Genomic DNA, 144,179 nt, shown 5'->3' with positions numbered 1-144,179 from the left:
ATGTGCAGCATCATGGCAGTTGAAGATTAAACATAGGCCAAGATGGCAGCTTCCTTGCCTGAAAATGATAGGTGGGTTTACTTCAACTTTAAGGAATATTATAAAGGTACACCATTTTAATTAATTATGAGTTATGGTCCTTTCAAAATCCTGAATGGAGATGCAAATTTAAGGTAATAATTACTTTAAATAACACTGAGCTTTCAGGAATTAAAAAAAATATTAAAGAAAATCACTGGGCACTTTTTCTGCAATAAAAAAAATAAATACATTTATTTGCACGTGGGTACAAATTAGGAGGAATTTAGAATCTCATTAGAAACAGATAAGAGGACCACTGAATCTCTAAAAAATATTTATAAACATATTTAATGCAAATAACCACATGTAATTTACTAAATAATTTGAGACACTTCATTTAAAAAAAAAGCAAAGATTTTCTTTAATAATGTTCAGGTAGGAATTAAGGGCCAGATTCACGTAGAACGGCGCAAATTAAGTTACTCCAAACGTATATCATTTAAGTTAGGGCGCCCTAATTTTGTGACGTAAGTGCCGTATCCACAGCGCATTTGCGCCCAAATTTGCGCCAGCGCGACGTAAATACCGAGGCGCAAGGCGGGGTTATTGCAAGTGGGAAGGAAGTGGGCGTGCTCCATTGAAATGAGCTGTGACCCCATGCAAATGAAGGGCCGGCCGTACTGCGCATGCGCGTACGAATCTGCACCTCACTGGGCATGTGCAGAACTCGGCTCGGCGCAATCAGTGAGATAGGAAAAAGGCCAAGCATACTTAGTTTGAGAATCGTCCTGTGCTTAAATAGCCCCAGACAAACATACTTCCCTTGCAAAAGTACATCCCTGTGTTTCCCTTCCTAGCAAGTGTCTTTTGCTCTGTTGTTTGTGGCTGTTTGTTGGTGAGTGTAGTGTTATATTAAAGATTTATTGTAGTAGGAGGTTGTAGTAGGTGTGTGTATTTTCGGAGTGTTTTTTGTGTCTGTTTCTTCTGTGTTTTTTGTTTGAATTTGTATTAGCTGTCTGCTTGTGTTTTTGTTTTTTTGCTGTCTGATTTTTGTGTGTGTCTGTTCTGTGTCTTTTTGGCTGTCTGTTCTGTGTCTTTTTGGCTGTCTGTTCTGTGTCTTTTTGGCTGTCTGTTCTGTGTCTTTTTGTCTGTTTGTTCTGTGTCTTTCTGTGTTTGTTTGTTCTGTTTGAATTTTGTGTCTGTTGCTGAGTGCTGTGTTGTGAGATGGCACCGAAGAGAAGGAAATTAAACTTCTCGGTGCGAGAGAAGCACTTGCTGGCCAGGGCGATCACCCAATTTGGGAGATTTTTGCATGGCCCTGACAGCCGGGACGTCACTCTGGCCAGGAAGAGGGCAATAATCAAAGAGATTACTGATCGGATCAATGCGGAGGGGGGGGGGGAGACAAGGACCCCCAGTGGGATTCAGAAGAAGATCAACGATCTTAGGAGCCTGGTCCGGGAGAAGATGGCCAAGCAAGCAGCCCATTTTTGGGGGAAGTGAAATAGTTATGGGATATGGCAATCTGTCGGTTTGTATCATTGATTACACCTCTAATCTTTTTCTACTGGGATCCTTGTATGCTTTTACTTTGGTCTCTGTGCCATGAAACAGCTAAGCATAAGCCGCATGAGTTGTCCAATACTACAACTTTGTAGTAAAAAACAAAACAAAACAAAAAAATCCAATATATGGCTGATATCTAATTGTACTGAGTACAGCAAACTTTTACCCCTCCTTACTTTTGCAGCAAATTAAAGTCATTTGGTCTCCAACCAAAATGCCTCTTTCAAAGGCCTCCAATTAGGGTTGCCACCTGTCCGGGATTCACCCGGGCAGTCCAGGTTTTGAATCGTGTGTCCGGGTTTCATTCCCCCTAAAACCCAGACACATTTTTCAGATTAGACTGTGGTTGAGGGATTGGCAGTGTTGGGGTACTCAGAACCATTCAGGGGATTCTCTGAATCAGGCACATAAATACGACCGAGCGCACTCAGAGATACGACGGCGTATCTCCTGATACACTGTCGTATCTCTGAGTGCGCTCGGTCGTATCTCGTTTGTGAATCTGGCCCTGAGTGTTTTTGTATTGTGACAGCCAGAAGACGCCTCTGCTGTCAGAATACAAAGATCAGTGTTGTAGCTGATTAGCTGTAACACTGATCGAACACAAAGTCTATTCATGGGAAGTTGATCATTAGATCGACTTCTCTTGAACAGGAATGACCATAGATGGATCTAAATTCAACTGGTTCCTGCTAAACCAGCCAAATTTTGATCCATCTATGGCCAGGATAAGCACATTATTGCAACAATGTACTTGGCACGCTGTGATTCTGTTCCTTTTTTTAGGATCTGTCTTACCATTCCACATTCCCATTGCTATAATATACACATGTTTCATATTACCGTACTTCCCTTATTTCAAATATTGCATATATATTTTTTATGGTATTCTATAACTATACAGTAGTAAATACTTGCAGAAAGTGACTGTAAATCGAGGAGTGCTGATATTCAAATGTATGTGATATTAACATGATATCACACACAGATTTTACCTGAAACACTCATAGGCCCTCTTCACACCCTTATTAGGTGTCTCGCTTAGCCTGCCAGAAGGAACCACTCATACATGCACACACCCAAGGACACCATCAAGGTATGTCAAAATAAAACAAGGGAAACAAGTTCCACCCTGGATTTTCTTTTGCAGGTTTATAGCACTTTTTTAAATCCGTTCAAAGGGATTTCCTGTTTTACACTTCCACACGGGCGGACAAACGGTCCGTTTATTACAAGTCCGTTTACGGACTTGAAATGCATCCCTATGGGATTGTGGACGTTAGCGGATGATGCATCCGCTAACGTCCGCAAACATCCGCGTCCGCAAAGATCCGCTTTTTCAGACGGACGAAAACCCTATTTTTCGGATCGGATGAATACGGACACACGGTTCGTATTCATCCGATTCCCCATAGGGGAGAGCGGAGGAAAGACAGGGCGGTCTCTGCACAGTGTGCGGGGACCGCCCTGTCCGCGACAGCTCAGCGGGGATTTACGGATGATCCCCGCTGAGCCGACGGACACACACGGGGCGGATCAATACGGATCCGCTTCGTGTGAAAGAGCCCTAATAGTTTTTTTTTAGCAGGTGCTGTGGTTGTTTTCCTCTCAACTATCAAAATGTATTTAAGGTGGCTGAAGGGAACATACTTCTACTGTGCAAAATTTGAACATTTTCATAAAATAATAACTCAACAGATAGCTAACTTTAACCACTTGCTGACGGCCGTACGACTTTGTACGGCCTCAGCGCGGCTCCCAATCCCTAACAGGCCGTCTTTTTACGGCCTCCCCTTTTCGCGTTCCCTGCGCGTGCTCCCGAGCGCGCAGCGGGGAACTGCTGTGCTGGCCGTGTCCCTCGGACACAGCCAGTCACAGATCGCCGTGAACGGCCAATCGGAGCGGCCGTTTCCTAGGCGATCTGTGCGGCCAATGAGAGATGATCTCATATGTTTACATATGAGATCATCTCTCATTCCCGGCTCTCGCAGACAGCGGTGCTGTCAGGGGAGAGAGGAGACGGATCTGTGTCTCTTGTACATAGAGACACAGATCGGTCACCCCCCCAGTCACCCCCCCTCCCCCACAGTTAGAACACTAATTAGGGTACACATTTAACCCCTTCCTCACCCCCTAGTGTTAACCCCTTCCCTGCCAGTCACATTTATACAGTAATTAGTGCATATTTATAGCACTGATTGCAGTATAAATGTGAATGGCGCCAAAAATGTGTCAAAAGTGTCCGATGTGTCCGCCATAACGTCGCAGTCCCAATAAAAATCGCAGATCGCCGCCATTTCTAGTAAAAAAAAAGCATTTATACAGTAATTAGTGCATATTTATAGCACTGATTGCAGTATAAATGTGAATGGCGCCAAAAATGTGTCAAAAGTGTCCGATGTGTCCGCCATAACGTCGCAGTCCCAATAAAAATCGCAGATCGCCGCCTTTTCTAGTAAAAAAAAAAAATTTATACAGTAATTAGTGCATATTTATAGCACTGATTGCAGTATAAATGTGAATGGCGCCAAAAATGTGTCAAAAGTGTCCGATGTGTCCGCCATAACGTCGCAGTCCCAATAAAAATCGCAGATCGCCGCCATTTCTAGTAAAAAAAAAAAAAAATAATAATTCTGTCCCTTATTTTGTAGGCGCTATAACTTTTGCGCAAACCAGTCGCTTATTGCGATTTTTTTTTTTTTTTTTACTAAAAATATGTAGAATACGTATCGGCCTAGACTGAGGATAAAAAAAAAACGTAAAAAAAAAAATTGAGCTATTTATTATAGCAACAAAGTAAAAATATTTTATTTTTTTTCAAAATTGTCGCTCTATTTTTGTTTATAGCGCAAAAAATAAAAACCGCAGAGGTGATCAAATACCACCAAAAGAAAGCTCTATTTGTGGGGAAAAAAGGACGTTAATTTTGTTTGGGAGCCACGTCGCACGACCGCGCAATTGTCAGTTAAAGCGACGCAGTGCCGAATCGCAAAAAGTCCTCTGGTCAGGAAGGGGTTTAAGTGCCCAGTAAGGAAGTGGTTAAAACACAGCGATATGATGGAATTCTCTCATCAATGTATGTGTGTCTTCCTTTGGACCCTTTCATAAATTGTACAAGCACTAATACATTCCAACATGTCATAATATACAACAACATTTTGGGGGCTATTTACGAAAGGCAAATCCACTTTGCACTACAAATGCAAACTACAAGTGCAAAGTGCACTTGAAATTGCACCGAAAGTGCACTTGGAAGTGCAGTCGCTGTAGATCCGAGGGGGACATGCAAGGAAAATAAAAAACAGCATTTTAGCTTGCACGTGATTGGATAATAAAATCAGCAGTGCTTCCCCTCATTTCAGATCTACCCCTCAGATTTACAACGACTGCACTTCTAAGTGCACTTTCAGTTCAATTATAAGTGCATTTTGCACTTGTAGTTTGCACAGATAGTGCAAAGGGGATTTGCCTTTTCGTAAATAACCCCCTATATTTCCTCAGAAGAAATGTATCTTTTATCATTACAAAGCAGTCCTTGATCTCTGTAACAAAATTCAAAGACAAACCACGCCCATGAAAAACACTCAAAAAACAAAACAAATCTACATATAAAGTGCTGAACTGGAAACCAAAATGAAATACACTATCAATAATTAATAATAACATTTGTGACAACCAATAAAGTGCTGTGTGATAATACAGAAAAAATGCTTGGTGCGAATCCTATATAAAAGTTCATATAAGAAGATCGTTAACCACTTAACCCCCCCACCCCATATTGCTGCCCAAAGATCAGAGCACTTTTTGCGTTTCGGCACTGTGTTGCTTTAACTGACAATTGCGCGGTCGTGCGACATGGCTCCCAAACAAAATTGGCGTCCTTTTTCCCCCCACAAATAGAGCTTTCTTTTGGTGGTATTTGATCACCTCTGTGGTTTTTAGTTTTTGCGCTATAAACAAAAATATAGCGACAATTTTGAAAAAAATATATATTTTTTACTTTTTGCTATAATAAATATCCCCCAAAAATATATAAAAAAACGTTTTTTTCCTCAGTTTAGGCCGATATGTATTCTTCTACATATTTTTCGTAAAAAAAAATCGCAATAAAAATGTTTATTGATTGGTTTGCGCAAAAGTTATAGCGTTTACAAAATAGGGGGTCGTTTTATTGCATTTTTATTAATATTTTTTTTTTTACTAGTAATGGCGGCGATCAGGAATTTTTTTTCCGGTACTGCAACCTTATGGTGGACACTTCAGACACTTTTGACACATTTTTGGGATTGCGATCAGTGCTATAAAAATGCATTGATTACTGTAAAAATGCCACTGGCAGTGAAGGGGTTAACACTAGGGGGGCGGGGAAGGGATTAAGTATGTTCCCTGGGTGTGTTCTAACTGTAGGGGGGTGGCCTCACTAGGGGAAATTACTGATCTTCTGTTCATACATTGTATGAACAGAAGATCAGCATTTCTCCCCCTGACAGGACCGGGAGCTGTGTGTTTACACACAAAGCTCCCGGTCCCCGCTTTGTGACGAATGATCGCGTGTGCCCGGTGACGATTGTGCCCGCCGGGCACGCGCACGAGAGTCGGGGTGAGCGGGGGGCACGCGCGTACCCCTAGTGGCCTGCGTGAGATCTGACGTTATATTACATGCTCTCGCGCAGGGGAGCCGACTTGCCGTCGTAAAACGACGGTGGGTGGTCGGGAAGCAGTTAAAGTCCTTAATAAAGTGCTTGCTGTGTTGCAATAACAAAATAATGACTTTGTGACCAGAAGAGCGCAGAGAAGGGCAACCAAACTGATAAGAGGAATGGAGGAGCTCAGCTATGAGGAAAGATTAGAAGAACAAAATGTATTCACTCTTGAGAAGAGGAGAATTAGGGGGGATATGATCCACATGTACAAATATATAAGGGGTCCATATAGTGAACTTGGTGTTAAGTTATTCACTTTACAGTCAACACTAAGGACAAGGGAGCACTCTTTACGTCTAGAGGAAAAGAGATTTCATCTCCAAATACGGAAAGGTTTCTTCACAGTAAGAGCTGTGAAAATGTGGAACAGACTCCCTCCAGGGGTGGTTCTGGCCAGCTCAGTAGACTGCTTTAAGAAAGGTCTGGATACTTTCCTAAATGTACAGAATATAACTGGGTACTAAGATTTGTAGGTAAAGTTGATCCAGGGTAAATCCGATTGCCTCTCGGGGGATCAGGAAGGATTTTTTTCCCCTGCTGTAGCAAATTGGATCATGCTCTGCTGGGGGTTTTTGCCTTCCTCTGGATCAACTGTGGGTATGGAGTTGGGTGTATGAGATTGCATTGTGTTTTTTATTTTGTTTGTTTATTTTTTTCTGTGGTTGGACTGGATGGACTTGTGTATTTTTTCAACCTGACTAACTATGTAACTATGTAAGACCCCACAAATCCATGCCAACTCAGATGACAACACTCCGCACTTACCAGAATTATTTTACCTATTTTCTCAAAGAAAGTAAAAAAACGCCTCACGTAAGTGTGTCCCCAATTGGGATGTGTAGATACTACTCCATTTGTTTCCTCAAGCTTTGAAAGCTTGATTTACTACAATATGAGGACCTCTATCATGTCTCCCCCTTCCCAATGTGACCACTTGAGGACCGTTTAAAGACAGAGGAATATTTTGTTATGAGGTGGTGATCCATTACTACTAAAAATTACCCAGGATATTGATGGAGGAGTACCTACACATTCCAGTTGGGGACACACTTACCTGAAGGCTTTCAAAAAGCCGATTTCAAAAAGTAGTTCCTGTACTACTTTTTGCGATTTCAGGCCGTGATTTACATTGACATCTGTGCAGAAACCTGCACAGATGTCTCTTAAATCACGGCCGAAATCGGGACTTCCAGCGGGAGTGAAATCGTGCGAGTTCAGCTGAACCCGCACGGCTTCACTCCCGCAGCCCAGTGTGAACCAGGGCTTCCTGTCATCAACATAGACATTTACAAGGAAATCTTTACAATGGGGATTTAGATAGGGAAATGTAATATTATATTAGTGCCACACAATATTTTTTTTTTATACTTTAATCTTATAATAATCTTTGAGAAATCAAAAAAAATCTAAAAAAGTTTTAGTTGAACTTTGGCTTTAAACAATCCTGTAGTGGAATTTGTACTAGGGATTTAAAAAATCTCTTCAGAGCCATATTTAGATTACCGTATATTTTTCCCAAGAAAACTTTACAATTTGAGTCATATACACGCAAGCATCATCTTTTTTTGTCAAAAATTGCTATTGTGGTTTTCCCAGATGTTATGGCATGCCAGACTAATTTACATAAATGATATGTATTTAAGTAACCGCCCTCACACTAAACATTTTTCTAACCCTAACCTTTACGCCTACCTTCTCTGTAACCCTAATACTTAACCTCTTTTAACCCCTTGTCTGCTCACTCACTAATCATGCACTAGGAGCCTTTACACCAAGACAAACATTCCTTTGCTAAAAATACCAGCTTCAAAGCTTTGATGCAGGAAACTCTTGTTTCACTGCATGACCTATAATGTGCAAATGTAGGAATATGAAAAAAATTCACATGTAATGTGCAACCCATTGTACCAATGCCAGTGCCAATTATAAAAAAATAAAAAACAACCCTTCCAAAGTACAGAATTAAACACAGGGTGTGTTCAGCATCCAATTTGACAACTATACCCTGATGCAATAGTAAAATGTACTGATCAAGCCCCAAAGTGAAAGAAACTGCAAAACCTATTGTTTTCAATAAATGGTAATGCATAGGAAACCATGCATTACAAACAATGACATCCAAGTATGAAATTTCAAACCTTCTAATAATTTTCAAAACAAGGACTGCATCAAAAAGCACCCTAAGGCACTCAAAAATCAGTAAATATACAAGAACAAGTCTCCTGCGCTCTGATATTTTATAGGGAGTACTATGAAGTGGTGCAGTTCAATTAAAAGTTATCATCTAGAGTCTTGCAGCCCTCCTCAGAATCGTGGGAATTCATGAAACTATAAAAGAGAAAAAAGGAGAGCGGAGGGCGCACCGACCTCGTGTGATACTGATAAAATATATTTATTCCAATAGTAAAATCAATGGTTATACTCACAAAATTGGAGTTAAAATCAGGCTTTAAAAATAATAAGTACAGCAGATGTCCAGCATCGTCAGTGGAACACGAATAATCGTTTGAACCAATCAGTTGATGTAATAGCTGACGCGTTTCGGGGGCGTACCCCTTTCCTCAGAGCTAACGTGGTCTGCAGTGCTGCTCAAAAATCAGTAACATCTTGCTACAGGATAAAAGGAAGAATGAGACAAACAAGCAATAAAGAAGACATAGAATAGAAGTTTTAAAATTAAAAAAGGAAGTCCCCATGGAGTATGGGTGAATTAAGGTTGAAAATTCTATAAACTATATTAGAATTTTTTTTGAATTTAGAAAAAAAATAGAAGATACTTATGTGTGCTACATAATGACCCAGACCTTATAACATTTGAAATAAGAAGTACAGGGCCAGATCCTCAAAAGAGATACGCAGGCGGATCTGCTGTTCCGCCTGCGTATCCCTGTTTCTATCCTTGGAACTGATCCACAGAATCAGTTTCCAAGAGATAGACAGAAGATCCGACATGTGTAAGGGACTTACACTGCCGGATCTTAGGATGCAGTACCGCATCCACCGCTGGGGGCATTTCGAGTCGAAATGCCGCCTCGGGTATGCAAATTAGCACTTACGGAGATCCACAAAGCTTTTCAGCTTTGTTTTTTCTTCGTAAGTTTTAAGTTGCATGTGTAAAATTAGGGCTGCTTTTACAAAGTGTAAACTGTTTACACCTTGTAAAAGCAGACCCTTCTTTCCAGCTACGCTGTCTTTTTTTTAAAATGTTTTTTTTCCCGCCGCAACTCGTTTTTTTTCCCGACGCAACTTTTTTGACCCGGCGCGATTCACGAAGCTCGGCGTAACGTAATTTTGCGCTATGCACGGCGGGAAAATGACGTCACGAGCATGCGCAGTACGTCCAGCGCCTAATTTAAATGGGACTCGCCCCATTTGAATAGGAACGCCTTACGCAGGCCGGATTTAAGTTACACAGCCGAAAATTTCTAGGTAAGTGCTTTGTGGATCGGGCACTTAGGTAGAAATTTTCAGCCAGTGTAACTTAAATGGGAATTTTTAAGTTACGGCGGCTGGCTGTGGATCTGGCCCAATGTTTGTAACTTAAGTAGAGCACATCCAATAGGAAGCTGCTTATATCACCATTTGCATCATTTGACTGAACACCACTTGTATGGTTCGGGTTCATATGTGGAATGACCAGGTCATTAGCAAACTTTGTTAGACTTGGGTGACTTTTAGGCCCCGTACACACGACCGAGTTTCTCGGCAGAATTCAGCCAGAAACTCAGTTCAGAGCTGAATTCTGCCGAGAAACCTGGCCGTGTGTACACTTTCGGCCGAGGAAGCCGACGAGGACCTCCGCGAGGAAATAGAGAACATGTTCTCTATTTCCTCGTTGTTCTATGGGAGAACTCGGCCCGCCGAGCTCCTCGGCGGCTCCAGGACTGAACACACCGAGGAACTCGATGTGTTTGGCACGTCAAGTTCCTCGGCCGTGTGTACGGGGCCTAAGGCTCCCAGTTCCCTTGGCAGAAAAAAATGCTCATAGAGCATTTTTGTACTGGCATTCAGGAGAGCTTGGGAGTGTTTAGTGTCTTTTCTACCAGAAAGCTCCAATCAAAACACAAACCAGAAGGGTTTTTTTTCTGCCTTAAAACGCTGTGCTTATAATGTGTCTCTAATCATCCTAATGTGCATTGACACATAGGATAACATTGAGCTTCTTCTTCAGGCACCACACAAAACTCAAGTAGAAGCAGCGTTCTTTAACCACTTAACCCCCCGGACCATATTGCTGGTCAAAGACCAGAGCACTTTTTGCGATTCGGCACTGCGTCGCTTTAACTGACAATTGCGCGGTCGTGCAACTTGGCTCCCAAACAAAATTGGGGTCTTATTTTCCCCACAAATAGAGCTTTCTTTTGGTGGTATTTGATCACCTCTACGGTTTTTAGTTTTTGCGCTATAAACAAAAATAGAGCGACAATTTTGAAAAAAAATATATATTTTACTTTTTGCTATAATAAATATCCCCCAAAAATATATAAAAACATTTTTTTTTTCCTCAGTTCAGGCCGATACGTATTCTTCTACATATTTTTCGTAAAACGAAATCGCAATAAACGTTTATTGATTGGTTTGCGCAAAAGTTATAGCGTTTACAAAATAGGGGGTCGTTTTATTGCATTTTTATTAATATTTTTTTTTTTCTAGTAATGGCGGCGATCAGCGTTTTTTTTCGGTACTGCGACCTTATGGAGGACACTTCAGACACTTTTGACCTATTTTTGGGACCATTGGCGTTTTTATAGCGATCAGTGCTATAAAAATGCATTGGATTACTATAAAAATGCCACTGGCAGGGAAGGGGTTAACACTAGGGGGCAGGGAAGGGGTTAAGTATGTTCCCTGGGTGTGTTCTAACTGTAGGGGGGGTGGCCTCACTAGGGGAAATGACTGATCGCTGTTCATACATTGTATGAACAGACAGTCAGGCATTTCTCCCCTGACAGGACCGGGAGCTGTGTGTTTACACACACAGCTCCCGGTCCCCGCTCTTTAACGAGCAATCGCGGGTGCCCGGCGGCGATCGCGCCCGCCGGGCACACGCATGGAAGACGGGGACGAGCAGGGGGCGGCGCGCACGAGCCCCTAGTGGCCGCTTCGAGAGCCGACGTATAGCTACGGGCTCTCGCGCAGGGGAGCCGACCTGCTGCCGTATAACTGCGGCGGCTGGTCGGCAAGTAGTTAAGCCCAGTGTGCATGGACCCTTAAAATGAAACTCCACCCAAAAGTCATTAGCCACAGTACATTTTTTAAGAATGAAAGCAAAAGAAGTTGCACAACTGCCAAATGTTTCTTTTATTTTGCCATAAACTTTATTCCATAATTATTATTAATAAGTCAAAGAGCAACAAATCATGTCTTTCATGCATACCTGACTTGCAGTGCACATTGGATTGGTTTCCACGCATCCAATTCGCATACAGTGCCTTACAAAAGTATTCACCCCCCTTGGCTTTTTACATATTTTGTTACATTACAGCCTTTAGTTAAATGTTTTTTTTTAATCTGAATTATATGTGATGGATCAGAACACAATAGTCTAAGTTGGTGAAGTAAAATTAGAAAAATATATACATAAAACAATTTTTCAGAAATAAAAAACTGATAATTGGCATGTTATATAGCCCATAAAAAGCTCTGGTGCAACCAATTACCTTCAGAAGTCACATAATTAAGGAAATAATGTCCACCTGTGTGCAATCTAAGTGTCACATGATCTGTCATTACATATACACACCATTTTGAAAGGCACCAGAGGCTGCAACACCTAAGCAAGAGGCACCACTAACCAAACACTGCCATGAAGACCAAGGAACTCTCCAAACAAGTAAGGGACAATGTTGTTGAGAAGTACAAATCAGGGTTAGGTTATAAAAAATAAAAAATAAAATCTTTTATGATCCCTAGGAGCACCATCAACTCTATCATAACCAAATGGAAAGAACATGTCACAACAGCAAACATGCCAAGAGACGGCCACACACCAAAACTCACGAAACGGGCATAGTTACATAGTTACATAGTTAGTCAGGTTGAAAAAAGACACAAGTCCATCAAGTTCAACCATAAGAAATAAAATAATAATAATATTGTACAATCACATCTACCCAATTCTATACCCACAGTTAATCCAGAGGAAGGCAAAAAAAGAAGCAAAGCATGATCCAATTTGCTACAGCAGGGGAAAAAGTTCCTTCCTGATCCCTCATGAGGCAATCGGATATTCCCCGGATCAACTTTACCTATAAATGTCAGTACCCAGTTATATTATGTACATTTAGGAAAGTATCCAGGCCTTTCTTAAAGCACTTTACTGAGCTGGCCATAACCACCTCGGCAGGGAGTCTATTCCACATTTTCACAGCTCTTACTGTGAAAAAACCTTTCCGTATTTGGAGGTGAAATCTCTTTTCCTCTAAACGTAAAGAGTGCCCCCTTGTCCTCAGTGTTGACCGTAAAGTGAATAACTCAACACCAAGTTCACTATATAGCCCCCTTATAATTTGTACATGTGGATCATATCCCCCTTATTCTCCTCTTATCAAGAGTGAATTAATTCAGTTCCTCTAATCTTTCCTCATAGCTGAGCTCCTCCATTCCTCTTCCTCCAATATCCTTCTTGAGAACTGGAGCCCAAAACTGAACTGCATATTCCAGATGAGGTCTTACTAATGATTTGTACAGGGGCAAAATGATATCTCTCTCTCTCTCTCTCTCTGGAGTCCATACCTCTCTTAACCTCCCTGGCGGTATGATTCTTTCAGAAAAAACATGCTGAAAGCGGTACCATTATTTGCAAGGAAATTTGGCGTTTTATATTGTAGGTCTGTCATTTTTAGAAATAACTCACTTAAATCTGACCAAACAAGCTTCTAATAGGCATCCCGGGTATGACATTTTTTTAAAAACAAAATTATAAATTATAATATAATAAATAATTATAAATAATTATAACAAATAATAATATAATTATAATAAAAATTATTCAATAATGTAATCAAATCAAAATCACTGAAATTTGCTCAGTTGCAGAATTGTTGCTGTCATTATTTTTTTTTTTTTATGACGAATTTCCCCACAAATCGCTATCGCACAATTCTGCAAGTGATTATAATTTATTATCGCTGTTTTTTAGCTGATCTAAAACTATTTTTGACATAAAGGGACACTTTTGGTTGCTATGGACAATCTACAGTTTGCAGGGAGAAAGAAACGTTTTTATTATATAAAATGACATGCATGACACAGGACAGACCACTAGGGACAAGGGGGTGTGTTTTTTTTACATACAGTACTGTAGACTATAAGATTACAGTATACTGTATGTATAGTGTTTGTTTACTTTTTTGAATTTGGCGCCGTTCTCCGTCCCCGTGCGTCGTAACGTCGCAGGGAATGGAGATCGGCGTCACACGGAGGCACTGTGTGAATCGAGCGAGGTCCTGCTCGCTCACACAGCGCGGTGGCATCGCTGGATCCAGGGACAAGGTAAGTAAAACTCCCTGTACATCCAGCGAGGCGAGCCCGAGTCTGACTCGGGGTTACCGATCCTAGCCCAAAAATCTCACCCCGAGTCAGACTCGGGAACACCGCCCAGGAGGTTAATACAAGAAAGGACTTTGCTCGCTTTGGAAACCGCAGCTTGTCATTGCATGCCATTATTGAGCTTATGATCTACCAAAACCCTCAGATCCTTCTCCACTACAGATCCCCCCAGTTGTACTCCCCCTAGTATGTATGACGCATGCATATTCTTAGCCCCCAATTGCATAACTTTACATTTATCAACATTAAACCTCATCTGCCACTTAGTCGCCCAATTAGACAGAGCATTGAGGTCGGCTTGTAAATTGGAGACATCCTGTAAATACGTTATTCCACTGCATAGCTTGGTGTCACCTGCAAAGACAGAAATGTCACTTTTGATCTCAGACCCAATAATATTTATAAAGATATTAAAAAGTAAGGGTCCCAACACTGAACCTTGGGGTACACCACTGATATTCTTAGACAATTCAGAGTAAGAATCATTAACCACGACTCTCTGAATTCTGTCTTTTAGCCAGTTTTCTATCCATTTACAAACTGCTATATCCAATCCTGTAGACTTTACCTTACACATGAGCCGTGTGTGGGGAACTGTATTGAACGCTTTTGCAAAATCCAGGTATACCACGTCCACAGCCACGCCTCTGTCCAAAGTTTTACTTACCTCTTCATATTAGGAAATCAACTTCTGTCTTTCATGAATCCATGCTGTCTGTTGCTTAAATAGTTTTTTTCCAGCAATAACTGCTCTATGTGGTCTTTTATTAATCTTCCCAGCTATAGAAGTTAAACTAACAGGTCTATAGTTACTTGGTAAAGACTTTGTTCCCTTTTTAAATATAGGCACCACATTGGCCCTGCACCAATCCAGTGGTACTATTCCTGTCATTAATGAGTCCCTAAAAACTAGATACAGTGGCTTTGAAATGACAGAGCTCAATTCTTTTAGGGTCCGTGGGTGGATGCCATCAGGCCCAGGTGCTTTATCCCCCTTTATTCTGTCTAAATATTTCTGGGCCATATCACTTTTGAGCCAATGTGTATCATTTGGGGCTTTGTCACTACCACCCCCATTATGGACATGAGCTCCCCCATGCTCCTTTGTATACACAGAGCTGGAGAAAGTATTTAATAAATTAGCCTTCTCTTTGTCCCCAGTCACCCACTCTAGATTATTTTGTAAAGGGCCTACATGCTCAGACTTCACCTTTTTACTATTAATATATTTGAAGAATTTCTTGGGGTTTGTCCTACTATCTTTTGCAATCTGTCGTTCGTTTTGAATATTTGCATCCTTGATTTCCTTTTTACATATCCTGTTATATTCTTTGTAACATTTAAACAACACTAGTGTTCCTTCATTTTTGTATTTTTTAAAAGCTCTTTTCTTATAGTTTAGGGCAAGGAGGGCATTAATCAGAGAGGCAGCACAGATACCTAAAGAAAGCCTGGAGGAGCTGCAGAGTTCCACAGCAGAGACTGGAGTTTCTCTACATAGGACAACAATAAGCCGTACACTCCATAGAATTGGGCTTTATGGCAGAGAGGCCAGTAGAAAGCCATTACTTTCAGCAAAAAACAAAATGGCACGTTTTGAGTTTGCGAAAAGGCATGTGGAAGACTCCAAAAATTTATGGAGGAAGGTGCTCTGGTCTGATGAAATTTTCTTTTTTGCCATCAAAGAAAACGCTATGTCTGGCGCAAACACAACACATCACATCACCCAAAGAACACCAGTGAAACATGGTGGTGGCAGCATCATGCTGTGGGATGTTTTTCAGCAGTCTGGACTGGGAAACTGGTCAGAGTTGAGGGAAAGATGGATGGTGCTAAAGACAGGGATATTCTTGAGCAAACCCTGTTCCACTCTGTGTGTGATTTGAGGCAAGGACTGAGGTTCACCTTCCAGCAGGACAATGACCCTAAACACACTGCTAAAGCAACACTTGAGTGGTTTAAGGGGAAACATGTAAATGTGTTAGAATGGCCTAGCCAAAGCCCAGACCTCAATCCAATAGAAAATATGTGGTCAGACTTAAAGATTGCTGTTCACAAGCACAAACCATCAAACTTGAAGGAGCTGGAGCTGTTTTTCAAGGAGGAATGGACAGAAATCCCATTGGTAAGATGTGGCAAGCTCATAGAGACTTATCCAAAGTGACTTGGAACTGTGATAGCCTCAAAAGGTGACTCTACAAAGTATATTGACTTTAGGGGGGTAAATAGTTATGCACATTGACTTTTTCTGTTATTTTGTCCTATTTGTTGTTTGCTTCACAATAAAAAAAAACATCTTCAAAGTTGTGGGCATGTAAATTAAAAAATGCTAATCCTCAAGCAATCCATGTTAATTCCAGGTTGTGAGGCAACAAAACATGAGGGGTGAATACTTTTGCAAGACACTGTAAGTGTGAACCCAGCCTAAAAGTCAGAAGCTACAGTACTTGTAGCTGCTGACTTTACATTCTGAAGGAGTCTGGAGCTCCACTTTAAGATTACACAGTTAGTGAACTGTAACACAAAACATTTGGTTTATGTACTAATGTGCAGTGCAAGTCAGGTATGCATTAAATACATGATTTGTTGCTCTTTAAATTATTAATAATAATTATGGAATAACATTTATTGCAAAATAAAAGAAAGCATTTGGCAGTTGTGCAACTTCTTTTGCTCTCTAAGTATACCCACTAGAGATACCAAACTATCCTAAACACTACAAATACCACCAAATACATTATATGTCCAAATAGTGTGTCCTTTGCAAGAAAACAAGAAAAGGTATGTTTTTTAATGATTTTTTTTGTATCTGTTGTTCTTACAGGACAAGTAGTTCACTTCAATATTATGGACAAATTGGGGTTAATTTACTAAATAGTCCATCCTTACATCAGTTGCCCAGGTGCCCCTGGCAGAGTCTGTCATTACATCAGGAGCACCGGCAGAGTCCGTCCTTGCATCAGGTGCCCTTGGCAGCGGAGCCCCTCCTTGCATCAGTATCCCCAGCAGTGAAGCCCCTCCATACATCAGTGTCCCCAGCAGCGAAGCCCCTCCATACATCAGTGACCCCATTAGAGGAGCTTCTCCTTACATCAGTGTTCTAATCAACTAAGCCCCTGCTTATATCAGTGTCCACATCAGAGGAGCCCCTCCTTACATCAGTGTCCCAATCAGCTGAGACCTCTTTACATCACTGTCCCCATCAGCGGAGCTCCTCCTTACATCAGTGTCCCATCAGAGTAGCCCCTCCTTACATCAGTGTCCCCATCAGAGGAGCCCCTCCTTACATCAACGTCCCCATCAGCGGAGCCCTCCTTACATCAGTGACTGTCTGTCCCCTCTCATCGGACACGAGGCAGAGAGTTGGTGACAGCTACTGTTCCTGACTTAGTTTCTCAGTATGTTCAGTGGAGAGGGGAGGGGCCTCTGATTTGCACAATTCAAAAACATTCCAGATTTCCTGGGACAAAGGCAAATCCTGTGAATTTAATCGGGACAGGCTCCGATAGGGATGAGGGTCCAAAAATTGGGATTGTCCCGGGAAAATCGGGACTGTTGGTAAGTATGTTAATGTAACATATAGACTGTACAACTCAATTGAAAAACAAACTGGAATATTTGGGAGGGGGTGAGTAAAAATGGAAAACTAAAAAAATGTGGTTGCATAAGTGTGCACATCCTCTTGTAACTTGGGATGTAGCTGTGTTCAGAATTAAGCAATCACATTCAAATGTATGTTAAATAGGAGTCGGTACGAACCTGCCTTCATTTAAAGTGCCTCTGATTAACCCCAAATAAAGTTTATTTGGGGTTAAAGCATCAGAGGGATCTCATTGTTAAAAAGTATCAGTCAGAAGAAGGGTACAAAAGAATTTCAAAGGCATTAGATATACCATGGAACACAGTGAAGACAGTCATCATCAAGTGGAGAAAATATTGCACAACGGTGACATTACCAAGAACTGGACGTCCCTCCAAAATTGATGAAAAGACGAGAAGAAAACTGGTCAGGGAGGCTGCTGAGAGGCCTACAGCAACATTATAGGAGCTGAAGGAATATCTGGCAAGTACTGGCTATGTGGTACATGTGACAACAATCTCCCATATTCTTCATATGTCTGGGCTATGGGGTAGAGTGGCAAGATGGAAGCCTTTTCTTATGAAGAAAAACATTCAAGCCCGGCAAAATTTGGCAAAAACACACCTGAAGTCTGACAAAAGCATGTGGAAAAATGTGTTATGGTCTGATGAAAGCAAGGTTGAATTTTTTGGCCCTCATTCTAAAAGATATGTTTGGCACAAAAACAACATTGCACTTCACCAAAAGAACGCAATACCCACAGTGAAGCATGGTAGTGGCAGCATCATGCTTTGGGGCTGTTTTTCTTCAGCTGGAACAAGGGCCTTAGTCAAGGTAAATGGAATTTTGAGCAGTTCCAAATACCAGTCAATATTGGCACAAAACCTTCAGAGCCCAGACCTGAATACAATTGAAAGTCTGGCAGATTTGGAGTGTTTTTGCAAAGAAGAGTGGGAAGAGTACTGATAGACTTATACCCAAAAAGAGAGCTGTAATAAAACCAAGGTGTTTCAACAAAGTATTAGTTTAAGGGTGTGCACACTTATGCAACCAACTTATTATTTTATTTTTATCTTTACTTCCCTCCACCTAAAATATTTCAGTTTGTTTTTAAACTGAGTTGTACACTTTATATGTCACATTACAGGTTGTCTCATTTTTTTACATCACAGAAACCGGACATTTTAAATGGGTGTGTAGACTTTTTATATTATTATTATTTTTTTGCTTGCATATGATTAAATGCTAGAAGTCAGTAGAGATTCACCACATTCACCAGACTCTGAGAAAATCTTCTTGCAAAGTGCAAAATGTTTTGGACAAGGGGTTTAAATATGTTCCCCCTACCAATATCAATAAATTTAGGACATATATGGACATCCATAGGTATGTCCGGAAGCTCAATATTCAACGCTATTGTGCCTCCAATCCTTTTAACCCATCTGGAATTTCTACTTCACATATTGTCCATTCTGGTTTGTCTAATGCCTCGGTATTCAACCCTCCAGGCCATTTGCCAGCGGCATTAAGGGTTTTTAGTAGGGTTGTCCAGATACCGATACCAGTATCGGTATCGGGACCGATACCGAGTATTTGCGGGAGTACTCGTACTCGCGCAAATACCCCCGATACCTAAATAGAATACTTCCCCCCCCTTCCCCCCCGCCGCTGCCGCCGCATCGTGCCGCCGCATCGAGGGACATGGCTAGAGGGACATTGCTGCATATGTGAGGGACATGGCTAGAGGGACATTGCTGCATATGTGAGGGACATGGCTGCATATGTGAGGGACATGGCTAGAGGGACATGGCTGCATATGTGAGGGACATGGCTAGAGGGACATTGCTGCATATGTGAGGGACATGGCTAGAGGGACATAGCTGCATATGTGAGGGACATGGCTAGAGGGACATGGCTGCATATGTGGGGGACATGGCTGCATATGGGGGGGACATGGCTGCATTTGGGGACACATTTAAAAAAAGTATCGGTATTCGGTATCGGCGACTACTTGAAAAAAAGTATCGGTACTTGTACTCGGTCCTAAAAAAGTGGTATCGGGACAACCCTAGTTTTTAGAGATTTGACCCTTAAAGACTTGGATGACATGAAGGTCAAACAGGTCCGTTGTAAGTTGAAAATAGAAGAGGGCATTGACTCTTTATGTAAAAATAAGGATGTAGTGATCCGCCCTGCGGATAAGGGGGGAGGAATTGTTGTTCTCAACAGAAGTGATTATATGCAAGAAATGCAACGGATCCTAGGGGATAGTGACACCTATGTCCCTCTCCCACTGGATCCTGGGGCAAAATACAAAAAGGCTTTGTTAAAAATTGTGAATAGAGGCTTTTGTGAGAAAATTCTTAACGAAAAAGAAAAAACCTTTTTGGTTCCGAAGGCCCCTAGAACTCCTATCATGTACTACTTGCCGAAGGTTCATAAAAATCCTACTTGCCCCCCGGGATGTCCCATTGTAAGTGGGATAGATTCAATTACGTCCCGGGTGGGCAAGTATATAGATTTTTTCCTTCAGCCTCTGGTTAAGAAGATACCATCTTTCATTAAGGACACCAAAGATGTGATTAATACACTCTCTAGGGTAACACACCCCCCCCAGGGGTTTGGTTGGTGACAGCGGATGTTACATCGCTGTACACCATCATACCGCATGATCTAGGCCTACACGCGGTTTCTTATTACCTAAATAAGGATAGTGGCTTAGATAAAGCGCAAATTTCCTTTATTATGGAACTGTTAGAGTTTGCTGCCACGCACAATTTTTTCTGGCATGATGGGAAATTTTACCAACAGAATCGCGGCGTCGGTCAGGTACATCGACGACATCCTCCTCCTATGGGATGGCACTGAGAGTGATTTGTCGCATTTCATTAATTCACTCAATATCAATGAGCGTGGGATTTTTTTGAGTCATGAGGCTAGCCAAACACAGATTAATTTTTTAAATTTGGTCATCTCGTTCGATGGGGGTAGTTTTGTGACAGCAACACACTTTAAAACAACTGACAGGAATTTGTATATTTCTAAAGACAGCTGTCACTACTCCCCCTGGCTTGACTCTATACCGAAGAGTCAATACCTCCGGTTAAAAAGAAATTGTACGAAACAAGCCTCGTTTGTCAAACAAGCAGACATCCTAACAGAACGTTTTCTTGCTAAGGGGTACTGTTCGGAGGCCCTGTCCAGTTCATTGGATCATGTGACCAATCTAGATAGGGTGGCCTTACTAGAAGACAGGCCTCGTAATGACTCTGTCAGGTTTAAATCTCCATTTATCACAGACTTTTCTTGTCAACATGCAAATGTCAAACACATTGGGCCAGATTCATGTAGCACTTACACCGTTTTTTTTTGGGAGATGCGCGGCGTAAGTGCAGATTTGCGCCGGCGGATCGGTGCGCCGTACCCAGAGAACCAGATTACGCCTCCAAATAGACTTCATCGCCTTGGTGTAACATTTCCACGCCGGCGCGGCGTTGTCGCAGATTTACGCTGGTCGGATCTGGCGCGGCCATGGTTTTTGTGTTTTAAATATGCAAATTAGGTTGTTGGGCCGATTCATCAACTTAAGCTTGACCGGCGCAGGCTACTCCCGGTGCGCGGAACTGAAAATTCCGGCGCCAAGTTACCCCTCATAAAAGCAGGGGTAACTTTGCACCAGACTTGCACAGGTCAGCTGGAGAGCAGCTAAAGCAGCAGCGTTACAGACGAGCTGAGCAACAACACTTGCTGGACAACACATCTGTGTGCCAACATGCCAGGGGCAGCCGTGGTCCTTGCACTATTGCGTCGACAGGCACGTAGGAGGGCACGGGAGAGGATATTCCGCACGCGCATTGACGTCTTTGCCATGGGGGAATTGGAGGTGTATAGCACCTACAGATTCAGCCGTGAAGTCATCCTGGAATTAACCAGAATCCTGCAGGATGACATCACCAGCCCAACACACCGCACACATGCAGTGCAGCCACTGGTGAAGGTCCTGGCAACCCTGCATTTCCTGGCCACTGGATCTTTTCAAAGAACAAGTGGATTGTCGGCTGGGATGTCACAATCCACCATGAGCAGGTGTGTGCACCAGGTTGTCCCCGCAATCCTGAGACGCATGGCCAACCAAATCATAAAACCCACCCAGGAGGTCCAGCGGCTGAAGACAATGACAGATTTCTACCAAATTGACAGATTCCCACGCACCGTGGGGGCCATTGATTGCACCCATGTGGCACTACAGCCCCCGTGACATGGAGCACATATACTGCAATCGCAAGCATTGGCATTCAATAAATGTACAGGTGATTGCCAATGCCCAATGCCTCATATGGCACGTCCGTGCCAAACACCCCGGGTCCTGTCATGACAGCTTCATATACCGTCAAAGCGCCATCCCTACAGAATTTGAACAGAACGTGTACAGGAACAGCTGGCTGGTTGGTGAGTGACATGGGTGTCAGGTATGACTGTCCCCCCCATGATGCAGACATCACGAGGGGCACATGCATGACTAACATCCTCCTGTCTTTTGCCTTCCAGGTGACGCGGCATATGCACTGGGACCCCATATGATGACTCCATTCCGGAACCCCCAAACCCCAGGAGAGAGAAGATACAATAAAGCACACGCACGTACCCGTGGAGTGGTGGAGCGCACATTTGGCCTCCTAAAGTCCCGTTTCCGGTGCCTGGATAAGTCTGGGGGTACCCTGTTGTATTCCCCAAACTTTGTGTGCCAGATCATCAGGGCATGTTGCATGCTGCACAACTTTGCCATGAGAAGAGGCCTGGAGATTGACATACGTGATGACCTGACCCCCGAACCACATAATCCCCCCCTGTCAGAGGCTACCCCGTCTGCTGATGGAAGAGCAGTCAGGACACGCCTCATGGAAGGCTTCTTTTCACGTTAAACACCCACATTAATCATGGCACAATGATAATGCACGCATGTACACCACTGTGGTCCCTAGCACATACACCCCACATCCACATTGAATTGGATTAGACCGAAGTACCCCCCATAGTACTAGGGAGCAGCAACGCCGCGCCAAGGCTCCAATTATGTTGCTGTACATTCATACACCTTTCACACGGGTCGTAGGGGTCACTTCTCCCCAACGACTGAGGGTGACAAACCTTAATGGCAGGAGTGTCACCCCCCCACATTCACACACCATTCACACTGAAGCCTGCACTACTCCCCGTGTGCAGGGGGGAAAAAAATGACTCATAACCTGAGTATACAATAAATACAAAAGACTCATAACCTGAGTAAAAAATAAATAAAAAAGACTCATAACCTGAGTATACAATAAATAAAAAAGACTCATAACCTGAGTATACAATAAATAAAAAAGACTCATAACCTGAGTAAAAAATAAATAGTACAAAAAATCAACGGCCCTGGCGTGGGCTCTTTCTTGTCCCTAGGGTTTTGGGGCGCTGTTGCCTGGTGCGAGTCGGGGCTGGGGGGGCTGGTGGGGCAGGTGGAGCTGGGGGGCTGGTGGTGGAACCTCCCCCAGTCTCTCCATAGCTGCCTGCCTGCCCTCCATTGCCACGGCTAGCCGGTGGAGGTACCTATTGGTGGCAGCCTGCATCCGCAGCCGGCGGGTGGTAGTGCTGCGCTGCTGGCACCGTGTCAGCCTCCCCTCCTCTCTGACAGCACCTGCCAGGCTCCGGACCTCAGCAACCAGCTCAGATGTGGTGTCGTGCAGGTCCCCCAGACAGGACAGAAGGGCTGCCCCGTTCCCCACAACGTCCTGCAGGCTCTCATTGATGTGCCGACTCTGCCCAGCCTGCTGCATAACAGCCTCCTTCACTGCCACAGTGCAGGCAGCCTGGCTCTCGGCAGAGGACGCCAGGCTAGCTGCGACCCGTGTTAGATCCCCCGCAAGAGTCCCAATGTGGCGGGTCTGCCTGGTTTGGTCCCTTGCAAGATTTAACTCCAGCTGATCAGGGACTCCCCTGTTTTTTTTTAAAGCCTTCCTCGGGGAAGGAGCGGCTTGAGGCCGGGTGGAGGGGCTGGCCCTGGAGGGGCTGGGGTCCCGTGAGGGGCTGGCCCTGGAGGGGCTGGGGTCCCGTGAGGATCTGAGGTCCCGTGAGGGGATGGCCCTGGAGGGGCTGGGGTCCCGTGAGGGGATGGCCCTGGAGGGGCTGGGGTCCCGTGAGGGGCTAGCCCTGGAGGGGCTGGTGTCCCGTGAGGGGGAATCCCTGATAGGGATTGAGAGCCCTGAGGGGGAAACTCTCATGAGGGGGGAGGTTTGGGAGGGCGAAGGAATGGGGGTCTCCACCAATAAATAAAAAGTCTCCTCCTCTACCACGACCTGCTCCTCCTCCACTTCCTCCATCACAGATGTAGGGGCAGTCTCCACCCTGGATGTGGTGGGTTGCCCTGCAGCCGATGATGGCCCAGCTCCATCCTGCACATCTGTGGAGGACAGAAAACATTCAGATGTTGGTGGACCCACACACTTGACACGTCTTCCCTCCCCCCCCCCACACACACACATGCAACACACCCGAAAGAAGATAAAACACACTTACCTCTCCTCAAGGGCTGATCCCCAGAATCAAAGCCCTCCAGGCCCTCCACCAGCTCCCTAGCCAGGAACCTGGCCACAACAAGGTCCTCCGCTGTCAGGGTGATCCTTCTGGCTGGTCCTCCTCCTGTTCCACTGGCATGCTTTTTGTTGGCCACCAATTTTTCTTTTACTAAGCGACGCAAATCATTAAGTTTCTTCCGGATGTGCTTTGGCTCCCTCTCCGCCACCCCCAAAGCATTCACCTGCGCTGTGATCTCCGCAAAAATTCTGAGTTTGTCAGCCTTGCCAGTGTAGGCACTCTGTGGCCCATAGAGGGAGAGGCCCTCAATAATTACAGCCCTCTCCTCTGGGCTGAAATTGGTCATCCGCCCACCTGAGGATTCCTCATCAGCCATAACTGCCCCAACACACTGCAAACGACCTAGCTTGGAAAAAAAAAGCTTCAGTACATTTGCACCTGCAGGGCGGAAGTCTGGGCTGATTTATGGACTGGGCATTGGTAGTGGGCCGGCGTAGCTCAGGGGTCACGCCGGGGCGCAGTTCTGAGCATGTGCAGATTGGGGCATTTATCCCTGGATGTCACTGCACATGCGCGGTCTAAGATGCGCCCCGGCGTGACCCCTGAGCCACGGTCGGCACTTCATTAGCATAGGGTGACTCCCATTTGGCCTTACCCCGCCTTACGCCATCTAACATCCGCCGTGCTGGCCCATCTTACACAGAAAATTTTTGGTGAATCACCTAACTGCCTCTCCGCGCTGGACCGGCATAGTCTAAAAATGATGCGCTACGCCGGTCCAAATCTGCGCCATTGTACATGAATCTGGCCCATTGTGTCTAAACATTGGCACATTTTAAAGAGTGACAATGTCCTTAATGGATTGTTACCCGAAAGACCACAGGTGTTCTTTAGAGGACTTCCCTCTTTAAAAGATAAATTGGCCCCCAATGTGTTCAACCCCCCCAAGATTCCTTCTATGTTTTTATCCGGCTTGACAGGATTCTATAAATGCGGTAGATGTCAGGCCTTGTACTCACGACCGGATCTGTGCGCTGGAAACTGTCTGCCCGACAGTTTCCGGCGTACAAGGCTGATTTTTGTTTTGTTCCGCTGGCGTGTACACACCAGCGGACCAAATTCCCGTCGTACCGGAACGCGTGCACGTAAACTACGTACGACGTCACTATAAAGGGGAAGACCAAAGTTAATGGCGCCGCCCTCTGTTCCTCTTTTGCTAGTTACGGGTTTGCTCGTGTTAGTGAAGGTTTGGTTAGAGCTGATTCGCGCTTCTCGGTCTCCAGGCTTTGACAGCGTGTATTCACGGGTTCAGTGCGTGTGCTTGCGGTAACGTAGTTGTCATTCGGCTATAGGCAAGCAGGTTGTTTCTGCTTTAGCAGTTGCATCCTGTGCGCTCGTATCTGTTTGTCACGCGTTTGTCGCAGGTAGTGCTGGATTTGCGAGTGCTTTCTGTTTCAGTGTGTTCTTGACTGACCAGCCGGCCGGTTTGAAGCCATGATGGAGCAGCAGCGTCAATTTTCGCGAGTTGGTGCTGTTTATGGGATGGCTGCTGGATATGTTCATTTGTCCAGTACTTTGGCCAGAAACAGGGGGCGGAGGCGTTTCTGGACCAAGAATTGGTTGCGCCAGCGTGACCAGTTCTCACATATGCCTCTGCTTAGGGAACTCCAGGAGAATAATCCTAATGACTTTAGGAATTTTCTCCGCATGACGGACCCCGTATTCAACCGTCTGCTGGATCTTCTGTCCCCCTATATCACGAGGCAGGACACTGTGATGCGCCAAGCCATCACGGCCGAGCAGAGGCTTATTGCCACGTTGCGGTACCTGGCGACTGGGAGGAGCCTGCAGGACCTCAAGTTCTCGACAGGCATCTCTCCGCAGGCGCTTGGGGTCATCATACCGGACACGTGTGCTGCCATCATCAAAGTTATGCATGAGGAGTATATTAAGGTAAGTTTCCTGGCTCTAATAATGTGGCCAACTAACTTTCTTTTTATTTTCCCAGATATGCTGTGTGTTTAACTAACGTTACCTTTTCTCCCTATGCATGTTGATATCAGCTTTACATGTTTTATTCTTGGCCTACCTGCATATTTGTCCCTTACCCAATATTAACCTGTCCAGCATGCTATCCTAGGGACAAACCCACCTTGCCATTTTTTCAAACAGGACTTTTTGGTTTTTGTGTCCCCCCCCCCCCCCCTTCAAACTTTTATTGTCCCCATCAGAGGGCTGTGGAGTCTCTTAATGAAGTGGCCCTATATATTTCATTTCCCAAATTCTCCATGCACATTTTTCTAATGCAATTTTAATACTGTGAACTGTCACAAGGATGCTTGTAGGATGTATTTGTTACAAAGTACTAAATCTCTAATTTTGTTTGTCCCCACAGCTACCCTCCACACCACAGGAATGGCAGTCTGTGGCTTCCCAATTTGCCCAGCGGTGTGATTTTCCAAACTGCGGTGGAGCAATAGATGGGAAACACGTCCGCATTGTGCCCCCACCCCGCTCGGGGTCCTACTATTATAATTACAAGGGTTATCATAGTATTGTGTTGATGGCGGTGGTGTCGGCACAGTATGAGTTTCTATATGTGGACGTGGGGAAGAACGGCCGGATGTCTGATGGGGGAGTGTTCGCACGGACTGATTTCTATGATCGTCTCCAAGCTGGTGGTCTGGCATTGCCACCAGATGAAGATAATGTGGAAGGACTTCCGTTTGTGTTCCTAGCGGACGAGGCTTTCGGGCTTGGTCCTCACCTCATGCGGCCTTTTCCCCAGAGGACCCTCACCTCAGAGAGGAGTGTGTTTAATTTTCGGTTGGCCAGGGCTCGGAGGGTAGTCGAGAATGCCTTTGGGATACTCACCAACCGGTTCCGCCTGTTCAGGACATCGATACATCTGGCGGAATATAAATTGGACACCGTTGTATTTGCCTGCTGCATTTTGCACAACTTTTTACGCAGGCACTCCCAGACGTACCTACCCGACATCGGTTCTGAGGCAAGACTACCCTCAGATCCCCTTCCCGGGCTGGACACTGGTCGCGCTGGCTTGGCCCCCCAATCAGCTCGTGAGGTACGCGACAAATATGTTGAGTACTTCATGGGTCGGGGGGCCATTGCTATGCCAGATCATATTTCTTTCTAATTCGGCCCCCAAAGAAAGGAATATTCTAAAAAATAATAAATAATTAGACCATTGGACTTTATACAGTTGTTTGTCATTAATGCTTTTTCTCTTTTTCTGTCTTCCTGGTTCTCTAACTAACTTCTTCAATTGTAATGCATAATTGATTTCTCCACTTTTAGTAACTAACCACATTTTGCACAGTATTCACTCATCTACAAACAGGGTATTGAGTCTAGAAATAAGAAGCAACTCCATTTGTAAATTTTGAGGTCAATTTTTTTAATTTTTGCTTGTTCATGACCCCAAAAATAATTTTATAGTTTTTTCATTACTCCCTTCTTTTGTACTTAGGAGTCTACAAAATTTTTTTATACTTTTTTTTTTTTTCAGGTAATTCAACCAAAAATATTATGCAGATTATACATTTATTAACAAGTTCACTTTTTTTTTTAGCAAATATAGTTAGATTTATTGTTTACATATATATATATATATATATAGATTATTTTTGGTGGGGTGTTTACCGCCTTAATTTTTTTTTTTGGCATATTTTTTATGCACAAAAAACAATAATTTTTTTACAATTTTTTTTGTTTTTGGTGTGTTTTTCTAAAAGTAAATTTTTAGGTGATAATTTGGAGTCAAATCTCTACTTCACTAAATTCAGTGATTAGAGAGATTTATAATTCTATATATATATTTTTAAAAAATTTTGGCGTTGTTTATTCTTTATGGTCTAAACTTTATAGTATCCCAAAATGTTCAACATGGTCAAAAAGTAACAAAATCCAATTCCAAAAATCTTAAAAACTCACAACAGCAGTCAGTCATGGTGTGCTTTCACACTGGAACACGCCAAAATTGGAAGATACACACATTCAGTGCAAACTCGCCAAATGTCATTGGTTCAACAGACAAATGGCCACATGTGCTATCTGACATCATGGGTGATCAATGTCTGTGTTTTGTGGGAGCAAACCCTTCCTCTCAACTACTTGAGGATGGAGGAGGGGGTTGGACCCACAAAGCACAGACATTAGATATTCTGTGATGGCAGATAGCACATGTTGGCACACTGTGTGTGTATCTTCAAATTTTGGCGTATCCATTATTCAAACTGTAAAAATGTTTGTGGGGGCGGGGGATGGGCGGGGGGTGTTTCAGTCTTTGACACGGCCCATCATGTCAATAATGTTCTTAAAATTAGATTCGATGACCATCATTCTTTGCCGCATATTGTCCATTTCCGTGCTGCATTCCAAAAGGACATTTGTTACATTCTGTTCCATGAGAAACATCCTTTCACGCATATTGTGCATTTCAGTGCTGCACTCCATTACCTGCTGAATAATTATAGCAGCACTTGCACGTGAAAATATTGGCACACCATCCTCCTCCCCTAAAACAAAAAAAAAAATGGCATTTACAACATTATTTTTCGATGAGGCCTATCTACATATGTTTTTTTGAATCAAGCTAGGGTGACACTGACCTGATGGGCTTCTCCTTTCCACCTCTTCGACATCTTCTATCACTCCTCCTTCTTCCACCACCTCCCCATCATCTTCAATCACTCCTCCTTCTTCCACCACTTCCCCATCATCTTGGACTCCTCCTTCATCCATCAATCCACCTTCTTTCAATTCGCCAAATTGTTCTTCCGCCACTTGCCCTTCATCTGCTATGACTTCTAAGTCCAAAATTACTTCTTCCTCCTCTCTTCCTTCCTCCTTTCTTCCTTCCTCCTCTCCTTCCACATCCTCTTCTCCTTCCACATCCTCTTCTCCTTCCACATCCTCTTCTCCTTCCACATCCTCTTCTCCTTCCACATCCTCTTCTCCTTCCACATCCTCTTCTCCTTCCACATCCTCCTCCTCCTCCACATGTTGAGATGGCAGATTTTGGCCTTGTCTGGCCCTCTCTGCCTCCTCCAAATGCTGGCGACTTCTTTCCCCTGAAATAAACCAAAAAAAATGTAGACTCATCAGCACACAGATATTGGAGAGCATAAATCGCACACATTGCTTAGAAGATGCTTTCATTTAGTTACTTTTATCTTTCACCAAACCTAGATTTTGCAATTACTTCTATATGGCAAGCTCTGATCCTGCCCCTTTTTAGCAAAGTGACACACATGGATGTCCCCCCTAAACTGTATTTCTGGGAGACCCTACCAAAACCCATTTTTGATTTGGGGAGACACAGGTGCTCTGCATTGCAGATGTGAAAACATCTGCTTTAGTACCACTGTTTTTAGAATGAATCCTGTTTGCCTTTCCCATTCTCATACTTTTTTTTTCTAGAACTAGCTTTTACACAATGTTTACAAACAAAGTTTTTGGCCAGTGAGCCATGTCCAGGTGTGTTGTTCCTGGAATAACCGAGCCTTTATGATAAACTATGTGATGTTACGTTGTTTACTAAGAACACTATTTGTAAATATGTAGTTATTTATGTCCTAAAAAATAAATGACAAAATGTCTTTAAAATTACAAGCAGGCCAAGGAGGCAGATGGTGAAATATACATGGCAACACATTATTGCAGACAATCACCCCCCCCCCCCCAACCCCAAAATATATTTACTTACTTTTACGCAGAATTTTAAGTATTTTCTTCATCTGATGTGGCTCCCTCAATTTTAAGTCTGACCATCGTTTCCTCAGCTGTTCCTTGGACCTGGTGATCCCAAACATCCTCTGCATTCTCCTCGCCACCTTGTCCATAATATGTGCCTTTCGGCGGTTAGGGGTCTTGTATGGCCCTAATTCACCATCATAGTCCTTCTTTCGCATGATGTAAACTAACTCCACCATTTCCTGGAACCGCATATTAGTGGCTTTATATCTTCTTTTCCTTGATCGGGACGTCCCTGCCTCTGTCCCTTCACTTGTGGCATGAGAGCATCGTGCCCGCTCGTGTGACATCGCCATCTTTCCTTTCCCACAGTGATTATGGGCGTGGAAAAGATGAATTGTTACGCCATGGGCGGAGAAGAGGGCGGCGTTTAATACATACGCGGAGTGTAGAGAATGCAAACAACGTGTTTACGTCCGTTACGCGGAGAATCTTCGAGCGCATCCAGAACATACACAGTTAACGCCATATTTCCTAAACTCATTGATTAGGGGCCTCGCAAAGGTGACGAGGGCGGGGTTTCATAAATACGCGGAGTGTTTAAAAGGTTTACGCCGTGATTACGCATCTTACGCGGTAATTAGGCGAGCGTGAGAAACGAGGAGCGAGAGACAGGAAGGTAAGGAAATTAAAAATGTGATCAGCAGAGGCCTTGAAAATGTAGACACATGGGATGGGGGTTTGGGCTGTTGGTTGCACCCTTTTTAAGCTATTCTGTCTATGGGGTACCACAATGTTATTTTGGTATCCAAATGCTTTTGGACACCTCACAAAATAGAGATGTGAACAATGCTGTACCTCATTGACACGTTTTTGAATGGTGTATTCAGATCAGGCAAAGTATTGTTCAAGTGTTGGTTGTACAGAGGTCATTAGGAAGTGTCTTTTATGTCATCCATTGTCAGGGGCATGAGATTTACACATGAAAGAGTGCCTAGATGAAAACTGTCATTTGTAAGCATTGTTTAATTTTATATATTTAAAATATTTACTGCAATGTGAACAATGGCTCTGCATCTAGCAAATCAATGTTTGGTACAAGCAATGCGGCCGAGCTGCCAATCATTGTTTAAACAAGAGAGACTGTGTTTGGAATTAGATATAGGTAATAAATTTGAAGACACATATTAGATCAAGGTCAACGCTGATCCTTTGGAATATTTATTTTTCTGTGGTTTATGTTTTTGTAATCTAGACTCAAAAAGAAATATAATTTTGAAACAATTGCAATGGACCTCCTACAAAGCAAGGAATCTATAGAGGCCTTACTTCAAAAATACCAGGACACGCCCATCCTGTGGAATTCTAAGCACTCTTTATATTGCAATAAAGAGGTACGAGCGGCAGCACTAGAAGAGCTAGCAAATTATATGCAAACTTGGGTGCCAGGATGCACTGCCAACATGGTGAAGGATAAACTTGCCAACCTCAGAAGCACATACAGGAGAGCATACAAAGCTAATAAAATCAAAAAATCGGGAGCAGCAGCAAGACAAGCAAAGGAACCCAAACTGTGGTATTATAAACAGATGGCTTTTTTGCGGGACGAAATGGAAGGCAGGAAAACGATGTCCAGTCTTTCTTCCAACCTTTCCTCCATGCTACCTTCCAGCGGACATTCCCCAGATGACCACAGCCCTGCAGAGTCGGAGGAAGAGGGCCTGGCTGACAGAGATGCAGATCTGCCACCCTTCGATGAGGAGGTATAGTAGTTTCCTCTATATTTCTGGCGTAAATAATTCTTGGTGGATTAATGATTTGATATTGTAAAAAAAAAGCCAAGCTGGGAAAAAGCAAAAAAAAAGGTGTACAGACAAATAGGTGTCAGGGATGACAACTGCAGGGGTCAGAAGTAGAGTGTATTCAAGTAATAATGAACAGAAAATACTAAACGAAAAACATGAAAATGAGTGTGGTTTTATTTAGCTAAATTGTAAAAAAATTCCTTTTTTTTCCACACAGGAAGAAGAGATCAGCCAGGAGGTGGCAGATCCTCAGGTGTCTGTCAGCCAGGAGGAGGCCGGGGTCAGTGGCAGCCAGGAGGAGGCCGGGGTCAGTGGCAGCCAGGAGGAGGCCGGGGTCAGTGGCAGCCAGGAGGAGGCCGGGGTCAGTGGCAGCCAGGAGGAGGCTGGGCCCAGTGGCCTGCAGCAGGTCCACCCGGCCAGGAGAACCACCACCAGCCAGTCTTCTCCCCCCCAGGTGAGGCCATCAGGCCGAAGGAGGCAGTTGAGGCCTGTGGAGGAGGCAAGCCTCCGCATGATCCAGGAGGCAAGCGCCATCATGAGGGCCCCCCTCAACCCCACAGAGGCCTTCAGTGCCTCATTGGCCCATGATTTAAATGAAGGGGAGGAGGACCAGAGAAGACTGGCAAAGGCCCTGATGAACCAGGTCCTTTGGTGGATGCAGAGGGGCCTGCTGACCCCAGACACTGGGCTATGTGACCCGGCCCGGCTTGCGGAACACCATCCTCCTGCTGCCACATCAACCCCACCTGCAAGACCCCGTGTTCGATCCGCTGGAAGGCTGCCTGGAGGGAAGGCTGGAAAGAGGAGGAAACGTTGATTTTCTGCCTTCCATTTCCTTCCACATAAAGGACATCTTGTTTGTACTACCACAGTTTGGGTTCCTTTGTTTGTGTGCTGCTGCTTCATATTTTAGTGTTTGGCTCCTGAGGCTTGGAAGTTTATCCTTCACCATGTTGGAAATGCAAGTTTGCATATAGTTTGCTATCTATTCTAGTGCTGCCGTTCTTTTTTTTTTTTGTGCTGACATTTGCCAGAATAAAAGGCTTTTTGCTTTCATTTGAAAACATGTCTATTGTTTGATATACTGTGGGGATTATTAGGCAGCAAACCTTTAATAAATATACAATGGGTAATTTACAAAGGACACACTCCTTGGGGGGGGGGGACATTTGGTGTGCCAACATGGTTTAATATTCTCTAATGAAACACCAAAAAAAAAATAAAAAAAAAAAAATGAAAAAAACATGTTAAAAAAAAATAGTTTAAATGGTGACATAACTAGAAACCAAAAAAAAAATTAAAAAAATGCACATTCCTTTACAAAAATGACTACTCTAAATTATGGAGGACCACCAACCAAAACACACGTCTGGCATAGAAAACATTATTAAAGGATTACATCACAAGCAAGAAATGTGACATTTCAGTATGGGACAACTCTATTGAAATTGCATCAGCAAGAGAACGGGGTTATTCTAGCAAGAGAAGAATTAATAAAACGAGGCTTTAAAATGTGGTTTAGTGCGCCTTTTTAAGACATTGTTCTCTTGCTAGAATAAAAGGTTTCTAATGACGAATGTGCCATATCCCAAAGAAACGCGAGTTTTACCTGAACGAGCGCTCCCGTCTCCTCATTTGGACTGAGCATGCGCGGGGTTTTTGTACGCTGCTTTTGTGTACAGACGACCGAACATGTCTGACGGACACGATTCCAGCAGACTGTTTTAAAGCAAGACCAGGAAACAGTTGTTCGTTGGAAAACGGTCTGGCCGACGATTGTTTGCTGGAATTCAGTACGTTACTGCCTACACACGAACGAACATGTCCGCTGAAACTGGTCCGCGGACCAGTTTCAGCAGACATGTTTGGTCGTGAGTACGAGGCCTCAGAGTTGTGGTTTGAATGTCCACACTAGTAAGAGGACCGTTGAGTTTAGTTCTAGCTGTACCCGTAAGAATTTTAGTATCAAGCCTTTTATTACCTGTTCCACAGTGGGGGTCGTATATATGTTAATGTGCCCGTGTGGTCTCCAGTATGTGGGCAGGACTAAACGCCCTCTTCACGTACGGCTCAATGAGCATATTGCAAATATTAAAAGTGGCTTTACAGAACACTCTGTTTCAAAGCACTACTTGACTGCCCACGATAAAAACCCTAAAGACACTGTATTTTTAGGTATTGATAAGTTTACTGCCCATTGAAGGGGGAGCGACTTGGTGAGGAGCATTTCCAGGTCCGAGATGTCCTGGATACATAAATTAAAATGCTACACCCCCTTTGGGCTGAACATTGAAGTAGATCTGAATTGTTTTATAGATAATTCTTAATTGCACTTTGTCTTATATGATTCAGTTTTCCTGATTTTGTATGTATAGTTTTATATTTCCACTATATTTCTTCTTATTATGATTAGAGGTATGGTGCATTTTGAGCTGTATATGTATATTGCTAATATTTTGGCATTAATATTCCTTTATCAATTAAGGTTTTCTGTCATATCTATAATGATTACTGGTATTAGTAACACTTGTCATAATACTGTTATACTACTGCCAATGACTCAAGATGGGCCCAGTCAGCTGCATCTTTTTAGCCTTTTTGTATATCTATATATATATTTTTTTATATTATTTTTTTTTTTCGATTTTTTACTAAGTCCATGTCTCCTAGTGGTCCACTTAGTGATGTTCCGCCGTACACTGTTTAGTGTCGGAACGGGGTATTATTTATCCCTTCCCTTTTGTTTTTAGCCTTACTTCTGCTGGCTGCATGTTCATATAGGCGCCGTGCAAAGGTAGGCTTAGTTTGTCAGTATAGCGATGCTTCGCTATATTGGCTTTCACTTGTTAGGTGTTTTTTCCCTTACTTCATTCGGTGACACTTCATTAGTAGTTACTGTTTGTTTCCATTAGTAAAGATGGAGGATGTGCGGCTGTCATTGGATCCATCCCGAGGTCAGCCCCTCCCCTTTTTGCTTCATTACGCAGTGACTCGGAGCGTCTCCTTACCCAGTGAACAAGTCCCTGTTGAGATGAAACGTCGGGAGGCGGCGCTTCGACGTCACCGCGTTACACGTGTGAGGACCCGGAAGTCTCGGGCACACGCTCCAAACCCAGGCCGGCCGGCTGTTTTACGCTTTTTATACTTCAGATTGATGTAAGTGCACAATCTTTTTTATTAAAAAAATCATCATACAGTGTTACACTATGAGCTCTCCTTGATTTTTTACATACTCTGGAGCTCTGCATCAGGCTGCTAATTTGGAGAGTCTCTTATTGCTGTGGTGTTCACTAAGTGGATGGATGCTTGAACCTGTTCCCGCTGAGGAGAGTGAAGGCTCATTCTATTTTGCTGTTTTACATTTTATCTCTGGTAAGAGTCAGTGTTACTCGTGGGTGGTGGTCTCCCGTCCGTCATCAATCACTGTGTTGTGGATTTGTCCAGCACACTTAGGACTCACTGCTTTTTCACCATTTACATTGGACTGTGTTCTTTTTTCTATTCCTGTGTTCTATGTATATATATATATATATATATTTTTTTTATGGACTGTTTTGATGCACCTTTTCACAAGGATTTAGTCCATGTCAATGAAGTGTATCTATTATCTGTCACACTGAACCTTTATTTCTAGGGTTACAGTTTATGCCATATAGGTGTTTACACATCCTTTTTGCTGAAGGGGTATGGTTTATGCCACACAGGTGTTCACATTTATTATTTATATTATCTAGCGCGACTCCTTTTCTCTTTACAAAGTGCAAAATTCCCTTGCAAAGAAAAAAAGTTTATTGGCCTTTAGTAAATCAAGTAAAACAAAGTATGCTGTGCTGCAGAACAATAAAATCAAATAAAGCATTTTTTTAAAACCTGTGTTGCGTGTCCTTAATCATGCACATATCACTTACACATACTCAAAATATCAATATTAGAAAGAAAAATTATCCAATCACAAAGAATTGTGTCAAAGTTTTGTGCACTCTTCCCACTCTTCTTTGCAAAAACACTCCAAATCTGCCAGATTTTCAGTGGTTAAATGACAGTCCCAATTGTAGTGGTAACTTCGCCAATTATACATAACGTCTCCATAAACATTCAGAAGTGAAATTTCAACATGTGATAAAGTAGTGTGACAAGTGACAATATGCATAGGGTGGAGCTGGGTGACGTTAGCTGCACATACGGAAAGTTTAGCAACAGTGGGGCGCATACATGTCCTGAATGCATAGGAGTTAATGCAATGTTTTTTTATTCAATAGTAAATGCGATTTTAATAAATTCCAAGCAGTATCGCATATTTTGTTAGTATTTTGAAAGCGCATAAGGTTTTTGTGGGCTATTATCCTTAGTAAATCAACCCCATGATGGTGATAATGCTAAGTAAAATCTTCAATATGAAAATTAAAAACTTATATTTTAGTGCTATTGAAAATTTGCTGTACTATCACAGCAATTGAATTTGTCAAGAATAAGTAGCAACATGATCTAATATAGAATTTTTTCATTCATACATATTGTAGATTATTCTGTCTTATCCACAAAAAAAAGGATTAAACAAAAAAAAAGGTTTAATTAAATTGGGCCTGCATGGCTCTTTGCGTATGTACTAAGTCTTATAATGGTATTACACCTTTATCCTTTATTCAGGATTTATACTTCTAGCAAATAGAGCACTATAATATCTGAAATATTCATACAGGCCAATACAGTATGTAATGTTGATCTGTAATATGGCAACTATGTAAATTACAATTCACTCACCATATTAAGAGTGATTCATGAATTCTTCTCGCAGATAGCACTATCAATTGCCATAATTATATACTTGTCACACAGTTTATTTTAATTGATGAGATGACATACTGGACATTACACTAGTAATATACTAAGGTGTTTAGATGGTTTACCTTCTGATGCATCCATGTTGAGTTTGCTTTTCAGTCAATTGCAAACACTATAACAAAATCAACCCGTGGATAACTGCTTAGTCTTAAAGTGTATACCGTCTACCCTATACTTTAACAATTTACATCTATAGTTCATATATAGAAAATAATCACCCAATAACATTTTGTTGCTTTTCAGCCTGAAATAAAGACAGACACTGTTTTTGTTTTATCCATGTTATTGTCGTGGGGCCCAAAGCAGCTGCCTCATACTTGCCATGTATCCCAGTTTAAAATCCCTTGTCCCTTAAAGTTTTAGTCCTTTGCTGTGTCCTGATATCTTAGTGTGAAATGCTGCTACTAATGCTGCCCAGCTCTGCCCAATCGTTGTGTACAGGTGACTCACCTTCATGCGCTGTAACCTCTAGCAACTATTCAGTGAGCCGTAATGTGTGCTGTAACCTCTAGCAACCAGTATGTAAGTGGTAATGATATGCTGTAACCTCTGGCAACCAATCGCAATCACTGCCTGATCTGATACAGTAAACTGATTTTAAGTGTAGCTGATATTTATTGTATGTCTCAGAGAAGGTGGAGAGAAAAATTACATAGGGGGGGCAGGATTTTTTTTTACCCAGGGTCCAATCAACATTAAAGACAGCCCTGGGAAAATGGATCACTCCCTCGCATCAGTATTTTGTAAACCACTTTCTGTTTTAACCACTTGACCACTGGGCACTTAAACCCCCTTCCTAACCAGATCAATTTTCAGCTTTCGGTGCTCTCACAATTTGAATGACAATAACTCAGTCATACAACATTGTGCCCATCTGAAATTTCTGTCCCTTTTTCCCCACAAATAGAGCTTTCTTTTGGTGGTATTTGATCACCTCTGGGTTTTTTATTTTTTGCGCTATAAAAGAAAAAACACTGAAAATTCTGTAAAAAAATAAAAATAAATCTCGTTTCTGTCATATTAGCAGGTATTGCGGGGTATTGGGGGTATTGCGGAGTATTGGGGGTATTGCAGAGTATTGGGGGGTTATTGCAGAGTATGGGGGGTTTATTGCAGAGTATGGGGGGTTATTGCAGAGTATGGGGGGGCTATTGCAGGGTATGGGGGGTTATGGCAGAGTAAGGGGGGGTTATTGCAGAGTATGGGGGGGGGGGTTATTGCAGAGTATGGGGGGGGGTTATCACAGAGTATGGGGGGGTTATCGCAGAGTATGGGGGGGTTATTGCAGAGTATTGCTGGTATTGCAGAGTATTGCACAGGGAGGGATGGATGGCTGGATCTGTGACTGCAAAACTAAATTTTTCTCTTTTGCACATGCCTAGTGGACATAGAATGTAACCTTTCTTCCACCTCAAATCTGAACCTACTCCTTCAACGAGACACCTGGAATCTATGGGACCTCAAACCCCTCTCTGACCACATGCAGGCATTACTGATAGCCTGGAGACACCTTATCTATGCTCCATCAAGTCCTAATTATGGGTCCATATTGCCTATCCCATTCAGATTCTTGAAACCCTGATTCCATTCATTACGGTCAAACCACTTCTGAAGCATGGCATCCACAAAATGAATACTCTCTTTAACGACAACGTCCCTCTCTATTTAGAGGCATTAATCCAAAAATCCTGTATCCCTAAATGTCTCCACTACACATGTGTGCGACTCCTACACTACTTGACTAAGCATCAGATTCCCTCATTGTCCCTACCATATGCCAGCTGGGATTTCTTCAACCAACCTGCACTAAAAAGAAAGGAATTCCCCTTTTCTACAATATTTTACAAGACAAACGCACCCTATGTCTATTCCAATGTTAAAATGGGAAAAGGACCTTGGCAAAACTTTCACCCTCAAACAATGGCAAGCCATACTCAGCTCCATATCTAAAGCCTCCCACTGCTCAAGCCAAATGTTCTCCCAATAACTCTCCCTTGTACTGGTCTGAATGTGGCAGTGTAGGTAACCTCTTGCATATCTTATGGCTCTGTCCCAGCCTCACCGGCTACGTAAACCACAGCCGGCCTTAGCCATACCCAACATTGGTATTGACCAGTACCTATTTATGCACAGACCAGTAGTAACCCACATTCTAGTGGCAGCCGGCTCCGGGCCCACTATTTTGAGGAAATGGAAAACAAATGTTTTCCCGAACATTTCAGATGTAGTGATACATATGGACCAACAGATAACTTCCCCTTGCTGACAATCCTCATGTAATAATTACACATTGATTGTTTAAACATATGATAAGGCCGAAGCAATGCTTGCATTACTGAATATTATTGCCGTTCTTATTCCATTATTAAACGTTATTGCTGTTCTTACTCTATATATGTTATACTTCTCAGGCTGCAATACCCTTTGTTTGCTTTGTATAATTGCAAAACTCAATAAAAAATTATAGAACAACAAAATTAATAAAAGTCAGCAGCTACAAATATTGTAGCTGTTGACTTTTAATGAAGAGGCTCTTGCCCATCCAGGAATTCAGCACCGTCCTCACCTGGATCAATTCTTTGCTGGTCTTTGCAGGGCCACCATATTGACTGTGGGAAGCCAGCTGTGATTCCTTGACTCCCCAATGCACTCTATGAATGTCCTGCCAGGTCAGAGGAGGTTGCATGCGAGGGGTGGGGAGAACTTCCACTGGGATCACCTAGAAAAAAATAAATAAAATAATTGAGCGCACTCCCAATGTGTACCTATATGTAATACATACTGGGGGGAGGGGGGAGTGAATGGTAAAATGACCAGAGTTCAAATAAGCGGTTAATGGATATGCTTTAGTCCATATCAATTGTCCATAACACTGTAATAATAAAACTTCACTTGATGGCAGCCAGCTGACAGATGAAGCAATCTGTAGAACAGCAAAAGAGACACAAAGCGGCGCCTTCTAAGGGTAGCAGATGAGAAATGTATTTTAAAATTGTAGTGGTATGGTAAAAAACCTACTCACAAGACAAGTGTTAGGTCAGGCATAGAAACATTTGTGCTGTCATCCGCAGGGATCCCGGTCGTCACTCGTGCTGAATAGCAGCTATCTCCTTGCCACAAGCGGCAGCGGCGGTGGGAACTGGACGCTCTCGGAACCAAAGAGAAGGGAGCTGGTTTCCACAATGTTCTGCGTCGCTGACGTCACTTACGGGCGCGGAAGGATGCGCGCGTTCAGGACATTCGTGTCCCTTCATCAGGCAATGTATTTGCCATTTTGGTGAAGGGCAATATGAGTGGAAACGGGTGTCTACCAGAAATCGATAATTGCTTCCCCCCACCTTAACCACTTCCCGCCCGGCCTATGGCCGATTTACGTCCGGGAAGTGGTTGTGAAATCCTGACAGGATGTCCATGGACGTCCTGCAGGATTTCATGCCGCGCGCACCCGTGGGGGCGCGCAGCGCGGCGATCGGTGATGCGGGGTGTCAGTCTGACACCCTGCATCACTGATCTCGGTAAAGAGCCTCCGGCGGAGACTCTTTACCACGTGATCAGCCGTGTCGAATCACGGCTGATCACGATGTAAACAGGAAGAGCCGTTGATGGCTCTTCCTTACTCGCGTCTGAAAGACGCGAGTATATGAGAGCCGATCAGCAGCTCTCCTGACAGGGGGGGTTCGCGCTGATTGTTTATCAGCGCAGCCCCCCCTCGGATCGCCACATGGACCACCAGGGAAGCCCACCCTGGACCACCAGGGTGGGCCAAAAAAAAAAAAAAGTCTTAAAAAAAAAAAAAAAAAAGTCTTAAAAAAAAAAAAAAAAGGTTTTTGTTTAAAAAAAAAGATGCCAATCAGTGCCCACAAATGGGCACTGACTGGCAACATGGGTAGATCAGTGCTGCCCCACAATGTCCATCAGTGCCACCCCAAGTGTCCATCAGTGCCACCCCACAGTGTCCATCAGTGCCACCCCACAGTGCCCATCCATGCCCAGTGCCCATCTGTGCCACCCATAAGTATCCATCAGTGCCACCCATAAGTGCCACCCATGAGTGCCCATCTGTGCCGCCTATGAGTGCCCAGTGCCGCCTATGAGTGCCCATCAGTGCCGCCCATGAGTGCCCATCAGTGCCGCCCATGAGTGCCCATCAGTGCCGCCTATGTGTGCCCATCAGTGCCGCCTATGTGTGCCCATCAGTGCCGCCTATGTGTGCCCATCAGTGCCGCATACCAGCGCCGCCAATCAGTGCCACCTCATCTATGCCCGTCAGTACTACCTCATCGATGTCCATCAGTACCATCTCATCGTGCCCATCAGTGCCGCCATATCAGTGCCCGTAATTGAAAGAGAAAACGTACTTATTTACAAAAAAATTAACAGAAAAAAATAAAAACTTAATTTTTTTTCAAAATTGTCAGTCTTTTTTTAGTTGTTGCGCAAAAAAAAAAAATCGCAGAGGTGATAAAATACCACCAAAAGAAAGCTCTATTTGTGGGGAAAAAGGACGCCAATTTTGTTTGGGAGCCACGACCGCGCAATTGTCATTCAAAGTGCGACAGTGCTGAAAGCTGAAAATTGGCTTGGGCGGGAAGGTGCGTAAGTGCCTGGTATGGAAGTGGTTAAAGAGGACGTAAACTTCCTCTGCTGACATTTACCTATAGGTAAGCATATAATAAGGCTTACCTATAGGTAGTGAAAATATCTCCTAAACATGTACAGTTGAGGAGATATTTACATTACATGCAGCCAGTGACATCACTGGCGCATGTGCTCTGAAGATACGGGCACGGGTGCCATTCCTTTCGAGGCCCGTACTGTGAACGGCGGCTCCCGGGCACATGCGTAGGAGTCACATCATGGCTCCGGCCAATCACAGGGTCCTCAAACCCATAAGTAACTCTGGGTAAGAAGCCAGCTGTGTCAGTGGTGTACAGGCCCTGCTGCAACAGCTTTGCTTTAAGGTACGTTTTACTTAATAAGCTAGTATGCAATGCATACTAGCTCATTAAACCTTTGTCTTACAGGTTTTTTTTTCCAGAGTATAAAACCTCTTTAAGTTCTGTGTATTGACATTTAAAAAAAATGCTATTGCATTTCTACTTCAAGAGCTTTTGGAGGTAGTGGGAGGAGTTGCAGCAGGAAGTTTGTGTAATTATTAAAGATAGCAACCTGTTAACAGTCTACCTTCACTACTGAGACACAATTATTTTGAGTTGCAAAGACTCAGATATATTAAATTGTATATTATGTGCTTTACTGGAGAGCTGAAAGGTATCAAGACATTTATATTGTAATATTTATAATCTGCCAATTAATAGTCATATGGCTAGAATTTGTCATCAGAGTATTAAACTAATAGCATTTTAGTAATGTGTATTTGTAGTTATGATTTATAGTATTCTACCACATGACTGGCTGAATTTGATTGTTCAGTTCCCTGAATATTTATTGTAGGACACAATTTGTCATTTGGCACTGTTGCCCTCTTTTGGGTTGGGAGTGAAAAATGTCCCTCCCCAGGCAGAATATTGCACTAAACCTGTAGGTAAAAATGAGAACCAGAACCTTGGATAAGTGGAAAAGTGGGTTTGATAATAAAGTTGGCAGTGCCTCCACTCAGGACAGGGCCTCTGTGAACAGAGAGGTTTACCTTCCTGGAAAATTAACCAGTAATCTAATTAAAGTAATTGTTAAAAAAAAAAAGTAGTATTTGGGAGCAGAGAAACTATACTGGAATCAGTATATAACATTAACCATAAGTATATAGAAGTACACTAGCATACAAAATATTATAAGCTTTATATAAGAAAAGATTAATAATAAAATATCCAGACGAATGTTGTAGTAAAGTTAATTTGCAGGGGCCCCTGAGGATAATCACAATGCGGTGTTCTTCTTTGTGTGAGAGACCTGAGGATGAGAGCAGTGGCCTGGAATGCCTGGAATGCCAATTCTCACCAGCTGAAACCATGGTGTGGCACTGGAATTTAAGTCAGCTCATCTACTCTGCATCTTAGTCGCCAGTAGTTTCTAATCTGTAATGTCAATGGACCTCTACCAGAAGTGGCAGATGGATGCCTAACGTGGTTCTAGCTTATGCTGGTTATTGGCCCTAAGCTAAAACTACCTATAGAATCCCAGAACAGTAGAAACAGAGTTAAATAAAATAACAGGAGCTTCATATAAACTCTATTACAATAAAAAGGTTCACCTACTAATATACAGCAAGATGACCACTACATACATACACTGTACGACATACTTAATTATTTGGTATAGGGCATGTAAAATAACAGACAGAGACAGATATACAGTACAGACCAAAAGTTTGGACACACCTTCTCATTCAAAGAGTTTTCTTTATTTTCATGACTATGAAAATTGTAGATTCACACTGAAGGCATCAAAACTATGAATTAACACATGTGGAATTATACATAACAAAAAAGTGTGAAACAACTGAAAATATATTTCATATTCTAGGTTCTTCAAAGTAGCCACCTTTTGCAGCAGACACATCTCTAGAACTGGTAAGGGGAGACTGTGTGAATCAGGCCTTCATGGTAGAATATCTGCTAGGAAACCACTACTAAAGAAAGGCAACAAGCAGAAGAGACTTGTTTGGGCTAAAGAACACAAGGAATGGACATTAGACCAGTGGAAATCTGTGCTTTGGTCTGATGAGTCCAAACTTGAGATCTTTGGTTCCAACCCCTGTGTCTTTGTGCGACGCAGAAAAGGTGAACGGATGGACTCTTCATGCCTGGTTCCCACCGTGAAGCATGGAGGAGGAGGTGTGATGGTGTGGGGGTGCTTTGCTGGTGACACTGTTGGGGATTTATTCAAAATTGAAGGCATACTGAACCAGCATGGCTACCACAGCATCTTGCAGCGGCATGCTATTCCATCCGGTTTGCGTTTAGTTGGACCATCTATTTTTCAACAGGACAATGACCCCAAACACACCTCCAGGCTGTGTAAGGGCTATTTGACCAAGAAGGAGAGTGATGGGGTGCTGCATCAGGTGACTACCTCTTGAAGCTCATCAAGAGAATGCCAAGAGTGTGCCAAGCAGTAATCAAAGCAAAAGGTGGCTACTTTGAAGAACCTAGAATATGAAATATATTTTCAGTTGTTTCACACTTTTTTGTTATGTATAATTCCACATGTGTTAATTCATAGTTTTGATGCCTTCAGTGTGAATCTACAATTTTCATAGTCATGAAAATAAAGACAACTCTTTGAATGAGAAGGTGTGTCCAAACTTTTGGTCTGTACTGTATATACAGCCACGGCCAAAAACATTGGCACCCCTGCATTTCTGTCAGATAATTGACTACTTTGCCTAGAAAACTGTTGCAATTACAAATGTTTAGGCATTCTCATGTTTATTTATTTTTGGATTGGTATGACACAAAAAAGATGAGAATCAAATAGCTAAATCTGACACATTCCATGCAAAACTCCAAAAATGGACTGGACAAAATTATTGGCACCCTCAATTTAATATTTGGTAGCACACCCCTCTCTACTGGAATTCTGGACCACTCTTCTTTCGACCAATTGCTCTGGGTCTCGCAGATTGAAAGAGTTCCTTTTCCCAACTGCTGTTTTGAGATCTCTCCACAGGTGCTCAATGGGATTTAGATCTGGACTGCTGGCCGGTTCAATACTCTCCAGCGCTTTGTCTTAAACCATTTCTGGGTTCTTTTTGAAGTGTGCTTTGTGTCATTGTCCTGCTGTAAGACCCATGACTTCTGACGGAGACCCAACTTTCTGACACTGGGCCCTACATTGCACCCCAGAATTCTTTGGTAGTCTTCAGATTTCATAAAGCCACACACAGTCAAGCCATCCAGTGCCTGAAGCAGCAAAGCAACTCCAAAATATAATTGATCCTCGTCCATGTTTGACTGTAGGGGTTGTATTCTTTATTTAACGGCCTCATTTTGTTTTTTATTTTTTTATGAAAACAGTAGAATAATGGGCTTTACCAAAAAGTCTGTAATTTTGTTTCATCTGTCCACAGCACACTCTCACGAAAGGATTTTGGCTTTCTCAAGTAAGTTTTGGCAAACTCTTTGATCAATTTTTCTCTTTGATTCACGTCCAGGGAGATTAGCTACAGTGCTATGGACTGTAAACTTCTTGACAATGTTGTACACAATGGACACAAGAACATTAGGATCTTTGGAGATGGACTTGTAACCTTGAGATTGCTTTTCCACATGCTTTGTTCTCAAATTCTCAGACAATTTTTTGCTGCCCTTTCTCTTCTCCATGATCTGTGTAGCACACAGAGACACACAACAGAAAGGTTGAGTCCATTTTTCACCATTTTAATTGGTTGCTGGTGTGATTTCTACATTGTCAGCACCTGTTAGTTGATAAATTTGGAATGCAATTATTTCTTTACAATTTTAAGAAGGTGCCAATAATTTTGTCCAGTCCATTTTTGGAGTTTTGTGTGATATGTGTCAGATTTGTCTTTTTGTGTCTCCACTTTTTTGTGTCATACCAATACAAACATAAGGAAAAAACATGAGAATGTCTAAACATTTGTAAGTCCAACATTTTCTGGGCAAAGTGGTGCATTATCTGACAAATGCAGGGGTGCCAATATTTTTGGCCATTACTATACAGTTAAACCTTGGATTGCGAGCATAATTCATTCCGGATGCATACTTGTAATCCAAAGCAAATTTTTCCATAAGAAATAACGGAAACTCAAATGATTCGTTCCACAACCATTTATTCATAGGTCTTTCAGTTTATAGTCCATATAAAGAGATTATAGCAATGTAATAAATTGTGTAACCATAAAATACCCATCCACAAATACAAGCCTCCACAAGGGGATTAGAACCAAAAGCCAGCAGGAGCTACAGAGTATAAAAGAGAAGAGAGGCGCCTCTAAGTGTAGCAATATGGTTACATTTAATGGAGATACAACATTTAGCAACTCACATGGTTGATGATTAAAAGAGGCACACCTAAGTATGCAGGTATCCAGGGTAAAGCGATCCACATAGACCGTCCTCCACACAGCCGACTCTCACTGCTGTCAGTCTGCAATTATGACCGGGAAGACTACCCTCCAGTAGAGCAATCTTAAAGCAAGGCTTGAACCGCTCGTGGAAGGGACAACGTCAATGGCGGTGAGGAGAATGGTCTATGTGGACAGCTTTACCCTGGATGCCTGCATACTTAAATGTGCCTGTTTTAATCATCAACCATGTGAGTTTCTAAATGTTGTACCTTCATTAAATGTAACCGTATTACTACACTTAGAGGTGCCTCTCTTCTCTTTTATACTCGGTTGTGACATGACACTACTCTTATATCAAGACATTGCTTGTATATCAAGTCAAAATTTATAAAAAATTTTGCTTGTCTTGCAAGACGCTCTCAAACCAAGGTTTTACTGTACACTAGACATGTGCACACTGAAATATTTTGTTTCGGAATTTCGATTTCGTCGGAAAAATACATTTATTTAGTTACTCCCGAAATTCGTTTTTATTTATTTTGTTTCGTAAAAAATGCATTAGTAAAAAATCTGAATTAATTAAGGTCGAATCTGTCATTGAAGGCTTATGGTGTCTAAGAAGATTCGACGGAGCAGCTAAACTGTACGACGCCGCAATTGTACATTTCCGGTCGAATGTTCCGCCTACAAGCTATAGAAGAGTTTTAATGTTGTATGACTAGTAATAATTGTATTTATAAATTATTATTACTAGTCAACCAACATTCAAATTCTACTATAGCCTATGGACCGAGCATTTGACCAGAAATGTACGATTGCAGCGTCGTACAGTTTAGCTGCTTGTCGAATATTCTTAGAACTTTCAACAGACACCAGAAGCCTTCAATGACAGATTCGATGTATGTATGTTTTTCGCTGCTTTGTCGAATCTTCATCGTTCATATCGAATTGTCTACCTCAACACTGTCTCTATAATGTCGAATCTTTCCTCTCTATGTAGAATAATCTTGGACTAATAGAGTTAAGGGTATGCATATTCGACCACAGGTTCGATAGACACAGATTGCTATTGTCAGCGTCATGTCGAATCTTCTATCTATATTGAACAGTTGTAGCAACGAAAACGCAAATAAAGCATTTTTTATGTCGAGTCTTTCGAAATTCGGACGAAAATGCATTTGGACAAAAACGAATGCACGTGTCTACTGTACACACTAGTTTCAGTTTCCTATCTACTTATATTAGTTACAAGTCTTACTAGTTTAATTTTCTTATCTACTACTATCGATTACTAATCTTTTAGTAGTCTCATTGTCACATCTACTATTATCAGTTACTAGTTTTTTAATAGTCTCGGTTTCCTATTTCCTGCACAAACACATTTTAACCAGCAAAATAAAATTTGAAAAATATAACCTCTCCCAATTTATGGTGCCTCAAGACATAGCTGGAATATTATTTATGGTTTGTAATTTTTATTTTAGGCTGCACTGTGCCAACAACTGATGAGAATAAAGGAATGTATACATAAACAATGGTAATCTGTCCGCAAAAGGATTTGATGAATAGATTATCGTATATACTCAAGTATAAGCCGACCCGAGTATAAGCCAAGGTACCTAATTTTACCACCAAAAACTGGGAAAACGTATTGACTCGAGTATAAGCCTAGGGTGAGAATGCAGCAGCAACTGTAAGTGGAAAAGAGGGTCAACAATGCCCATTTGCAGCTCACTGTGCCCATTTGCACACCTCAATGTGCCCATTTGCATGCCTCACTGTGCACATTGCAACCTCACTGTGCCCATTGCAACCTCACTGTGCCCAACATCATTGTGCCCATTGCAACATCACTGTGCCTATTGCAACCTCAATGTGCCCATTGCAACCTCACTGTGCCCAACATCACTGTGCCCATTGCAACATCGCTGTGCCCATTGTAACATCACTGTGCCCATTGCAACCTCACTGTGCCCAACATCACTGTGCCCATTGCAACCTCACTGTGCCCAACCTCACTGTGCCCAACATTACTGTGCACATTGCAACCTCACTGTGCCCATTGCAACCTCTCTGTGCGCCACTCACCTGGAGGATGCAGGAAGCGTCCGTAGACCTGAGTGCAGAAGCCAGCAAAGTAGGGATGCAGCGCTGGTGGAGAGGCCGTGAGTACCAAGATGGCCGAAGCTGCGGTCTGGATTTGTGGCTGTCGCTCCGTTCAGACGCCCACCCGGTGGGAAGCCTGTGGAGCAGGATCTGCGAGTGGTGAGGGAGCCAGACACCAGGGAGGCCGGGATACAGTGCTGGTGGAGAGGCCAGGAGGAGCAAGTTGGCTCCGAAGACTAGGCCAAATGCACGGCCTATAGAAGTGGCTGCTGCCGTGCGGATGAGCGTTGCACCGCTTAGGTACACTGACTCGAGTATAAGCCATGGGGGGCAATTTCACCCTAAAAAAAGGGCTGAAAAACTAGGCTTATACTCGAGTATATACAGTAATTTGTTTTCTTGTATTAACAGTTCAGCACCGTGCATTTCCCTGATTTTGAACCTTGGCTAGTGTGGTTGCTCTTGCCACCATCACAGCCAACAACAGACTAATCTGTCTGCTCCAACCTGGTGTATTTTCAAATTTTGTGATTTCTCCAACCAGTCAACCCGGATATCATATTTGTTTTGGGGCAGCGTATAGAAATGGTATTATTATCTGTGGCTGGTGATATCAGGACAGGAAATGAGAAGGTGTTATTGACTATTGGCATAGGAAAAGACAAACTGATAAACCCTCCCCACTCTAAAACAAAAAACAAAAAATAGTTTGCATTTGTTACCCTCTCTAGCCCCATTCTTTCTACCTCTTTCTGGATGTAAAGGGAAACCTCTCTTATGTGAACAAAGGGAGCAGTAAAAAAATTACATTGATTCTAAAGGCACCCTACAAACAGCATACCAAAGCTGGCAACCTCACTTTCTCCGGAAAATTTTCTTTTTTGGTTGTGTAAAGTGGGAAGCAGCTGGAAGCTCTGTCAGTTTTATTAGAAAGAGCACTGTAATGATGATCAGGAAGGGATCTCTTCTCTGTTGAAACACACTGGACCAGCACTGCATCATGAGATAAAGTGGAAAGGATCACATGCTACCCATCCACAGGTATTCTCAGGTACACCAGCTGGCAAATGTAGGGGTTGGGGAGTGAGACAAATGCATTTATCTGGGATCCAATCTTTGCCCTTTAAGTGCACGGGGAAAGATTTACTATGACTACACCTATTTCTATACATACAATGGTTGTTTATCATGTTGTGGCTGTGAACTGTATCCCTGGCGTAGCTCTTCATTCAGTGTCCCTTCCTCCAGGGGCGGACTGACAACTCATGGGGCCCCCGGGCAATAGAAGATTATGGGGCCCCTGGGCTTACAGATGGCCACCACGCCAGGAGGCAGTGCAGAGGCGGGGCAGCTAAGATCTCGGGATATTCACATCAAAAGCATGTCGGTTTCGGACATATCTTTTTAACATAGATTTTTACATACTGTCCCTGGTTTTACTGAGCCTGGCAACCCTGATGGGGCCCCCTAGTGGCATGGGGCCCTCGGGCAGTGCCCGAGTGACTCAATGGTCAGTCCGCCCCTGCCTTCCTCCAATGTAACCTTACCCACCTAAAAGAGGCACCTTCTCTTTCCACAGAAGCATACTTACCTCAATCTAATGGCTGCAGCCTTTTGTGTTTATTTACATCCAGCTATGCAAAATCTACGGGGATGTACAGTGCAAGTGTGGCCCAGAGATGAAGACTTGCTGCACTGCATGTTAACAAACTTGGGAGATCACATCCATTGGACTGCAGTAAATATGCATATGTAGAGAGGTAAGGTAGGTTAAATCAGGTTAAATTAGGTCAGGAGAAAGAAGCAAAAAGGATATTGGCACTTTGACTACACCACCTAATTCCCCAGGTCTTTATCTCTCTAACCCCTTGAGTCCCAGATATTTATTTATTTTTTCCATTTTAGAGATATTACTGTTCCACATAATATACTTTTTAGATTTTGTCGTGTAACCAATCGTATTATACATCGTTTAAGGCATGGGTCTTCAAACTACGGCCCTCCAGGTGTTCAGGAACTACAATTCCCATCATGCCTAGTCATGTCTGTGAATGTCAGAGTTTTGCAATGCCTCATGGGATTTGTAGTTCTGCAACAGCTGGATGGCCGCAGTTTGAGGATCCCTGGTTTAAGGTTTTCCCAACTCCTGGGGACTGTTTATTTCTTCATTCTGCAATGTATTAAATACATTGCTCTGGCATAAGAGAAGCTGATTGACAAAATGCTATGTTATGTTAATACTTTACTAATCCGTTTTAAAGCTATAAGAGCATTGACAAGCTTTAACAAGGTTTCCATAAGTATGAGCCTTAAAAAAAAGTAAACAAGTAGTAGGATGCGCCACCTATACATGAGGGTTATTTCAGGGACAGTGAGTCCTTCTCTATATGGATGGGTTATGTCAGGGACAGTGGGTACCCCTCTATATGGATGGGTTATGTCAGGGACAGTGGGTACCCCTCTATATGGATGGGTTATGTCAGGGACAGTGTATACCCCTCTATATGGATGGGTTATGTCAGGGACAGTAGGTACCCCTCTATATGGATGGGTTATGTCAGGGACAGTGGGTACCCGTCTATATGGATAGGTTCTGTCAGGGACAGTGTGTACCCCACTATATAGATGGGTTATGTCAGTGACAGTGAGTACCCCTCCACATGGATGGGTTATGGCAGGGACAGTGTGTACCCCTCTATGTGGATGGGTTATGTCAGAGACAGTGAGTACCCCTCTACACTGTTAGTGTAACGCAAGCTGCTTCAAATTTTGACTGTCCTATCAGCCTGGACCACAAACCTTCCTCGCTGTGCTATATGTTTTCTGCTGCACCATTGGCATGGTTATATCTTCTTAGTCGTCTCCATAAAATGATCAGAAATTTGTGCTCAAAGTAGAACTAGAGGGAAAATGTTGTATTTATTTTTTCCATTTTGGATAGAGTAAGGGAGGTTTATAGCCCCTGTCAGTTTATTTTTCCCATCCCTGTCCCATTGCAGAGATTTCCCTTCACTTCCTGCCCTCTAGCCAAACAAGAAGTGAGAGGAAATATATGCAAATTAAGGGAATTCAATGCCCCCCCCATGCCCTAAGAACTAGTGTCCCCACTCGAAAATTTCAGGGCGGGTCTTAAAAAGAAATGGGTGTGGCCTTTGCAGGAAGGGGTGGGTCATATTTCAAATAGGGGGTGCACAAGTTTAGTCAGTACTAGGGCAGCACAAAACTTAAATACATTACTTGGTTATGTCAGGAACAGTGAGTACCCCTAATTATGGATGGGTAATGTCAGGGACAGCGCATCGAGGCACGTGTGTAAGACTCCGCTGTTGTTTTACAAGCATTTTAATACATACATAAATACAGTGAGTACCCCTCCACATGGATGGGTTATGTCAGGGACAGTATGTACCCCTCTATATGGATGGATTATGTCAGGGACAGTGAGTACCCCTATACATGGATGGATTATGTCAGGGACAGTATGTACCCCTCTATATGCATGGGTTATGTCAGGGACAGTATGTACCCCTATACATGGATGGATTATGTCAGGGACAGTGTGTACCGCTCTATATGGATGGGTTATGTCAGTGACAGTATGTACCCCTCTATATGGATGGGTTATGTCAGGGACAGTGTGTCCCCCCTCTATATGGATGGATTATGTCAGGGACAGCGTGTACCCCTCTATATGGATGGGTTATGTCAGGGACAGGACAGTATGTACCCCTCTATATGGATGGGTTATGTCAGGGACAGTGTGTACCCCTCTATATGGATGGGTTATGTCAGGGACAGTATGCACCCCTCTATATGGATGGGTTATGTCAGGGACAGTGTGTACCCCCTCTATATGGATGGGTTATGTCAGGGACAGTATGTACCCCTCTATATGATGGGTTATGTCAGAGGGCAGACAGATCGGAATGCAGACACCCCTCCCCCTCCAGCCCTGCTCCTGCCTTCTCATCTTTCTTCTCTCACACATACAGATGATTAATGAGTGGCAGATCACACAGGACTTTGCCCTCCAGTCTCCATGTTACCTAGGACTGAGTCACACAGAGAAGGGCGGAGCCCAGTTTCAATAAAAACTTTATTTGTGTCCCTCCCAGACCCGCCCCTGTCCCTTCCCACCTTGGTGGTGGTGAGTAGGGAGGGGACAGGTGCGAAGTGTAGGCAGGGAAGAAAAGGAACAGACAGTCCGTGCTGGCAGCCCGAGTCCCCGCACATTCCTCGTCTCAGATCACAGTCACAGTCACAGCCAGCCGGCCGGGCGGATCGCAGGGGACATCCTGCTTGTATTCTGTCATCTGTACACCTGGGAGCACAGCTACCTACCGCCACAGCTACTTACCACCCGGATTCTGCGATCAGCTGCTGGACTTTACCAGTCCTTCCCATGGGGTCAGCCCGAGGATCTGTCACAATGTACTGCTGCTTCCTGGCACTGCTCCTGGTGAGTGCCCCAAGAAACCCGGCTATTCGTCTCATCGGCACTATTATTATTATTGTTGTTGTTGTTGTTACTCTCTATGTGTTTGTTTACTTTCGGTTAGTGTAGCAAAAACAAATGTATTCTTTTTTTTTTATTGTAACAATCGGCAACTGTAACAGTTACTGTTATATTGTTACAATTCTGTGTTTAAGTGTGGTGTGTGTACGTATGTATGTGATACATTACTTACATACTTTTCAATTATATAACTTAATAATAATATATATATATATATATATATATATATATATATATATATATATATATATATATATATATATATATATATATATTAATTACTTATTTTCTTATTTATTTTTTAATTAAGTGCACACACCATTTATTTTTTCCTATTGTGGAATCAGCCTTCTAATAGCTCCTGTGTGATGGAAGGTTTGATTGGCCACTCCTCTATAAAGTTCAGTAGAAGGTATTATCTGCAGCCTAGTGGCTGACCAGGGAAATCCGAACAGAAGAAAGACTTCTTTGTTCATAAATATAACCTGCTGTGTTCTTTCCTGGAGTCCTCCTCATCAGACGTGGCTTTATCTTCCTTTGACAGTTGAGGAAAACCTTAGCTTAGACATCAGCTTTGTTGTGGTGATCTGGTGGCATTTTTTTTAACAGAGGTGATCTTTTAAGCTTGTTCATAAAAGTTAAAGTATCTGGATTATGGGAAGAGGAGTCTTGGTGTGTCAGGCTGCATTAGAGAAACACTGGTGTCAGGCTTTGAGGTTTATTGGGGTGATAGGCTACATAGGAGGTGTGTCAGGTTTTGAGGGGCATTTGGGTTTCAGGCTACATGAGAGGGACATTTGGGCTACATGAGAGGGGCATTGAGCTATGTGAGAGGAACATTGAGGCATTGGGCTATGTGAGAGGAACTTTGAAGCGGTGGGCTACATGAGAGGGCCGTTGGGCTACGTAAGAGGGACGTTGAGGCATTGGGCCACGTGAGAGGGGCGTTCGGCTATGTAAGAGGGGTGTTAGGCTACATTAAAGGGACGTTGAGGCATTGGGCTACATGAGAGGGGTGTTGGGTTATGTAAGAGGGACGTTGGGCTACGTGAGAGGGGTGTTGGACTACGTAAGAGGGACGTTGGGGCATTGGGCTACGTGAGAGGGGCGTTCGGCTACGTGAGAGGGGCGTTCGGCTACGTGAGAGGGGCGTTCGGCTACGTGAGAGGGGCGTTCGGCTACGTGAGAGGGGCGTTCGGCTACGTAAGAGGGGCGTTCGGCTACGTAAGAGGGGTGTTCGGCTACGTAAGAGGGGTGTTCGGCTACGTAAGAGGGGTGTTCGGCTACGTAAGAGGGGTGTTGGGCTACATGAGAGGGGTGTTGGACTACATGAGAGGGACGTTGAGCTGTTGGGCTACATGAGAGGGGTGTTGGGTTATGTAAGAGGGACGTTGGGCTACGTGAGAGGGGTGTAGGACTACGTGAGAGGAACATTGAGGCATTGGGCTATGAGAGAGGGGTTTTGGGCTACAAATGTAAGCTGGACCCAGCAAATGACAAAAATACATTATTCCCTGGAGGTCACAATTAAATTGATTATTGTTATTATTATTATAATTTTAATAATAATAATAATAATAATAATAATAATAATAATAATAATAATAATAATAATATCTAATCCACCCTGGTTTAGAATAAAACTAAAATACTGGACTGAAATCCTATGTCTACTAAAAGTGCCTCAATATTGTCTGGTAGAGGTTGCAATGATTCTTTTGGAGACTATATTTTTTAATATAAATATACATCTTTTTTTATGCCTTGATTAGAGATAGAAGCGTGAGAAGTTGTTTATTTCTTACAGGTACTTACAGTATTAAGCAGGGGTCTCCAAACTATGGCCCTTCGATTGTGCAGGAACTACAACTCCCATCATGCCCAGTCATGTCTGTGAATGTGAGTTTTACAGTGCCTTGTGGGACGTGTAGTTCCGCAGCAGCTGGAGGGCCGTAGTGTGGAGATCGCTGGTATATAGCATTGATAACATTCACATCAGTCCCTGACCTCAAGGAGCTTACACTCTCAGGTCCATAATACACATACTAGGGACAGTTTAGGCAGGATCCAATAATCTACTAGCATGTCTTTGGATTGTGGGAAGAAATGCGAGTACCCACACAGGCACTGGGAGAACATGAAACATCCAGGCAGGTTGTGCGGTAGTTGGGATTTGGACCAATGACCCTAGTGTTGCTAGGCGGAAGTGCTGACCCCTGAGCCACTTTGTTGTTCTACTGAATGGAGATTTTAACCCTAACTAATTTTGCATTAGTCTATTCATGCAGCGTTTCTGCTATGGGGCCTTTTTATTCTACTAACTAAATAATTGCTTACTTATGCTCGTCAGTTTATACTTGCAGATGTTCTCTCGTTAGTTTCACTTTAATAAGGCCTTGTACAGGTAGTGGTGCCCGAGTGATCGCAGGTTTGATTATGCCAGTGCTGTAAACAATTCTGTCTCTGCTTTTATTCACGCCTACAGTGTTTATGTTGCTACTAGAAATACAACCTAACTTCTGCTCACAGTGCCACAGGGTAAGGCTGGCCATACATTATACAATTTTCTTGTACAATTTTCCTTTAGATTTACCAAAACTATATGGCATGAGGTCAAACCTAAACACTTTCAATTTGTATGCAGTCAGGCAGGCCCTTGCACTACATAGTTAAGGGTAAATGTGTAATGTATAATGTGTGGCCAGGTTTAGGAAAGGTGTACATTCAAAAAGCAATCGCTGTACAAATGTATGACTTCTGAAAAGTATACTAGTTAGATATTTACTTATAAATACATTTGTAAGGCATACATATAAGGCCTCATTTACACTTGAGCGTCTTTGGTCTTTTTAGGGCATTTTTTCTCTTTCTTTTCTAGGATTTGTGCATTTACCATGCTTGAGTGCAGCCAATGAAAAGCTAGTTACTAAGCAAGGAAATATGTTGAAAAAGCACATTGCAAGTGATTTCAAGTGTTCTCATAGGCTATTGGGGCCAAAATCCGCGACTCTGCCACAAAAAATGTGTGTGTGTTTTTTTTTTTTTAGGCAACACCACACTTGGGTATAAACAAGCACCACATATTATAATGGTAATCTCAGTGCTGAGCATTGACGCACCTCTTATGGAGCTGCAAATTGTGCTTTAAATCGATTGAGCATACCTCCCAACTGTCCCTGATTTCGAGAGACTGTCCCTGATTTGGAGCAATGTCCCTCTGTCCCTCATTCTCCTCATTTGTCCCTCATTTTGGTCTGATCTATATAGATGTATATAAAATGCACTTTTTATCTATCAAAAAGTGTTTCCCAGCACTAAACTTTCATCTGAGTTCTAAATTGCTGCATTTGTAAATTCCAAAAGCCAATATAAAGGAATAGTAGTGGTAAAAAAAAGCACTTGTAGGTTTAACCAATCTTATTTTTTTGTACAATTCTCGTGGCAATGGGAGTGTCCTATGCCTGCATACTTTTGCTGATAGGTGTCCCTCATTCCCATCTCAGAAAGTTGGGAGGTATGGACTGAGTATGGATGGGCCTAAGGTCAACAATATGAATTACCAAGAGGAAATCTTCAAAGATCATTTAGGAGTTGTTAGTGATAAGAAAAATTGAATACTAGATAATACTTTCTGCACTGCTGTACATGGAAGTGTTTTAGCATTGATAATATTTTGTTCATTTCTGTACCGAAAAGCATTGTCTAATTTTAAAGATTTGAATGGAAATAGTATATATTATGTATTTTTTGTTAATTCAATGCAGCTTTGCAAATGCTGAGAAGTTTTGTGGTTAGCTAACCAGTAATAATTCAGAGGTAGCCCCCCCCCCCCTTGTTTTGGGGCTGATGCTCTTTGTATTACAATTATGTTTGGACTTGGGGAGAGGGTAATGTGGCAGTTTAAGCAGTTTTAGCTGATACAATTAAGATTACGCAGCCAACGGTGTAGGTGTAATAATTTTCTGGTCAGATTCCAATCTGAATTGCTATAAGGCAGGGGTAGGCAACCATAAAGAGGATGAGATCTACCTGAACAAGATGGGAGAAGTCAAAGATCACCAGGCACAGCGTCGCTTCCTCACGCCGGTTTTAAACCTGTAATTGCCGTACTACTGTGTCGCAGTCGCGTGCATTGCACAGCAATCAAGGGTTTAAATCAAGTGGTGAGGAAGCAACATATCTCCTCCTAACCACCTGTCAAACACATTTAGATCACGTTTTAGAGGAGCAGCAGTACTTACTGCACTTGAATGAGCCCTTCAGCCTCGTACACGCGATAGGTTAACCAGAGGACAACGGTCTGAAGGACCGTTGTCCTAGGTTAATCGATGAAGCTGACTGATGGTCCGTCACGCCTACACACCATCGGTTAAATAACCGATCGTCTCAGAACGCGGTGACGTAAAACACAACGACGTGCTGAAAAAAACGAAGTTCAATGCTTCCAAGCATGCGTCGACTTGATTCTGAGCATGCGTGGGTTTTTAACCCATGGTCGTGCCTACGAACGCTCGGTTTTGACCTATTGGTTACCATTCAATAGGTTAATTTTAAAGCAAGTTGTGTTTTTTTTAACCTATGGGGCCCACACACGATTGGTTTTGACCAATGAAAACGGTCCTTCAGACCGTTGTCCTCTGGTTAACCTATCGTGTGTATGAGGCTTTAGTTGCATTGGCAGTGGCACTCTTGTGCCGTGTACACACGACAGTTTTTTCCGATTAAAAAAAGTCTGATGGACTTTTTTCATCAGAAAAGCTGATAGTGTGTGGGCCCCATCGTACTTTTTTTTCCATCGGTGTAAAAAAATAGAACATGTTTAAATTTTTCTGATGGAAAAAAAAAAACGATAGGAAATTCCGATCGTCTGTGTGGAACTCCATCGGAAATCCCACGCATGCTCAGAATCAAGTCGACGCATGCTCGGAAGCATTGAACTTAATTTTTCTTGGCTCGTCGTAGTGTTTTACGTCACCGCGTTTTAGACAATTGGAATTTAGTCTGATAGTGTGTAGGTAAGATTGAAAGTCAGCTTCATCGGAATTCCGACGAAAAATTCCATCGGATTTTATACCATCGGAAATCCGATCGTGTGTATGCGGCATAAGGGCTCGTTCACAAGTAAAGCCCTGCGGTTGAGTTGTGGTTTTACCGCCCCAATCCCTACCCCCTTTAGCTTCCGAGACAGCAGCCAAAAGTGTACACTGCCTGCCAATTGCGATCCATTCAAGTAAATGGGGGAACTCTGCATGGGACAGAAGCCAGCACTACAGAAGTGGCTCTTGCTCCCTACTACAGCTCCATCTTTACAAGTAGTCCTTCTGCATTGCACTGTGTTTGATGCTCTGGGTTGGCGGGTCAGCAAGCCCAGACAGAGATCTACCAAGCACCTGTCTGCGATCTGCTGGTAGATCGCAGTCTACAGGTTGCTGACCCCCACTATAAGGCCTCATGCACAGGGGTATAAAGAAATAATTTTTTGCTTACAGATTTGAATGCAAGTGTATGTTTTAAAGGGGACATGCACACAGGTGCATAAACATGAACGGCATTCAGATCTGTAACTCAAAATAAAAAAAATGCGTTGGAGGACATGCATTTTACATGCTTACAAGTGTAAATGCATGTATATGCATATACATAGATGCAAATGTGCATTCTATTGAGTAGTGTGCAGTCAGAAATTCAGCTGTTTCTGTGTCAATGACTCAATGGGGTTGATTTACTAAAGGCAAATCCACTTTGCACTACAAGTGCACTTGGTAGTGCAGTCGTTGTAGATCTGAGGGGAAGATCTGAAATGAGGGGAAGCTCTGCTGATTTTATTATCCAATCATGTACAAGCAAAAATGCTGTTTTTTATTTTCCTTGCATGTCCCCCTCAGATTGTAGAGAACTTGTAGTGCAAAGTGGATTTGCCTTTAGTAAATAAACCCCAAAGTGTTTGTAGTGTTACTTTAGCTTTGATAAAAGTTGTTTGAAAAGACTTTGAGATTATGTATGTCTCACTTGCAGATACTGCATGTTAACAAGTTTTTCAAAGTGTGTACAGTGATCCACGCATGCACTTGTCCATGTACAGTCTTGGCTTTCCTTGGTGCTGGGATGAATGCGTTACGTATTCCCAGGCCAGCTAATTTAGATGGCCTGAAACTGCCATAGCTGGAAGAAGCGAAGGCAGTAAATGAAGCGCAGCCAACGAAGGAGAGCGAGATTGTCTCATGGACTGGAGGAGGCAAATTAAGTAGATTCCAGTTCTCTTTAAGTCTAAGGATTAGCAGGCGGGCAACTAGCATTTTCAGAAACCTAGACTGGCAATCACAGCCAGCCTAGAATAAAGTGTAAATATTCGAGCAGGTTGGGTCTTGTAGTACCCTATGGCTAGAAGAAAATTATTCAGATGAAAAAAATTTGTATCGGAAATTCCATTCGTCTGTATGGAACTCCAACGGAGAACAAAACCATGCATGCTCAGAATCAAGTCGACGCATGCTCGGAAGCATTGAACTTAATTTTTCTCTGCTCGTTGTAGTGTTGTACGTCACCTAGTTTTGGACGGTCGGAATTTGGTGTGACAGTGTGTATGCAAGACAGCTTGAACGGAAATCCGTCAGAGTTTATCCCGATGGAAATTTCGATCGTGTGTACGGGGCAATTTAGACAATTTAGAGAATTGTGGGCCAGCCTTGTGGCAACAGTTTGGGAAAGGCTGTCTTCTGGTTCTAGCTAGACTGTTCCCCTTTGGTACCATGAATTTGGCCTTGGGAAAAGTCATGCAGCCTGCACTCAGCCCTCACCTCAACCCTATCGAACACCGATGTGACTTGTTGGACGTCTGATTGTAAGCCAAGTCTTCAGCAAAAAATCAGCACCTGATCTCACAACTAATAATTTTGGCTGAATAGATAAAAATTCTGATAGACATACTTCCAATTTTTTTGTAAAGCTCTTTTACAAGAGTCTGGTACCTCTGCAATGGAGTGACCAATTGCATAATCCCTATGGTTTTGGACATGGATGTCCAACCAGCTCATATGGATGTGATGGTCAAGTAGTCAAAATCTTTTTTCCATATAGTTGGGGTTATTTACGAAAGGCAAATCCACTTTGCACTACAAGCGCAAACTACAAACTACAAACTACAAGTTCACATGAAATTGCACTTGGAAGTGCAGTTGACGGTTTAGGAGATATTCCCCTCGCAATGCGCCGCTGCGCATGCGCAGGGGGGATCTACGGCGAAAGGACCGGCAGCCGCCGGACCTTGCCGAGTTTTAAATCTCCCGCGCGCACGCGACGTCATCGCTGCTCCAGCCAATCACAGCGCTGGAGCGGTGATACCCGGAAGACACGCCGAGGCAAGATGAAATCTCGCTCGGCGTGAACCAGGTAAGTGCTACGCACCTCGTTCCGAGGTAAGTATTTCATAATGAGCTAATATGCGGTCCCTTACAGGAGGAAAAAAAATAAAAAATTTCATGCGGGTTTACAACCGCTTTAACATGTTACCACATTATAGCTTACCTAAGTGCACAGTGTAAAAATGCAAATATATATAATTATTTATTTCTTTATCATGCACCAATGTGCTAATTGATGTAAACTGAACTCAAACTCCTAGGACTAGATTCTTAAAACACTTACGCTGGCGTATCTACAGATACGCAGCGTAAGTGAACAAATGCGCCGTCGTATCTATGCGCCCTATTCTCTTAACTAGATACGCCTGAATTTTGCCTCCATCCGACCGACGTAAGTCTCCTATGCCGTCGGATCTTGGGCGCATATTTACACTGGCCGCAAGGGGCGCTTCCATTGATTTACGCGCCGAATATGTAAATGACCTAGATACACCTATTCACGAACGTACTTGCGCCCGTCGCTGTAATCTACGCCGTTTACGTAAGGCGTACGTCCATCGTAAAGTTATCCCTGCTATAGGTGGCGCTACCCATGCAAAGGTATGGACGTCGGAACAGCCGTCAAATTTTACGCCATTTACGTAAGTCGTACGGGAATGGGGCTGTGCGTAGGCTACATTCACGTCGAAAGCATTGAGCCGACGTAGCTTGGGGAGTATATGCGACGTGATTCTGAGCATGTGCGCGCATGCGCCGTTCATACGGTGCTTCATTTACATGGGGTCACGATTCATTTCAATACAACACGCCCACTACCAGCCTACTTTGAATTAGGCGGGCTTACTCCGACCATATTACGCTACGCCGCGGCAACGTACGGGGCGAGTGCTTTGTGAATACTGCTCTGGGCTCTGTGCGCGCTGTCGGCGTAGCGTCTATTCGATACGCTACGCCGGCAAAACTATGCGCCGAGCTACCTGAATCTAGCTCCTAGGACGTTGTGTTACCTTGTTCCTGTGCTAGGTAACTCAGCCTACTCAGCAGGTGTGAAGGAGGCCTTATGCTATGGCTAATGTGTGTTTTATGTTATGGCTCGTAAAACACTAATGGTGTTCACTTTTAAACCTCTTATAAATGCCTCCTTTATCCTGTAAGTAACACAAACTGTGTTCATTGTTACGTGCAGCAGGTTCATACGAAAAATATTCTGTAGGGCCCCTGAAGGTGCACATTCCTTTATCTTCTGTATAGATGCCGCACCTGCTGTATGGAGAGTACATACAGTATGACTATTCTGTATGTAGAGTACATACAGTTCACCAGTATAACTAGTGCCAAGTAACTTATTAATGCAGTGACCACACACTTTCATGTGTTCATTGGTGAAAATACAATGAGGCCACTTTCTATTTTTTCTCACTCTTCTTCTTGACAAATTGATAGGCTAACTTGTGGTGTGTGTGGGGGTGTTTTTACGTGTAAAAAAAAAAAATAGCCTGCCTCCAGCAGTTTGGTAATTACAAAACTAATTATATAGCCTTTGCTTGCTCCTGGCTGGAGAAAACCTGCATTAAAAATGAGCTTAAAGGGTCACTAAAGGAATTTTTTTTTTTGCTGAAATGACTGTTTACAGGGTATAGAGACATAAAAGTTAACTGATTCCTTTTAAAAATGATTACAAATAGATAAAAATCAATCATATAATGTGCCTGCAGATTAGTTTCACTTTTAAACTGGTTTCATGTTCCTGTGAACTAGAGACACACAGAACAAAAACAAACAAATCCAGGGCAGTGTTTTGTTTTTAAAATGAATCTGATTGGTTCTGTTAAGTTTTAGACACACAGTAATGACAGCTTAGACCACAGTGAAAAGCTCCCAGTACTGTGGTTATAAGGAAACAGACAACCAGGAAGTGTGGAGATCAGAGCAGTTTTACAGCAACATCAAAGCAAAAACGAGCAATGAGGACATGAAACCAGTACTGCAGTAAGGTAAAGGAAGCTATCCTTTAGTGATCCTTTAAAGTCGCATTTTGTTTCTGAATGTGTTTAGGTGTGTGCAGGTGCTCATTTAATTGGCTAGAACAGGAATAGTAATTTATTCTGAAGAATTATGATATATGTGCAATGTATATATTCATGTCCTGACAGGAAGGAGAGACACCCCCCCCAACAGGTATACAGATAGCAATAAAAACCTGCTCTGTCCAAAAATTAAACAAAATGTTTTGGCTGGAGTTTGGCTTTAAAGTATAACTAAAGGCAAAACTTTTTTTTTTTTTTGTGCGTAGAGTGGAGAGTAGGGTTACCATCTGTCTGGGATTCACCTGGACAGTCCGGGTTTGGAATCGTGTGTCCAGGTTTCAGATCATCTGAAACCAGGACACAGTATTTAATCGGGTGTGATTACTGTACAAATGACATGCGATGCGGTAGACTGCATCAGTGTGCACCCGGGCTAAAACCGAACTCCAGGAAAAAGGAAAATGTGTACATGTAGGTTACCTCCGACTATCCTAGGTCTGGACCTCTGCTGTTTACTGTAGAAATCTAGTGTCACCGCCTGATGCCAGATACTACTTCTGGCACTGCAGATGAGAGCTCAGGCTTTCAGTGTGGTAATACAGTTTTTCTTCCTCCTTTTACTCTCCTGTTGTCGGTTTACAAAATACCTTGTACTCTGTTCACAGAATATAGAGAAGGGGAGCATGAAGGACATGATCGAAGAAATTATTGAATAACCTCTATTGTGGGATTTGGTGAAAAAATTTATTTATTATACAAAAAAGATATATAAATTACATTCATTGACATATCAATAATATCATATTTTGAAGATTAAAAACATATTCATTTGAATGAAATACATGATGTGTTACTATCCGCCATCAGATACAAAAACCTCCAGATCAACTGGTGGTGACAGAGGCGGGTGAGCCAACGCGTTTCTAATGATTACATTAGAGCATTCTTCATCAGGGATATTGTTGTATCAGTTTTTCATATTACAGTATTATCAAAGAGCAGATGCATTTCCCATGGTGACGGGTAATAGGGCCCCCCTTTATTTTCTCTGTGGGACATGATCTTTACTTGTCCATTCACCAAACACTATGTCAACTGTGAAAAGAAGACAAGGTGTTTTGTGAATTAACAACAGGAGATGAAAAGAATGGTGAGCAACAGGATCTGTTACCTGTACAAGAGCCTGGGCCCTCAGTGCATGAAGAAATATTATCTGTAGTATCTGGCATAATTGAAGCTAGGATTTTTACATGAAATGACAGCGATCCAGGTCTAGAATAAGTCATTCGAGGTAATCTACTTGGTTTGTGGAATGCAAAAAAAAACTCAGTCCCAATGGCCTCATCAAGCAGTCATTTTAACACCTGTGGTCCACTTGTTTCTATTGGAAAACTTTTTAGAATGTCATGCAGTCATCACTGAAGAGCATTTTACAGTAGTCAGGAAGCATTTTCAAATAGGCTGCAGCAGATCAGAATGCACTTCTGGGCAATATCTGACATCACAGGCTGTGCGTTGTGAATAGCAAAGTAGAGTTTGTGGGTAGAGATGCCACAACTCAGCTGTTTTCTTTATACCGGCCTTGCTGATATTGAAGAGTTCTCCAAAGTACAGGGGAATATATTATAGCCAGATCAGATATGAGGACCAGCTTTACAACTTAGATGTGTTGGGACTTTACAATAATGGCACTTTATGATTAAAGACTTGCAATATAGAACTTGCCTCCTAATCAGATTGGATAGCAGGTTGGCACTCAAGCTACAGTTCCTGTGAGCTAGCTATGATTAAGGCTGTAATGCAAAATTGTGGGTTGAGAGTGGTCAGTCACCACTCTCAGCTCTTATGCCGCATACACACGATCGGTTTGTCTGATGAAAACGGTCTCATGGACTGTTTTTATCAGACTAACCGATCGTGTGTGGGCCCCATCGTTTTTTTATCCATCGGTTACACTAGGAACTTGTGTTAAAATTATCTGATGGTTAACTAACCGATAGGAAAAAAACGATCGTCTGTAGGCACGTCCAAAAATCCACGCATGCTCAGACTAAATTAGGGGACGGGAGCGCTCGTTCTGGTAAAACTAGCGTTCGTTATGGAGTAAGCATATTCATCACGCTGTAACAGACAGAAAAGCGCAAATCGTCTTTTACTAACACAAAATCAGCTAAAGCAGCCCCAAGGGTGGCGCCATTGGATTTGAACTTCCTCTTTATAGTGCCGTTGCACGTGGTTTACGTGACCGCGTTCTGACACAATCGTTTTTTTAACCGATGGTGTGTAGGCATGACTGATCATCAGTCAGCTTCATCGGATAACTGATGAAAAAATCCATCAGTCCGTTTTCATCGGATGGACTGATCGTGTGTACAGGGCTATACCCTCCAGTGTTCACTGGAGCACCAGACTGAAGAGGGGGCGAGCATAGCTGGCTTTGGCTCTAAGCCACATGCTGAGAGCTGGGGTCAGCTGTCAATCAGGCAGCTGGGTGGATCCGAACAACATGGCTGGGATCCTTCCAGAGCCTGGAACGTCAGCTTTAGCCCACTGTTGGCTGATTCTGGGTTAAAGGCAAGCACAAGTTAGGCCCCGTACACACGACTGGTTTTCTCGGCAGAATTCAGCCAGAAACTCGATGGGAGACGTATTCTGCCGAGAAAACTGGTCGTGTGTACACTTTTCGCCGAGGAAACCGACGAGGATCTCGTCGGGCCAAAAAGAGAACATGTTCTCTATTTCCTCGTTAGTCAATGGGAAAAGTTGGCTCGCCGAGATCCTCGGCGGCTTCACAAGGAACTCGACGAGCAAAACGATGTGTTTTGCCCGTCGAGTTTCTCGGACGTGTGTACGGGGCCTAAGTATACTCCTGTGACCCACATGAGAAGTATAGCAAAAAATATGTTTGATCATACTTTTTAAAAATTGTAACTTGCCCTTTTTAGACTCTTTTCTGTAAACTCTAGCATACTGGTTCATACTGTTAGTGACCTCATTGCATAAAGCTACAGAGCCTTGATGCGGATTAAAGGAGGCAGGATTTTTGAACCTGGTTTTTCAAGCCTACCCCTTCCTGCCATCATATTCAGGAGTCCCGCCCTACACATTAGTTTTCTGTTATTTTGCAATATGACAATAAATGGTAGGGGTGACACAAGAGTTCTGAGCTGAGAAATCCAGGGGGAAGATCTTGTCCTTGGGACCCTAACAAGCTACATTCACACCTGCACTCCTGTGGGGTTTTCTTTTAGCTTTTTTATTTTTTTAAATGTAGGAGACATTCACTAACTCGTATAAACCAGTTTAACCGCTTTCCAAAACACATTTTCAGCGCTTAGGTGTGATTCCTGTCTTAAAGCAGGTTTAGCTGCATTTACACTTGTTTAGCCAAATTTAAAGTCTCTAATGGGATCCTAGAAGTACAATGCAGCTGACCTGACTAAATGCGGAGCTTGAATGATGCCTTTGAAAAAACATTAAATGAATTTAGGAATGTTCTCTAAATGCATGAAACTACACGTTTAACACTGCCATTTTGAGGCCTGAGGATCCACTATACAAACAATTGCTTTTTGACAAATGATCAAAGTTGTTAGGCAGAAACCTACTCTTATGAGGTATCACTATAGCAGATAAATGCAGATGGAATTCTGTGTTTATTTTGTGGCTGGTTTTGGTGACAGAAGAAAGATAGCAATAGTCCCGGGCATCAAATTGTTGACACAACAGTCAAAAAAGGCATGTAGAAATAAAAACTGAGATTTTATCTGTGGTAAACTTCATAACAGTCAAAACTGATAAGCTATGAACATAAAGCAAAATGGATCATGTTTGAGATAGATTTTGATTAACTGATGACATAAAGACTGTTTGTGAAACAAAATATTATAACTGTTAAAGGGTTTTTCATTTTTTTTTCTCTTTTTAGCCATTGGTTGCAGCAGAAAAATCTTGTCATCACATAAAACTTCCTGTGCATCATAATATCCGTACAGGATCCTTGGTTGGCACTGGTGAGTTCATATTGTTTTAATAAAGGTTGATTTCACTGTCTTTTATCCATCCAATTGGATCTCTCAGTAATAAATGTAAAGTTTGCAATTATAAAATTGGGCGGGAAGTATTTTGTGAATTATCTACTTGTAACAAAAACTGAATCTAGGAATTGTGGCAACAACCTTGGCTTGGGACATGTGTTTCTGCTCTTTAGTTTATGTCTAATTACTACTGATTACCAATGTTCACAGGCAGGTTGCACAACCAAAGGGCCAAGAGGTCCCCAGTTCCCAAATGTAGGTTTAGTTGGGTACAAAAAGAGCCCTACATAAATGAGAACTGAAAAGGTGTGTATGCGTGATATATAGCCAGATACCATTTTGCATACCTTCTCAGAAATTCACAAAATGTGGAACCACTAGGAGCCCAAGATGGCAGCACCATTTAATCCAGGACTAAGAGGGAGTTTGAAGAATTTAGCTTGCATGTTCATAGGATCTGATGTTCCCTGAGCACTAACTGTCAACAAAAGGATTATGTACAAATTAGGGTGACCACGTGTCCCAGATTGCCCGGGACAGTCCCGCATTTTGCACGTCTGTCCCGGGCACATTCATTCCAGGACAATACAGTGTCCCGGAATTAGACTGACACAGCCACCCCCCCCCCCCCGGGCCAATCTGATGCCCCAAAAAAGGCTGCCACATCACCGCTTTACTCACTGACAGTACTTGTCCTGGCCGGGAATGCCTGGAGGAGCACAATCCTGCCCTCTGCTTGTGATTGGAGAAATCATAAATCCCGCCTTTTGTGTCCAATCACTGTGCTGTGATTCATTACAGCACAAGCTGATTTTTGGGAAAGGAGGGTGTCCCTGAATGGTAGTTTGGAAATGTGGTCACCCTAGTACAAATCATCGTTTAGGATCCTTACATGTATTGCAATGCTACATCTGTAGGTTTTGATGTTTATTTTTAATTGTCCGTTTTTTATCCTTTAATTTGTTGTATTTACTTTACAAATGTATTGTTAACCCAATGCATTCTTTATTTTATTTTCATAGTTGATCTGCATAAATGTTTGCACCCCAATGAGGCAGTTGCTGGAACAACTAATTCCAATTTCACAATTGAGCATGTTAATTTCGCTTTTGCTATATATGCCACAAAACATGTTAAGATGCCTATTCATCCAGTTTCACTTGGAATCATACTGCAGAACCAAGATTCAAAAAAGGAAAGGATTATTCCAGTGACACTTGTACCTGAAAAAAATGTAAGTACGTTTTTTATTTCTTTATGGCATTGTCTTTTTAATAAAGCAAAAGAAAATCTGCACTTTAGATTAATTTGACAATGCTGTTGAACACTATACTTTTGATACCAGTCTAATATATAAGCATTCAAAAAAAGTGCAGCGCATATATATTTAAATGTGCTTAATAATAAATTTGCAGAAAAAATAAACATGAGAGGATAAAAGTGCAAAATATGAATGCACATCGAATAGTGTCCATGAACAGTTTACAGATTAAGGGGCAGATCCACATACATCTGCGCCGGGCGCAGCGTATGTAAGATACGCTACGCCGCTGTAACTTACTTTGCATTGGTTTGAATCCTGAAAGAATTCGTAAGTTACGGCGGTGTAGTGTATCTCTCGCGGCGTAAGGGCGCGGAATTCAAATTCGGCGGGTAGGGGGCATGTTTCATTAAAATGAAGCGCGTCCCCGTGCCAAACGAACTGCGCATGCGCCGTCCCTAAAATATCCCAGGGTGCATTGCTCCAAATGACGTTGCAAGGACGTCATTGTTTTTGATGTGAACGTAAATGGCGTCCAGCCCCATTCACGAACGACTTACGCAAACGACGTAAAAACTTCAAAATGCGAGGCGGGAACGACGCCATTCTTAACATTGAGTACGCCACCATATAGCAGCTTTAACTATACGCCGGAAAAAGCCGAACGGAAACGACGTAAAGAAATGCGACATCGGTCATACGTTCGTGGATCGTCGTAAATGGCTAATTTGCATACTCTACGCGGATTACGACGGGAACGCCACCTAGCGGATGCCGAAAAATTGCATCTTAGATCCGACGGCGTATGAAGACGTACGCCTGTCGGATCTAGCCGAGATGCCGTTGTATCTTGTTTTGAGGATTCAAAACAAAGATACGCCGGCGTAATTTCTTTGTGGATCTATCCCAAAATGTGAAGACACCTCCAAAACAAATTAAAAGAAGTAAAAGTTCTAAAAAGAGGTTCCTTCACGTTTAATCTGTGGACTGTTCATGGACTTGATGTAATGTGCATTCATCACTATTTTGCACTAATACCCTGTCACGTTTACTTTTTCTGTGAATTTATTAAGCACATTTAAATGTATATGCGCTGCACTTTTTTGATGGTCTTTTTTAATACTGGTCTGTGAAGGCAAATTTAAAGCTACAGGGATATATGCATCATGTTAAGAAAAAATGTTAGAGACTACTACCTAAAGCCATGTACCCATGACCATTTTTCATGTCATGGAAAAAAAACTACGTTTTTCTCGACGTGATTCTTGTCAAGCCTGCCTTGCATACACACGATCGTGGAAAAAATGCTCTAGCAAAGCGCGGTGACGTACAACACATACGACTGCACTATAAAGGGGAAGTTCCATTTGAATGGTGCCACCCTTTGGGCTGATTATGCAAATTTTCCTTCTCATAACTTGCTTCTGAGCATGCACGTTTTTTTCCCACGTTGTTAAATCGTACACACGACCGTTTTTCCCGATGTGAAAAACGACAAGAAAAAATAGAGCATGTTCTACATTTTTAATGCCCATTTTTCACGTCGAGAAAAATGCTCTGGAGTCTACACACGATAGTTTTTAATGACCAATTTAAAAAATGGCATTTTTCTCGTCATGAAAAACGGACGTGTGTACGCGGCATTAGCAATCCCAGCTTGCTGATTGGACAGTGGAGGATTAACGGCACACAGATATCCTCCCCTTGCTTGCTTTTATGCTGCTATTCCTACAATAAAGTCCCAGAAGTAGGATTACAATTAATATATAGCTGTGTTGATGGCTATATTGGTATATCTGGTTAAAGTTTAACTAACTTTCTGTTGATTATTTACTTGATTAAGGCTAGGTTCACGCTATTTCGAATCGGATAGCCTCTAACTCTAAAATAAATCTCTCCTATTTGTTCAAGCTCACATTTTGCTTATGCAGAAAAAATAAAAGTTCTTTTGATGTGTGCATTATTCTAACCTTACTTTTCATAATTTTTTAAACTGGTTTACTTGGAAGAACTGGATATGAGTTTCACGAATAAAGGTGTATGAATCATGACTCTGTCAAAGCGTAGTATATTTATAGAATGTTCCGGCCTATATCAAAGGGCTTTTGTTCTCTTGTGTGGGTTTATCATTCCCGTACAAGTCTTAGGGGAATGCAAAACTGTCTTGAATCGAGTCAAATACAACTATAAATTTTTTTTTTAATGGGCTCAGAAGTGTTTCAAACTGATGCCATTGACACAAGCCCAAACCCCATCACTCTATCCATACACATTAAGATATTAAGGATAATTATCTGATTGGATGTAGTTGCTGTTTTGGCCAAGGTGCTTCCGCTTGAATTTTTCTAAGTTGAGTGATGCCGATAGAATCACCCATGGAATGGATTTAGGACAATTCAGCAGAAACAAAATTTAATCCAAAGTATGGCCCGTTTAATCAAAAGCATTCTTGAAAGCATATTAACACTGGCTGGTCTCCTTTTGTGTTTTTGTATTTTCACCCATGTATGTTTTTGGATTTCGCAAAATTTTCATGTTTCATTTTTAATATCTTATTGTTTTTAGGCTGAGAAAGGAAGATATACCAGAGAATTGCTGCTAAGACGTACAAAAAGGAGGTGGGGTCCTATGCCCATCGGACATAATGAGAACTACCGAGGGATATTTCCATGTTTTCTTGAACGGGTAGGGCTCATATCCGAATCTATATTTCTCTCTTTTTTTGGCTTTCGAATTTTGGTTTACCAGCAGGCTGGTTCAGTGAAGTGTTACAAAAGCTATGTGATGAGGCTCACTGTTTTTTTTTTTTTTTTGTGTTTTTTTTTAATCAGATCTTTTTTTATTTTTATATAATTTTTGGTTTTAAACAACTTTTCAGTTATTGGTGAAACTCTTAAAGTCACCACCACATAGGCTGTCTCAGAAGGCTTCTGGCTTGTGATGTATGGGTTTATTTTTTACTGTCAATGGTGAGAATATTCTGTGAGCGATGATATCATATTGCTGCTAATTTGATTCTTGCTGCTTTTCACATTTTGTGAATCTTATCATAATTTGTCAGCATAATTTCAGTGGAAAATGCTCAGAATTTTATCAAATGATAAAAAAATATTTTCCCAGGAAAATACACACATAGCCAAAAATATTGTGCACACCTGATCAGCATATCAAATATAAGCTTGTTGAACATCCTAGGCTCATTTCTTGCCTTTGCAACCAGGACTGTCCCTATTGTAATCTGACTTTCCACAAGGTTTTGAAACGTATTTGTGGTCATTTAAGTAAAAAGATCACGTTGGAGATACTGGAGGAAACTACATGGCTCATAATTTGCATTCCGGTTCATCTGAAAGGTGTTGAGTAAGATTGAGATCAGGTCAGGACTTTCTGCTGGCCATACAAGTGCATCAACACATACCGGTAATGTTGTTATGAACCTGTCTTTTTACCCATGGGGCACAGTCATGCTAGAATTGAAAAAAGGTCTTCCCTGGAATGTTGTCACAAGTTGGAAGCTCTCAGTCCAAAATGTACTTGTATGCTGTAGCTTTACCACACTGTTTCTTGGAAAACCCATAAATATAGAAGGGTATCCTAATTTTGGCCACATAGGGTGGATGGTCTGATGTCCAAAAACTCTGACCATATGGTGTAATGCACTACCACATTTAGGGAGTAGATCTTCTTGTTTGAAACATACTTGCAGATTCACTTCTCGAGTAAGAACTTTACATAAAGTTGAATCTCTGGGGTAAGAGGAAGGATCCAACAGGAGGATGATGATGCATGCAGCAACTTTTTTTCCTGTATAATTATAATAGAATACAAAATTAGACCTTTTATATTATATGTATTTTTCCCCACAGGTCCAGTCTGACACTCAGGTGCTATATGATATTATTTACACTATTTCGGGACCAGGAGTGGATCAGCCACCAATAGGTTTGTTTCAGATGAATCCAAAAACTGGAGACTTGTACATCAATGGCCTAGTGGATCGGGAAGAATACCCTTCTTTTCCGGTATGCAGTTTTCCTTTTTTCCTTAGTTTTACAGAATACGTTTATCAACACATACTGGCAACTTTTGTCTGCATTCTGTTTTATTGAATTTTGTGCTTTTTTTTTTTTTTTTTTTTTGCTATGTTAAAGCTCAACTTCCACCCAATACAGTTTGTTATTGTATTTTAGATAGAACAAGGAGGGTTTACCTTTTGAAAGGGTTATATTGCCCCTCGTTATCCTTATTGAGGAATTGCCCCACCCAAACTACACACACATGCATGCCATAGCATAATGTGTTGGGAAATCTCCTCAGTGGAAACATTTTTATTAGACTAGGGAAAAGTCAGAACTTTAGATGACTTTAAATTATTTATTTATTTTTAGTTCCTGGCCTAGTGTCATCCTACAGCTGGCCTCCCCCTCCCCTATTTCTTGTCACAAGGACAAATCTCTTCAAGGGGGTTACAGAGAAAAACAAAAACCTGACTGGGATTGTGGGGCGATTATCCTGTTTGATCTCTCCTTTTTAAGAAAACCAGTCCCCTGACTAAGTTGTGGTTTAGACCAGTCCTCTGAACAGGGAGGTGATTCCAGTGTTGTGCTGGAAGACTTCACTTCCTGTACTGTAGACACAACAGAAAGGGCAATCTCTCCAAAACAAGACATATAATCTTTGTGACAGTTGTCACAAGAACAGAGGAAAAATGGGGACACTTGTTATAGGAACACTTGTTATGGTGGCAACTCAGCGTCAGTAACAATGGCCATCGGGACAAATAGAGGGTGACTATTCCTAGCAGGGACAATAAAACCCTGATTGAGGTTTCAAACCCCTACCCCCTTCACCATCACTCTTCTTTTTTTTTTTTTTAACTGTGTTGGCTTTAACTGTTTCTTCTCTAGTGACTTGTATAAATGTGTGCTTATCTTTCAAAGGTATCCCTCTTTTGTAAGGCATTATAACAACTCCTATTTTTATCTTGCATTCAGCTAACAGTTTATGCAACGACAGTAGATGGATATTCACCGGAGTCTCCTCTGACACTACCAGTCAACATAGAAGATGACAATGATAATGCCCCAGTGTTTACTGAAGCCGTGTTTTGTGCTGAAGTGTTGGAGCACAGTAAAGCTGGTAAGCAACTTTCAGAAGCCATCATATTTTTAATATGTATAAGAGAAAAATTTTGTCTATTGTGGGCAAGTCCTACTTCCTTTTTTGACATATTGTCATACATGAGGCTCTATGTGTACTCAAATGTGCTCAGTTGCACCCACATCTAAAGACTCACAACTGCTTTTAAATCTTAATGGCACGAGATTAGACTCTATTGACTAAACAAACTAAAAGCAATATTTTGCATTAAGATTGCAAGTAAATGAGAATGCCTGGATAGTCTATCCCTAAACTTAAACCCTCTATTAAAGGGTTACTTTAGTGGGGCAGTAATCACGTTCAGTGTTGGTAAAGAAAAGTCTTGACCTTACCTGAGGTCATCTTATATTAACTTGGTTTAGTCAGATTTTTACCTTTCATATACAACATAAGTAGTAATCTTTTGAATAACTAGATCTATGCTAGAACCGTTTTAGTTAAACTATCTTTAATTATTATTGGAACTAGAAGTCAAAAATTATTACTACTCATGTGCCCTTATCTTATGCTGCCAACAAATTTACTTATGTATACTAATTGTTGAAACACGATAAACACATTTGACAAGAAAAGTCTAGGGTGATTATGATTTTTCTATCTTTTACTTTTTACATTTTTATTTTTATATTGTTGGGTTAAGTGTGAAAGCAGATTGAGAGCAAATGCACAATTTTAGAGGTAAAACTAAGGGTTAGGTTAAATATACAGTATGTAAATATGAAGGCTGCCATTCCTGTAATCCTTCAGAAAATGCTAGTTGCCTGGCTCTGCTTTGAGTCACTGACCCAGAAGTGTGTAGAAGGTAAATGCTGTACTATGATTTGCTTAATACTTCCATGTCTGTGGCTTAGAAAGTTTTGAATCTTTGGTGTAGCATGACTGCTAGGAAACTAGGTTTTTAGAAAAAGAGGCCACATTGGCACCTTGAATTTCTCTGTCAGTAGAAGTATACTTTAATGTGGGTAGCATTTCCGCTCTCATCTTTGACCCTGTAAAAACAAATTCCAGGAACCCAAAATGTAAATTGGTGGCACTTGCCTTTTCTCGCTGGGGAAACTTTCCCTCCTTTAATGGTGCCTAATCCTACATCCTGAACTCTACAGTAACTTGTCCACTTCTGCTTTAGTTTAGTGCTGTTGGGGTGTGTGTTTGTGTGCAGGTTTTATGAAGTCTAGTTTTCATCTGAGCTGTTGTGTGTATTTTTCCAATTTGATTAATCTTCATGTATTGTGATTGTTTCTTATTTGAAGGTACTATTGTGGGAAGAGTAAATGCCTCAGACAGAGATGAGCCACAAACTCGACACACCCTGCTAAGATACTATCTTCTTAGACAAATTCCTCCATCACCACTCCTTTTTGCTGTGAATGCAGAATATGGCATAGTCACTACATTATCAAACAGCCTTGATAGAGAGGTAATGTGTTTGTTTGTTTTTTTGTTTTGTTTTTTCCATATTTTAAGGGCAGATAGGTTCGACCAAAATTCAGACTTATTCCAGCAGGCCTACTAAATCTTCTATCTTTGGCCTATAGGCTTCTACAACTCCAATAGGAATGTATCCCAGACTATACTAGGAAATTTGGATTCTTCATTTCACGGAGAAGCCAGGTTTATGGTACTCCAAATTAACATGCTTTGCGCAAAATCATTGCATTTTACACTACTAAGGCTGATTATGCCTATTTACAGGAATATAAAGAGCCCAAATCTTAGTTTTGGTTTAAAATGTTTCTAAACCTTAATAGAGTGTCCACCTCTACATGATAGTGCACACTATCACCCACTGATTTACAATGAGCATTCTTTAATTATTAAAGAGGAGGTCCAGCCTGCCCACAAAAAAATTAAAATCAGCAGCTACAAATACTGCAGCTGCTGACTTTTAATATATGAACACTTACCTGTCCAGGGAGCCTGCAATGTTGGCACCCCAGCCGATCTTCAGATAGGCTGCCGGGTGCAACCGCCACCATTTATGTTAAATGTTAAGGGAACCCCATCAAAAACAAATACCTTCTCCCTCCCCACTGAAAGGTGCCAAATGTGGCACCAGAGGGGGGGGAGGAGACAGATAAGCGTAAGCTCCACTTTTGAGTGGAACTCCCCTTTAAGTACCTTTTTTTCCTCTTGTAATATGACGGTCACATGATTTTTTTCCCCTTTATCCTGCAGTGCAGCCTGGGTTGGAGGCAGGGCAAAGCTGGAGCTGGTCACATGTCATTTGACATCACCTCAGCTTTTTTTTAGGCCCTTCCCCAGGCAGTACAAGTGAATTAGAACTGTCAGCCAAGGATCTGATCTGTCCTATTGGTGGTTGGATTAGTTCCTTGACTGACAACTGCTTTAACTGCTTCTTTGGGTGTCTCTGTGCTATGCACAGGACGGCATACAGAGCTCAAATGCTGTAATTTCAGTTAAGACTTATCAGCGGCCAGTAAGCCAGAACGGCACTTGAACCTCCAACTCATATTACAGAGCAAGACACAAGGTTCACATCGGTGCTCTGTACAAGCTTGAGCACAATGACAGGCAAGGAAAGAAAAAGTGCAGCTGTCAATAAAGAATCTGATCTAACCCCAATACATTTTGGGTAGATCAGATTCTTGACTGACTGTTCCAATCCACTTTGTACACCCTGAGGGGGAGGGCTTTGAAAAGCTGAGTTGTCGTTACTGGACAAGAGACATGCTCGACCTAGTCCTACCTCCATTACAGGCCATTACAGGGCTTTCCATCACCATAAGCCATGTATGTGAATATGGGCTCCCTACTCTAACTCCCTGCATCATCTTTTACAAACTATAATAAAATAACAGTGTTTCTTGCCAAATTTTTAATTCTGCGCTGACCCTCCCAGTATGAGTTTTGCTGTGTAGGGGGGGGGGGGTGCAGGAGGCTTATATCAAGACAAATTCAAGTACCTAAACTAGCTCCATTTTAAAATGTAATGACTATATAATTGTATTCATTTACATTCCTGTATATGCCTGGAGTTCATATTTAGGGCGCGGTCATGTACAAAATGTTTTACATTTTTTTTACTCAAGCTCCGTGTTAAGGGTTACAGTGGCAATTAACGAACAGACACAAATGAACACATATTTTATTCAAGCACTGTTTTATTCATTTTGACATTCCTGTAAACTTTAGCATGTGCTTATCTTTGCAGACATTGGACCACTACACTCTTATACTTGAAGTGCGTGATATGGGTGGCAGCATAGGTTATTTGTCTTCCACTGGCACCATGTCTATAACGGTCACTGATATGAATGATTTTGCACCAATCTTCTCACAGCAATCCGTAAGTTTGCATTCAATCCTTTAAACGTATTAACAATTGTACTGGTCAGTATTTATTTGATTAGATGCAAATGCATTATGCTTCCATGCAAGAATCAATGCTAGCAGACATTGTGTGTTTTTTTTGTTTTTTTTGCGGGCTAGAGGTTTCTTTGTATGACCTTGCCTTAAAGAGCAATTAAATCTTTATAGTTATCTGAGTGTAATGAATTTTTCTTCCATTTTTTTTTTTAGTATCAGACTGAAGTGAATGAAAATGAATATGGAATGGTCATACTGAGAATTCCTGTAACAGACAATGACTTGCGCAATACTTCAAACTGGAAAGCTGTGTATACAATCACACAAGGAAACGAGAAGCGCTTTTTCAATATAACTACTGATCCAATGACAAATGAAGGACTGCTTTCGGTTGTAAAGGTAAGTGCAGGAAAAACATGTGGTTATCCATTTTTTTTTCTTCTACATGCTAGCTTTGGATTTGTCGTTCCTAAAGGAAATCGGTCACTTGAGAGGTAGTTTAACAGCATTTTGAAACAGTGGAACCTTGGATTACGAGCATAATCTGTTCCGGGAGAATGCTCGTAATCCAAAGCATATTAAAGCGAGTTTCCCCATAAAAGTCAATGTAAACGAAAAAAAATTGTTCCGCATTGACTTCTATGGCATGCAATACCGCATGTGGCTTGGCTGAACTTGGAAAACCTCTGAAAGGCTTGGGAACTGAGTTTTTCAGAGTATTTCCGATCAGCTCCGCCCCCCTCCACCCCTGGCCAAATGTGGTACTGCACACCGCTGTGGCTTGAATCCTGCTCAATTTGCGAGACAACACTCGCAAACCGAGTCAGGATTTAAAAAAAAAAATGCTTGTATTGCGAAACGTTTGTTAACTGCGTTACTTGCAATCCGAGGTTTCACTGTACTTTCTAGATTCATGTTGCCGATAAAGCCCAACGCCAGCCAACATTTTCTTCTTTTCAAGGAAGAATTATTAACAATTTATTTTTTTGTCAGGACAGGAAGTGATGGAAAATCATCACAAGGGTGCATATAAAGACATCAATTTTTATTTTCTTTTTGTGCTATCAGGATATCTTTGTCCTGGTGACCTCTACACTTGCCTTTTTTTTTTATACAGGTGTCACAGGCAGCAGATGTGAGGGAAATTCTTCCCAACATTAGCAGAAATAAAGCCAGAGAAGAAATCGGCTACATACAGTATACAAGTAATCAGAAGAAAAGGTAGCCGGCAACTTCAGAATCCAGTAAAATAAATAATCTTTATTGCTAAATATAGGTGGATAAAAACAGCTTGCATGTTTCAGCCGAAAGCCTTGATCACAGCAAGATTATACATTTTTCTGGATTCTGGAATTGCCGGCTACCATTTCTTATGAATTCTTGTTACAACAGATGGAGATCCTTTAAGCCTGTGCACCCAGCGGAAAGACTCCACTTCAGATTTGTCGGGAGTCTCTTTTGTTGAGAGCGCTGCTCTTGTGTCGTTTGCCTACATACAGTTTACATTGCTTTGTTCTGGTAGTTCTAGTAGAGGGATTTCTACCCCATTCTTGGAACAAAATTGCGCCAGGCAGAGTGCTGCTCAGCCATTCACAAAAAGCTTTGTATATTTTTTTCATGAATGCATACAAGACATCCCATGATTGGATTCCCATGAGGTGCTAGAAATGGTCTATTTGGACCAGCTTTAAAGTAAACCTGAAGATAGGCTTTAAAAATAAAAAGCGTACTACCGTTTCTTGACCCTGCTATGGGTGCAAAACAACAAATGTTCACATACTGTATGGTATCAGAGAATGAAAATGACAGATATCCATACTCTGAAAATCACAAGGTATAATTTACCTGGATATACTAAGCAGTTGTGACAGGACACTTTTTACTTACACATGCCTAAATTGCAAAACTGTGTCCAGACTTTAAGATTTTCCACCTTGAGGCATTAATATGTTAAAAACCTAGTGCAACTGACTGAATATTTTCAATCTGTGTGGTTTATCTTAAAGACCAGCTTTTTTTTCCAACCATATGTCACCTAGAAACTGAAGCCAAACGTAAATGTTATTTAAAATATAAATTTGTATATATGCGTTTTTTAGGGAATAAACTATGAAGAAGACAAAAGCTTTCTACTACAAGTTGCAGTCGCTAATGAAGTAAGCCTAATAACACCATCTGGGACAAAAAGCAGCGGTATTGTTACTGTTCCTGTCACAGTCACTGTTAAAGACGTCGATGAAGGTCCTGAATGTCAGCCAAAAATTAAAGAAGTATTTGTTCAAGAAAATCAGACAGTTGGTACGCTAGTTACAGAATATACAGCAATTGATCCTGAAACTAAAACTTCTACTGGCATACGGTATGTGAATTTAAATTATTATTATTATTATAAAGTATTTATATAGCACCAACAGCTTGTGCAGCACTTTACAACATGAAGGCAGACACTAATCTCAACGAGGAATCAATGGCTTCATACACTAGCTAAATTGGTCGCTGGATGTGAAATGCCCAGTAATAAAGCAGGCCACAGAAGCACCAAAATTGCGAAACCGGCAGAAATTCAATCCATCTATGGGCAGGCTGGTTGTACTGTAGTTGATATGTTCATCAATTTCATTACAACCAGCCTGTTGGAGTTTTTTATTTTTATTTTTCTGTTCAATCATGGAATGTTAGAAAGCCCTGAGCAGTATGTAGATCTAAATTTGGTCTTGGAGATTAAACATAGCTTTCTTTATTTGCTCCTGGTAGGGAGGAGTGAAAGAAAGTAGCATGGAAGGGCAACAGTTATGTGAGCTGACAAATGGAAAAAGAAAACATGGACAGCCGCACTCCAAAAAACCTTGATGGTTGTCTTTATTTAAAAAAGGAAAAATGCACTACAAGTCACAGCACACAACACGGGAGTAAAACAGCTAACGTGTTTCGCACTATAAATTAGTGCTTAATCATAGCGGCTAATTAACTAGTTAAGTGAGCTGCCCATGATAGGTGCAAGGAACTGTGTTTGATTTTTAATGGACTAACCTATCTTAATCTTCCCCACAGGTACCAGAAGTTGTCAGATCCACTAAGTTGGGTCAGTGTGGCTGATAATGGTCGAATTACTACTGCCCAACTTATGGACTATGAATCCAAAGATGTTCCAAATCACAAGTATAACGTAACCTTTTTGGCAACTGATACATGTAAGGCTTTCCATTGTTGCGTTGCATGTGAAGTGGGCATGTGTTTTTTTTTTCTTCATTTTATAAACTGTCAGTACATTGTATTAAAGGCCTCGGTCATGAAAAAAGTCTATACTTCATGACATGACCCAGAGTGGCCAATCACAATTCATGTCCTGGCCTAAATGGTGCAGAGTGAGTTTCAATCGGGTGCTGTGGTTACAACACTAACAATTGACTGTAAAAGCAAATCTTTACATTGCTTTACTCTACATAAGCAAAATAAAGTACAGCACTTTAATGCCACCTGCCCAGAAACGTACTCTTTTCTTTTGTGCTCCCAACACCCAATGCTGTCACATGCAGCCAGAGAGAGTCCCTGGCCCTATGTGAGCTCCATATAGAGCGACTTAAAGTAAGTAAACTCTCCTATTGTTTTCAGCCAAGGAAGCCGTCATTTCGGCCTTTGTTTAATCTACAACTGCCATGATGCTGCACATGTAATCAGTTTAGACATCCGCCCCTTATATAACATCCCAGCACTCCGCCTCTCTGTTACCTCAATCACACAAGACGCGAAGCATGGCAGGTCTGGACAAAGGGTGGAACTTTGCTAGTGAAAGGCAAGTGTTTAATTGCTGAAACCGCCCCGCTGCTTAACTCAAAAGACCCACCCTTTGTCTGTACCTGTCGTGTTTCTCATCTTGTGTAATAAAAAGGTAGCAGAGGGGAGGGGGATTGCTGCGATATTAAAGGGGCAGTCCGCGGGCCGGGTAAATCACACTGGCGGACCGGATCCGGCCCGCGGGCCGTAGTTTGAGGACCCCTGCTCTAAAGCATCCTCTTTTTACAGTCCAACTGAAGTTCCAGAAATACTGTAGACATGCAGGCAGACCAAAATTGTACTAACCTCTTTTTTGTAGTCCTTCCTCTTCCTTTCTATAACAAGAGTTGTGTTTAAATATGACTGTGCAGTTTAATAAGTGCCGGAGTTACAGACAGTAAGAAGAACTCAGTAATAGAGCTGATATGGAACACCCCCTCTCTTCTGCAATTCATGTCTGCGTGAAGGTGTGCTTGATACTCAGCTATGCCAGCACCAGGGAGAAAATAGAACCAACATTTGACAAAGAGTGTATTTTAAGGTGTTTCAAAGCAAACATCAGTCATAGCATGTAATGGTCTCCAGAAAAAAATACGCCTAAATGAATTTTAATGCACAAAAACCTAATATCAAATTTTTTGGTAAATTATACAAGATGTTGTAAATGGATATCAAACATGTCAATATTTTAAATTGCACACGCCTGTGAAATTGTAGCAAACTCCAGTTCCTATAATTGTCCACAGGTGATGATTTATAAGTCTTTACAGGTTTTTCAGTTTAGCGTTAAATTTGAGCTATGGTGCTAGAAGTATTACTCTGCCTCCAACGTTCATGATAATACCTGACATGTGTAGTGCAATCACTGTTTACATAAGCATGCCAGACTTGCATGCTCATTTGCATTTGCTTGCAAGCAAGGAGTGGCAGGTACTTTTTAAGACATCAGGGGTCTATTAGATCCTTTATAACTCCCCTTCAAAGCATCGGATCAAATAAAGATTGTGACTGAAATAGGAAGTGACAAAATCTTGTCGCTTCGGACTTCATTCTTCACAGGGGAGATGGGGAAACTAATGTTCATCTCTTCTGTGGGCAGCTGATCTGACCAAGGCACCCAAGTGGAACAAGGGAGCCCAGGAATAGCAGCAGAAGGGGTCCTCTTCTGAGCTTTAGCTTAAGGTGGGTGTAGAGCCACTGGAATCACTCTTACAGGAAAGCTGTTTGCTGGCGCCCAAAAAAAGAGAAAGTACCGGGATCTTCTTTTTTTTTTTTCATTTGCTGCCCAGAGTTTATATTCATTTACTGGGCAAAACCTTTGTTTTAACACTTACCTTGACTAAAAGAAACTAAAAAAACTATACACCTAACACTTGGGGTGTAAGGGCTTACCTTGGTTGGAGTCCATAATGCAGAGTTGTATGCTCACCCTTGCAAGTACACACAGCCCACTGTAACAAGGTAAGACGCTACCTGAGCTGTGAGTCTGTGCCCGGGGGCTTGATAGGGAAATGCCAAAGGATAGTCAAAGTAAAGCCGTGGTCAGGGATTCCAGTATTCAGAATAAACTATCAACATAGCCAGGGTCAGAAGCCGGAGTCAGTCTTGTAGCTGTAGCTGAAACAGAACACAGGAACCTTTGGCGATGACAGGACAGAACAATGAACTGACAAATCCCTCAGAGTGAGGCAGTGTTTTATACCCTAATTGATTGGGTAACCTGCCTCAGCTGAACTAGGAGAGACAGGTGCAGAATGCAAGGAGATCCAGAGAAGGGCGATCAGCACATCATTCAGAACCAGGCTTAGATGGAAAGCAGGCAAAATAGTGACTCAGAGGCAAAGAACCGAAACAGCAACAGAGAGGTCCTGGGTTCAATACCACCCAGAGCCACTTGGGGCTCGACCAGGCCTGGCCGCCTGCATGGCACGGTAGGAACTGTGACATGGGGCATATTTATGGAGAAGTGAAAATGGCTTACACCAAATGTGCACTGGTGGCGAATCATTCATTGTCCTTTAAAACACTCACGCCTGAAAGATTAAAGCCCTTTTTTACAAGAAGGATCTGATAAGATGTCTAAGTTTTTCAGGTGGACCTGGTCAGATGGTCTATTCACCTTAATGAACTGGCGGGTGTAAACGGACTTGTGTCCCTTTTTACACCGGCCTATCTCTGGTTCAATATGGAAAAAAGGAAGGAAATCCATTGTCCTCTGTCTAGGCGAATCACAGGGTAATTGGGTGTAAAAGAACTGCGGCGTCTGTTTACTCCTGGCCTCCCATAGAATAGTGCTGAGCTGTCTGTGTCCGCTCTGCAGAAACTGAGCGAACATAGTTGGCTCATGTGAAAGGGGCCTTATGTTTTATAAATATGCATTTTAATTTTGAATTTGAAAGCAGCATTTTTCTGTTTGTTTGTATTTTAAACAGTTATTTTTCCAACAGAAACTGATTTTTTTCAATGAGATGTTGAGGTGTGTGTGTGTTTTACTGTATGTGTATATATAAATTATATAAAGCTTTCTCCCGCTTTTATTAAACAGCTGGAAAGACTGGCACCTGCACTTTAGTGATAAACCTTACGGATCTTGATGAACATGGACCGCAGTTTTCTAGAATCAGTGGCAGTATTTGTACAAATGGTAGAACATCTGACCGTTTTGAAGTAGTTGACAAGGATGGAAGTGTCGTCAAATTTCCATACAGAATTCAACTCGATAGCAGCGTAGACACAAGGGTGCAGAATCAGTGGCGCATTACCCAAGAAAATGGTATGTGAATAATTTGAATGTGTACTGTAAGTAAAACCTGTATTGGATGAATGGAGACTCCTGCGGACCTAATTGCTGGTGATCTGCTTCCCATTACTGCACATCTGCCTCTCCCCCAAATCCTAAACTTCCTTGCTCCCATGTTTCCATCTTTGAATTGGACATCATGGGTCAAGGGATAGGAATATGTCAACTGTCTAGATTGCTTTATCGTGTTTCTAGTGTCGTTACTTATTTTTTAAATCTGGAGATAGCACCAAGCTAAGCACAGCCAGGTTAATGAGAGACAGATGAGACATATCATACAAAATGAGGTAGCTGCAGTGTCTGAAGGAGGGCTTTAACATATATATATATATATATTTTTTTTATTATTACTATATTGCTTAAAGATTTAGGCACCTTTTCTCCCTGTCGGTATAACTGATCTGCAGTAGACCGAAAGGGCAAATGCCAGCACATTTGACAAAGTAGGGGAGAGCTCAGTTGGTCCTTCACCATAAATTCACATGAATTATCGGGGTTGATTTACTAAAATGGTATAGGCTGTTCACAATGCAAAGTGAATGCTCACCTAGCTTGGTATTATGGTGAATTTATGTTTACTTCAATTCATCCAATGAAGTGAAAGCAAAAATACTGGTTGGCTGCATGCCCCTGTGTTAAATTGGCATTTTACTTGGTTATGATACACATACTAAAACATGGTACCTATTTAAACTGTGCTTGTGACATGACTTCACAGACATGTTTAACTGTATTGAAAATCATTTTGCTTGGGTCACTGATGAGCACTCTCTAGATAATTTTTCCTAACTGAATAGCCATTGAAAATGTTTTTTTTTTTATTTTGTGTATTCATTTTTCTCGTTCTGTGTCTTGTTCTACTACAGATAACACTGTTAGAGTTGAAAATGCTGGTAATGATGTTGGAACATATGTTGTGCCGGTAAAGATAATTGATCATTTGGGTCGTGCCACAATCCAGAATGTGGGGATTTCAGTGTGTAACTGTCCTGATGGTCAGAACTGCGTTTCACCACGTACTAGCTCATCTACTGCGCTTGGAGGGCTAGCTATTCTTATAATGGTTCTGTCAGCGCTATTGCTTGCTTTACTTCTCTGTAAGTATGTTTTTATTCCTTTTCTAATGTATCTCCTATTACGAAAAACATAGGGTTTTACCAAAGAACTAGTATTCTGTATGCTGTCCATCAAGCCATATTTAAAATGTGTTACATGAGAATGACCACTAAATCATCTTCTGGTGATTGTCATCCCTTTTTGGAATTTTAGATTGCTCATGTCAGCTTTATAGGTACATTTTTGTTTTAACGTGTACTAGGAAATGAGCATAGACTGTCCACCAGCTGGGGCATGCTGTGATGTGTAGTCACTGTAGCACTGTGTGCTTTGTATTTTCCCTTACCCAGAGAAAGAAGGACCAGGTTCCATACCCATGGCTAGAAAATCCCCTTGTATCATAACAAGCATGGCTTATTATTGAGCCATTTATAGCCATCTTTGCCTATTATCCCTGTCGATCCTCCATTGACCTATTGTGTTCAAGTTTAGTATGCTAAAGTTTGTCAAGCCAAAACTTTTTTTCCTAGTTTTGGATGAGTAGGGAAAGGCTAAAACCCCTATCTGTTTTTTATAGATGGGAGAGATTTACACTAATGTCCAATCTCTGTTTGGTAAAATGTTCTCAGCAGGACTGAAAGAAAATGAACACTGCTGTAAGCCAAGTTTGCTTGCTTCTTTCAACCTCTGCTGCTGATCCCGGTGCCAAGCTCATCCCCATCCCCATTCCCAAGAAACCAATGAATAAAAGGAGTAAGGGCTGCACCCACGATCCAGTGATGAACAATTAATTTATTTTCTAAAAGCTAAAAATGCATCCCTGTCCAAGTCGCTTGCCTTTGATGCATTTTCCAACAGTAACAATGAAACAAAATTGATTTTCTTCAATTGAGTAGGGAAAGGCTAGAACTCCTGACAGATTTTAGTTTTGTCCTTGTTTGTTTTGCACATTTTTCATTCACTTCCTGTCTGGGGCAACTGTTGGCAGTACAGGATGTGAGGGCAAATCTTTCTAATAGTCCAAAATAACTGTAAAAGATTGACCAGAGTTCTAATCCTTCCCAACTCTATCCAAAACTAGAACAGTTCTTAGCGTGATTGTCCATTTTTAGGAAGCAAGGAAAAAAAATCTCCAAATATCCAGAAATGCTAGGTACAGGGGGTGAACATGCTGTTTTATCTTTGCACTAGTTGCTCCAGCTAAATTTGGGCTCCTGTTCTGAATTCATAACAGCTCATCAGGCTGGTTTATTATTCAACTGCTTTAAATAATTTGGGAATAGAAAGTCGGTGTGAACTGTTTACTCTCTACGAGCGACACATGTTTACATAATGATCATACAGTTAGATATGATATGACATTTGTGGTTCTCCTATTCAGCCTATATATGAGGCTTATGCAATTAGCGGACCTCCAGCTGTTGCAGAACTACAAGTCTCATGAGGCATAGCAAGACTCTGACAGCCACAAGCATGACACCCAGAGGCAAAGGCATGATGGGACTTGTAGTTTTGCAACAGCTGAAGGTCTGCTAAGTGCATATCCCTGATATATATATATATATATATATATATATATATATATATATATATATATTCAATTTGATATAAACCTGGATGTATTCCATTTATTGATTTGAATATTTCATATGTAATCATTACTTTTCCCATTATTCACCTGTTGATCATAATGGTGATGCTGAACATTATACAAAAACTGAACTGTATAAGATTTGGATTACAATTTATAGGCATGGGGTCAGGACGCTGTGATATTGTACTGCACATCTTCTGCTAATATACAGTAAGATATTGGTGATGTTGACAGGTGTAAACATCTCAGCATCTGCCCCCCTTAAGTCTCCATGGCTTCCATGCGTGACTAGGGAAATTATCCCAAGCAACTTCATGAACTGTTTGAAGTCTCCGGGTATTATTCTAAGGTAAAAAGCAAATTAACAACCCTTTAAGATATTTCAGGGCCTAATCATAAAAGTTCAGGACACTAGTCATAAGAGAAATACTCTATCATTGCATACTGCTTTCAAAAACTTCTTGTTGCTTGGCTGCAGTGCTGATCTCCTGTTTTTGTGTTTTTGTGTTGAACCAAAAACTGAGAACACAAAGTGATGTTAGAACTCCTGATCTGCATTAGGGATTGGCTCAGGCAGGTTTGGACATGAGTCTTGGCTATCCTGCGGAGAAACTGTAAAACCAGATAACTAGTCAAAGGCAGTGGCGTCTTGCCACTGAATGTAGTATGCAAGAGGCATGTATATGTGCAGGTTTGGAGCAGGGAAAGCCTCAGTTGCATATGATTGGGTGAGCCTTCACAGCTTCTTAGTGGGATAGCTCAGACAGGTTCTGTCTCCGTGTTCTAACCTACATCAGTTCATCACTGACCTGCATACTTGCCCTGGGTCACAGTACTAAAGCTAGATACTCAGCATGACAGTCGGGCAACTAGCATTTTTACAATAAAGTCAGCAATGGCATATAGGTGTTTCTTGCATGACAGGTTTTCCATAAACCCAATACATTGTATTAAGATAAAATATAGCAGGTGCTGGTGATTAGGGAGCTCACTTTTTTTTTTTGGTCCACAGGTCTTTTGTTGGCATGCCTGTGTGGAGCTGGAGCAGGCAAGGGCAATCTGGGTTATGTTGATGATGCAGCACAGCAGAATTTGATTGTTGCAAACACGGAAGCGCCCGGAGCAGATGTCATGGTAAGCCTGTCTATTTTCTTGTTTCATGCTTGATGCAATAAGCACATATTTTAGAATTATTGCAATGCGTAGCAGTAAGTTATTTCTAATGAGACTTTTAACATGCTTTGTCTTTTTTCCTTTTTTTTTTTTTCTTGTACTACTACTTCGAATACTCTGCATAACTACTTAACAACTAGTGCTGAGATGATATGTTGGGTGCAAAGAGGGGCATTTCTTTTTTTTCTTTTTTTTAATCAATCAATTTATATACTGGTATCTTGTGAGAAGGAGCTGTGAAACAGAACTATTAATGGCAAACAATGAGCTGCATTTTTATTTATTAAAAAGGTTCTTTAAAAAGCATGTCACTCTGCCTGTAAATTTACACTCTTCTCACCAATACTGCTGCTAATATCTGCCTGTAAATTTACACTCTTCTCACCAATACTGCTGCTAATATGCTGTGAATCTATAGCTCTATCCAACCATTACACTTATAAGCAGCTCCCACATGAATGGCTGCCCTATATCACACTTGCTCTGGAACTGACAAGGAGGAATGAGCAACTGGTTTGCTTTCTTATTTTTTGCTTGCTGGGCTTATATGGTGGCACCCAAGGAGGCAAACACAGGGTACCTGAGGATGGTGCAACCAGGCGTTTATAAGCTGAGAAACAGCAGGGATAGTTGTGCTATGACTATTAATAAATCTCCTATCTCTAATTTTTGGTCACAAGGCATGTACACATATTCTAAATGGCCAGGTCTCATTACCAGCTTTTCAGAAAACCTGTAAGGGAGTGCTTACCACACAGAGAAGCTTTGGGTGAACAATTTCATTCAGGCTGGAATGGACCCTAAAGGAAACCTGTACTATAAGAACTTTGTAGCAGTTCCTGACTACCTACTGAGAATAATATTTTTCTGTCTTTCTCTGGCTTCGGTGCAGTCTGAATTGCCAAGCTGGAGCAGAGCAATAGCAATTGGTGCTGGCATCTTTTTTAAAGGCTTGTTCACTCTAAATGTGTGGTCTTAAATTCTGCTACATTTCTCTTGCTTGAGTTTGAGGAATTCATTACTTGAATGAGGCCAAAGTGACATGGTGGTATGTTGGGGTAATTTTTTTCTGCAAACAAATGGCAGCCAACCCAACCGTTAACTGGCCTTGGCAGCAAGGAGCACATGGAAGGGTAACGCATGTCAAAAAACAGCAAGCAAATTCCTAGTTCACTTGCCAGCCTGCAACAAGCCAATTGACCCTGTCTAACAGCTCACTGCAGCTTTATGCAAATCTATGCGCAAGCTGCAGTGGCCACATCACGACACCCTAGTGTACTGCAGTCCTAACTCTATAAATTTGTGAGTCTCCTAGTTGGAGCACATTTATAATGGATAGATTAAGGGCAGGTATGTCTGGAGGAAGCCCACATCTCCTTAAAGGTATAGGGACGCACTGGACACCCAGCAAGAGCTCAAGGGCAGTGAAGGTATCTAGTGTGTTCCTTCACCAACAGTGGTAACCACCATAACCTATAACTGGCCTTTGCATACTGTACTGACGTGTGTTTGTTTTTTCAACTCCATGAAAATGAGGTAAAAAAACGTTGCAATGCCTCAGAGTCCCAGCATGTTCATACATTCTGGTGTGGTCTGGCTTTAGAATGTTTCAGAAATCTTCAGAAAAAAAAGTAGTTGTTGCTACTGTTATGTAAAATCTGTAATTACAACAAAAGTAAAGGTTTAGCATTTATTCCTCCTCTAAAGATTTCATAGCTGTTGCATAAACTGTTAAATAAGTAATGAACTAAAGAATGCCTTACTATTTTTTTTTTTATAGGATCCGAATTTTAAAGTCCCTATTACGATTATAAACAGCAACAAAAGCGGAAATGCTCAGCCTGGTTCGTATGATCAGAATAGTCAAGAAATGACTCAAATCAGGAACCAACAGCTTAATACTTCAAAAATTACAGACCACCACCTAGGTATGCGTACCCTACATTCTATGGGAGGAGGACATCAAAGATTTGACCCCAGCAGACAGACCTATTCAGAGTGGCAAAGTTTCATGAACACTCACCTTGGAGATGTAAGTAAAATATTACCGTACAAGCAGAAGTAATTTGACATTATTTCCTATAAATTGAAGCTATTATATTCTGTTTGTTAGGCTAGCAAAGATTTTTTTTTAAAGGGAATACAAGAATGAATACTTTATGCAGATATTTTATTTGCATTAACAAAACGTCCTTTTAATTGTCCATTTCCCTAAAATATTGCATGGACATTAACAGCGGTTCATCCAAAACTGGATTTTGGATATCTACTGGCATCTTAAAGGGGTTATAAAGGTACCATTTTTTTCCTAAATAGCTTCCTTTACCTTAGTGCAGTCCTCCTTCACTTACCTCATCCTTCGATTTTGTTTTTGAATGTCCTTATTTCTTCTGAGAAATTCTTACTTCCTGTTCTTCTGTCTGTAACTCCACACAGTAATGCAAGGCTTTCTACCTGGTGTGGAGTGTCATGCTCGTCCCCTCCCTTGGACGACAGGAGAGTCAGGACGCTCTCTACATTGCAGATAGAGAAAGGAGCTGTGTGTTAGTGGGCGTCCTGACTCTCCTCCCAAGGGAGGGGGCGAGCACGACACTCCACACCAGGTAGAAAGCCTTGCTTTACTGTGTGGAGTTACAGACAGAAGAACAGGAAGTGAGGATTTCTCAGAAGAAATAAGGACATTTAAAAGCAAAATGGAAGGATGAGGTAAGTGAAGGAGGACTGCACTAAGGTAAAGGAAGCTATTTAGGAAAAAAAAAATGTACCTTTACAACCCCTTTAAACAACCTATTCGCTTTCTATATTTGTAGAACTTGTGACATCTGTGCTGTTTTGTTTTTTTTCCTACATTTTTTTCTTGGTGATATATCTGCACCTAAGTTCCCATTATAGCCCACCGGTTTTCATTCTTTGAATTTCCCATTTATGTTATAATAAATAATACAACAGGAAGAATGAGAGTACCAGGCTGAAGCTTGGCTCAATGATGTGGAAATCCCAGAAAGTGGCCCCAGTATTTGAAGCGGGGGGGGGGGGGGGGGTGGGGGGTTCTGGGCAGGATTATGTTTTTCAACTTTTATTTGAAAGGCAGTGAAAGTATAATTTATGATTTGGACAAGAACTACTTTCTTTGTTTTCTTCCCCTAGTGACAGTAATGTTTCGTGATAGATTTCTGCATTTCATTATAGAGACCTTTATTACTCTGGATTGTATGTTGATGATGTCTTGTTCATTTGCGATAATGACATTATTTTAATTTTGGGATTATATAAGTATAAGAACCGTGATCTCATGACCTGTGTAACAGGAGTTAATTCTAGTAGAATATTTTAAGAGTTTGTTTAATCTCACTTATTTATCCTTTCAGAAATTATATGTGTGTGGACAAAATGAAGAAACGCAGCATGGTGAGGATTATGTTGTCCCATACAATTATGAAGGAAGAGGATCAGCAGCTGGTTCTGTAGGCTGTTGCAGTGAACTTCGAGGGGATGACGATAGGATGGACTTTTTAAATCATCTTGAACCAAAATTCAGGACATTAGCAGAAGTTTGTGCAAAAAAATGAGTCGTTTATCAACAGACTGTCTTTATCATGTGCTCAGTCTTTTAGTATCTTATTTTAAACAGAGTGTCGCTCTGTCACGTGTAAAATAAATTACTGCCTACAGAAAAGGAAGCATCAACTGAAATCCCCCATAAGTGTTTTTTCATTGTTTTGACATTAGTTTACAGTACTTGAAGGGTACCTCTAATCATCATTGTCATGTTAATTCCCAACTAGTTCATAATCTATACTGCGGCTTATCAAAAATTACATTTTGAAACCCAAAATGTCATTTTTTTTTTTTTTTTTTTGCAAATCTCTGTCAGTTTCCAAATATTTATTCAAAACCCAAAAAGCTTTGCTACCCAAGAAAATGGTAATGCCCAACATGGAGACCCAAAAAAATGGATTTTGGGACCACTTTAAGATTGATGCCCACATTGGTTTTAGGACCATTATTTTGTAAATGCGAAGATGATTTTGAATTGTGAAACCCCTTTTGTGTTGTGTGTGTGTGTATATAATTTTATTGTGATCATGGCACAGGATCAAATTTAATTAACAACCTTTAAAAGTAGGCATTCAAATTCCCATATGAAGTTACTATGAACATGACAGTCAAAAAGAATGGAACTTTATGTTTTTTTTAGCACTTTTTTCAACTGACCCCTTTTAAACCATTGCTCTATCACTATTTATATGCAGTAAAGAACAAAAGTGCAAAATCCAATTGTTGTAAAGTGTTCTCTATTACTACATGGTATAAATGTGCTATATACAGTAAAATGTACCATAGTGTTTTTGTTTTTCAAAGGTTGTCTTAGAAACTTTAGGTTATATGTGTTGTGTGTTTTTTTTTTTTTTTTGCTACATTGTTTAGAATACATGGTAAAATACAAATTTTTGTGGTTCTTTATGCCTTTTTTGTTAGTAGTCCATGTTGTTAGGTTGAGATATCTGCACCTTGTTTTTTGTGTATATACTTTTTTTTATGTTTTCCCCCTCAATAAATAATGCTTACAACATACAGCTGCAACACAAGCAAAATAATGACTACAAGCAAAATAATGACACCTAAAAATTATTAATGCACAAATGTTTTTTGTTACGCAAGGCTAAGCTACACTGTGACAGTTTGGTTATGTTTTTAATCTAGTTCCTAGACAGCATTCACATGTCCAAACCTAACTCTTGGAAAGTGCAGGGGGTGGGGGGATTACATGGCCTGAATTTGCCAATAAAATTTAAGATTGTTATAAACCCAAATATTTTTTCTTAATGCATGCCTTGCCGCCCATTTTACTTACCCGAGCCCTCTTTTAATTCAGCGCTGTGCCCATCTGCAGCTCTTCTCTGCCCTCACTTCCTGGTCTTGCTGGCTTTGCTGAGACACTGGAGCCTGGGCTCCCGCTGCTGTCAATCAAAGCCAGTGATGAGAGGGAAGGGGGCGGCTTAGGGTTCTGCTGTTCGTGACTATAAACAGCAGGGCTCGGGAGTGAGCCCAAGGGAGCACTCACCAAAGAGGAGGTCCGGGGCTGCTTTCTGCAATTTCATTGCAGAAGAGCAGGCAAGTTTAAACCTGTTTGTTATAAGAAAGAAAAGGAAAAAAAAATAAACGCATTTGCAATCTTAACAGTGTAGACAAATGCCAACATACACTAGATTTTTTGATAAGTTGGTACTAGCCTATACAGTAACTAACCTATTTTGTCAATGACAAGAATAGAGTAACTAACTTATACAATTTTTAAGAGCTAATTCATTCCATTCCCAATGACCTACCGATATGTAATTATGTGTGGGTTTTTTTTTTTTTTTTTTTAACAAGATAAATTGCACTGATATTATTTAAATATGTACTTTTTCAAAATTACCAAGTGGTGTGTTTTGTTTTTAAATTGTTAGGTACTCATTTTATGTTTTTGTCTTGTGTTATCTAAAGCTAAAAAGTGTACAATAATCTGTTCATGTGTAAAATACCTTTTTTGTAGATGCACATAAAACACCACTTTAAAATGTACAGATTTTTTTTTCTTAAATATTTTTTTTATAAGAATATGCTTTTTCATTACAACTGCTTTTCATAGACCTGTCCATCAAATATAATACTGTAGAATATGTATGAACTATTTACAGATACTTTGTATTGCTTCCTTACAGCTCATAATACCAAATAAGGATATCCTGAAAATATTGAATGTCTAACAGGAATAGGTTACAAAGAAAACCTGAAACTTCAAATTGTTCAACTTCAAAACTTCATGTTTAGTGTATATCTGAGACCTTTTAAAGGTCGATGGAAGCTCCAGACTTTCTTTATTTTTTTTATTTTTTATATATATAAAGGTGCAAGCTCCTGGACTGTCATCCCTAGGCCCCTTTCACACATGCGGACCATTCATTTCATCAGTTAAGTCACGTCTTTTCAAAGAATAAAAGGATGAAGTTTTCATCCGTTTTTCATCAGCTGCTCATCAGTTTCTCATACATATTTTTTTTACATCCATTCCAATGCAAGAAGGATGGAATGGAAATATGGACTGTTTGTCAGTTTACATCCATTTTACATCCGTTCATTTTTTTTTTTATGGATGAAAAATTGAGCTTTGATCTGTTTCAAAAAACAGATATTGATGGATGTGTATGTAGACTGATTTAAATGGGTGATCGACCATTTACATCAGTTGTTTAATAGAGATACATTGATGTCCGTTTTTTATCCGTCAACGAATGGATAGATGAAAAATGGACAAACGGCCCTCATGTGTAAAAGGGGCCTTATTCTTGCTTCTGGAGAGTCATTAAAGTGGACCTTCAGTCATCTTTTCAACTTTCCATCTATTAAATCTTCTGCCCTTTGGATAGTAAAACATTTTTTTTTCTGCCAGTAAATACTTTTTACAGCCCACTTCCTGTTTCTTGTCCGGTCATTAGCCTAGACTAATGACATCATGCACAGCTCTCTCTCACTCTTGTGAGTGTTTGCCAGAAAGGGAGGGGGATGAGTCATAAGAGGGCAAATGAGAGCTGCAGAGCTGGAGGTATGCCTCTATGTGTATGTGTAAATCCAGGAAGTGAACAGCCAGCAGCTTCAGCTGCCCACAGTTAAAATGGTTGCAGCTAGACTTAGTGGAGGGAGATTTCTGCAGCATATTTGGCAAGTAAAGAATCCATAGTTTATATATATATATATATATATATATATATATATATATATATATATATATATATATATATATATATATATATATATATATATATATATATATAAAATAATATGCTAAGTGGTTGGAAGGAAGCTTCAGAAGGCAAAGATTTTTTTTTTTACAAATTATGTGAACAGACTGCAGTTTCTCTTTAACTAGAAACAAATATTCAGGTCAGGTAGCAAAGGTAATAGGTTCTCTCAATACTGTAGCAATTACATGTTCTTTTATTGATTATGCAGAGTTAACAAATATCTGGAAATCTCTGTGGGTACAGCTCTATAGTATTTTTAAATAAAATTGAAATATTTTAAAAACAGTGTTTGTTTGTCTTTTTGGTTTGTGTTTTACAAAAAATTAATACCGCAAGCACAGTTCATTTAGATCTATATACCTTTTGGAACCCAACGCTTTGACACATTTCATTTCTTACAGGGCAAGGACACATTTCCTTTCATACACTGCCACGTACACACGATCGGGTCAAACCAATGAGAACAGTCTGATGGACCGTTTTCATCAGACCAAACCGATCGTGTGTAGGCCCCATCGGTTATTTATCCATCGGTTAAAAAAAATCAATCTTGTTTTAAATTTAACCGATGGATTCCTAACATATAGAAAAAAAACGATCGTTTGTAGGCACGTCCATCGGTTAGAAATCCACGCATGCTCAGAATCAAGTCGACGCATGCTTGGAAGCATTGAACTTCATTTTTTTTAGCACGTCGTCGTGTTTTACGTCACCGCGTTCTGACACGATTGTTTTTTTAAACTGATGGTGTGTAGGCACGACGGACCATCAGTCAGCTTTATCAGTTAACCAATGGAAAAATCCATCAGACCGTTTTCATCGGATAGACCGATCCTGATGAATGTCACAGGCCCAGCCATCACAAGTTCTACCCATATTTTGCCTAATACGTTGATTTTATAGGATGGTCTGCTCCATTTAGTGGCCATAATACCTGCATTATTTTCATTAGATGGAGCGAACGATCATAGGAAATCAGGAGGTTAGGTAAAATACGGGCAGAATTTGTGCTGACTGAGCAAATGCTTGTGCTATTTGTTCAAGTATTTTTTTTATAACTCAACCCCTATGTGTTGTCATTTTCAAGACTAGAGGAATTGGAAATTTTTGTTACTTGGGAAACTGTAAATAACATTTTTTTTGTTTTAGAATATGCATACAGGAAAGGTTTAGCATCTTTCTTATATTTATAGTGTACACATGGAACAGATAGTAAGTGGTTTGCATATGATATAGTGAAATATCATATGTGTACACTATATGACCAAACGTTTGTGGACACAATCAAATCAATACGATTTTCTTGGGCATCTCATTCCCCAAAAAAATGGGCATTAATTAAGTCCACTCCCCCTCCACCTTGGAACTTTATCAGCCTTGACAGCAGTTTGTGAAAATGTGTGCTCATTTATCCAAAAGAGTATTTTGCCAGAGGTCAGATACTGATGGATGAGATGAGACCAGTTTTTATTCCAATTCATCTGAAGTTATTCCAAAGGTTAAGATTAGGGCTTGTCAACCCATGTCTTTATGAGCCTGGATCGTACTGGAACAGAAACGGACCTACTCCATATTCTTGTAACAAGTCTGGAGGTGATTTTTTTTTTCTACTTACTTACCTATAAAATCCATTTCTTTGAGTACATCACGGGGCACAGAGCAGCCATATACATTACTACCTGGGTTATATGTCACCTATAGGTGAATGGCAGAATAAAAAAAGACAGGACATCCCCCTTTATATAACCCCTCCCATACAGTAAGTACTTCAGTTTTGTAGCAAGCAATAAACTCCCAAAAAGAGAGGGAAGGGACCTCTGTGTCCCGTGATGTACTCAAAAAAAGGTATTTTACAGGTAGAAAACAGTTGAACAAATCCAATTTTCTTTTTTGTACATCACGGGACAAAGAGCAGCTATATACATTGCTACCTGAGATGTCCTAGAGCAATCCCTTTGAGGGGAGGGAGACACAATGTATGAAAACCACCATCAGATTTATACAGCAGCCTGTAAGACACTATGGCCAAAAGCCAAGTCCTCTGCTGCCCTAACATCCACCTGATAAAATCTTGTGAACGTAAGTACCGAAGACTAAGTAGTGGCTTTGCAAATCTGCGCCACCAACGCCTGATGGCCAACATCCCTGGTAGAATGGGCTCTCCCCCCGAAGGGAGGAGCGTTACTTTTCAAGCCATAGGCCTGAGTAATTAACTGGTGAATCCAAAGTGAAATGGATGCCTTGGAAGCCGCTTGACCCTTCTTGGGGCCTTCAGGCAGAACAAAAACATGCATCAGAACTTCTGATGCTTGCCAACCTTTTCAGATAGATTCTGACTGCCCTCACCACATCCAAAAAGTGGAACTTTTTCTCTTCTGGTGAGCCAGGCTGAGAGAAAAAAATAGGGGAAGAACAGTATTTTGATTTAAATGAAAACCAGAAACTACCTTAGGCAGAAAGGACAGAAAAGGACGTAGCATTCCCTTTATCCCTTTATGAGCTATTTACAAGAAAGGGCCGCCAGTTCCAAAACCCTTCTAGCCAAAGTAATTGTAAAAAGAAAGGCTAACTTCCGTGTTAAGAACTACCAGAATCTCCTTGATCGGTTAAAATGGTTGCTTCTGTAGCACCAACAGAACCAAATTCAAATCCCCAGGACAAATAGGTAACTTAATGGGAGGCAACACATGAGTTACTCCCTGAAGAAAAGTCTAAAACAGGAAATGTGAAGCCAAAGGCTTCTGGAAGTGCACTGACAAGGCTGAAACGTATCCTTTAATTGTTGCCAAGGCTAACTTCTTGTCTAAGCCTGCCAGAAGAAAAGAGAGAATTCTCCCCATCATGTATTTGAGAGAATGCCATCTTCTGGCATCACACTACGCAATATAGGCCTTCCAAACCCTGTGATAGATCTTCCTGGTGACCGCCTTTCTGGCATTCACCAATGTAGATATCACTGGTCCTGAGATATCATGATCTCCTAGCACCATGGCTCCAATAGCCACACTCTCAAATTTAGCAAACCTAAATTTAGGTGGAATATAGGACCTTGTGACAGTAGATTAGCCGGAGTGTCCAAGGATCACCTACTGCCAATCTTACCATCTCCGGGTACCAGGCCATCCTGGCCCCGGCTGGAGCTTTTAGGATGACAGACATCATCTCCTCTCAGATTCTGCGCAAGAGATGTGGCAGGAGAGGAATCAGGGGGAATGCATAGATTAGGGAGAACTGGGTTCAGGGAACTACCAGCGCATCCACGCCGATCACAAAGGGGATCCCTTGACCTGGACACAAACTGCAGAATTTTGCATTGAACCTGGCTGCCAGCAGATCTACATTCAGCGTGCCCCATCGCTGGAAAATCTGCATAAATACCTGTGGATGCAAAGACCATTCTCCATTCGCCGCAGGACTATGGCCTAAGCCAGAGGTCCAGCCTTCACCCATCACGGTGGGTTCTGTCAGCCAAGGACCTTCAAGGACTGGGTACCCTTTTAATGTGAGGGTCCACTCCCTTGGACCTGTACAGCACCCTACAGGAAATGCCTTTGTTCTGAAGTGCCCAGGATTTCCACAACACAGGGTCCAGAGCTGCTAAGGGTTGCATTACAGGCAAAACCTTGTAGTTGCTTCTGATATTCTTTATGAGGCTCATGTACCATTATTTTTAGCATAGCAGATTTTTGAAATGGATCCAATTGAGACACTGGTGTAAAAACCGAAGTACTTTTTGTATTTGAGAGGTTATATAGAGGGGGACTTCCTGTCTTTTTTTTATTCTGCCAGTGTCCATTCACCTATAGATTGCGTATAACCCAGGTAGCATGGTATATGGCTGCTCTGTGTCTGGCCATGTACAAAAAATAAATGTGTTTTGTACCCCATTGCAGAGCACCGTGGAGACACAGGTTTTTGGTTGCTTTCACTGAACTCAGGGAGGTGTGTGGGCCAGGCTTTCTAATTGACAGCCTTGAAAACTGTCAATTAAAGCCAATGCCTTCACATGCCAGCAGAGAAGGCATTGTGTATGCCCTGGCATTTGTGTCAGAGGTTGCTGACTCCTCAGTGAGAAGTTTGCCAGAATGATGATTCACATACCATCCTGGGGGGGGGGGGAGGGGACAAGCTATTGCCCATTTGCTTATATTTTACTTGCAGTCTGTGTCCTGTTTTAAAAAAATGTTCCTTTCATTTCCTATCAAGTCTAAACGATATGAAGTTAGGGCAAATCTCTACAAAATAAGGGAATTCCCATACCACCCAACATTCTGAGATGGGAATGGGGGACACCTACTAGCAAACATATGTAGGCAAATGACATGCCCCCCCTGCCACACCCCCTTAAAGGAGAATTAACCAAAAGAAAAGGTTATAGAGACAAAAACTCACCCAAGCTCTACCGCATGTTTGTAGGATGATGAGCTGAATAACGGAAAAGGTTAATTAAATCCACAAGGGCTTTTTTTTTTACCACTAGTATTCCTTTATATTGGCTTTTAACATTTACAAATGCAGCAATTTAGAATTTGGATGAAAGTTTTAGCACTGGGGAAACACTTTTTGAAAGATAAAAAGTGCATTTTATATACAACTTTAAAGATCAGACCAAAATGAGGGACAAATGAGGAAGAAAAGGGGACAAAGGGATCAGTTTTTAAATGACTTTTTTTCCTTTAGAAATGTCATTTTCCTGTGGTAATGTTCTATACACAGGAAAAATGTGCCACTTTACAGGCTTACTATAGACACCCCCCAGTCACGAATTTTAAAGGAATATTTAATTTTTATTGTTTCACTTTAAGCATTATTACATTATACTGCTCCCAAAAAAACTGCAGTTTCTAAAACTTTTTTTGCATTGATACATGTCCCCTGGGGCAGGACCAAGGTCCCCAAACATTTTTTATGACCATACCATGCATATGATACCCCGTTTTTCATGTCATGGAAAAAAAGTTTTTCTCTACGCGATTCCTCTCAAGCCTGCCTTGCATACACAGGATCTTGATAAAAAATGCTCGAGCAAAGCGCGGTGATGTACAAAACGTATGACGGCACTATAAAGGGGAAGTTGCAATCAAATGGCGCCACACTCTGGGCTGATTATGCAAATTTCCCTTCTCATAACTTGCTTCTTGTTCGCCCGAACATCCGAACAACCAAAGTTCGGCCCAAACTTATGCTCGGGCCGAACCGTTCGCCCATCCCTAATAACTACTTTCCTCTATATATACAGTACATGATGGGGGTAGGATCTAAATGTGCTGAAACATGTAACAAAATGGCCTGATACAATCTAACACAAGTGTGTGTATATATATTTTTTTGGGGGGGAATTTGGCTGTTTGGTGTCGGTTAGGGTGGCATGTTGTAGCTGGTTGGTTGGATGCCATGTCGCTATGTATTGGGTAGCTTCTTTTATCCATGGTGTCTGTAACAGGAGTGACTTTTGGGCACAGATTGAGCCAGGAGATGGGGGACACATGTTGGATTGTTTTGGCGTGGACAGTGATCTCCAGTATATTTCTTAATGCCTGCAAAGAATATTCTATGAGTCATCTCTCTGTGAAGACTGTTAACATGTTAAATAAGGCTGGCTCTTGAAAGACCTTTAATTTTGTGATAACACTGTCTAAAGCCTATTGATGCTCAGAGGTGTGAATAGGTGTCAAGCTGTATGCGGAGACGGAACGTCTGCCTATGGAACTCAGTGTGTGATGGTGTTTTGTTTGTTATGCTGTTAATGAAGGAATGTGCAGTGATTAGTCATGATAATTATAGGCCGGCGCCGACACGTCTAGAATGTTTAGTAATTAGCCTTGGTGTGTGATTAGGGGGGTGGAGATCTCATTGTCCCTTTGAATACTGTGACCTGTTGTACTGCATATAAACAAGCTAAGAAGCCATTAAAAGTTAGTTCATAGTTTGACGCAGTAACAGAGCTTGTCAGTCTCGTTATTGAGGGAATTCTTATGGAATGGATCGGGTCTGCCTGTTGGTTGGAGTGTCGATAAGCTGTCTTGGATGGGATGGAAGGTCGTAAACGGGGGTGACCGTTACAGTGTCTACTTGGACAGTGAGGGAACAAATGCACAGGTTGTGTGTGTCATTTCTGGTGCTCAGCTGGTCTGGCCTTTATGCTTCAGCCGCAGATATTTATGACTCTGCCCCACCTTTTCTGCACATGCGCCACGAGGGAGGGGTTCATGCATGCCCAGGGACATACCCATCTGATTTCCTGCCACAGCTGGCATGTACGTGTCGGGCGTGGGGAGGTGCCTTGGTGACAGCAGCCATTGAGTTCCCTATATATAAGGATTCTATGTCATGATCGGAGCAGACATATATTTTCTAGGATATTGGTGGCCAGCGGCGGCCGCTCCATAAGGGGCACTGCCCCTCTAATCTCCATGCGCCCAGCCCCTAATCTCCATGTGGGGCGCCAGATGCATGGATTTGTACGATTAAGGCTCTAATTGGCTTCAAAAAAGAACTCCTCTGTTCAACACATGCTGCATGCTGCTGTTCAGACTGCTCACCACTAGATGCCACTACTTCCCCTCTTCATCAGGATGCAGTGCAGGAAAAAGAGGGGTGATGGAGGAGTGCAGACACATAGAAGATATCCTCCTCTAGGCAGCTTGTGAATCGATTTCACATTCGTCAGGTGTGTTTGGAAAACTAGTCCTGGGAAAGTTGTAAGGAACTTTTATTTTGGCCCAATAAATCTTTCTCTGGTGTGTACAAAATTGTGGCAGGTGAGTTGGCTGGCTGGCGAACGAGCGGGGGGCAGATGTTGTTTGCCATCCCCCCAAAAAATGGGGCACCAGCCTGCCACTGCTGGTGACACTCTTGGACCGATCATTTTCAGCAAGCAGGTGGTGCATATGTACTATGGTTAGTTATTGGACCTTGTCCATGGAGTACAGAGCTGGGTATATCTGTGGCTATTTGTGGGGATATTCACATGCAAATACCCCCCAAGGATGGAATTTTTATGGATGTTTTGCATGTATCTTGCTTTGTTACAGCACAAGGTGTTGAATACGTGAATTTCATCTGTCCTTTGGGATATATTACCCCTCCTTTGTATCAAAGGCTCCTGCTCTCCACTCTTTTAAAGTGAGTTTTTGATTTTATGTTTTCGTATACCTTTATCCCCAGTTTAAGTGTCTAAATGTGAGATACTAAAATCCTTTTTATGATTTTGACTCTATAGGTTATGAACTGCCCGTAGGGCTCCTCTTGCAGCCATTTTGGTCCTGGTGCTGTGCCCCCACGCTTATGGGTTTGACTAGGGACTCCCCCCCCCCCCTCTTCTTCTCTCTCCTTCCATTTGGGACTGGACACTACACAGGTTCAAGCTCCAGTTGTTGTGCATGCATGTGAGCACTCTATACTTATGTACACAATATTGTCAAAAGTATTGGGACACCTGCCTTTACACGCACATGAACTTTAATGGCATCCCTGTCTTATGCCCTGTACACGCGATAGGTTAGTCTGATGAAAACGGTCTGATGGATTTTTCCATCAGTTATCCGATGAAGCTGACTGATGATCAGTCGTGCCTACACACCATCAGTTAAAAAAATGATCGTGTCAGAACACAGTGACGTAAAACACAACGACGTGCTGAAAAAAATTAAGTTCAATGCTTCCAAGCATGCGTCGACTTGATTCTGAGCATGCGTGGATATTTAACTGATGGACGTACCTACAGACGATCGTTTTTTTCTATAGGTTTTTTATCCATCAGATAATTTTTAAACAAGTTCCTATTTTTTTAACCTATGGATAAATAACTGATGGGGCCCACACACAATCGGTTTGGTCTGATGAAAACGGTCCATCAACATACGTCCGGGCGGCGCATTGTTTTTACGTCGTTTGCGTTCTGCTTTTTCCAGCGTATAGTTAAGGCTGCTATTATGAGGCGTACGCAATGTTAAGTATGGCCGTCGTTCCCGCGTCCAATTTAGAATTTTTTACGTCGTTCGCGTAAGTCGTTCGCGAATAGGAATTTGCGTAGAATGACGCCACCGTCGTAAGCATTGTCTGGTTCCGGTTTAATTTTCGAGCATGCGCACTGGGATACCCCCACGGACGGCGCATGCACAGTTAAAAAAAAACGTCATTTACGTCGGGTCACGACATATTAACATAAAACACGCCCCCATTACATCCATTTGAATTCCACGCCCTTACGCCACCAAAGATACACTACACTGCCGTAGCTTACGGCGCAAATTCTTTTCAGGATTCGAAAAAAAACTAAGTTGTGGCGGCGTAGTGTATCTTAGATACGCTGCACCCGGCGCAAAGGTACGTGGATCTGCCCCAATATTTATACAAATATTAATAATCCTACTACTTTACAAAACACTGGTTTAGCCTCATCTTGAGTATGCAGCTACATTTTGGCCACTGAAGGTGAGGTCAGGAAGGATGTCCCTCAACTAAAGAAAGTTTAGGGATGGGCAATAAAATAAATAAGGGGGCTGAAGGACTTCAGTTATGAGAGACAATTTAAAAATGAAACATAATAATCCAGGAATAGAGGTGCCTGATATAATGACTATACAAATTTATCAATGGTGATTGCAGCTTGGTAATAAAATGCTTACTCTAAGGTCCCTGAGAAAGGCATAGTCACAACCTGAGAGTGGATGAAAGAAGTTTAAGTCTTAAGCCTCATACACACGATCGGATTTCGAAGGGCGTTGGCCATGAACTTGTATTGCATACAAATGGCAAAGAATTTTTGGCCAACAAATACGAAACTACATTTTTTTTAGCTCTTTAGCGCCACCCTTTGGGCAACTTCTGCTATTGTTGTGTTATGGTTAGCATTGCTTCTGAGCATGCGTGTTTGTACTTTGTACACACAATCAGATAATCCATCAACACACATTTGTTGTCGGAAAATTTTAAAGCATGCTATCCCACATTTGTTGATGGAAATTCCGACAACAATTGTCCGATGGAGCATACAAACGGTCAGATTTTCCGACAACATCCTGCCATCACACAATTCCTGTCGGAAAATCTGATCGTGTGTACGAGGCTTTAAACTGCATAGGGGTCCAAGAAGCAAGGCAATTTCCCTGCTCCAAGCTTCAGTAGCATTCTCTGTTTGTTGAAGATCAGGTGCCTGGCCAGAAGAGAGTTTGTTCATGCTTCATGTACACCATAGAAGGAATGAGCAGCTGCACACTGATGATGTCACTTCTGAATTCAGATGTTATAATGTGTTTTCAAATGTAAGATAAACACAAAAAAATCCATGCGTTTTGTCCTTTCATTCCAACTTTTCCTTTTCTTGTCGTCTATTTACTCTTATGTATTGTGGACAGAACTACCAGGCAATACTGGACAGAATTACTGCAATTGTAAATATTTGCCACAAGATGGTGCCATAACCTTATCAAAATATCTAGCTGATCTTTGGCATCAATTCATAAAAGTGAACACTATTTCTCCATAATAAAAGTAACTGTATTACTCTACAAAATAAAATAGAGATCCTTTAGAGCTTTTTTATTATGGCATACATTATACCTATATTTTTTAAGTGGACAGTTTATTTGTCTTTCTATGTCACTATCGGCTAGTACATACATCTTTATCCTAATCAAGCAGCCTCCGTAAGGATTTTTTATATTAGTCATATACTTAAAATGGACCTTTCATCCTTATTGGTACATTTTTTCCGTAATATTTAACCCTACTCACCCATTAGTAAAAGCTAAATAAACATAACCTAAACCCAATGGCATACCTAGCACACCTGGCACCCAAGGCAAAAAATGGTCTAGAAAAAAATGAAGAATTGTGGGTGTGGTAAAATTGCACCGGGGAGGATCTCAGCTAAATGAAACCCCCCTAAACTCCCTTATACTCAGCACATCTATGACACAGTCCTTTAATCCACAAAATATGCTTTAATGACTGTGCCACAAAGCAGGCATGTAACAGACACATATAAACCTCAGCACACTCATTTTAATAAAATGAAACTGTTCCATACATTCGCTTTTCTGCACTCTTAAACTGAGAATTTCTGGAGTAATTTATTTAGAGCCAGTGGTGGCCGGTCCATAAGTGGTGCAAGGGCGCCGCCCCCCCAGTTTCTACCAGGTCCGTCACCCCCTCACAGGCACGTGACCACATCCCGGGGGCCCAATTGACCAGTTTTATATTGTCTTCAGAGCACAGAGCACTGCATCCTGAGCCCTCCTGCCCTGCGATGCCAGCAAATTGGCACCGGCTTCCTGGCCATTCAGAACCCGGAAAGAAGACCGGGTGAAGACAAAATCATTATATCTCTTTAACATTTCATGGGGACGGCCAATCCACCACTGCTTTGATTCTCAGAATCCATGCTCACCCCTTCAGGAAAAATAATATATCATAAGAACTGCATCTGGGTTTATTCAAACTCACATTTTTCCAATTTAATTTAAAGTCGGACCTTCCTTAACCATTTGCCGCCCGCCCTATAACAAAATGACGGCGGCAAAGTGGTTTCAATATCCTGACTGGACGTCATATGATATTATTCATAATAATATTCATTATGATGATATGATAGGATATTGAGCCGCTGCGCGCCCCCGGGGGCATACATCGTGGCGATCGTTGTTGCAGGGTGTCAGTCTGACACCCTGCAACACCGATCTAGGTAAAGAGTCACTGACGGAAACTCTTTACCACGTGATCAGCCGTGTCCAATCACGGCTGATCACGATGTAAACAAGAAGAGCCAGTTATTGGCTTTTCCTCACTCGCGTCTGTCAGACGCGAGTAGAGGAGAGCCGATCGGCTGCTCCTCTGACAGGGGGGTTTGTGCTGATCGATTATCAGCACAGCCCCCCCGAGGATGCCCACACTAGACCACCAGGGATGCCACTAGACCACCAGGAATGCCACCAGACCACCAGGTATGCCACCCTAGACCACCAGGGATGCCAATCAGTGCCAACAATGGATGCCAATCAGTGCCCACAATGGGCATCACTGATTGGCAGGCATTGTTGTTTGGCACTGATTGGCATCCATAAGTACAATACAGTACATCCGTGCCACCTATCAGTGCCCATCCGTGCCACCTATCAGTGCCCACCCATGCCACCTATCAGTGCCCATCCATGCTGCCTATCTGTGCCCATCCGTGTCGCCTATCTGTGCCGCCTATCCGTGCCGCCTATCCATGCCCATCCATGCCGCCTATCTGTGCCCATCCGTGCCGCCTATCTGTGCCCATCCGTGCCGCCTATCTGTGCCCCATCAGTGCTGCATATTAGTGCCCATCAGTGCCCATCAATTCCACCTCATCAGTGCCACCTCATCAGTGCACATCAGTGCCGCCTTATTAGTGCCCGTCAGTGCAGCCCCATCAGTGCCCATCAGTGAAGGGGAAAACTTACTTATTTACAATGTTTTGTAACGAAAAAAAAAAAAAGAAAGCATTTGTTTTTCAAAATTTTCGGTCTTTTAATTTTTTTTTAGCAGAAAATAAAAATCCCAGAGGTGATCAAATACCACCAAAAGAAAGCTCTATTTGTGGGAACAAAATTATACAAATTTAGTTTGGTTACAGTGTAGCATGACCGCGCAATTGTCATTCAAAGTGCAACAGCGCTGAAAGCTGAAAATTGGTCTGGGCAGGAAGGTGTATAAGTGCCCTGTATGGAAGTGGTTAAAGGTGTTGTAAAGATTTGTTTTTTATTTTCTAAATAGGTTCCTTTAAAGGGGTTGTAAAGGTAAAAAATGTTTTCCCTAAACAGGCTTCCTTTACCTTAGTGCAGTCCTCATCACTTACCTCATCCTTCCATTTTGCTTTTAAATGTCCTTATTTCTTCTGAGAAATCCTCACTTCTTGTTCTTCTGTCTGTAACTACACATAGTAATGCAAGGCTTTCTCCCTGGTGTGGACAAAGCCTCTTGAGGGGGGAGGGGGCAAGCAGGCAAGTCAGGACACTCTCTACTTTGCAGATAGAGAAAGGAGCTGTGTGTTAGTGGGCGTCCTAACACTCCTGCTCGCCCCCTCCCCCTCAAGAGGCTTTCTACACACCAGGGAGAAAGTCTCGCATTACGGTGTGTAGTTACAGACAGAAGAACAGAAAGTAAGGATTTCTCAGAAGAAAAAAGGACATTTTAAAGCAAAATGGAAGGATGAGGTAAGTGAAGGAGGACTGCACTCAGGTAAAAGAAGCTATTTAGGTTTTTTTTTTTACCTTTACAACCCCTTTAAGCTAGTGCATTGTTGGTTCACCAACTTTTTCCTTCAATTTCCATTCTAAATGTTTTTTTTTCCTTTATCTGAATTTCTCACTTCCTGTTCCTCCTCTGTAAACTTGCCCCCATGTTCTGGCTGGGGGTTAGTCAGCCAGAACAGCTTACTGAGGAGGAACAGGAAGTGAGAAATTCAGACAAAGAAAACAAAGAAAAAAAACATTTAGAAGGGAAATTAAAGGAAAAGGTTAATAAACCAACAATGCACTAGCTTAAAGGAACCTATTTAGAAAATAAAAAACAAACCTTTACAACCCCTTTAACTTTTCAAGGACAATGCAAATATTCTTGCGATGCTCCTCCAGGTTATTAGAAAAGAGGAGAATATCATCCAGATAAGCAATCACAAACTGGTCCAATAGGTCTCGAAAAGAATCATTGATTAAGTGTGGGAAATTGGCAGGAGCATTTCAGAGGCCGAAAGGCATAACCAAGGACTCAAAATGCCCATATCTGTTTCTTATGGCTGTTTGCCATTCATATCCTTGATAAATGCGGACAAGGTCATATGCCCCCCTGTAAGTATAATTTTGAAAAGACTTTGGGAGAGCAGAGTCTTTAAAATGTTTCAGAGATTAAAGGAAGTGGATAATGTTTTTTAATATGAAGATAAGCAACAAAGTGACACAGAAATAGAAATTAACACAGACAATCCAAATGCTGTAAAAGAAGAAACCAGTCCACAAGAAACTTCAATCAATAAATCCACCAGAACCAGTAAAGGCACCACAGCCAGATATCTGGCTTGCGTATCATTAAAACCACAGCCAGATTCATGGGATGAGATGCAAAGACTTCTAATTCCCAGTACACAAGATCAGATTTCCCGTCGGAATAAACTCAGATGGGTTTTTCCGACGTAATTCCGCTCAAGCTGTCTTGCATACACACCAAATTCCGACCATCGAAAACGCTGTGACGTACAACACTACGACAAGCCTAGAATAATGAAGTTCAATGCTTCCGAGCATGCGTCGAATTGTTTCCGAGCATGCATGTTTTTTTCTCCGTCAGAATTCCATACAGACTAATGGAATTTCCGTCGGGAAAAAAGAGAACATGTTCTTTTTCTAAGTCCGTCAGAATTTCCAACGGAAAAAGTCTGATGGGGCATACACACGGTTGGAATATCCGTTGAAAAAATTCCGTCTGACTTTTTCCATCGAAAATTTTGACCGTGTGTACGCAGCATTACTCAAGGGAAACAAAAGTGGATCAGATGCTTTGATGAAACCGCTTCCAAGAAACAGATTTATAGAACCAAGATACGAAACGGGACTAATATAAGGAGTAGTTGTTTAGTGGGTGTGTTATAATACATTGTTCATGCATTTTGTGCAACAACTACATCAGCAAGTAGATGGCTTTTTAGCTACATTTACGACTATACTGTATACCTTCTTTCTGTATAATAAGTTCCTGTTCCTGTATGCAGTTAAGCAGCAGTGCTATCTATTCTGTTGTTGAAAATCCCCCACCATGGGAAAACCTGACGTAAAGGACTTTGTTTTGACTTTTGTTTAAATAAAAGTGGTCTGGTAAGCCCTAAAACCACAGTTCAGACTGACGTGGGCTCATTAAAAATGCACCTACCATGGATCTGAATTCCCAATATCACAATATTTATAGGTAAAGTTTCATATTTGCCAAAGTGAAATGTTTTCATAGTACATTATCCCCCCCCAAAAAAATATATATATTTTTTTAATGCTGACCATAATAAATAAATATGAGATTGCTAACTTACTATACCTTTCCTTTAAGGTATATATTTTCCTTAAAAAATAGTTAATCACACTAATCATTGATGTAAATAATATATTACCCTGAGGCAGATGTAGTACAATCACTACATTAGAGCATACATGTTCAGTACTGGCTTAACAAAGTATCTGGATAACCATTTCACCTTAACATAAATGTTCTTTTGCTAATTCTTCAACGTGAATAAGCAAATTAATTTAAAATGTGCATATAAAGAAGATAACAGGTTTGAGTAGCCTTGGTGATATCACAAACAAAAAACAGAGGAGTAGTGGCAGGACAAACTACACGTTATTAAAAAAGTAATTAGGCATAACACACTTTTACGTGTTTTACGTTTAAATGTATTAGGTTCTTATAATAAAGAACAAAATTATTTCTGTTTTCATTCTGTTTATTTTCAACTTGCCTCTCAATTATTTGTGTAATTATGAAGTTAATCAGTTTACATAAGATACAATTAAAATGCAAATCGGAAAACAAAATTTAGCAATTAACATTATCCACAAAGACAGAGAAGACAACTGTAAATAAATGAGACTACTTAATGCATGCTTTTTATATTGCACTTATAAGTCTTCAACATGCTTGTAGCTAGTGGAAGTAGATTAGCAGAGTTAGAATACACTGATATAATATTATACAGTGGATATAAAAAGTCTACACACCCCTGTTAAAAAAGTCAGGTTTCTGTGATGTAAAAAAACGAGACAAAGAGAAAATCATTTCAGAGTTTTTTCCACCTTTAATGGGACCTATAAACTGTACAACTCTATATAGTTGCATAAGTGTGCACATCCTTAAACGAATACTTTGTTGAAGCACCTTTTGATTTTATTACAGCACCTCAGTCTTTTTGGGTATGGGTTTATCAGTATGGTACATCTTGACTTGGAAATATTTGCCCACTCTTCTTTGCAAAAACACTCCAAATCTGTCAGATTGCGAAGGAATCTCCTGTGCACAGCCCTCTTCAGGTCATCCACAGATTTTCAATCGGATACAGGACTGGGCTCTGGCTGGACCATTCCAAAACTTTAATCTTCTTCTGGTGAAGCCATTCCTTTGTTGATTTGGATGTATGCTTTGGGTCGCCGTCATGCTGAAAGATGAAGTTCCTCTTCATGTTCAGCTTTCTAGCAGAATCCTGAAGGTTTTTCTGCAAATATTGACTGGTATTTGGAACTGTTCATAATTCCCTCTGCTTTGACTAAGGTCCCTGTTCTAGCTGAAAATAAAAAACAGCCCCAAAGTATGATGTTGCCACCACCATGCTTCACTGTGGGTATGGTGTTTTTTGGTGATGTGCAGTGTTGTTTTTGCGCAAAACATATCTTTTGGAATTATGGCAAAAAAGTTCAACCACCGTCGTATCTCTCAGAGTATCTATGCGACTGATTCATAGAATCAGTTACGCATAGATAGCCCTTAGATCCGACAGGTGTAATTGTCTTACACCGTCGGATCTTAGGATGCAGTACCTCTGCCACCGCTGGGTGGAGTTTGCGTTGTATTCCAGCGTCGGGTATGCAAATTAGGTTTTACGGCGATCCACAACGCGTTAGTTACATCGTTGCTAGTCTAGTTTCCCGTCGCAAAGTTAGTCGTCGTTTTACCTGCCCTAACTTTACACAGCCCATGTTAAAGTATGGCCGTCGTTCCCGCGTCGAATTTCAACATTTTTTTTTCTTGCCTAAGACGTCCGGGAATACGAAAGTATGCTACGCACGTCGCCGTTCGAAAAAATTACGTCACTTCGCGCAAAGCACAGCGGGAATTCCAAAATGGAGCATGCGCAGTAGGTCCGGCGCGGGAGCGCGCCTAATTTAAATGGCACCCGCCCCTTTGAATAACGCGGGCTTACGCCGGAGGCCGCCGGCGTAAGTTTTCACGCAAGTGCTTGGTGAATCAGGCACTTGCGATGAAAACTTGCGGCGGTGTAACGTATATACGATACGTTACGCCGCCTCGATTCTACGTGAATCTGGCCCTGAAAGTTTTGAAAAAAAATACACTTCCTTTATAATATGCAGCATTGTCTTTTTTGTAAATTTCAAGGCAACATAGAAACCCAGAGGCTACAGGTTGTACAGAACGCCACCAGAAATATAATTTCTAGCATGTGTGATTGGCTCATTGATTTTCTTAGAAGTCTGTGAAGTTTGTCGGCAACAACATTTTTATTTTTGGTGAAATACTCCCAAAGGTAATTGCTTCTAAAGTGATGCAGACACTGCAATTGTCCTCATTGGAACACTGTAAGTGCATCAGTTGGTTAACCACTTACCCCCCAGACCATATTGCTGCCCAAAGACCAGAATACTTTTTGAGATTCGGGACTGCGTCGCTTTAACTGACAATTGCGCGGTCGTGCGACGTGGCTCCCAAACAAAATTGGCGTCCTTTTTTTCCCACAAATAGAGCTTACTTTGGGTGGTATTTGATCACCTCTGCGGTTTTTAGTTTTTGCGCTATAAACAAAAATAGAGAGCCAATTTTGAAAAAAATGAATATTTTTTACATTTTGCTATAATAAATATCCCCCAAAAATATATAAAAAAAAAATTTTTTTCCTCAGTTTAGGCCGATACGTTTTCTTCTACATATTTTTCGTAAAAAAAAAATCGCAATAAGCGTTTATTGATTGGTTTGCGCAAAAGTTATAGCGTTTACAAAATAGGGGGTATTTTTATGTCATTTTTATTATATTTTTTTTACTAGTAATGGCGGCGATCAGCGATTTTTTTTTCGGTATTGCGACATTATGGCGGACACTTCGGACACTTTTGACACATTTTTGGGACCATTGGCATTTTTATAGCGATCAGTGCTATAAAAATGCATTGGATTACTATAAAAATGCCACTGGCAGTGAAGGGGTTAACACTAGGGGGTGGGGAAGGGGTTAAGTATGCCTGGGTGTGTTCTTACTGTGGGGGTGGCCTCACTAGGGGAAACACTGATCCTCGGTTCATACATTGTATGAACCGAAGATCAGCATTTCCCCTGCTGACAGGACCGGGAGCTGTGTGTTTACACACACAGCTCCCGGTCCCCGCTCTGTAACGAGCGATCGCGTGTGCCCGGCGGCGATCGCGCCCGCCGGGCACACGCACGGGAGTCGGGGGCGAGCGGGGGGCGCGCGCGCGCGCCCCTAGTGGCGGCTGGGAGAGAGGACGTCATATTACGTGCTCTCGCCCAGCAGAGCCACCTTGTGGACGTATATCGACGGTGCGCGGTCGGCAAGTGGTTAAAATAGTCACTCCCATTCAAGTTCACATAAACAAACAAGAGTTTTTTTATGTGAAAAGCTTTAAAAACTGGTAGGCATCTGCAACAAATTTTGTTAGAAGCCTTGCAATGTACCGTATATTGATCAACTAGACCGGATTGCTTTTTTCTCAACCAAAGTGGCTTTAAATGTAAAGCAAATTACTTTGCATACATTTTCTAATAGTGTCATTTACATTTATCTATTTAAATGTATCTACAACAGCATAGGAATAATAATATATAACAATGTTTTGTTGCTTATATTATTAAATATTAATACTAAAGTAGGCTGTGCACAGTAAGATATCAACGTTATCTTAGATAAAACTCCTAAAACTTTTATATTTATCTGAGAATATTACAGGTTCTTAAATATAAACCAACAGTATTCTTATTAATGCTCCTTTAAGTATCTTCCTTTACATAAAGCAAGTTGAACATCACACCACTGATTAAAACTTAATTAAAAATGTCAGATGATAAAAACTGGCATCTTGAGCAGATTGGCTCCTGTATGATTTATCAAAGGAAGACAAGTCTATTTCTCCCTTGTGGGTGTAAGTAACAATGCTTTTGAGGTGAGTACTGGAACAAGAGAGAAAGGCTGACAAACTAACTTCTCTTGGCACATCACGGCTGCTCTTGGAAATGAGGTTGCTGTGAGACTAAATGCAAACGAGAGCTGCAACAGGTGATGTGACTACAATGGAAGAAAGGAGGAAATACATTTTAGGTAAAGAACTGAAAAATGTGAAGGAAATTAAGTATGCTCTACTCTTACCATAGATATAAGGCCACATTCACAGCGGAGATACGACGGAGTATCTCAGATACTCCGTCGTATCTCTCAGAGTATCTATGCGACTGATTCATAGAATCAGTTACGCATAGATATCCCTAAGATCTGACAGGTGTAATTGTTTTACACTGTCGGATCTTAGGATGCAGTACCGCGGCCGCCGCTGGGGGGAGTTTGCGTTGTAAACCAGCGTCGGGTATGCAAATTAGGAGTTACGGCGATCCACGACGGATTTTCGCGTCGCTACGTCGCCGCTAGTCTAGTTTCCCGTCGCAAAGTTAGTCGTCGTTTTGGGTGCCTTAACTTTACTCAGCAAACGTATTGCTGTATAAAGTATGGCCGTCGTTCCCGTGTCGAAATTTAAAAATTCACGTCGTTTGCGTAAGCCGTCCGGAAATACAGAATTACGCTACGCGCGTCGCCGTTCGAAAAAATTACGTCACTGCGCGCAAAGCACGGCGGGAATTTTGAAACGGAACATGCGCAGTAGGTCCGGCGTAGGAGCGCGCCTAATTTAAATGGCACACGCCCATTTAAATTACGCGGGCTTACGCCGGCGGCCGCCGGCGTAATTTTTCACGCAACTGCTTGGTGAATCAGGCACTTGCAATGAAAAATTGTAGTGGTGTAACGTATCTACGATACGTTACGCCGCCACGATTCTACCTGAATCTGGCCCATTGACCTTTGTGGGGGGGAATTGTAAAATGTATCACAATGGATCCCCAAAGACTAGGAGGTTATATCATAATCTAACTTTTTTGAGAGAGACAGTGGAGAATGCCAAAATGATGTCAAAAAGGTCAGTGCTCCAATGAAGCTTACAGAATTTTGGAAACAAGACTTCAAAGGGAACAACAGCTAATAGAGGACCAGACAGGCAAGTTCAGACATGGTTGTGATAACAAGGGTCTCATATTTTCCATAAAATAAAGCTCACGGAAGACAGAAAGGGCTTATGAAAAGGAACATTATTTTCCTTTGTTTGATGGGCATTTTTAAATGCAGGCCAGTAGATTCCTATTGCTTTCAATGTAGCAGTGTAGCATTTCCTATTGAGGTTCATTTGCATTGCATGCAAAGCAGGTAAAACGGAGCCTTTCTTTTCAAATGTTTTACATAGGAACCCATTTTTGTCCAGTGCTGCTTTTAAATGGAAAGGCCGTGTTTGCCAAGAAAGTTCATCTGCATGAACCATAAAGCACAACTGTTTGAACCTAACTTCTGGTATCCCACGCTTCTATGAGGTGTGTAGTAATCATAGGAGGACAATAAACACTTATAGCCAGATTCAGGTAGACTTACGCTGGCGTATCTACAGATACGCCGCGTAAGTCCACGGATGCGCCGTCGTATATATGTGCTGTATTCACAGTACAAGATACGCCTGAATTTTGGCTTCCTACGACCAATGTAAGTCTCCTACGCTGTCGTATCTTGGGTGCATATTTACGCTGGCCGCTAGGGGCGCTTCCGTTGATTTATGCGTCGAATATGTAAATGAGCGAGATACGCCAATTCACAAAGGTACTTGTGCCCGTCTCTGTAATCTACGTCGTTTACGTAAGGCGTTTTTCCGGCGTAAAGTTAAACCACCAAAAAGCTGGTCTAAGTCGTTTAGGGTATGGACGTCGGAACTGCCGTCGGAATATACGTTGTTAGCGTAAGTCATACGTGAATGGGGCTGGGCGTAGGTTACATTCACGTCGAAAGCATTGAGCCGACGTATCTTAGGGAGTATTTGCGACGTGATTCTGAGCATGCGCACGCATGCGCCGTTCGTTCGGCCATGCATTTACATGGGGTCACGCTTCATTATAATACTACACGCCCACTGCCTTGCTACTTTGAATTAGGCGGGCTTACGCCAGCCATTTTACGTTACGCCGGCGCAAGAAAGGGAGCAAGTGCTTTGTGAATACAGTACGAGCCTCTATATGTTACGTCGGCGTAGCGCATATCTCTCTGAATCCGGCCCTCTGTCCACAAAGCTTTTGTTTTAACAAAAGCTGGGACGAATCAAGGGGAACATCTAATGTCATTAATAAAAATTGTGTTGATTAGAAAATACCTTTACAAAAAGTCTTGGATGTGCATAGCCCAATAGTTCAGTTAGGCAGTTCTAAATATGCCTTTTTAAATTGAGTAGGTTAATGACTATTGCAATGCAATGTGTGATGTACCACCGATTTAAATACTGGCAATAACCTAGTCTAAGGGGCATACATTCTATCACAGAGATTTCATCTTATTGTATTAAAACAGAATTATTTGCAAAGCACTTTATTATAAGAGAAAAATCAAAATGTATCATTCTCATGAGTGATCTAAGTAGTCTATTCCTTTTTTTAGGATCTATAGACATTCTGCTTCTTTGTTGTAGATTTCTTTGAACATTCCTTTGTCTGTAATCAAAAACACATTGCTTGCCAAGGTTTTCATAGCATGATATTGTAGAATGTTTTTGTCAATATGAAAACGATTACTGTGCAACACAATTGGTGCTTGTATACAATTGTTGCGAGGTAGTAGGAGAAAACATTTGAAAAGTATTGCTACAAATAGTTTTTCTAATAATAATAATAATCTCAAATGCACAGTTGAACATGGGTTTTAAGGCTTAGTTCAACTTTAATTTAAAAATCATAAATGCACACTTTTTGCAGGTAACCAAAATTGCATGTATTTATTTTTTAACACAGGAATCTGCAAAGTATTGCACCCATGATCACCGGATCGCAGGTGCAATGTCAGGCTCCTGCTCCCACTTTGTGCCTGTACTTCCATACAGGCATTCAATTAGAAATCTGGAGAAGGATTTATTGGACTGTGAGTGCACTGATCAACACACTCAGTCATAGTCCACTGAGAACTACAAGCCATCTATCGCAGTGGCAGATGGTGATTGTTGTTCAATAATTCACAGATCTTTGTGAATGAATGTTGTGGCTGTGCTGGCAGTGCCCCACACACTGATTTTAAATGTGACAGCGGCTTGAGGGAGAGAGGAACCCCCACCCACTGTCACAAGGGGTGCTTAGGTAATGAGGGTGATGTTACCCCCTAAAATGTGTGTAACATTTTGCTAAAGGTGAACCAAGCCTTTAAAGCTCAACTACCTACTATTTCTAGCTCCCACAACCCTCTAACCCATCCTTCCAGGCATTTCGATGGCCTTACCTTGTGAAGTCAGTTATATTTACCTGAGTCATCCCATCCAGGTCCCTCACTAATGCTATTTTCACCTGTAGGGATCGTTAGTCTAGCGACCAACATTTAACCATTGCTATCAAATCCTCTTTATTACTGTTGATCCAACATAAGACCTCTTCGGAAGCCTATGAGGGCTGCTCAATATGAATTGTCAACATCACTCGGGCAGTGGTGTGGAAACCCCGAAGCAGGAAGTAAACACAGAGGAGAAGGACCCTTGCTCTAAATGATTACATGACCACACCCAAAGGATTTTAGAGAGGTTTCTTTTTCGATCAGTGCGATCAGGTAACGGATGGGGGGGAGCTGACTTTATTCCAGTATTGGGCTTTTATGTAGGCGAACCTTGCATACTGGTCAAACATGTTAAAAATCTTGAACGCTAGTTGTGCTACATACCTAGTGGTAACACCAAGAGCCCTCCCTAACACTAATGCTTTCCATACATGCATTGACTAACTAAGCCATCCTATATTTCTCCAGAAAACTTATTTTAGTTTTGAACAGAGTGGGGAATGGTTTATAACCTCTTTAAATCTATATTGCTGTCAGTGGGGAGATTTCCCCTCACTGTGTGTCTCAGGGACACCTCTGTAAAACTCGTCCCGAGGAAGCAGGAAAATCCTATGAAACACGTTAATTCCACAAAACGGATGACCCTGACATTAACTGGCTTTTATGCTTTGTACACAATAACTGTCTGATGCAGTGATCCCTGCAATTCTATATTTTGTAATATGTTTTTAAATAATCACTAGTAGAGTTGAGCGAACCCGAACTGTAAAGTTCGGGTTCGGTATGGACTTTGGGTTTTTCCCGAACCCGGACCCGAACCCGAATAATTGGAAAAAGTTTGGATCCGGGATCGGAGTTTGGGAAAAAAATGCGCGGAGGTCCCCGCAAATTCAATAACCAGACCCTTTAGGTCTGGTATGGATATTAAGGGGAACCCCGCCGTCAATTAAAAAAAAAAATGACGTGCGGTTCCCCCTAAATATCCATAACCAGACCCTTCAGGTCTGGTATGGATATTAAGGGGAACCCTGCCGTCAATTAAAAAAAAAAATGATGTGCGGTTCCCCCTAAATATCCATACCAGACCCGTTATCCGAGCACGTTGACCTGGCCGGCCGCAGAAAAGTGGGGGGGACAGAGTGCGGCCCCCCTCTCCTGAACCGCACCAGGCCACATGCCCTCAACATGGGGAGGATGTCCCCATGTTGATGGGGACAAGAGTCTCATCCCCACAACCCTTGCCCAGTGGTTGTGGGGGTATGCGGGCGGGAGGATTATCAGAATCTGGAAGACCCCGTTAACAAAGGGGACCCCCAGATCCTGACCCCCCCTGTGTGAAATGGTAATGGGGTACACTGTACCCCTATCATTTCACGAAGGAAGTGAAAATAGTAGTTGTCTGAAAAAAAAACCAGACACACCGTTGAACAAAATACTTTATTAATTAAACCAAATAAAAATCCAGCGGTGAAAATAGACGATTCATGCTGCTCCCTGATCCATCGTTGTCTTGTATCCAGCGGCGAGTTAGTTCTCCATCGACGGGTGTACGGGTGTTCTCGCCCACGATTGGTCCAGCGATGAGCAGATCCGTCCATTCAGAGCACAGCTCCGCGAATGACGCTCCGGAGCTTGACGTTTCTTTTATAGGGGAGGCGGCCACGCGTCACGTGACCCCGCCCCCCTCTGACGCACACTGTGCTACGTCACTGGGAAAGCCCTATCCCTTACTAAGAACACCCTGAAAAAGTCTATGGGAGAAATCTAAAGTGCTAATTTTAAAGGCTTATATGCAAGTTATTGTCATAAAATGTGTTTGGGGACCTGGGTCCTGCCACAGGAGACATGTATCAATGCAACAAAAAGTTTTAAAAAAAATGCTGTTTTTTCGGGAGCAGTGATTTTAATAGTGCTCAAAGTGAAATATTCCTTTAAATTTCGTACCTAGGGGGTGTGTAAAGTATGCCTGTAAAGCAGCGCTTGTTTCCCGTGCTTAGAACTGTCCCTGCACAAAGTGTCATTTCTTTTTTTTTTTTAATCAAGGATTAGGGAGGGCAAGGCCACCCGCTGCCTTGGGCTTTTGAAGCTGTTCCAACTTCCCTCTAGGGGACCTATCTAGCCATATAAAGGCCCTAAAAAGAGAATTAATTATTCTAAACATTTTTAGAGGGATGACCAGTGGAGTGTTGTGTAGGAGGTATAGGAGCTGGGGCATTAAAAATTTTTTTTAAAAGATTAACCCTTCCCACCAAGCACATCTTAAGACGGGACCAAATTTTTACTCTATCTCGGATTCTATTCAATAATGGCGTTAAGTTAAGTGAGATAAAATCACACGGTTCAGAAGTAATCTGAATGCCGAGATACTTAAAACCAGGGAACACCGGTACCCCATGTATTGTCTGTTCACCACTGCCCGGAAAATCATCCAGCAACAGTAGCGAAGACTTGGTCCAGTTAATCAAAAGGTCGGAGTATGACCCAAAAATGCCAACCACCTCCATAGCCTCCCTCAGGGAGCCATCAGTGTCTCCCAAAAGCAGCATGGTGTCGTCGGCGTACAACATAATTTTCTCCTGAATCCCCCCCATATTGTAAGCCTCTCACCCTGATGAGTGCCCCTATGCAGGGTAAAAGGTTCAGAAACATGTCCCGCCTCTCTAATAACCGCCCTGGGCGAGCAGTACAACAGCTTCACCCATGACAGGAACTGTTCGTCAAAGCCAAACTATGCTGTCAAAGGCCTTATGGGCATCTAATGACAACAAGGCCCTATTCCTTGTGTTTTCCGACTGAAGGTTTAAGTAAAGTCTGCGAAGATTAATGGCTGTACACTTTTGGGGCATAAAGCCAGACTGATCCGAGTGGACAATAGAGGAGATGACCCTGTTTAGTCGCAGGGCCAGGACCTTTGCTAGAATTTTGATGTCACTCCATAAAAAACTGAATTGGCCTGAATGAGCCTGGATCAAGTGGGTCTTTACCTGGTTTTAAAAGAAGAACAATACTAGCTCTGGTCATAGAATCAGGAAGGCAATTGTTTTCCCTAGCATAATTAAGGACCCTTAGCAAACGTGGCAAGACAACTCCCCCATATTGTTTAAAAACCTCCATGGGAAGGCCATCGTCCCCCGGGGCTTTGGAATTCGGAAAGAGGCTAAGAGCCTCCTGCAATTCCTCCAATTTAATTGGAGAATCCAGGATTACCCACTGGGACGTTGACAAACTAGGCAATTCAATGCCCTGCAGGTAGTCCTGTAAATCTGAGACCGAGTAAGTCACCCGGGACCTATACAAGTCAGAGTAGAACCTAACCAACTCCTTCATAATATGCGCAGGGGTATTCACTATCCTCCCTCCCTCCGTGTACAGTGCACCAATAGGCGGGGACGATTGGGATGACTTCACTATTTTTGCCAGCAAACGGCCTGTCTGCTCCCCCTCTTCATAGAAAGTCTGTCTATTAAAAAAACATTTCCTGTCAGCCGCCTCCCGAGTGATCCTGTCCACTGCCTCCTGTGCTGCCAACCATGCTGTCCTAGCTGTGTCAGAGGGGTCAGCAATAAATTCTGCCTCCAGCCTACCCACCAACTGCTCAGCTTGTTCCCTGACACCATTCGTTCTGGACTTTATATCCGTGACCTCTGTGATTAAGACACCCCGGAAAAACGCTTTGAACGTCTCCCAGGTCAATCCTAAGTCAGAATGATCCTCATGGCGCCACCAAAACCCAACAATCTCATCCGCAACCCATTCATGGGAAGGGAATAAGTGAAGCCAAAATGCATTAAGCTTCCATGGAGCCCTAGGCAGATCTGCAGCAGGCCTAGCAATCAAGGAAACCAATAAAGGGGAGTGGTCCGACACCCCTCTCACCAGATACCTAAGATCCTCCAGCAGGTGGGTCACTTGGGGTGAGCAAAGACAGAGGTCAATACGGGACAGGGAATTGTGCGTTTTGGAAAAACAAGAGAATAACTTTTGCTGTGGGTTACGGCTGCGCCACGGATCAATCCAACCTACCTCCTCCGTGAACTTCCGGAGTGCCGTTCGAGCTCTGTTGCGGGAAGCCACTGGAGGCTGGTGCTTGTCTATAACTGGATCCATATAGCAGTTAAAATCACCCACAATGATAAAAGGAACATCAGGGTGGCCCAACTGGTACATCAACAACATTCGTAATACCTCCGAGTTAAACGGAGGAGGCACATACACGGCTGCAAGGACACATTTAAGCTGATACATTTTACACAATAAAACCACAAAGTGCCCAACAGTATCTATCACCTTGTCCAGCAGAAGAAACTCCAGGGCACGATGTACCAGCACACTCACCCCCCTAGAATAGGAGGTATGAAAGGAATGGTAGGCTCACCCCACCCAGGAAAAACCCAGGCAGGAAACCGTGTCTGGCACAAGGTGAGTCTCCTGCAGGACATAAATAGCAGGGGAGTATTTCCTCAGGATAGTGGTAACCATGGTGCGCTTTAGAGGGCACTGAACTCCCCTAATGTTCCATGAAAGTACACATTATCAGACAATTTTATGGCCATAGAACGGTAAATCAATAAGTGTACCCTAGGCGCTATAGGGTGTGTAGAAGTCCAGTGTGCCAAGTGTAACAAAAACAGAGTACCTGAGTGCAGCGTATCAGAAAACAAGATGGCTTGAACGCTACGTCCCCTAATATCTGAGGGCCAGATTCACAAAAGAGATACGACAGAGTATCTCAGATACTCCGTCGTATCTCTCAGGCCCCGTATACACGAGAGGATATCCGCTGGAAACGGTCCGCCGATAAATGTCCGCTCGGACGTACACACGACCGGATCTATCCGCTTGAACTGATCTGCGGATAAATCCCAGCGGATAAATCCGGTCGTGTGTACGGGGCCTCAGAGTATCTATGCGACTGATTCATAGAATCAGTTACGCATAGATATCCCTTAGATCCGACAGGTGTAATGGACTTACACTGTCGGATTTTAGAAAGCAAATTAGGAGTTACGGCGATCCACAAAGGTTTTTCCCGTCGTTACGTCGTCGCAAGTATTAGATTTCCGTCACAAAGATAGTGCACCTTTAACATGGTGGAAAAGTACTCCACCATGTTAAAGTATGCCCGTCTTTCCTGCGTCGCTTTTTTATTTTTAATTTTTTTTTTTTTTTCCCGGCGTAAGTGCTTTGAATGAATGAATGAATGAAAAACGTATATAGCGCGGCACATGCGAACTGAATCGCCTCTGGGCGCTTGATGTTTCGTGTCTCATGACATCAAAAGAGCAGAGTTTTAATCTGTCTTCTGAAAGTCAGGTGGTTTTCCTCCAACCGAACGCTGGTTGGTAAAGCGTTCCATAGTCTCGGACCTTGAAAAGCAAACCTTCTTTCTCCTTTGGACTTGTATTTGGTTTTTGGCACCTTGACCAGATTTTGGTCAGTGGATCGCAGAACGCGATTAGAATTGTGAGGTTCTATCTTGTCGCAAAGATATTGCGGCGCCTTCCCATGGATGCACTTATGTGTCAGGCAGAGTGCTTTAAATACAATTCTGTCTTTTACTGGCAGCCAGTGAAGGGTTCTCAGCGAAGGTGAGATTGATTCCCATGTCCTTTTCCCAGTCACCAGTCTGGCGGCCGTATTCTGTACGACTTGCAGACGAGCGATTTGGTACTTTGGGAGCCCGAGGTAAAGGGCATTTGCATAGTCCAGTCTGGAATTCACAATTGTTCCCACCACGACTGCTACGTCTTCTTTGGGGATAAATGGAATAAGTCTGCGTAGTAGGCGCAACAAATGGTGCGATCCGCTGACTACTGACCCTATTTGTGCGTCCATTGTCATGAAGGTGTCAAAAATGACTCCTAGGCTTTTGACTTTGGAGCTAGGGGTGATGATTTGGCCCAGAATGGGCGGCGGTGTCCAGGTTGTTGCCAGTTGACTCTTTCGGCTGGCGTGAAACAAAAGGAGTTCTGTTTTGGAACTGTTGAGTTTAAGATAACTCTTAAGCCCCGTACACACGGTCGGATTTTCGGCCAACCAACTTCAAAATCCGGCACTTTTCAAATTTCTCCGACCGTGTGTACGTTCCATCGGACCAACTTTTTTGGCTTCAATCGGACAAAAAGTTGGGTCTGTGAACGGACCAACTTTCTGTTCCGAAAAGTCCGATTGTGCAAAGTGCGACCGTGTGTACAGAAAACCATCGGACTTTTCCAAAAAATCTAAATGCGCATGCCCCGAAATAAGGAGCACCCGGAAGCCATCTGTCTAGTAAAACTAGCGTTCGTATTCGAAAATGCTCATTCGTCACGCGGCAAGTTTCGAAATCTCAAATAGCAGCGCATATTCTTTTTTTCTTTAGAATGTCCTAATATGTACATCTGCTCAACTGGTGATATGGACGGATTAAAAACAAATGTATTTACTTTGGATTAGTGTATTTTCTGGATATGAATCCAGCCTTTTTTTTGTTATTTATTTGAAATTCCAAACCAAAAAATATCCCCAATTCTTTATGCTGGGCAAAGTAATAACTACTCTATTTGTGTCCCTTCAATTTTAGCAAAGGGCCTGCCTACTCACAAACTGACATTTGACTTTCCACACATAATCCACAAGTTTTTAGCATCATCCTTTTATTTTGCAAAAAATGTGAAAAAGAATAACAGATCCAAATACAAAACAACAGGAAGGCAGCAATTGAAGAACTGGTTGACTTGGCAAAGCCTCTGTACCCCAGGGCATACATAAATTAGGTTAGAATCTCCAAACTTGGGGACCTGAGCATTAACTAAAATATAAGGAGCCCAAGAAGATTGTGGTCTCCAAAAGATGGGGAGCAGCAGCAGCAGACATATATGTGCCCAGGCTGTGGTACTTCAACAGGCTGATATTTATGCATACCAAACTGGCCAACACTCTCCACACTTCACACCTCATCAGCTGAGGCGTTATATTTTTTAACACTCCCACCACAATACAAAAAACAATAATAGATTAAAACTAAAGATTTTATGCCATAATTCGAGCATTTTTTGTTAAGCCAAACCAAAAAATACATACTCAACTACAAATAATAGCAAAAATATGTTCAAAATCATATATATTTCAATATAAATTAGTATCCCCTAAAATCGGGGCTCTGAGTTGGCCACTGACCCCCATGCTGCTGTGGTGGGTTGGCTTGCTGGGGTGGGTTGGCTTGCTGGGGTGGGTGGGCTTGCTGGGGTGGGTAGGTTGGCTGGGGTGGGTAGGTTGGCTGGTGTGGGTCGGCTTGCTGGGGTGGGTGGGCTTGCTGGGGTGGGTAGGTTGGCTGGTGTGGGTAGGCTGGCTGGTGTGGGTAGGTTGGCTGGTGTGGGTAGGCTGGGTGTGCTTGGAAGCTTGTCTGGGGTTGGTAGGCTGTCTGTTGTTGGTAGGCCTGTTGTACATTGGCTGGAGGTGTGTGTTCGAAATCACAGACATGTGAAATAGGGGTTAGCTCCCGTTTCCTGGCCTTGCTAAGGAGCTGGACCATGATCCCCTCACATAGCTCCCTTTGATCGGCATCAATTTCCCGTAGTTTGTTTGCTATAAAACAGCCAAACCCTTCTGCACTATCGGGTGCTGTGGTGATGACCGATGTGGCCCTACTTAGAAATTCAGCCGTGGCATCATCCAGATGTTGCCTCTTCTTGGCCCTTTTCCTAGGAGGGTTCAGTGTAGGGATTCTACATTGTGTGGACTGTCTGCTGGGCCCAGCCTCTTCTTGGCTGGCAACGTCCTGTGTCTGAAAAAGGAGCATCATTTTTTTTTCTTGCCATCATAACAACACATTAACATCATAGTCAGGGGCGTACCTAGAGCATTTGGCACCCGGGGCGGATCCAATATCTGGCACCCCCCCCCCCCACACGTTAAAATGTAAAAACACCCCACTGTGCCCCCTGCATACCTCTGCATCCTTCAATATCATTTTGTTACTACTGTGTACCCCTCTCCACAACTGCACGTCTGGACCCCTTTACATTACACAGCACCCTGCACCTCTGGACCCTTTTACATTACACAGCCACCTGCACGTCTGGACCCCTTTACATTACACAGCACCCTGCATCACTGCACCCCTTTTACATTACACAGCCACCTGCACCTCTGGTCATGTCACCCCCCTAGCAACGCCACTGATCATAGTATATCTGAATGCACATATTTTCAGGAATACTATACCTGTGTCAAGCTGAGCTCCTCCTCCTCCTCCTCCTCCTCCTCCTGAGTTGGTTCAGCCTCAGTATCTGTGGCCTCTGCTGATGCGGATGCAAGTGTGGACAGATGTTTTCGTGGCTCAGTTTGGTCCTTTAAAAACATCAGGCTGCTGAAGTACCATAGCTTGGGCACATACACATCATCTGCTGCAGCTCCCGATCTTTTTGAACACTCAATCTTCTTGAGCTCCCTCTTAAAAGTGCTCCTCAGGCTCCCAATTTTTGCTTTTATTTGGGTCTCGTTGGCCCTGGGGTACACCGTCTTTGCTTCTGCCACCAGTTCATCAATTGCTGCCTGCCTTTTATTTTTATTGGAGTAGTCTTTATTGGTGACCTGCCACAGACATGTGTGTGATCTATAGAGATCAATAAAAGCAGTGATGAATGCTTTGGAATTAAGCTTTCCACCCTTTGCTTTCGGCATTTTTTGGATGAGATATCTGCAATAAAGGATACAATACGACCAATAAGTGCTTGCTGTAACTTCCTAACCTGCTTATACAATCTCTGTTTGCTCTAAGCTAAATCATGCAGTAACCACTAGTGTCCCAATGTATTCACCTACCTTCGTTCCGCGTAGACCTTCGGCTGCATGTAGAGTCGTTCCGTTAGGTTCGTGCATGCGTCCGTGACATCGAGCGCTCGTTCTTGATTTATATAGCCTACGCATGCGTGAAGCTTCGCTCTACGTGCGTCATGACGCTGGGGCGGGACCACAATCCTTTTTCTTCATGCGACATTCTGGGATGTGTGAGGGAGAATGTGATGGCGGAACCCACGAAAACGAATAGGCCCCGCAGTGGAGGCGTTTATAGAAAACACAAGGCCACCCCCATGAGCAAGGGGGAGATGGTGGAGATGGTTCGCATCTTTGAGAAGTACGATTACGATTGTAAACTCGAAAATTATGATAGGCCCAACAGCCATAAAGACTGGGTTCTGGAGAAGGTCCTCGCGGTATTGGAAGGAGATTATGGTATCCAACGAACGAAAGACCAAATCCGCAAACGATGGTCAGATTTGAAGCACAGAGAGCAAGAAAATTTAGAAGCCATTCACCGCACCATTATCAAAAGAAGTAAGTACATGTAATTAGAGAATTATTTGTCTGTACATTATAGATGGATGAAATTTAATGAGTTATTTTTCTGGTGGGGCCTACAGAAGAAGTTAATGGAAGTTTAAAAGCAGTTCATTACAATTGTAAAGTTTTTATTATGTCTTGGCTACTTTTGTCAAATCCTTAATATACTGTATTCTAATTTTTTCAACAGGACAAAGGCACAGAGAAAGACACCACAGGGGACAAAGGGAGGCTTCCCTTGGCCGGGCTCCAACAGGGGAGAGAACAGGGGAGAAAACAGGCCCCAAATCTGCCCCAAAACGTAAGTTAATAAAAATGCTTATGTGCTTTTGCCAGTGACAGGGGTGTTTATAGATAGGACAAACGCCATGGTGTCAGGACTGAACTTAAGGGGTACATTACACTTTATGTTAGATGCGTGGCTCATCACTGACCATTAATGACGCATTTACAGGGTAGAGATGGGTAGAGGAGAGGCCCTGGGGATCAGAGTCACACAGAGTCACGCCTGCTAGATTTCACATCATATAAACCATATTGCCATAGCAAACAAGAGTGATGGGTGCCATCTGCCTGAGTTGTTTAATGTGGCCTATATATAGACATGTCTTCATACATTTTATATGACATCATACTCCTGTTCCCTAGCATTGCGTTTATTGTAATAATGCATAGTGTAGTGCACTAGTGTGGCGCAAACTGGTTCACCAGGGCAAGGTTGGTGGACTTTAAAAGCATGTGATTATGTTAATATAATGTAATTTTGGCGAGGATTCATAGATGATTTATTCTTTCATTTTAGAGGATTGTGAGTGTGCTCAACACCAACCTTTGCAGGATTTGGAGGATAGTGCCGGACCCAGCAAAGAGCCACCAGTCGACAGCACATCCCCAGACACCAGATATGCTGAGGGTGAAGGAGTGCAAGAAATGCAAGATGAGCCTTCGGAGGTTGTTGTTTGCCCCAGTAAGTTTTTGGAACATGTGCCTTGCAAAATCAACACCTGTTTCTTGTTTCTAGGTCCACACCACACACGCCTACACCACAATAGCAAATTATTTAGTGTATTCAACATTTGAGCATGTAGAAGGGAGAGGTGGCAGTGGTGTTTAGGTAGATGCATGTGAAGACACATGGATATGCACCTGGCACAAGATTTACAGAGTATTATCTGTAGTGTGTACATTCACTAGTAGTGTAGGTGTATTATGAAGATGAAAAAGGTTGTTAGGACTAATTGAGTGTCTAGGTTTAGGTAAGTATTTCCTGAAAATAGACCCCATTGTAAAATTTTTTTTTTTTTTGGATTGCCTCAGTCACTTCACCATCAAACACATAATAAATTTTTGTCTTTTTCCAAGGCCACCAACTACCAGGATGCACTATTGGTCGGATCAGTGCTGATATGCTGCAGGCAATGACAGAGCTGGAAAATCTCAAGGAGGCTGCCACTGGTGTTCAGAGACGAATCCGGGATTATTACGACCTGTTAGCAAAATTTTAGTTGTTTTCTATCGTTGTTTTATAATTACAAATGTTCCCTCGTGTTCAAGGTTTTATCATGGAAATATTTGTAATTAGCCTTGTTTGCACATGCTCAGTTTGTGATAATTCAAAGAATTTGCACTAATTCTATTTGCACTACGCACATTTTGTAAAATGTGTCTTTTTTCGCCAAAAAAATAGTTTTAATGGTTGGCCATTACCACAAAATGACTATCTTTATGTGTGATTTCAGGGTCTCAGCTGAGTGTTTATCCACTCTTCTTCTCCTGGTGCCTACAAATGTAATTTTGTAATTTTTTAAGGGCTTGACCTTAAAATCAGACAAAAATGCACATATAGAAATGCCCAATGTATCGAGGCCAAAAGTGGAACAACTTGTCATTCTGACCCTGGGATTGCACCAGGAGAAGGAGAGTTGCTAAAGACTGTGCTAAGGGTCAGTTCACATCAGACGCAGTTCCATTCATTTTGGTGTGCATTTTTGTATGCGAAAAAGATGCAGGCACAGGGTTTGACATGCACTCCATTATGGTTCCGGTCGGCTCTAGCTCACAACATGGTAGTCCGTTTCCGGTGATAAGGATAACTACATGTTGTGAGCTACAGCCAACCACAACCCACGGGGCGCATGGAGACCACTGTGCATGCATTTTTGCCACACCCAAAAATGGAACACAGAATGAACAAAAGTGCATCTGGACAGACATTTACATTGTTAAATTTGTTTTTGTTGCGTGAAGAAAGCTGAAAATGGAAAAATTTCTTCGAAAAAAAGTTGACAATGTCTAGGGCTGAGTTTGAAAAGATGCATGTTTAGCATTTAACCCAAAAAATACACAATTGTGTTATTCCTGAACAACCAATGTTTTTTGATTTTGTAAACTGCCAAAAAGTGACATTGGATTGTGCAGGATTGAACAAATATATTTTTTCAAACATTTTGTGGCTTATTATTTATCTGATCACTACTACCAGTATATTTGCATATGGAAAAGGGGTGTAGCAGAAACAAAAGGCATAATAATAATACACATAGCTGTTTGTAACTTTAGAAAGGCTAATTAAACATTTGCTTGTTTCAAAATATTTTATGGTAATCACAGCAACATTTCATTAATCAGTAAAATAATAGTAATAAACACACATAACAGCATCTTGAAAACTAATTTAAGGTTTTCAAAAGGAACATCATAAAGGTTCACAAAAAACTAAAGGACATCTTGCTGCCAAGGCACTGCCCCTCTACCCACAAAATAGTCCATATATTGCTCCCGCACCAGACGGGCATTCTGGGAGGAGACAGCAGGTCTAGTTTGTTGCAGGGCTGGCATCACTGCATCTTCAGCTGGACGTCCACCTGAGGGGTCATCAGTATGCCCGGAACCTATGTAGTTAGCAGCATTCCTCCGTAGAAAATTATGGAGGATGCAGCAGCACAAAACCACATGATTTATTTTGTATTCCGCCAAGTGAATGGCAGTCAGAAAAAGCCTAAAACGACATGACAAAATGCCAAAGGCGTTTTCAACCACCCTTCTGGCACGAGATAGTCTGTAGTTATATATCCGTTGCTCACGAGTGAGGTTCCTCATTGGAAAGGGCTTCAAAAGATGTTCCCCAAGAGCAAACGCCTCATCTGCCACAAATACAAAGTTGAGGCCCTCCACGTTGTCCTGCGCAGGTGGCAAATGTAAGGTGCCAGACGTAAGACGCTGATAGAATTCGGTATGAGCCATGACACCTCCATCGGAATGACGACCATTCATACCGACATCAACATATAAAAACTCATAATTTGCTGAAACAATAGCAAGCAGAACTATGCTGTTAAAGCCCTTATAATTATAAAAAAAAGAGCCTGAGGCCGGTGGAGGAACAATTCGGACATGTTTGCCATCAATGGCACCCCCACAGTTGGGAAAATTCCACTGATTGGCAAACTGGGCTGCAACATCCTGCCATTCCTCAGGGTTTGAAGGAAACTGTGGAGTGAAGCAAAGAAAAATTAGTTAATACTTGAGCACAAAATATTATCAGCATTTTGAAAACATACATTATAGGGGCAAGAGAACACTAAAATATATCCAAACATTTGTGGAATAACAATTAACAAGCAGAGCAAAGAATATGCTTCCTGACTCCCTCTGGTGGCAGATTAAATACATTTTGTGTAGATAATGTTGAATGCTTAAAGCTTGGCAAGTGGTAAGAACTCTCTCCTTTTCCATGGGACCAATATGGTGAACCAAGGAAGGATCAGGTTGCAACCGACTTGGGTTTTTGTGACTGTCACACCAGAGGGTAGACAATAACATAATATATACAAATAAGACAAAGTACTAATAAAATATTTTGGAGAAATCATGAAGTGTATCAAATGTGAAAACAAAGAAAACAACTTACCCGAATATAGTCCTTCTGCAGGACTTGAATAATGGCACAGCAAGTGTCCGGAATTATGTGTCCCAGAGCCTGGGGAGAGATCCCAGTAGTAAACTTGATGTCCTGTAGATTTCTCCCTGTCGCCAAATATCGCAAAGTGGCTATGAGCCATTGCTCTGCAGGAATAGCAGGCCTCATACAGGTGTCCTTCTTGCTAATATATGGGGACAGCAAGTTTAGAAGACGCTGGAAGCAGGCATCTGACATCCGAAGATAGTTCCGAAAATCATTCGGATTATTTTCTTGCAGCTCCCTCAGCAATGACATATGTGAAAATTGGTCCCGATGAAGCAACCAATTTTTGGTCCAAACAGTCCTCCTCTTCCTGGTCCTGGTCCGGGCTTGAGCAATAGCCAGAACTCCAAGACCATAAACAGCCCGTTCTCTCGCTGGATTCCGCAACATCTCGTTATCGAGCGAACGCACGCAAAGTAACGAGCAAAAAGGCACGAAAATGGAAATCGGGAAAGCACTCACACCAAACGTCAACTAACTATATAGTAGCTGATGGAACGCAACGCGGGACGTACGAAAATTGAACTTCCTCTTTGAATCGCGTGGCCGTACGTTAAAACGTCACTACGTTCGTGTTGGTTGACGAAAAAGTCCGAGTGTGTGTATGCTATGGGTGTGATCGGACAAATCAATTAAGTCAAAAATCCAAGGGAAATTTTGTTGGATGTCCGTCCGTGTGTACGAGCCTTTAGTCATCCAGTTTTCTATCGAAGAGAGACATTTCTCTAAACTGAGATGATGATCCTTTTTGTTGCAGATGCGAAAATACAATTGCGTATCGTCTGCATAAGAGTGATAAAGTAGTTCTTGGCTAATGATAATATCAAAGAGAGGGCGAAGATAGATGTTGAACAGTACCGGTGACAGGGGGGATCCTTGGGGGACTCCACATGGCACCGTGCGTTTTTCCGACGTGAAAGATCCCAGTTTCACTGTTTGTGATCGGTTTTCAAGAAAGGAGGAAAACCATGGTAAATCACCTTCTGCGATTCTGGCTACCTCGGCCAGTCGCATCAGTAACATTTTGTGGTCTACTGTGTCAAAGGCTGCGCTTAGGTCCAGCAGAACCAGGAGACAGGATTCTCCCTCGTCTGCGGCCTCGAGGGCATCGTCCCATATTTTGAGTAAGGCCGTTTCTGTCCCGTGTCCGGGACGGAAACCTGATTGAAATGGATCGAGTAGATTGTGGGTATCCAGATGCTGTTGCAGCTGTTGTACCACTACTTTCTCCATTATCTTGGAGAGAATATTTAGGCCTGTTATGGGGCGGCGGTGAGTTGGGTCCTTGGGATCCAAGTTAGGTTTTTTCAAGATGGGCTGGATTGTGCCCTCTTTCAGCAGGGATGGCACTATGCCTTCCTTAAATGACTGATTTATAAGCTGTGTGATGGGAGGCGCCAGAATGTCGGCGCATTCCTTCAGCAGCTTGGTGGGAATGATGTCATTGGGTGCTGTGCTGTTCCGCAACGCACCAATGATATTTTTGGTGGTATCGATGGAGATGGGTTCTAGAGTGAACTTAGTTGATTGTAGAAGGTTTCTGTTGGTGTTTTGTAGTTGATTGAAGAGGGGGCTGAGGGGGGTATTATTTTGCAGAATACTTACCCGGATTCTTTCGATTTTGTCGATGAAGAAATCCGATAGTTCATTACAGAACTCTTGGGTGTCTGAATTGGGGACTTCAAGACATCCTGGATTCATGGTCTGGGTGACCATCTTGAAGAGTTCTCGGAGGCGGTTCATGGCGCTGTTAATCGTCATAGAAAAATGATGTTTCTTGGCTTTGAAGATTTCTTTATGATATTGTGTTGTTATTGCCTTGTAGATGATGAGGTGATCTTTTGAAGGGCTTCTTTTCCAGGCGGCTTCCGCCCTTCTGCGCTCTTGCTTCAGTAGGGACAGCTGGTTGTTGAACCAGCCGGACTTTTTTTTCCGGATGCGGACTTTGCGTTTCGGTGCTACTAAATCGGCTGACTGTAGCAGAGCTGCGTTTATGGCATCCAGTGTATCTGAGGCTGCTAACTGAGGATGAATAGTTTTGATTCGGTTTCCCAAGGTAGATTTGAAGAGTTCCGAATGGAGCTTCTTCTGAGATCTAGCCCAGTGTATTGTCATCGGCTTGAGTGCTTTTATAACTGGTGGAATTTTGGAAATTATGAAACTAATTGCATGGTGGTCTGTCCATGGCAAAGGTTCATTTCCCAAAATGTTTATTTTCAGATTTTGTCTGAAAATTAGGTCGAGTGTGTGACCTGAAGCATGCGTGGGTCCGCATATAAGTTGCTGTAGCCCTAACCCTTCCAGGTGATCGATGCAGGCATCCGCAATGGGATCCTGTGAGGAGTTGGCCCACAGATTGAAGTCCCCGAGCAGCAAAAGATGTTTGCTGTTAAGGGTATAAGTGGATATAAACTCCGTTAATGATGGCAAAAACTGCGATTTTGGCCCAGGTGGCCTATAGCAGAGGAGAATGTGAACAGTCTCCTGGGGGTTAGTTTGAAGTTGAAGAGTAAGGGTTTCCATGAATGGAAGAGGATTTTGAAGGGCTGGCTTAGTGATTGCAATATGAAACTTATGGATCACCACCAGGCCTCCTCCTCTTTGCCCTATTCTGTTTTCCGTTATAATTCGATAATTTTCTGGCACCAATTCTCCAAGAATGGTGTTGCAGTCGTCTGAAAGCCAGCTTTCTGTGATAAAGAGGCAGTCTAGATCGTTTTGTAGTAAGAAATCGTGGATTTCTGATCGGTGTTTTACTGCCGATCTTGTGTTGATCAAAGCACATGATGTGCTTGAGCTGGGTTAAATGGTTGAAATTTTTGATGGTCGATCGTCGATCGAATCTCAAAAGTTGGTCTTTTTGGTGACGGCTGGTAATACTGTTGCGAATTGTCTCAGACCCCAAATCGTTTCTGCAGAGTATCGCAGTTTAACCATTGTTGCCAGTCACCGGGGGGGGGGGGATTAATTGCAATAGAGGGAAGATTCGCTGAATCCTCTCGCTTGGCCTTGGTCCAGAGGAAGGCAAAAAAAAAACCCATTCACACCTGAGACCTTGTAACACTAACGAGTCACATGACACCAGGGAGGGAAAATGGCTAATTGGGCCCAATTTGGACATTTTCACTTGGGGTGCACTCATTTTTGTTGCCAACGGTTTAGACATTAATGGTGTGTTGAGTTATTTTGAGGGGACAGCAATTTACACTGTTATACAAGCTGTACACTCACTACTTTACATTGTAGCAAAGTGTTATTTATTCAGTGTTGTCACATGAAATGAGATATTAAAATATTTACAAAAATGTGAGGGGTGTGTTCACTTCTGTGGGATACTGTATATATATATATATATATATATATATATATATATATATATTACACACACACACACACACAGCTTTATCTACACATATGAAGAAGAGAGAATAAACAAGTTAGTGTAGACTGGCGTTGCACGCCCTGACTTTAAAGCGGAGCTCCACCATGAAAAAAATAATCCAAAATGCTGATTTTTTTTTTTATACATACCAGAAGTGCCTGTTGCTAGGCAGATCGTCCTAATCTGCCACTTCCTGATCCGCGGTCCATCTTCTTTCTTCTCCTCATTGCGCTGCCTCCTGTGGAATGGGGGAGCGGTGTCATCTGGGACTCTGTGTGTGTCCCAGGAGACATTGGCCCAGATGAAGCCACGTGACGTGGCGTAACATGTAAGGGACGGGCTTACTATAGGAACACACCAGGAAGCTGTGATCAGCTGTTTTCCTTTTGTTTTTACTTCGTTTTTGAAATGTAAATGCAGCGTTTTTTACAATAAACCAGCCCTTGTTTACTACACTATGGGAAGCTATCTTTTTATTCCTTCATGCTGAGCACCATCGTTGCCCACTAGAAGTCTGGAGCTGACAATACAGGATTATACAGGACGTCCTGGACATCTATACCCAGATGCAGACCTAACAGCACCCCTTATGGACATCCATATAATCAAGGCTTGATTACTTCTTTGGGAAGGTAAGCGCTTTGTGAGCACAAATCTTTGAAGATCTACATTGGAAGATCCCTGAAATCACCACATCACTGTTTTGGAGAGCTATTGCTTTGTGGAACTTTTCAATTGCATTGATTGTTGTTTATTTAATTTATGCACACTTTATTTAAGGCTTCATAATTAGCCCACATTTCTCAGGATCTATAGAGATTTTATTTGTCTGCTGACATTTCACAGCATCACAGCTGTTTGTGTATGTTTTCTTTCACTTGCCACATGCTGGTTAGGATAATTATTTATTATCATTGTTTATTTTTGGCACTGTGTTTTATTCCTAGTTAATGATCAGTTTGATTCACTGACCAACACTTTTTGATACACAGTCACTATTATTGCGCTTATCACTTTATCTTTCATCACCCTGGACAAGTAAGTGTCCTTTTTAAAAGTCAGCAGCTACAGCGTTAGTAGCTGCTAACTTTTATTTATTTTTTTATTTTTAACCGGACCTCCGCTTTAAACAGCAAGAAAAAAGTATAGTCACACAGCACATTAAAAAAAAAATACAAATGATCTTTAAAGTTTTCAATGTTCAGTAAGGGGTTACTTGTTGTTCTAAGTAAATGACATAATTAAAGCCCTTCATGTTCATTAAACATAATAGAATTCAAATCACTAAAAATGAAGGAAAAATGAATACAAATTGATTTACACTGCATTTTTTTTCTATGAATAAGTCTGTGTGATTTTAATCCCTAATGGGACATGTAACACTCTGTAAGAAAAAGGTATTACAACAAAATGTTACATTTTTTACATTTTCCTCTATACAAATATATGTCAGTGTAATCAATATGCAGCAAAGGCTCTATTGCCTCATACTGAGGAGTTTTCCGTACCCGACTCTTCAGTTAAAAGCATTTGGATTTTGAGTGAGCAGCTGAAATTGTAAAAGAAATTACTACTGAAAAGAGTTTAGCAACTCAGCCCTGGAGAGCCATTTGCCAACCAAGTATTAAGGATACTGAGCTGTAATTCAATTCAAGACGTAATCTAAACATTCAATGCCATCGCATGGCTGCTCAGTTTAGCAGTGATGTGTTCCCTTCTCCATATCCTGATCTAAACAGAACAGCCACTTGCAGACTAAAATAATACATTATCAGAGGTGGGTGCACACTGAGGCCCAGATTCTCGTACGAGTTACGCCGGCGTATCTCTGGATACGCCGGCGTAACTCTGAGTTTGAGGCGTCGTATCTATGCGCCTGATTCTTAGAATCAGTTACGCATAGATTTGTATTAGATCCGACCTGCGTAAGTCTCTCATATTTACGCTGGCCGCTAGGTGGCGCTTCCGTTGATTTACGCGTCGAATATGGTAATGAGCTAGATACACCGATTCTCAAACGTACGTGCGGCCGGCGCATTTTTTTTACGTTGTTTGCGTAAGGTTTTTTTCGGCGTATAGTTACCCCTGCTCTATGAGGCGTAGATGAGGCGTACCAATGTTAGGTATGGACGTTGGAACAGCGTAACATTTTTCACGTTTTACGTTGTTTGCCTAAGTCGTCCGTGAATGGGGCTGGACGTAAGTTATGTTCACGTCGACCAGGCATTGAGCGGGCGCAATTTAATTTGAAAATTCGACATGATACTGAGCATGCGCGCGCATGCGCCGTTCGATAAAAGCGTCATTTACGTGGGGTCACAATAAATTTACATAGAACACGCCCACATCTTCCACATTTGGATTAGGCGGGCTTACGCCGGCCAATTTACGCTACGCCGCCGCAACTTACGGAGCAACTGCTTTGTGAATACTGCACTTGCCTGTCAAAGTTGCGGAGGTGTAGCGTAAATACGTTACGCTACACCCGCACACAAATACGCGCTCCCTACAAGAATCTGGGCCTGTGGCTGCAAACTCAGTGCTTTACATCGTCTTGAATTGAAGATTAGCACATTTTCCGGAGATTTATTTGTGTAAAGATTTAGAGCACAAGAGAAAAAAACGTTTTCCCCTGAACAGTTTGATTTGGTGTGAGGCAGGGGGATAACTATAGACAGTATGATAAGACCCCACAGAACAATCAAAGACCCCCTTCTTGTCTGCTCTTTAGTGATACAGAATAATGTTTGTCTTCACAGCAATTGTTCATTTTACATTTTAGGTCTCAGGTAGGAGTTGCATTAAAGAATATGTAATCCCGACATTTCATATTTCTGGTATGTGCCTGTTGTACCATGTACAATATGATCCACTCTACACATTTGAGACTTTATATATTTTTATCCCTACTATTCATTTAGATTTGGGATTTAAAGACTTTGGGCCAGATTCACAAAGGAGATACGACGGAGTATCTCAGATACTCCGTCGTATCTCTCAGAGTATCTATGCGACTGATTAATAGAATCAGTTACGCATAGATATCCCTAAGATCCGACAGGCGTAATTGTTTTACACTGTCGGATCTTAGGATGCAGTACTGCGGCCGCCGCTGGGGGGAGTTTGCGTCGTAAACCAGCGTCGGGTATGCAAATTAAGAGTTACGGCGATCCACGATGGATTTTCACGTTCACTACATCGCCGCTAGTCTAGTTTCCCGTCGCAAAGTTAGTCGTCGTTTTTGGTGCCTTAACTTTACACAGCAATCGTATTTCTGTATAAAGTATGGCTGTCATTCCCGCGTCGAAATTTAAAAATTCACGTCGTTTGCGTAAGCCGTCCGGGAATACGGAATTACGCTACGCGCCTCGCCGTTCGAAAAAATTACGTCACTTCGCGCAAAGCACGGCGGGAGTTACGAAACGGAGCATGCGCAGTAGGTCCGGCGCGGGAGCGCGCCTAATTTAAATGGCACACGCCCATTTAAATTACGCGGGCTTACGCCGGAGGCCGCCGGCGTAGTTTTCATCGCAAGTGCTTTGTGAATCAGGCACTTGCGATGAAAACTTGCGGCGGTGTAACGTATCTACGATACGTTACGCCGCCGCACTTCTACCTGAATCTGGCCCTTGATTCTTTGTGATTCCGGTGCTAACCTTGGTTGCTGGTTTCCTGCATTGGCACAGTTTTTATTTATATTATGTTGTTTATGTTTATCTCATCAAACTGCTGCCTTTGATTTTTATTGATGCACATTATTTTTTACTATTTGGTTAGCGCAGTTTTTTCTTTTGACTTATATGAAAGAGTATCCTGTTCTCTCTGTATCTCTTTATACAATTGCAAAACACAGGTTTAGGTGCCATTATTTTCAATGGTACCTAAAATGCAGGGCAATTTTCCTGCGATTGTCGTTCAATTTATTGTGTGGCAATCACAACAAATTGCATCGCATAAAGCTTGTTGCCCATAAGAAGCTCCTACTACTTTGTGAGTGACAATCTTCACTCGCAATAAATTGTGTCAAAACCGCACCACGTTTTAGGTGCCATTGAAAATCATACAAAACAGATTATAGCGCACACATACAAAAATGACATTTATCCTGCAAGGCTAGTTAAAAACACCTGAACATATTCAAAAATACGGGGGTTTGGTCACACTATATGGTCATATAGTGCTAAGCCCACTTACTGCGACAAAGTACCCCGAATTAGTGGGTCCTACCCTGTTAATAGAATGAAAGAACCTGTGTCTCAACCATGGGAGATAGACTCCTCTTAGTGGGAGAACTGAAGGGATTCCTCCTATGCACTGGTGGCCACTAATGTGAGGTAATGAAGAGGGGGAGGGGTGATCCGACCTGGTCAGGGTCTATACAACATACAAAAACATACTTGGGGGGCACAACCTTCACTCCCTGGCAAAACCGCACCACGTTTTAGCTGCCATTGAAAGTTATGGCACCTGAATCTGGGGGTTATTTACGAAAGGCAAATTCACTTTGCACTACAAGTGCACTTGAAATTGAAGTCGCTTTAAATCTGAAGGGTAGATCTGAAATGAGGGGAAGCTCTGTTGATTTTATCATCCAATCATTTGCAAGGTAAAATGCTGTTTTTTATCTTCCTTGCATGTCCCCCTCGGACCTACAGTGACTGCACTTCCAAGTGCACTGGCAGTGCACTGCTTTTGACCGGGTGGTTAAGAGAGGACAGCCTATGCAGAAGTAGGCCAACAAGGAGGGAGTTGCAATACCAAGAGGTAAGAAGGGGGTGAATTAGAAACGTTGTAGTGTAGATTGTTAAGAGCGGGAAAAAGCTGGAAATGTTGCAAAGATGATTTGGAAAGTGGCAAGATTTGAAAGGTGATTGGATATGGGGCCAAAAGGAAAGGTCAGAATCCAGGTTTACACTTAACACCCTGGCCTGAGGGGGAACAATTGATTGTAATGATGTTGATTTTGATGGAGAAGTTGAGGGACACATGGGTCGAAATATTATGGGCTCATTTTTTGAATGATTGAGTTTGAGGATGTGGTGTGATATTCATGCAGATATGTTTTTTTTTTTGTTTCATAAAGTTTTATTAGGTGAAAATAAAAGCATACAGAACTTCATATAGATACAACATGTAACTGCATATTTTAACAATAAGAAATAACCGAAAGGGTGACGTCACATATTATACTCTTATGATATAGAACAGTCATATTTCGGAAAAGATAATTAAAGACAAAAGAAACAAGAACATAAATGAGTGCATATTATACAACATTAACTTCACTAAGGAAAATTTTGTTGTGCCTACCTTGACCAGTAATGTTTTTGATGTGTGAGAAGACAGAGCTGAGGACTGGAGAGATACATTTGAGTATTGTAATCATTGAGATGGTATTGAAAATTGTGGGATGTTATCAACTGACCCAGGAAGGAGAATAGACTGTAGAACTAGCTATCCAAAATCTGTAAATATGTAACACCTCCTATCAGGACAGCTGCTAGCACTGATCACTTCCCATACGACTGTGGAAATGCACTGCTGCTCCCCGCCGGTGTTCCTCCTCTCTTCTCGTTTGTCCCAGGTGATGCCACAATGCATACAGTACAAGCACCTGGGATAAACGGGAGGGAAGAGGAGGGGCCGGTGGCATTACTACAGCTGCTTCAAGTGGCCTCTCATGGGGCCAAGTCCGGGACCCTAATGGCCTTGGGCCCTCGGTTGGTTCCTAAGTGCCTGACTGGTCAGTCCGCCCCTGCGTATGGATCATTTTCCCACTGACCATCAATGTAAGGAACATTCTTCCCACTGACCACCAATGTTAGGATCATTCTTCCCACTGACCACCAATGTAAGGATCATTCTTCCCACTGACCACCCATGTAAGGATCATTCTTCCCACTGACCCCCAATGTAAGGGACATTCTTCCCACTGACCCCCAATGTAAGGGACATTCTTCCCACTGACCCCCAATGTAAGTAACATTCTTCCCACTGACCACCAATGTAAGGGTCATTCTTCTCACTGACCACCAATGTAAGGGACATTCTTCCCACTGACCACCAATGTAAGGCACATTCTTAGTGTACAGATGACAGTGTTAGGCTGCTTTCACACTGGAGTGGCACCGCTATTTTTAGCAGTGCTTTACCGTCATTAATGGGCACCGTTCGGCCGCGGTGCCCATTAATTTCAATGGGCAGGAGCGGTGTACACACCGCTCTTTCACCGCTCCAAAGATGCTGCTTGCAGAACATTTTTTAACGTTCTGCCAGCGCATCGCCTCAGTGTGAAAGTACTCGGGCTTTCACACTGACACTGCAGGGGAGCCGTTTTTCAGGGGCTTTACAGGCTTTTTTTTTGCCCAAAAGCGCCTGAAAAACGCCCCAGTGTGAAAGGGGACTTAGGGAAAAGCACCCAGTGTATACATTTCAATGATTTTATAGGGAATAACACTCACTTAGCCCAGGTTCACACTGACAGCGGGAATGAAATTGTGCGAGTTCAGCTAAACTTGCACGATTTCATACCCGTATGTCAGTGCAAGTTTGGCGGGAGATTTCAGAGACATCTGTGCAGGTTGCTGCACAGATGTCAATGGAAATTGCACCCAGAAGTCACAAAAAGTTGTACAGAAACTACTTTTGGGAATCGGTGTGGCGCCACAAATGCGGCATCGCACCAATTCAGGTAGTGCCATTGCCAGCAATTGCCGCTGATATGCCATGCGATTTGACATGTCAACTCGCATGGCAAATTCCCTATATATAACACTGATATCTATACACTGAGGGCACTGAGTGGCATTCAGTGTACCAGCAATCAGTGTGCACTAGTGAATAGCACTTGCCACCTAGTAAATAGGCACACAACAAAGGGCAAGAAGAAAGGAAGTAACACTCATCATGGCTCGTTCTTCTTATAACAACACAGACACACTAACCGCAGTGCTTTCATTATCACACTGACCTGCTGCTGCACACAAGGCAGGTCAGTGTGGGTGCTGTTGGGAAATTCCAAGTTGACTCAGTCCGCTCTGCTCTGTGCAGTGCACTCTGCCTTCAGCTCCTTCACTGACTGTCCCCCGCGGCAGTGACTTATGGTCCTGCCCCCTCAGCTGAATTCTCCAGGGGGAGAGGTGGCCGGAGCGCCGGTCATGAAATCATCCCGGCCAGCTCACACCTTTGAGCCTTTCATACAGCCGCATCAACCGGGCGGGATTTAATGGTTCACTGGCACTGCTTCCTTGGGGGTATCGTTTTTTTATTCTGTATGATAAGCTGCGCTGCTGCGGGCACCTCCAGGGGCGGACTGAGCCGGCCCTGGAGGTGCCGGAGTGCCCGAATGGTCAGTCCACCCCTGCCTGTGTAAGTGGGGGACGGTCTGTGCATAATTAAAAAATGTAAAAGTAAACAATTTAAAGAGGTGGACATATGAAATACTAGTAGATTGTCAGATACAATATGAAAATGATACCCCTCTCGGATCAATTCGGCCCACCTTGCAATTTTGCTAAGTGAATGCATATTTCAGTTTCAACATAAATAACTAATTTGTAAACAACCAATTTTACTAGAATGTGCCATAGTCCTTTAGTCTGTCTTCTTTCTCAGTTTGTGGAATCTAGTCACAATGTGAATTCACATCTCCTTTTATGTACAGTAATAGCTCCGGTTGCTATATCATTCGGTAATGCTTTTCATTTTCTCCACGGTAGCTCAGCTATTTGTATTATACATTGCTTTTCTAGGGGATTATAATTTTGCCTTATTATGGCTTTTAAGACTTCCTTGTTGCTACTTTGCTCTGCCAACTTCAGGTACTGCTGGCTAGTCAGCTTTTTTTATGACAGGCAGGGCCATATAATCAATTTGAACCATATCTCGAGGAAAGAAGAATCAATCACTTTGATATTTTTAAAGCTATTCATAATAATGTGAATACAAAAAGTTCATGGCCTTTCATTACTGCTGTTCTCTGTGGGCTCTGGTTCATGTCATGAAGTAATTTGAAAGAATGCTATCATAAAGAGCAGCTGCTTCCAACAGGAAATTTAGCAAGCACGCTATTGAAAGAATTTGTTTCTATTAACATAGCAGCATATTTTTATTAGGAATTATCTGCATTTAAATGAGCATAATTGGATCAATGTAAGCATTGTGAGGACCACATTTGTACGACAAAATGGCTAGGAACATGCAAGCTGTATACTTTTTGAGTAAATTATTTGCTTTAGATATTTTTCATTCTTTTCACATTCATAAAGGCTGTTTTGTCAAATTTTTACTAAGTTAAAGTGGATGTAAACCCGGAAATGTTTTTTTTAATTAAGACTTGCACCTTGTACAGTATAGGATTTCATGTCATCTGTGCCTGGTCTTGCCACAAAGAGTTAATCCAACTCTGAGCAATCCTCTTATCTTTTTTCATTAAAGGGGTTGTAAAGGTAAAAGTTTTTTTACCTTAATACATCCTATGCACATCTGACAGCACCGCCCCCCCCCCCCCCCCGAGCCCCCGTTTTACTTATCTCACCCCTCGAAAGTCCCTGGCGTGTGCTTGTCATCCTGTTCGGTTCCCAGCCCGGCCGTTGATTGGCTAGGCTGGGCGGATTGATAGCAGCGCAACCATTGGCTGGCGCTGCTGTCAATCACAGCGGATGAGGCGGCGCGCCGGGGGGCGGGGCCGAGTGATACAGTCGGCGGCTATGGCCGCCCCTGTATCACAGGAGCGCGCTCACAAAAGCTTTCCACCATGCGAGCGAGCATGAAGGTAGAAAGCTTTTGCGAGGAGCCGAGACAGCCGCCGAGGGACCCCAGAAGATAGGATTCGGGGCCACTCTGTGCAAAATGAGCTACACAGTGGAGGTAAGTATAACATGTTTGTTATTTAAAAAAAAAAAAAATCTGCCTTTAGTGTTCCTTTAAAGCAGAGGTCCACACAAATTTCTAAGTTTAGCTCTGTTTACATGTTGAATAGAAGGTTTTTTTTTAAGACTTTGTACCTGTATATGTTTGCTTTCCTGTTCGTTTCCTGTCTATGACCCCCCCCCCCCGGGTATGGTCGGGTATGTTTGTAATGTCCGGCGCCCCACACTGTTTCCTGGGAGCTCTATGTCACTGTTCCCAGGAGTCAGTGTGGAAGCCCGCCGCAAATTTCCGCGAGATTCGGAAACAGAAAGTGACGCGATGACTGTTGCTGTGCTGCTCTCTCCCCATAATGCGCTTTGCTTTGTCTGTGTTATCTTCATTGCCCTCACAACGGGGTGGGAACTTCCAACGCTGCCGCCCGTTGTGATGGCAACGTGGAAGTTTACGGCGCTCCACACCGTACTAACTGGGCATGCGCAGGAACGAGCAGGGAATTCTGGTAGCTCAGCATTCACTGCATTCAGGAAGTTTCTGCTTGAGGGCTTCACATGCCCACAGGCAACATAAAACCTGCCAGTAACTGATTTTATAAATACTACCAAACCGGACATCGGGGGATATCGGTTACCAGACGTGAGTGTAACATTGACCATATGTAAGGGTCTAAATTGATTAAAAAAAATAATAATTGTATTGTCTGCAGACCTCCGCTTTATGATAAAAACTGACAAACAGAAAAATAGGAGTCAGTTCTTCCCCCTTGTTGTGACAGATAGACGATTTCCCTGTCTCATGAACTAGCCTGAGAGAGGCATTCTGTGTACTCCCCATCCCCACTCCTTTCTTCTCCACCTCTTCCAGGATTGGCTGCACCACACCTTTGCATGATTGGGCATGCTGAAGTCATGTTGTGACTTTTCTGGGTTTTGACTGGATGTTAGTGATCACAGCAGAAGTTCAGTGTAAGAAATACACAGGACAAAATGCATGTTGACAAGGGGAGTGTAGAGGTTGGCGGGGAGTCTACTGACATCACGACTCCACCCACGAGCTCCAGTCAACAGACCCACCCACACAATCTGCAGTTTTTCGGGTCTCATAACAGACAGAGGGGAGACATTCCAGGCCTCGTACACACGACCGAACATGTCTGCTGAAACTGGTCCGCAGACCAGTTTCACCGGACATGTTCGGTCGTCTGTACGTCCGACCGGACAATTTTCCGGCGGATCGGACAGGTTTCCAGTGGACAAATGCTAAGAAACATGTCCACTGGAAGCCTGTCCTTCGGACATGTTCGGTCGTCTGTACGACTTACCGGACATGTCCACTCGGCCGAATGCCCTCGCATGCGTCAAAGTGATTCGACGCATGCGTGGAAGCATTGACCTTCCAGGGTCGCGCACGTCGCCGCGGCCACGGCGCGGCCACGTCACCGCGTATCCTGTGTGTACAACCATCAGACCAAAATCCGGCAGCGGACATGTCCGATGAAAACGGTCCGGCGGACCGTTTTCATCGGACAGTCCGTCCGTGTGTACGAGGCCTGACAGGGAAGGATACATGCAGGAGGCATGTATATCCTTATAGATAACCACTATGGCAGTAGTTTAGAAAGAATAAGAGTGGGTTTACATTCACTTTAAGTACATTTGTCATGCTAATATAAGGCTCGCCTGTTTGTATGTCAAAAAATTCAATTAACTTCTGTATTTACAATGAATATGGTGTAAGCGTATAACTAAATTTCACCAATACTCAATTTCCACAATAAATGTGAATACAAAGAAACAATCCCCCCCCCCCCCTAGGGAGAGGAGGGCAGGGCTGAGCCATGCTCTCTGTGTTTTATGGACGCACAGAGCTGGCTCAGGAGTGAGCATGCATGAGTGCCCCCACAGCAAGTGGCTTGCTATGGGGGCACTCGGCAAGGGGCAGGGGCTCATAGCGCCTGCATGGGTCCCGAGAAGAGGAGGATCTCTGCTGCTCTGTAGAAACCACTGCATGGAGCAGGTAAGTATGACATGTTTGTTATTTTTTTAAATAAGATGTTTTCCTTTATAATCTCTTTAACAAAAATGCTATATAAAAATAATAATAATATTTTTATATATATATATATATATATATATATATATATATATATAAACAAATTAAATGAATTGTGCATCCAAATAAACCCATGTGCATAAATACTGCAACCATAGAAAAATCCCCAAAAGGTGCTTATGTGCACTCATTCACAGTCCGCAGTGGCGGTGCATCCATAGCGGGCGCCGGAGCGCCGCCCCCTCTCGCACCGCCACTGTATACACCGCCACTGCCGCCGACAATTCAGATGGCCGGCCCCCTGGCGAGCGCTGGCCATCTGAATAACGGCAGCTGGTTGGCTGTGGAAGTGCCTATCAGAGCCAGCGGCTTTCCGATTACAGCCCATCGGCTTTCAGATGCTTATCCAAGGGACGGGGGGTGCGTTCCTTGGATAAGACTGACAGGCGTCTCAGCCAATCAGGTTCACCGGTTCTGGTTACCGGTAACCCGATTGGCTGAAGCGTCATCAAGGGCGGGAGAAGATATCGAGGGACGGTAGAAGCAGGATGGCTGACCCCAGAAAGGTAAGCGCCAGTGGGGGGGGGGCATTTTACGGGGCACAGTGGCAGCATTTTACAGGGAACAGTGGCGACAATTGATGGGCACAGTGGCGACAATTGATGGGCACAGTGGCTACAATTACTGGGCACAATGGCTACAATTGCTGGGCACAGTGGCGACAATTGCTGGGCACAGTGGCGACAATTGCTGGGCACAGTGGCGACAATTGTTGGGCACAGTGGCTACAATTGCTGGGCACAGTGGCTACAATTGCTGGGCACAGTGGCGACAATTGCTGGGCACAGTGGCGACAATTGCTGGGCACAGTGGCGACAATTGCTGGGCACAGTGGCTACAATTGCTGGGCACAGTGGCGACAATTGCTGGGCACAGTGGCGACAATTGCTGGGCACAGTGGCTACATTTGCTGGGCACAGTGGCTACAATTTCTGGGCACAGTGGCGACAATTGCTGGGCACAGTGGCGACAATTGATGGCACAGTGGTGACAATTGCTGGGCACAGTGGTGACAATTGCTGGGCACAGTGGCTACAATTGCTGGGCACAGTGGCTACAATTGCTGGGCACAGTGGCGACAATTGATGGCACAGTGGTGACAATTGCTGGGCACAGTGGCTACAATTGCTGGGCACAGTGGCTACAATTGCTGGGCACAGTGGCTACAATTACTGGGCACAGTGGCGACAATTGCTGGGCACAGTGGCGACAATTGCTGGGCACAGTGGCGACAATTGCTGGGCACAGTGGCGACAATTGATGGTCACAGTGGCGACAATTGATGGCACAGTGGTGACAATTGATGGCACAGCGGTGACAATTGATGGCACAGTGGCTGCGTTTGATGGCATGGCATAGTGGTGACAATTGATGGCACAGTGGTAACAATTGATGGCACAGTGGCTGCGTTTGATAGCATGGCACAGTGGCTGTGTTTGATGGCACAGTGGCTGCGTTTGGCATGGCACAGTGGTGACAATTGATGGGCACAGTGGCTGCGTTTGGCATGGCACAGTGGTGACAATTGATGGTCACAGTGGCGACAATTGATGGGCACAGTGGCGACAATTGATGGGCACAGTGGCGACAATTGATGGGCACAGTGGCGACAATTGATGGCACAGTGGTGACAATGAGCACAGTGGCGACAATTGATGGCACAGTGGCTGCGTTTGATGGCATGGCACAGTGGTAAAAATTGATGGGCACAGTGTCGATAAATGATGGCACAGTGGCTGCGTTTGATGGCATGGCACAGTGGCTGCATTTGATGGCATGGCACAGTGGCTGCATTTGATGGCATGGCACAGTGGCTGCATTTGATGGGCACAGTGGCAGCATTTGATGGGCACAGTGGCTGCCTTTGATGGGCACAGTGGTTGCAATTGATGGGCACAGTGAGCTGAAGCATCATCAAGGGCGGGAGAAGACATAGAGGGACGGTAGAAGCAGAATGGCCGACCCCAGAAAGGTAAGTGCCAGGCGGGGGGGGGGAATTTTACAGGGCACAGTGGTAGCATTTTACAGGGAATAGTGGCTACAATTGCTGGGCACAGTGGCAAAAACTGCTGGGCACAGTGGCGACAATTGCTGGGCACAGTGGCGACAATTGCTGGGCACAGTGGCGACAATTGCTGGGCACAGTGGCGACAATTGCTGGGCACAGTGGCGACAATTGATGGGCACAGTGGTGACAATTGATGGCACAGTGGTGACAATTGATGGCACAGTGGCTGCGTTTGATGGCATGCCATAGTTGTGACAATTGCTGGGCACAGTGGTGACAATTGTTGGCACAGTGGGTGAGTACTTGAACTGTCCGGTAGCGAGCGAGTTAACGTCGACTCGCTAAGCTTGGTCGAACGTGCGGCCTAGCACGCGCCTGCAGCGTGTCCAGACAAGTTCTTCCAAGTGGGCGTAGCCACCCTCGCCTGCGTGAGACGTGCAGGGGATTTCGCGCCAACAAGAGACAGGAAAGCCCACTAGCGCGCCAAACTAGCAGAACCATCATCTCCTTCGACCAGAATGGATCGCTATTGGAGATTTCGAAGGCCTCTGCTGAAGCGAAAAACCTAGCTGCTCTTGCTCCACTAAGGCGACCGATGACCGCACCTGGGACACCCTCTGCAATTGTCTCGCAAAGAGGGTGTGTGATGGACACGGGCATATGGCTGACCACCCAAACTTAGTGACTTTATGGCCCGCGCGAGGCCGTCTCGGTTGGCGCGGCCTCCATCCAGTGTGTGCCCACTGGAGGAAGATCTCTGAAACCTATTGACTGGGAGGAAATATGGAGATCCAATCAGCCTAATCCGGCCACTGCCTCGACCCAGATTCTA

General features: G+C 42.4%; 1 protein-coding gene across 1 annotated transcript; it reads left to right on the top strand.

Moving 5' to 3' along the window:
- The first annotated feature begins 51,599 nt into the window (after window positions 1-51,599).
- LOC120940944 (desmocollin-2-like) lies at window positions 51,600-90,907 on the top strand. Its single transcript, XM_040354104.1, has 16 exons — window positions 51,600-51,910; window positions 65,284-65,368; window positions 66,415-66,626; window positions 69,219-69,338; window positions 70,520-70,675; window positions 71,648-71,792; window positions 73,064-73,230; window positions 74,986-75,120; window positions 75,354-75,539; window positions 77,240-77,499; window positions 78,192-78,331; window positions 81,460-81,687; window positions 82,581-82,811; window positions 85,377-85,498; window positions 87,318-87,569; window positions 88,906-90,907. Exons 1-16 carry the CDS (start codon window positions 51,854-51,856, stop codon window positions 89,104-89,106), a joined length of 2,697 nt encoding a protein of 898 aa, XP_040210038.1. The 5' UTR covers window positions 51,600-51,853; the 3' UTR covers window positions 89,107-90,907.
- Window positions 90,908-144,179: the final 53,272 nt, after the last annotated feature.

Source organism: Rana temporaria, chromosome 5, assembly GCF_905171775.1.
Source record: "Rana temporaria chromosome 5, aRanTem1.1, whole genome shotgun sequence".
Lineage (NCBI taxonomy): Eukaryota > Metazoa > Chordata > Amphibia > Anura > Ranidae > Rana > Rana temporaria.
This window is presented reverse-complemented; position numbering and strand designations above follow the sequence as displayed.

Coding starts and splice junctions, on each gene's coding strand:
- LOC120940944 (XM_040354104.1), top strand. CDS start 51,854: ATGGGGTCAGCCCGAGGATCTGTCACAATGTACTGCTGCTTCCTGGCA. Junction 71,793..73,063: donor GTTGGAGCACAGTAAAGCTG/GTAAGCAACTTT, acceptor TCTTATTTGAAG/GTACTATTGTGGGAAGAGTA. Junction 78,332..81,459: donor CTTTTTGGCAACTGATACAT/GTAAGGCTTTCC, acceptor TTTATTAAACAG/CTGGAAAGACTGGCACCTGC.